The sequence below is a fragment of the Schistocerca cancellata genome, chromosome 9, assembly GCF_023864275.1.
Source record: "Schistocerca cancellata isolate TAMUIC-IGC-003103 chromosome 9, iqSchCanc2.1, whole genome shotgun sequence".
NCBI classification, from domain to species: Eukaryota; Metazoa; Arthropoda; class Insecta; order Orthoptera; family Acrididae; genus Schistocerca; species Schistocerca cancellata.
The window spans coordinates 273373876-273518054 of NC_064634.1; positions in this window are offsets into that span (position 1 = coordinate 273373876).

Here is a 144179-nt window from a genome sequence, read left to right on the forward strand (position 1 = left end):
AGTCTTTCGTTAAGTTAAAAATAATAAATGACTGTTTTGGAAATCATTGCGTCTGAAGATATGGAAATGGTTCATCTCCTTTGCCCAAATCAACGATAAATGTATATTATGATACGAACATCATTTAACAGTATATATCGAACGAAAGGGACTAGTTGTGGGTCAATGTTTCGGCTAAGGCTACGACAGAGCATCCACCATCAGCGGCGAATACAGTATTGTGCAAAAAAACGAATGAAGTGTCAATTTAAATTTACTCCATAAAAGCGCAGAAGAGGACAAGAGGCTAACCAGGAAACAGCCCCGTATTTCTCAACAGTTGAGAGCATATTCAAATGTTTTGGTCACAGCATGCTACAGTGGTGGGATTTAAAAACTTGTCCATTAGTAATTCTAAAGTAACGGTAAACTTACGTCCGCAGCTCGTGGTCGTGCGGTAGCGTTCTCGCTTCCCACACCAGTGTTCCCGGGTTCGATTCCCGGCGGGGTCAGGGATTTTCTCTGCCTCGTGATAACTGGGTGTTGTGTGACGTCCGTAGGTTAGTTAGGTTTAAGTAGTTCTAAGCTCTTGGGGACTGATGACCATAGATGTTAAGTCCCATAGTGCTCAGCGCAATTTGAACCATTTTTTTGGTAAACATACGAAATTCATTGCGTTGTATTGGCAGGCAAGAAGCCATTTAGACACGTAGAAATTCATTAATATTGTTAAGGGTCTGACAAATATAATTCGAAAGAGTAAAAAATGTACGAACGAAGTGTACCAATAGGTCTTCGAAGCATAATCTTACTTTATTCAGTATAAATTATTGTAAATGAGTAACAAATCACGTAAGGCCTTGCAGTTGGAGACTACGGACATTGTAGCTGCGTATGACTTCTTACGGAAGACGCTGTCAGAAGTAGAGAAGAAAGTTGAGGGCATACCGTCCAGTCCACTGCGAGAGGAATGATTGGGAAGGAAATGGCCGTATATTTTCCGAGTAAGCCATCCCAACATTCGCCGCAACCGGTAACTTATAGTGTAGTAATACGTATCCAAACATTTTGCAAAGAGTGTAGCGACTATCCGTAGCGTCTAATGAATAATTTTTGGGTCGTTACAAAAAATAGGACACTTTTCACTAACACAAGACCTCACCTTAGATTTTTAAGCAAATGCCTTGGAATTTACAGCAATGAAGCTGAGAGGTGCTCCAGTTTACGACAGTCGCAATAATAATATATTTCTACTCGTATAAGTGCTGTTAATTGTTGAAGTAGGAAGAAACTAACGAAAAGCCGTAAATCGAATAGCGACGCTGAAAACTTCTTAACTGTGCTATTTTTTTTAGATAAGTTTTATTATCCACTAAACAGACGGACAGTATTCACAACAGGGACATGAACCATTGCAGTCTGTTCTGAACATGAATATTATCAACAAGAGAAATCGGTCATCGGTGCTGAAGAAAATTTTGAGAACAAGTTTATTATTTTGGACTCAAAACCATTAATAGGAAGTTTTTTGAACTATTACAACTTACGTGAAGAAAATAAGCAAGCCATTACAATTTTGTTTATCTACAAGAGAACTGACTTTATTCTTGAGATGTGTCTATCTTACAAAATATGGAAAGTACAATTAACCACGAGCTATGGCAAAACGACCATTACAATCTCTAAGCAACATTTTTTTTCAGAAATAAAATAAATAACAATAATGTATGATTCAAACCATTTTATGAACTGTAAGTGTCCTTTGAAAAATAATCTGTCATTAAACAGGGTGAGTCGCGTAAGACGTAACAACCCCCATCATTCCGGGGGCGACTGCACGTATCGGTATCGACAAGCGGTGTTCGGCGAATCATAGCGGATTATGGGGCACATACTTTGGTACATGCACAATAATCACAACGTTTATATCGAGCGAGATAATGAGGCAAGTACATGTTTTTTAAATGGGACGCTATACTTTTTTACCATCATTCGAACGCTCTGGAAAATACGCGTATAGTCATGTAACGCATGTTGCTATTGTCATTCAAACTTCGCTTAAAAGACGCTGGGAAATATTGTACGATTGAGGGTCGAGGCGGTCGGAAGCGGCTGCAGACTGCAAACACGCCTCGCGCGACCCGCAGGCCGAGTTGCCGTGCTCTACGCAGCATGCACGGCCTACGCTACGTAGGTACATCCTCATCCGTCCTGTTTTAAGCACAGTTTGAATCACAATAGCGACATGCGTTACATCACTACACGCGTCTTTTCCAGAGCGTTCAGTTGATGGTAAAAAAAGTTCAGCGTCCCATTTGAAAAACATTTACTTGCCTCATTATCTCGGTCAATATAAGCGTTGTGATTATTGTTCATGTACCAACGTATGTGCCCCATAGTCCGCTATGATTCGCCGAACACCGCTTGTCGATACGTGCAATCTCCCCCGGAATAAAGGGGGTGTTACGTCTTACGCGACTCACCCTGTATAATGACATAGGAGGAAGGAAATGAGATGCATTCAAAGGAGAATGACACACTTCCTTTCAAATTTATCCTCAGAATCGATGAAGAAAGGAACAGTGTAAAACACTGTAAAAGAAGGATGACAGAATATGTGGTAAAACATCAGAGAATAACTTCCATGCTACTGTAGGGGGGAAAACGGTAGGGGAAGACAGAGGTTGGAAAACACTCAACAACTGAAGGTGAAGGGTGCAAGTGCTAGTACGAGATGAGGAGGCTGGCTTAAGAGAAGAATTCGTAGCGGGCCGCGTCAAACCAGTCAGCAGACTGATGACAAAAAGGTTGTAAGAGGTCCTTGATTAAGAAATTTGTTGCCAGCGCACTCGAGCAGATGTAATTTCGATGGATTGCTCACGCGCTGCCTGCGATATGTAAGCTATAAGAGAATCTCAGACCAGAGAGCAGTGTTGACTGCATTAGGAACTGAGTGGCAGTAGGAGTAAGTAGTAGCTAGCAGTTGTGCGTATGGAGTTGGCTGGGCCGGTCGTGAGGAGCGATGGCGGCGCCTGAGCGATGTAGTATAAGGTAAAAGCAGGCTTGCGCATATGTACTATTGTTATATCAGGTCCCATGTAAAGTGTTTTAAAAAATCTCTTAATAATAATCTTTCTTATAAAAAATTAACTTTTGACAACCATTCATCTCACTTTAAATAATTTACTAATTTCTCCAATCCATGGTCATCCCGATTATTGTAAAGAAAAATCAGTTGTTTCTTTTTACACATGACAAATCTATCGGCCAGCATTGTACAGGGCAGTGCCAGAAAAGTTTAGTTCCATATAGGAACAGATATATACGTGTTATCCGGCGACTTTATTGAGATAAGAATTTTCATTTTTTATTCACAAGGGAACATCCCCATCGCACCCCCCTCAGATTTAGTTATAAGTTGGCACAGTGGATAGGCCTTGAAAAACTGAACACAGATCAATCGAGAAAACAGGAAGAAGTTGTGTGGAACTATGAAAAAATAAGCAAAATATACAAACTGGATCGTCCATGCGTAAGATAGGCAATATTAAGGAAAATGTGAGGCGGGGCGCGCTGTGGTCCCGTGGTTAGCGTGAACAGCTGCGGAATGAGAGGTCCTTGGTTCAAATCTGCCCTCCACTGAAAATTTTGCTTTCTTTATTTTCGCAAAGTTATGATCTGTCCGTTCGTTCATTGAGGTCTCTGTTCAATGTAATAAGTTTAGTGTCTGTGTTTTGCGATCGCACCGCAAAACCGTGTGATTAGTTGACGAAAGGACGTGCCTCTCCAATGGGAACCGAAAACATTTGATCGCAAGGTCATAGGTCAACCGATTCCTCCACAGGAAAACACGTCTGATATTTTGTATACGACACTGGTGACAGCATGTGCGTCACATGACAGGAATATGTTGTCGACCCACCTAACTAGTACACTTGGCGAATGGGTGAAAAGTTTCTTCTACCTTGCCCGATTTAGGTTTTCTTGTGGATGTAATAATCACTCCAAAAAAAGTGATGAAAACATATGAGTTTTTCACATAAACTGAAAATGAAAAGTTAAAATATTCGGTCGAGAGAGATTTGAACCAAGGACCTCTCGTTCCACAGCTGTTCACGCTAACCACGGGACCATGGAGTTCCTCGCCTTACATTGCCCTAAATATTGTCTATCTTACGCATGGACGACCCAGTTTGTATATTTTGCTTATTTTTTCATAGTTCCACACAACTTCTTCCTGTTTTCTCGATCGATCTGTGTTCAGTTGTTCAAGGCCTATCCACTGTGCCAACTTATAACTAAATCTGAGGGGGGTGCGATGGGGATGTTCCCTTGTCAGAATGATCTTTCAGGGCCATGACGCAGCGCTGCGGACGTCCATAATTTATCAGTTGAAATTCCCAGTCAATTATTGAAAGGTAATAAGAGAGCCACAATTTTATTGAGGGATTAGTCACATTGTATTATTGGTAGGTTATGGAATTCATTTATTGGGTAGTTGCACTGAATGTCAATTAGACTACATAATTATATTTATCTGTTGGTAGGTTACGCTAAATGTGAATGCAATATACATTATATTTTTTATCTGTGTGAAGGTTACACTAAATGTGAATGTTATACTTATTATTTTAACTGTGGGGAGGTTACAAGGTCTAAATACGATGAAAGTTTTTGCACTCTAATTATAGGACACTATTGCTTATCTTTCTAGTCTCCTTACAGAGAAATCTAGGTCACTAGCCCTGAGACAGGTCTGGGTGCAGAGATTATTTCAACCCGATAGCGTCAGCGCTGTGAATAAAAGTGACAGAAACCGTTCGCCGCAGTAACCGGTCTGGTGCCAATTAAATTTTGGCAGTTTTGGCAGTGAACCCCGACTGCTTCAAAGAGTGCAGTTAGCTGACCGGAGGGAACACTGACGCAGTGAGACGGGCGCCAACTGGAGCGGCGGGTGTCAGCTGGCGGCGCTGCCCTGCCGACGGACATTTGGCACTGGCCGCAGTCGTCGGCTGTGGGCTAGGGTAGGGGGACTGGGTGGAGGGGGAGGGGAGGGCCTGGCCATTTGAGGAGAGCGGACAAGTCGCTGGCGCCGGGCAGCGTTCGCTCTTGAAAAGATCCCATTCGCGCAGACAGTGACCGCGGCGGCAACAACACGCGGCCGGGCGAATTCTCCCCCAGGCTTCCAGCAGCGGCGGGTTGAGAGCAATGATACGGAACCTTCCGCTCAGCGGAACGTGAAATCTGCGACCTGCGAGCTCTCAGCTCCATGGCTGGAAATGGAGAGAAAAAAACTTGGTCCCGTTATTTCTTCTTTTCTTTTTTTTAAAAAAATAAAAAAGTCAGTTTGTAGCATCTTCCACCAAGGAGACAGAGGGAAAACGCAAGTAAACGACCCGAAAACCACGCGAAGTAAAGTGTTTGAAGCAAATTTATTTTTTCTAAGGCGAAATATCCTAAAAAATTGAGTTCCAAAAGATTTTTCAGCAGTTTATGTTGTGATCATAAAATGAATTGATGGAGGGAATAATACGCGATTCATTCATCTGTTGACGTGATTAATTCATTCATAGGTCGCGCACAGAGATGAGATATAGGAGAGGGAAAGTAACTGAGTGGAAGAAGAAAAATGGAAGAAAACGGAAGAGACGCCGAGTTGTAGAGTTACGACTCAAGCCTTCATTTTCCATTTGTCGAAAAGGGACAATATATCACTCTCGTGTGCCTTTCACGCTCCTGGCACAAACTGAATAAAGGCAAAGATCCCCGCGCTGAGACTGTTCGCCAAGAAACGACGGTAAAAAGGATTCACCCGCTCATCTATCTTCAAAGTATGTCAAAACTCTTTTTTGCCACATAAAGTGACACAAACAGTCACTGCCTTACAGAGAACAGAATAAATTCGTATTTCGTGGAGAGGCACATCATATTACTGACATGTTATTTTGCAGAGATGGGAGCGTAAATTTGGTAGAGACAGGTGTGATGAAGGTGCGACTGTGGCGTGAGATTTGGGTCAGCAACTGGAAGCAGTTAATTCCACAAATTATCTGGGAGTAGGCATTAGGAGTGATTTAAAATGAAATGACCATATAAAATTAATCGTCAGTAAAGCAGATGCCAGACTGAGATTCGTTGGAAGAATCTTAAGGAAATGCAATCCAAAAACAAAGTAAGCAGGTTACAGTACACTTGTTCGCCCACTCCTTGAATACTGCTCACCGGTGCGGAATCCGAGCCAGATAGGGTTGATAGAAGAGATAGAGAAGATCCAACGGAGAGCAGCGCGCTTCGTTACAGGATCATTTAGTAATGGCGAAAGCGTTACGGAGATGATACATAAACTCTAGTGGAAGACTCTGCAAGAGAGATGCTTAGTAGCTCGGTACGGTCTTTTGTTGAAGTTTCGATAACATACCTTCACCGAGGAGTCAAGCAGTATATTGCTCCGTCCTACGTATATCTCGCGAAGAGACCATGAGGATAAAATCAGAAAGATTAGAGCACACACAGAGGCATAACGACAATCTTTCATTCCACGACCAATACGAGACTGGAATAGAAGGGAGAACCGATAGAGGTATTCAAAGTACCCTCCGCCACACACCGTCAGGTGGTCTGCGGAGTATGGATGTAGATGTAGATGTAGACTTTACCCGACGCCAAACGATTTGTAAATCACAGTACGTTATCTAAGGGACGAATTACTGGAAACGAAATATTTTCTTCTACACTTATGTCGCGAAAGTTGTATTAGGATATTAATAAACCTGACTGGTTATGCGTAGCTCGGCTGTGGAAGGGATCAGTAACCTAATTGGACTTCTCGAGCGATACTACGTAAAAATTTTTTGACTTCGTATACACTCATAACGCATCATTTCCCCAAATATTGAGGAGGATACCTGGTGATGTACAGTGTAATGTGTTTTGATGCAGTCTCCTCGAAGATCAAATTGAAAGTACCGGAGTATGAGGTGCTGAACGCTTTTATTATAATTCCTCACTGAAATGTTGTTTGCAGTTTCCTTGGGGACGGTGTAAGTACAATCCCTTCATAGAAATTTATTTTTTAGTCGCAAATTCTCCTTAATCTTTTATGAAAATAGTAATAAATACAATCCCGTGGACATTATTTAAGTTTATTTGAGATGTAAGTGATGTTTAAAAAAAATAAAAAATGCAAAAGTTTCCGCTTAAGAATTCGCCCCCTTCTAGACTAGGATTATCATCTATGCTCTTTCCTGTGCTTCAACCACAACGTGGTATTTACGCTAACATAAATACCTCACGCATGGCCCGACGCACCGCCAGAAATAAATATACCGGGTGATCAAAAAGGCAGTATAAATTTGAAAACTTAATAAATCACGGAATAATGTAGATGTTGTTGTTGTTGTTGTCTTCAGTCCTGAGACTGGTTTGATGCAGCCCTCCATGCTACTCTACCCTGTGCAAGCTTCTTCATCTCCCAGTACCTACTGCAACCTACATCCTTCTGCATCTGCTTAGTGTATTCATCTCTTGGTCTCCCTCTACGATTTTTACCCTCCACGCTGCCCATCAATGCTAAATTTCAGATCTCTAGATGCCTCAGAGCATGTCCTACCAACCGGTTCCTTCTTCTTATCAAGTTTTGCCACAAACTCCTCTTCTCCCCAATTCTATTCAATACTTCCTCATTAGTTACGTGACCTACCCATCTAATCTTCAGCATTCTTCTGTAGCACCACATTTCGAAAGCTTCTACTGTCTTCTTCCAAACTATTAATCGTCCGTGTTTCACTTCCATACATGGCTACACTCCATACAAATACTTTCAGAAACGACTTCCTGACACTTAAATCTATACTCGATGTTAACAAATTTCTCTTCTTCAGAAACGCTTTCCGTGCCATTACCAGTCTACATTATATCCTCTCTACTCCGACCATCATCAGTTATTTTGTCCCCCAAATAGCAAAACTCCTTTACTACTTTAAGTGTCTCATTTCCTAATCTAATTCCCTCAGCATCACCCGACTTAATTTGACTACATTCCATTATCCTTGTTTGCTTTTGTTGGTGTTCATCTTATATCCTCCTTTCAAGACACTGTCCATTCCGTTCAACTGCTGTTCCAAGTCCTTTGCTGTCTCTCACGGAATTACAATGTCATCGGCGAACCTCAACGTTTTTATTTCTTCTCCATGGACGTTAGTACCTATTCCGAATATTTCTTTTCTTTCCTTTACTGCTTGCTCAATATACAGATTGAATAACATCGGGGAGAGGCTACAACCCTGTCTCACTCCCTTCCCAACCACTGCTTCCCTTTCATGCCCCTCGACTCTTGTAACTGCCATCTGGTTTCTGTACAAATTGTAAATAACCTTTCGCTCAATGTATTTTACCCCTGCCACCTTTAGAATTTGAAAGAGAGTATTCCGGTCAACTTTGCCAAAAGCTTTCTCTAAGTCTACAAATGCTATAAATGTAGGTTTGCCTTTCCTTTATCTATTTTCTAAGATAAGTCGTAGGGTCAGTATTGCCTCACGTGTTCCAACATTTCTGCGGACTCCAAACTGATCTTCGCCGAGGTCGGCTTCTACCAGTTTTTCCATTCGTCTGTAAAGAATCTGCGTTAGTATTTTGCAGCTGTGACCTTTTAAACTGATAGTTCGGTAATATTCACATCTGTCAACACCTGATTTCTTTGGGATGGAATTATTATATTCTTCTTGAAGTCTGATGGTATTTCGTCTGTCTCATACATCTTGCTCACCAGATGGTAGAGTTTTGTCAGGACTGGCTCTCATAAGGCCATCAGTAGTTCCAATGGAATGTTGGCTACTCCCGGGGCCTTGTTTCGACTCAGGTCTTTCAGTGCTCTGTCAGACTCTTCACGCAGTATCGCATCTCCCATTTCATCTTCATCTACATCCTCTTCCTTTTCCATAATATTGTCCTCAAGTACATCGCCCTTGTATAGACCCCCTCTATACTCCTTCCACCTTTCTGCTTTCCCTTCTTTGCTTAGAACTGGGTTTCCATCTGAGCTCTTGATGTTCATACAAGTGGCTCTCTTTTCTCCAAAGATCTCTTTAATTATCCTGTAGGGAGTATCTATCTTACCCCTAGTGAGATAAGCCTCCACACCCTTACATTTGTCCTCTAGCCATCAATGCTTTCCCATTTAGCACTTCCTATCGATCTCATTTTTGATTCGTTTGTATTCCTTTTTGCCTGCTTCATTTACTGCATTTTTATATTTTCTCCTTTCATCAATTAAATTCAATATTTCTTCTGTTGTCCATGGATTTCTACTAGTACTCGTCTTTTTACCTACTTGATCCTCTGCTGCCTTCACTACTTCATCTCCCAAAGCTACCCATTCTTCTTCTCCTGTATTTCTTTCCCCCTTTCCTGTCAATTGTTCCTGTATGCTCTCCCTGAAACTCTGTACAACCTCTGGTTCTTTCAATTTATCCAGGTCCCATCTCCTTAAATTCCCACCTTTTTGCAGTTTCTTCAGTTTTAATCTACAGTTCATAACCAATAAATTGTGGTCAGAGTCCACATCTGCCCCTGGAAATGTCTTACAATTTAAATCCGGGTTCCTAAATCTCTGTCTTACCATTATTTAATCTATCTGATACCTTCTAGAATCTCCAGGATTCTTCCATGTATACAACCTGCTTTTATGATTCTTGAACCAAGTGTTAGCTATGATTAAGTTATGCTCTGTGCAACATTCTACCAGACGGCTTCCTCCTTCATTTCTCTCCCCCAATCCATATTCACCCACTATGTTTCCTTCTCTCCCTTTTCCTACTACCGAATTCCAGTCACCCATGACTATTAAATTTTCGTCTCCTTTCACTACCTGAATAATTTCTTTTATCTCATCATACATTTCATCAATTTCTTCATCATTTGCAGAGCTAGTTGGCATATAAACTTGTACTAATGTAGTAGGCATGGGCTTTGTGTCTATCTTGGCCACAATAATGCGTTCACTATGCTGTTTGTAGTAACCTACCCGCACTCCTATTTTTTTATTCATTATTAAACCTACTCTTGCATTACCCCTATTTGATTTTGTATATATAAACCTGTATTCACCTGACCAAAAGTCTTGTTCCTCCTGCCACCGAACTTCACTAATTCCCACTATATCTAACTTCAACCTATCCATTTCCCTTTTTAAATTTTCTAACCTACCTGCCCGATTAAGGGATCTGACATTCCACGCTCCGATCCGTAGAACGCCAGTTTTCTTTCTCCTGATAATGACGTCCTCTTGAGTAGTCCCCGCCCGGAGATCCGAATGGGGAACTATTTTACCTCCGGAATATTTTATCCAAGAGGACGCCATCATCATTTAGCCATACAGTAAACCTGCATGCCCTCGGGAAAATTTACGGCTGTAGTTTCCCCTTGCTTTCAGCTGTTCGCAGTACCAGCACAGCAAGGCCGTTTTGGCCAGATCAGTCAATCATCCAGAGCGTTGCCCCTGCAACATGTAGATAGAGACGTACAAATTGACACACATGCTTGGAAAGACATTGGGTTTTATAAGAACCGAAAGGCGCTTCAGTCTGGAACCGCGTGACCGCTACGGTCGCAGGTTCGAATCCTGCCTCGGGCATGGATGTGTGTGATGTCCTTAGGTTAGTTAGGTTTAATTACTTCTAAGTTCTAGGCTACTGATGACCTCAGAAGTTAAGTCGCATAGTGCTCAGAACCATTAGAACCATTTTTTTAAGAACCAAAAAAAAAATACAAAAGTTCAAAAAATGTCCGACAGATGGCGCTTCATCTGATCAGAATAGCAATAATTAGCATAACAAAGTAAGACAAAGCCAAGATGATGTTCTTTACAGGAAATTCTCAATATGTCCACCATCATTCCTCAACAATAGCTGTAGTCGAGGAATAATGTTGTGAACAGCACTGTAAAGCATGTCCGGAGTTATGGTGAGGCATTGGCGTCGGATGTTGTCTTTTAGCAACCCTAGAGATGTCGGTCGATCATGATACACTTGCGACTTCAGGTAACCCCAAAGCCAAAATCGCACGGACTGAGGTCTGGGGACCAGGGAGGCGAAGCATAACGAAAGTGGCGGCTTAGCACATGATCACCACCAAACGACGCGAGCAAGAGATCTGTCGGACATTTCGTGAACTTTGTTTTTTGTTTTGGTTCTAATATAATCCCATGTCATTCCAAGCACGTGTGTCAATTTTTACCTCTAATTCTACATTATTCCGAGGTTTATTACGTTTCCAAATTTATACTGACTTGCTGATCACCCGGTATATTCCAAACGCTTGGCCATCTGGAACTCTCGCTCCTGTCACTTTCACTTTTTGTCAAGTCCTGCACGTACCATAAATCTCGACGAAATCGGTGATGACGAGTAGGCGCGCTCCCTTTGTAAGTGGAAATTATGTTTCAACTTGTCCATCTTCTTACGACCGCCCACCAACATTACTTCCCGGTACATACTTGCATCATCAGTGAACAGTGTGGTAGTATTTCTGAGCCTCCCGCATACATTATTTGTGTATGCTCAGAACATTGTAGATCTTATTGTTTTTGCAATTAAATCAATACAATGAAATGAATGCCCTTAGCTGCATACAAGCGTTGATATACGTCAACGGGGACAGCTGAAAATGTGTGCCCCGAACGGAACTCGAACCCGGGATCTCCTGCATACATGGCAGACGCTCTATCCATCTGAGTCACCGAGGTCACAGAGGATAGTGCGACTGCAGGGACTTACCTCTGGCACGCCTCCCTTGAGACCCACATTCCCAACTTACTGTCTCGAACTATATTCGTAGTGCCACTGCCCATTACACTCATTACTCACGGCTTTACCGATTCCCGTAAGAGTTCGGCCAATGTGTGTGCATCCACACAGAAGATGGTCCCAGTGGCCGGTAAGCCTTAACTAAATACGTATGAAGATGGTATCTGTTCATCTTTGTACATAATAATATTCCCTGGGGCACTTCTGGTGTTACTTTCCTTTTTATAGCCCACAATGTCAGTCGTCCAGTACATCGTATCGGGTTCCGTCAGCCAAATATTCATCGACAATATCACATATATTGCGAAGATGGTCTGTACAGTGGTGTTTTACTGCTAATCGACGATGTGGTAATATAGAATGCATGTTGATAATCTAGGAAGACGGAATCTAGTTGTTCAACTGCCTATGTTGTTTCCAAGCTATCCTGTACGAACCGAGCAAGCTACGTTCCAGATTAGTGTATTTTCCTGAATCCTCTTCCAGTGAAACTCATTTCTTTCAAGGAAATTCATGCAGCTCGTGTCGCAGGACATATCTTACCGTAACGCAATCGTAAGGATAAAAATTTGCTTTACACTAATAATTAGAAATAGCTCGTTTGTTCGAATGGGAATGAAGGAGATTCTGCTGGAGGGGAGTCTCGAATTTCATTGCACAGCAGTAAGCTATACATAAATTTTCCTAAACAACAGCGTGTAGCATTTTGGTGAACCACGCTTGCAACATTATTGTACTTGATATTTTTCAGCTGATCGTATGGTATACTGACCTTCGTCGCCACAGTACTCACTTTATTCTTCATTAACCGTCTAGACGTTAGCGTGTAATTGTGCTGGCCTAGGATCTGAAACAGTAACTATTCGCTCTTTGAGGCCTTCCTCTTAACCAGCTGACTATCCAGCCACGACACTTGACCCACCAACATAGCTTCCATGCTGACACTACCTCGCAGAAATTCTCCTGGATACCTTGCTACTCTAAGAGCCCTGCGATGAAGGATGTTGCGAAGAAATCAGATAGTCACAGCTTCTAGATGATTTTACAGAACAAATATTTTACTCTGCAGCATAGTGTGCGCTTTTATGCCACGTCCGAATAGACTGACACTATCACAACAGATATCGAGAGCAGACATTTGACTTTTCAGGCAATAAATACTTATCCGACTGAGCTATCAAGGCGCAAATTAGTCATCGATTTCATGGCTTCAGTAACTAAATGTAGCTCTACCTATATCATTCATAACACTCCACGTAATTATTTCTCTGTATTTCTGACTCTCACTCTCTTTGTCTCTCTCTCTCTCTCTCCGTCTCTGTCTCTCTCTGTCTCTGTTCAATCTCCCTCTTTTCCCTCTCTTCCTCTCTATCTATCTCTCTGTCTGTCTTTTTTTTCCGCGGCTGCTTATTTATGTTGAAAACTACAGTAATTCATCCAAGACGGTAGCAATAATTATATGCAATACTTTGTAATGAGTTTCAAATCGATTTTACAGATTATTGCATGAAATAAGTAAGTATAGAGGCAGAAATTATCGCGAAATATGAAAAGGTACACTTGTATGAATATCAAGAAGTCAAATGGAAAACCAGTTCTAAGCAAAGAAGGGAAATGAGAAAGGCAGAAGGAGTATACAGAGGGTACACATAAGGGCGATATATACCTGAGGGCAATTTTATGGAAATGGAAGAGAACGTAGACGTGGATGAAATGGGAGATATGATATTGCGTGAAGAATTTGAAAGAGCGCTGAAAAAGTCGAAACAAGGCCCCGGGAGTAGACAACATTCCATTAGAACTACTGATAACCCTTGGAAGAGCCAGCCCTGTCAAAACTCTATCACCTGGTGACCAAGATGTAAGAGACAGGCGATATACCCTCAGACTTCAAGAAGAATATACTAATTCCAATCCCAAAGAAAGCAGGTGTTGACTGGTGTGAAAGTTACCGAACTATCAATTTTATAAGTCACGGCTGCAAAATAGTAACACGAATTCTTTACAGACGAATGGAAAAACTGGTAGAAGCTGACCTCGGGGAAGACCAGCTTTGTTTCTGTATAAATGTAATAACACGTGAGGTAATACTTGCCATACGACTTATCTTAGGTTGAGGGAAGGCAAACCTACGTTTCTAGCATTTGTAGACACAGAAAAAGCTTTTGAGAATGTTGATTGGAATACTCTCTTTCAAATTCTGAAGGTTGCAGCGGTCACGTACAGGGAGCGAATGTCATTTAAAATTTCTACAGAGGTGTGATGGCAGTTATAAGAGTCGAGGGGCATGAAAGGGAAGCAGTAGTTGAGAGGGCAGTAAGACAGGGTTGTAGCCCATCCTCGATGTTATTCAATCTGTATATTGAGCAAGCAGTAAAGGAAACAAAATAAAAATTTAGAGTGGGAATTAAAGTCTATGGTGAAGAAATAAAATTTTTGTGGTTTGCCGATGACATTGTAATTATCTCAGAGACTTATCCGACTGAGCTATCACAAGACCTGAAGCAGCAGTTGAACGGAATGGACAGTGTCTTGAAAGAAGTATGTAAGATGAACATCAACAAAAGCAAAACGAGGATTATGGAATTTAATCGAATTAAATCTGCTGACGCTCAGGGAATTAGAATCGTAAATAAGACACTTAAAGTAGTAGATGAGTTTTGATAATTGGAGAGCAAAATAACTGATGATGCTGGAAGTGTAGAGGATATAAAATGTTGACTGGCAATGGCAAGGAAAGCATATCTGAAGAAGGGATATTTGTAAACATCGAGTATGTTCTGAGGCATCAAGGTATCACCAATTTAGTATTGGAGCACAGCGTGGAGGGAAAAATCGTAGAGAGAGACCAAGAGATGAATACAATAAGTAGATTCAGAAGAATGTAGGTTGCATTAGTTACTTGCAGATGAAGAAGCTTGCACAGGATAGAGTAACATGGAGACTGCATCAAATCAGTCTCTGGACTGAAGACCACAACAACAACATGAAGAGGTACCGGACCTCGTCAAACCATTGGAAAGTCTGATGTCTTGAACTAAAGAGAAAAAAAGCAATGTTGTAGGGGAATTACTCTTACGCAGTTCCTGAGGCTATGAGTAGTAACTTATATTCCGGCAAGGTATCTATCAGATCTTTATCATAAACATTTCACGATAATGTATGGATTGGAAAGCATTGTGTGGTAGTGGAAATGGCCTCACATTAATGTAACTGCATAGTTTTCTATCCTAGACGCTGTGATGAAACAAAACCCACGCACTAAAATTTTTCAAGGTGAAGACATATTGTTCTCCTAAAGTAGAAGTAATTTTGGTGGTAGTTGTTCAGTATTTAAGCAAACTCCTCTTTAGAAACAGGAAAATTATGCAGCCTAAAATTTCCCTTATTTCCGGTGAATTACTCATGTTAAAGTGTCTTCAGATAATACATTTAAGTATAGGTTAATACAGAAACAAACGTACGGTTCCTTCACGGAGCAGCCTTTTGATGGTAACATATTCTGTACCGTAGTGAGATATCATTAACACCTGTGAAAAGAAACAAAACGCACATAGAATCCCGAAATATTCAACAACTTTTCATATATTTTATTTTATTTTTAATTATCGTATTATTTAAGGTGGCAAGATTAGGGCCATCAGGCCCGATGTTACACCTAATCAGCGTTCTACGTATTTTACATTCCATATATCACAGTAAACATGTAATAATAAATTTAGGAAAATAAAAATTACAATAGTACGGATGGAGATTATAATAAGATAGTTTTTCAATTATGATTGGTAGCAGCAATGAGCATGGAGGAAGGAATAGACGGGAAGAGGAAAGATGAATGTGATGGCACACAGTTAAAGAATAAAAGAGAACAGAAGGTGACTTAAACCATAGGAAAAGGAAAAGAGAAAGGTTGGTGGGGGGGGGGGGGGGGTAGGGAAAGGGTAGTTGGCCATATACACTCCTGGAAATGGAAAAAAGAACACATTGACACCGGTGTGTCAGACCCACCATACTTGCTCCGGACACTGCGAGAGGGCTGTACAAGCAATGATCACACGCACGGCACAGCGGACACACCAGGAACCGCGGTGTTGGCCGTCGAATGGCGCTAGCTGCGCAGCATTTGTGCACCGCCGCCGTCAGTGTCAGCCAGTTTGCCGTGGCATACGGAGCTCCATCGCAGTCTTTAACACTGGTAGCATGCCGCGACAGCGTGGACGTGAACCGTATGTGCAGCTGACGGACTTTGAGCGAGGGCGTATAGTGGGCATGCGGGAGGCCGGGTGGACGTACCGCCGAATTGCTCAACACGTGGGGCGTGAGGTCTCCACAGTACATCGATGTTGTCGCCAGTGGTCGGCGGAAGGTGCACGTGCCCGTCGACCTGGGACTGGACCGCAGCGACGCACGGATGCACGCCAAGACCGTAGAATCCTACGCAGTGCCGTAGGGGACCGCACCACCACTTCCCAGCAAATTAGGGACACTGTTGCTCCTGGGGTATCGGCGAGGACCATTCGCAACCGTCTCCATGAAGCTGGGCTACGGTCCCGCACACCGTTAGGCCGTCTTCCGCTCACGCCCCAACATCGTGCAGCCCGCCTCCAGTGGTGTCGCGACAGGCGTGAATGGAGGGACGAATGGAGACGTGTCGTCTTCAGCGATGAGAGTCGCTTCTGCCTTGGTGCCAATGATGGTCGTATGCGTGTTTCGCGCCGTGCAGGTGAGCGCCACAATGAGGACTGCATACGACCGAGGCACACAGGGCCAACACCCGGCATCATGGTGTGGGGAGCGATCTCCTACACTGGCCGTACACCACTGGTGATCGTCGAGGGGACACTGAATAGTGCACGGTACATCCAAACCGTCATCGACCCATCGTTCTACCATTCCTAGACCGGCAAGGGAACTTGCTGTTCCAACAGGACAATGCACGTCCGCATGTATCCCGTGCCACCCAACGTGCTCTAGAAGGTGTAAGTCAACTACCCTGGCCAGCAAGATCTCCGGATCTGTCCCCCATTGAGCATGTTTGGGACTGGATGAAGCGTCGTCTCACGCGGTCTGCACGTCCAGCACGAACGCTGGTCCACCTGAGGCGCCAGGTGGAAATGGCATGGCAAGCCGTTCCACAGGACTACATCCAGCATCTCTACGATCGTCTCAATGGGAGAATAGCAGCCTGCATTGCTGCGAAAGGTGGATATACACTGTACTAGTGCCGACATTGTGCATGCTCTGTTGCCTGTGTCTATGTGCCTGTGGTTCTGTCAGTGTGATCATGTGATGTATCTGACCCCAGGAATGTGTCAATAAAGTTTACCCTTCCTGGGACAATGAATTCACGGTGTTCTTATTTCAATTTCCAGGAGTGTATGTTAATTTTTGAGAAGCGCTGTGAGGAAGATAGGAGTAATATTTTGTACTTTTTTTAAAACGTAACAGGACAAAGAACTGAACAAAGAGCGCAGGGAACGTGATTCCTAGGTGGACGGCAGCCACGGGGCAGGAGTTTGCCAGTGTTTTTGTATCATGCATCGGGGCAACTAGGATACTGGATAGGTGAGACTTTGTGCTTATATTATGACTGCTTGAAATATGTTTAACATTTGGGGCGAGGTAATGAGGTGCCTGCTCATTGAGGAGCCGGTGGAGCAGACATAGCATGCCGCAGTCGGGCATCAACTGCCCCAACTGGGCGTATGAGGCGCTGACGTGGTCATATCGACGAATGTTGCGGATAACGCGCACACTCATTCATGGATATCTCTAACCGTCTTACGTTTTCACTACATGTAACATGCTGAATTACATCACAATAGCGGAGGTTCGATATAACAAGTGACTGTACGAGTCTGCGTTTCACATCCGCCGGCCGAAGTGGCCGTGCGGTTCTAGGCGCTGCAGTCTGGAACCACGAGACTGCTACGGTCGCAGGTTCGAATCCTGCCTCGGGCGTGGATGTGTGTGATGTCCTTAGGTCAGTTAGGTTTAACTAGTTCTAAGATCCAGGGGACTATTGACCTCAGAAGTTGAGTCCCATAGTGCTCAGAGCCACTTTTTTTTTTTTTTTTGTTTCGCATCCTGTTTAAATACGTTCCGAAACTATTTAAGGACACAGAGACATGGAAGAATTTCTGAGAACACACGTTTGGAGCACAGCATTGAATGGTAATGAAACAAGGACTGTAGGAAAACCGGAATAGGAGAGAATCGAAGCTTTTGAGTTGTGGTGCTACAGACGAATGTTGAAAATTAGATGGACTGATAAAGTAAGGAATGAGAAGGTTCTGCGCAGAATATGAGAGAAGAGGATTACATGGAAAAACAGTGACAAGAATAAGGAACAAGATGATAGGAAAATATGTTAAGACATCAAGGAATAAATTACACCATACTAGAGGGAGCTGTAGAGAGTGGAAACTGTAGTAGAAAACAGACATTGGAATACATGCAGCAAGGTTGTAAGTGCTACTCCGAGGTAAAGAGATTGGCACAGAAGAGGAATTTGTGGCAGGCTGCATCAAACCAGTTAGACGATTGATGACTCAAGAAAAAAAATTACACCCAAGGTCTTCACTGCCTTCTAACACGGTAATTGGATTCCGTCAATTTAACTGGAAGGAAGTGATTACGTAGGCTTTCCCGGCGTAGTAAGTCTTGAAAGGTTCTCCAGGTTTGCTGCCGTATCCTAATATCAACCTGACTCGATATTTCGGCGATCAAATTGGTCGCCATCTTCAGGATCGCCGAAATATCGAGTTAAGCTGATTTTAGAATCCGGCAGCAAACCCGAAGAGACTTTCAATAACTGGAAGGAAGTTTTTCACGGAGTTGTGAACTTATCAGTTTCTGATTGGATATTAAGTTTATTTCGATTTTTTTTTTTTTTTGCATTTAGTTTAAGGCCCAGATCTTTCAGCAATATTGTCACTGAAAACAGATCATCATTCATCTGGACAGTCGCAGTATTTATACCTTCAAGTCTGGCTCTTCAGTAGAACTGGAGGTAGGCGGCATAGAAGTGATGTTCACAGTAAGACAGAATCGATGAAACGTCGTTGACATACAAGGAAAAAAAAAGGGTGCCTTCAGCAAAGTGTTGTCTGACATTCCCACAGACAACACTCTGCTCCATGTTTTTCAAGCAGCTTTCAAACCATATCAGGGCACTATTTCAGATTTGGCTTTCGCATTTTTCCGAGCAGTATGTCGAAGCTGACAGTATCACAGGCTTTGCTGAGTAGTCTAGTAGAGTCAATATTATAGCTTCACGATTGTCCGCGGCATATTTCAGGCCATCACTTATCTTGGTTAGTGGAGTGTTTGTGCTACGGCAAGTTGACACTAATCTAGAGAAACGAAGGAAACTTTCTATATACAGGGTGTTTCAAAAATGACCGGTATATTTGAAACGGCAATAAAAACTAAACGAGCAGCGATAGAAATACACCGTTTGTTGCAATATGCTTGGGACAACAGTACATTTTCAGGCGGACAAACTTTCGAAATTACAGTAGTTACAATTTTCAACAACAGAGGGTGCTGCAAGTGATGTGAAAGATATAGAAGACAACGCAGTCTGTGGGTGCGCCATTCTGTACGTCGTCTTTCTTCTGTAAGCGTGTGCTGTTCACAACGTGCAAGTGTGCTTTGGACAACATGGTTTATTCCTTAGAATAGAGGATTTTTCTGGTGTTGGAATTCCACCGCCTAGAACACAGTGTTGTTGCAACAAGACGAAGTTTTCAACGGAGGTTTAATGTAACCAAAGGACCGAAAAGCGATACAATAAAGGATCTGTTTGAAAAATTTCAACGGACTGGGAACGTGACGGATGAACGTGCTGGAAAGGTAGGGCGACCGCGTACGGCAACCACAGAGGGCAACGCGCAGCTAGTGCAGCAGGTGATTCAACAGCGGCCTCGGGTTTCCGTTCGCCATGTTGCAGCTGCGGTTCAAATGACGCCAACGTCCACGTATTGTCTCATGCGCCAGAGTTTACACCTCTATCCATAAAAAATTCAAACGTGGCAACCCCTCAGCGCCGCTACTATTGCTGCACGAGAGACATTCGCTAACGATTTAGTGCACAGGATTGATGACGGCGATATGCATGTGGGCAGCATTTGGTTTACTGGCGAAGCTTATTTTTACCTGGACGGCTTTGTCAATAAACAGAACTGGCGCATATAGGGAACCGAAAAGCCCCATGTTGCAGTCCCATCGTCCCTGCATCCTCAAAAAGTACTGGTCTGGGCCGCCATTTCTTCCAAAGGAATCATTGGCCCATTTTTCAGATCCGAAACGATTACTGCCTCACGCTATCTGGACATTCTTCATGAATTTGTGGCGGTACAAACTGCCTTAGATGACACTGCGAACACCTCGTGGTTTATGCAAGATGGTGCCCGGCCACATCGCACGGCCGACGTCTTTAATTTCCTGAATGAATTTTTCGATGATCCTGTGATTGCTTTGGGCTATCCGAAACATACAGGAGGCGGCGTGGATTGGCCTCCCTATTCGTCAGACATGAACCCCTGTGACTTCTTTCTGTGGGGACACTTGAAAGACCAGGTGTACCGCCAGAATCCAGAAACAATTGAACAGCTGAAGCAGTACATCTCATCTGCATGTGAAGCCATTCCGCCAGACACGTTGTCAAAGGTTTCGGGTAATTTCATTCAGAGACTACGCCATATTATTGCTACGCATGGTGGATATGTGGAAAATATCGTACTATAGAGTTTCCCAGACCGCAGCGCCATCTGTTGTTGAAAATTGTAACTACTGTAATTTCGAAAGTTTGTCTGCCTGAAAATGTACTGTTGTCCCAAGCATATTGCAACAAACGGTGTATTTCTATCGCTGCTCGTTTAGTTTGTATTTCCGTTTCAAATATACCGGTCGTTTTTGAAACACCCTGTATTTTGTAATGTGTATCCATCAAAATATTAAACCCGTCCTTAAAAAGGCACTATTTATGATAGTTCAGCTGTAAGCCTGAATTTAACACATACTTCTTCGGAGGACAGTCATTGCTTCCCTCCCAGAAGACAGGAAGAGCGCAACGAAATTCCAGCCGTGACATACGCTACTCGATCCTATGCATAATACATTCGCAATGTGTATAAAAAAAGCGGCACAGCCCCGTCTTCTCTCTACTCTCATAACAAGGCAGGAGGAAGAGGCACTTCTTCTCCTGCTAAGAGCCACCGCTCGCGTACACCGAGTACCTTTTTTCGGCGGAGATCGTGACGCAGCTCGAGAGTAGCTCTTATTTAAATTTTAATTATCCTCTTTCATCTTGCGAAATTCTTGTGCGGGCGTGGGTGGACGGGGAGGATGGTCGGCATTACTTTAGCTCCCGTTCATGATGCAAGGCGCAGCGTCGGCCGCGCCTTACTTAACATATAAAACCCAGATTACTTTCTTCCGGAGAGCGGGCCTAGTGAGGGGTGCTGACTGGGGAGAGGGAGTGCTGGAGGCATGGAGAACGGCAACACTGCCACTGGAGAGCAATCACCTCGGTAGAGTCTACGTCACTGGCGCATGGGCCATCATACTCCTGTAACAGTGCTATCCCACGCTTTCCATTCTTACTCAATTCGCCGATGGTACATCGGCATGGACATCTACATCCCCATACACAGGGTGGTCCATTGATAGTGACCGGGCCAAATATCTCACGAAATAAGCATCAAACGAAAAACCTACAAAGAACGAAACTCGTCTAGCTTGAAGGGGGAAACCAGATGGCACTATCGTTGGCCCGCTAGATGGCGCTGACATAGGTCAAACTGATATCAACTGCGTTTTTTTAAAATAGGAACCACAATTTTTATTACATATTCGTGTAGTACGTAAAGAAATATGAATGTTTTATTTGGACCACTTTTTTCGCTTTGCGATATATGGAGCTGTAATAGTCACAAACGTATAAGTGCGTGGTGTCACGTAACATTCCGCCAGTGCGGACGGTATTTGCTTCGTGATACATAACCCGAGTTAAAATGGACCGTTTTCCAATTGCGGAAAAGGTCGATATCGTGTTGATGTATGGCTATTGCGATCAAAATGCCCAACAGCCGTGTGCTATGTATGCTGATCGGTATCCTGGACGATATCATCCAAGAGTCCGGACCGTTCGCCGGATAGTTACATGTGAAATGTCAACCACGACCTGCAACAAATGATGATGCCCAAGTAGGTGTTTAGCTGCTCTCGCGGCTAATCCGCACATCAGTAGCAGACAAACTGCGCGAGAATCGGGAATCTCAAAAACGTCGGTGTTGAGAATGCTACATCAACATCGATTGCACCCGTACCATATTTCTATGCACCAGGAATTGCATGGCGATGGCTTTGAACGTCGTGTACAGTTCTGCCACTGGGCGCAAGAGAAATTACGGGACGATGACAGATTTTTTTGCACGCGTTCTGTTTAGCGACGATGCGTCATTCAACAACAGCGGTAACGTAAACCGGCATAATATGCACTATTGGGCAACGGAAAATACACGATGGCTGCGACAAGCGGAACATCAGAGATCTTGACGGGTTTATGTATGGTGCGGCATTATGGGAGGAAGGATAATTGGCCCCCACTTTATCGGTGGCAATCTAAATGGTGCAATGTATGCTGATTTCCTAGGTAATGTTCTACCGATGTTAATACAAGATATTTCACTGCATGGCAAATTGGCGATGTACTTCCAACATGATGAATGTCCAGCACATAGCTCGCGTGTGGTTTAAGCGGTACTGAATAGCATATTTCATGACAGGTTGATTGGTCGTCTAAGCATCATACCATGGCCCGCACGTTCACCGGATCTGACGACCCCGGATTTCCTTCTGTGGGGAAAGTTGAAGGATATTTGCTATCGTGATCCACCGACAACGCCCGACAACATGCGTCAGCGCATTGTCAATTCATGTGCGAACATTACGGAAGGCGAACTACACGCTGTTGAGGGGAATGTCGTTACACGTATTGCCAAATGCATTGAGGTTGACGGACATCATTTTGAGCATTTATTGCATTAATGTGGTATTTACAGATAATCACACTGTAACAACATGCGTTCTCAGAAATGATAAGTTCACAAAGGTACATGTATCACATTAGAACAACCGAAATAAAATGTTCAAACGTACCTAAGTTTTGTATTTTGATTTAAAAAACCTACCTGTTAACAAGTGTTCGTCTAAAATTGTGAGCCATATGTTTGTGACTATTACAGCGCCATCTATCACAAAGCGAAAAAAGTGGTCCAACTAAAACATTCATATTTCTTTCCTTACTACACGAATCTGTAATAAAAATGGGTGATCCTATTTTAAAAAACGCAGTTGATATCCGTTTGACCTATGGCAGAGCCATCTAGCGGACCAACCATAGCGCCATCTGGTTTCCCCCTTCAAGCTAGACGAGTTTCGTTCTATGTAGTTTTTTCGTTTGATGCTTATTTCGTGAGATATTTGACCCGGTCACGTATCGTACAGCCGTTACGTCGCCTTCCTTGACCACCAGCAGCGTACGTCAGCCCCACATAATGCCACTCCAAAACCGCAGGGAACCTCCACCTTGCAGCACTCGCTGGACAGCGTAACTAAGGCTTTCAGTCTGATCGGGTTGCCTCCAAAAATGTCTCCGACGACTGTCTGGTCGAAGGCATATGCGACACTCATCGATGAAGAGAACGTGATGCCAATCCTTAGCAGTCCATTCGGCCTGTTATTGGGCCCATGTGTACCGCGCTGTATGGTGTCGAGTTTGCAAAGATGGACCTCGCCATGGACGTCGGGAGTGAATTTGCACGTCATGCAGCCTACTGCGCACAGTTTGAGTCGTAACACTACGTACTATGGCTGCACGAAAAGCATTATTTAACATTGTGGCGTTGCTGTCAGGGCTCCTCCGAGGCATAATCCGTGGGTAGCGGTCATCCATTGCAGTAGTAGCCCTTGAGCTACCTGAGCGAGGCATGTCTTCGACTTCCCTTGCTGAGAGCCCTTCCTGGCAAAAAGTAACAATGCGGACGGGATCGAACAGGAATATTGACCGTCTAGGCATAGTTGAACTGCAGACAACACGAGCCGTGTACCTCCTTCCTGGTGGAATGACTGTAAATGATCGGCTGTAGGATCCCCTCCGTCTAATAGGTGCTGCTCATGCATGGTTGTTTACATCTTTGGGTGGCTTTAGTGACATCCCTGAACAGTCAAAGGGACTGTGTCTGTGATATAATATCCACAGTCAACGTCTATCTTCAGAAGTACTGGGAAACGGCGTGACGAAAACGTTTTTTCTTATGTGTGTATAATTCATTGTTACTAAAGTATAAAGAAAAGGAACTTTCCGTTTCGACGCGCAGGCTCCGAACGTATCAGGCAACTGGCGGTCTTGTCCACGAGAACGGTACCATATCCTTCAGGTATCTTACACAACTTATTACGTCATATGCATAATGATGCAACCTTTACTGCTCTGAGGATAGAATCTTAGAACTAGATATGATGGCTGCTGAAGCCATAAGTACCACATCGCGAATGGTGCGTAGGAAGTACGGTTGCTGATAAACGTCCGTATGAGCTTTAATTTCTTTGATTTTCTCGCTGGAATCATTACGCGGGACTGAGGGAATACTATATCCCCAGTTTCGAACGAACGCTTTCTGAATTTCAGCAACAGCTCTCTCCATTATACACGACGTCTCTATTGTAGTTACTCCCGCTCTTACTAAATGATCCCGTGATGAAACGTGCCGTTCTTTATTGGATCCTCTACTAAGGTCACTCCGGACTTATGTATTTTGCTTTATTTCATTTTTCATTTTGTATTTTTATTTCGTGTCATCGGGCTTGAAACTGGTTTGATGCGGCCCGCCACGAATTCCTCTTCAGTGCCACTCTTTAGCTCACAATAGCTCTAGCACCCTACGTCTTCAATTATTTGTCGGATGCATTTAATTCTGTATCTTCCTATACAGCTTTTTTCCTCTGAAGGTGCCTCTAGTGCCATGAAAGTTATTCCTTGATGTCTTAACGCATGTCCTGTCATCCTGTCCCTTCTTATTGCCAGAGTTTAAGATATGGTCCTTTCTTCTCCAGTTCTCTTTTGTTGCGGTTTTCTCGTAGTCCATAATTCACTAAAATACAGTACTTTCTCAGAAATATCCTCCTCGTATGATATTATAAGACTTCTCTTGGCCAGGAATGCTCTTTTTGCTTGTGATATTCATTTTCTTATGTCCTCCTTGCTTCGTATATCATTGGATAGTTTGCTTAACAGTTAGTAGATTTCCTTAACTTCGTCTACTTTGTGATCACCAGCTTCGATGTCAAGCGTTGGCTATTCTCTTTTCTGCTACTCCTTTTTACTTGTTTACTTCCAATTCACATTCTGTACTCATCGCAATGTTCATTCCATTCGGTGGATTACATAATTTCTTTTTACCTTCACTGGGGATAGCAATGTCATCAGCGAATCTTACCACTGATATTCTTTTACCGTGAATTTCGATCTCTCGTTTTTTAACCTAGGTTACTCCTAGTTATTTTACGGTTTTCACTGTTGCCAGTGATTTTCACTAACAGTGTAATTGAACAGTAATCGCCTATTAACTCTCCTCCGCAGACCTTATGCGGTTTGTTAGTCATCAGGCGTTGTAAGCTTCCTACTGATAAAAGCTTCATCTCCAAAAAGCCTCCTGGAGCTAACTACGTTATCCAATAGATTTTTCATATAAACTGTAAATAGCAATTGCCTAATAACGTACTCTTGCAGCACTATATAAATACCGTTAATCTGTACCTTAGTGATGGGAAAAACCTCCAGGCTAAAACCGATATCGGTATTTTTGCTGTGAATAGCCTTTATTGTATTTCTTTAGTCTTGATTATGATAGGTACTATTATTTTTTGATAATCGTGTTTCAAAACGATTTATCAGCTTGCCGTAGCAGCGGAGCAATTTTTTTAAAAAATAAAACCTTTTTAGATATGATTTTGGTAGGACATTTGGTTGGTTGTCAAAGCTGGGTATAGTCTTTGAATGATATTGTTTCCGATAAAAGGACTCAGCTTACAGATTAACAAATTGCAGTGTAGAGTAACAATACATGCTGGCTAACGAAAAATTCATTATTGAAATGTTTACTACTGTCACGTAATTGTTTCCGTTAGGCATTACATTTTCCTACTATCTAAACTTCATTCGATTTTATAAAAATAGCGTTTCCAGCTTCGTTAGTAAAAGTTCACTTGTATTCAAATTCCCATTAAAGAGGGAAGACGTATTTCCCTAAAAAACGGGTTTCCCATTCGATATAATTAAAAATAAAATAACTCTACAAATTTTACAAAAAAAAAAACTTATTATTCGTCAGTTACTTCTCTGGAATAACAAAACAGAAAGGAAGTTATGGCAACATTAATAGATTAAAAACTTAACAATTCATTCACAGTTTACAATAAAAATAGAAAGTGGCTTATCTGTTGCCTGTTTCCACATAATAGGCCTCTATCTGCTAGTAGCCTTTGGAAATGGACAACTCAACACAAAAAAATGGTTCTTCAAGTTGAGTTTTCAACCTTTAGCACTGAATTTTTGTAATACCCAAAAAGGCGTGCGATTATCTATTACAACTCGATTTCTTAGTAGGTATTTTAAAAAATTAGGATCAGTAGAAGAATAATCGTGAATTTTTTGTAGTACTCAAGCCATTACTTTTCGAGAAAAGTGGTGAACGTGGACGGACTAATCTTTCTTGTATCTACTATGCTTCTATATATCTTACAACGGATATTGGAAAAGTTTGAGGGAGTCTAATAGTTTTTCAATATTTGTTTGATGAGTAAATTTATTGATGAAAATAATAGCAATAAAAAAATAAAAAATCTCTCATTTCATGCACAATAGCTGGCTTGTGATGTCTCCTACTGCTGTTTCTAATTATCTCAGACTGACTAAACGAACGTGTAACAATAGGTCCTCTATGTATCTTTTTTTGTCTCCCCCGTTAATCGAAACATTAAGGTTCAGACAGCAAACAATACTCACGAATTGTCCGAGCGTGTATTTTGTGAGCGATCTCTTTCGTGCGTGAATTACACTTCGTTGGATATCTTGCAGTAAATTTGTCTGCTGTCTGACTCTGTCATAGCTACATTTATGAGCTCGTTCTACCTTAAACTGCTCTAGACACAGACTTGTAAATGCTGGAACGTTGTATCTGATTTTAGAGACTGACTGCCGATTGCATAATGAAACCATATCGAATCTTACCTATTTATGTTCATTACAATACATTACATTTCTTTTAACGTTTCTTCATGCCAACAGTCAGCTGCGAAACTCCACACCTGGCGCTGACAGTCTACAGTCCCAGTAGATCGAAATACGTTAATAACGTCAACTAACTGTGCTGCCATCAAACATATTTAGAGGACTGAAACAATTTTCAGCCAGGTTATTTATACAAACTACCCTAGAAAGGTTTTGCAACATCAAAATATCGACGAATGTGTGTTGGCTTAGATTCAAGACACGTAGGAAATGAAAACCTTCTTTACATCTACATCTATACCCTGCAAACAACTCTCTACGTACATAAATTATCTGACGTACACGGTGAGCAGCAGTTTAGGCTGTTCGCTGAGCACGCAGTGTTGTATGTACAGGTGTACATACACCTGAGTGACTGTAGGACGATATAAAATAACTTAGACAGAATTTCTAGTTAATATGATGAATGGTAGCTCGCTCTAAAGCTACAAAAATGTACGGTAATATCGATGAATAGGAACACTCGAATACAGCTAGCAATCTGCTGTTTGACATAGTTATATCGATTAAATATCTAGGAGTGACGTCGAAAACCGATAGGAAATGGAGTGAGCACGTCACATGTGGAAGGCGGCAGCCTGTCTTCGTTTTATTGGGTGAGTTTTTGGAAAATTTAGCTCATTTGTTAAGGAGACACCGTATGGAATGCCAGGCCGAACCGTTCTTGGGTAGAGTTCGAATGTTTGGGATCCCCACCAGGTCGTATGAAAGAAAAACATCGAAGCAGCGCAGAGGTGTGGTGCTAGATCTGTTATCGATAGGTTCGATTAGCACGCAAGTATTACGTAGATGTTTCGTGACCTCAAATGGGAATTCCTTCAGGGAAAGTTACGTTCTTTCCGAGGAGCACTATTGCGGAAATTTAGATAACCGGAATCTGAGGCCGATTGCAGATCGATTCTACTGCCACTAACGAACATTTCGCGTACGAAACACAAAGATAGGACACACATGGTTCACATGGCTCTGAGCACTATGGTACTCAACATCTTAGGTCATAAGTCCCCTAGAACTTAGAACTACTTAAACCTAACTAACCTAAGGACATCACTCACACCCATGCCCGAGGCAGGATTCGAACCTGCGACCGTAGCAGTCCCGCGGTTCCGGACTGCAGCGCCAGAACCGCACGGCCACCGCGGCCGGCCACGAAGATAGGACTAACAGCTCGTACAGAGGCATTTGCCACAATGCGTTAGCTTGCGGAGTATGCATGTAGATGTAATTGTAGAAATGCGTAGGGTACTTCCCATATTACTACACATTAGGGCTTCTTCACTCACGTATGGAACGCGGGAAGAATGATTGTTTTCACTTATTTGTGCTCCCTATGGCAGCAGCAATAAGTTCAGGGCCGTAATATATTCCTAGATTTTTCACTTAAAGTTAGTTCTTCAAAGTTTATAATTTTCCTTACACTTGATAGTTTGCATTGGCCCATTCAGTTTATTGAGTGTCTTAGTAACGCTTTCTAGTGGGCCAACCAAACCTGTAACCATTTGTTCTACTCTTCTTTTCATACATTCAGTATTTGGGGGACTATTAGTCCTATGCGGTATGGGTCCCACACATTTGACCAATATACGATTGTTTTATGGGCAACCTCCTTTGGAGGGTCACTGCATTTTGCTAGTATCCTACCAACGAAATAAGGTGTGCAAACCTATTTTAAACACGATAGGACCTAAGTGGTAGGTTCCTTTCATATTTCACCAAATTATTACACCCAAGAACTTTTTGTTAGATTCCAGTTGTTAGTGATAGGATACTACTTTTTTTTATTTCGTTACGTGTTGCAGAATGCCCAATGTTACTTTTCTGAAAATTTCAAGCAAGTTGCTAATCTTTACAATACTTTGAAAACTTTCCCGGATCTGACCGAATATATACGCAGTTCTCTTAGAGTACTTCTTTCAGAAAACGGCATCATCTGCGAAACGTCTGGCGCTAGAGTCAATAATGTCTGCAAAGTTACCAACAAGCATGAATAGCGTGAGTCACAACACACTTCCTCGTGTTAGTCTACCATGAAGCTACCTGTGGCGCAAGCGACCGAATGTGAAGGGAATGTAATGATAATTAAATCAAGACCCCTAAGCTGCCGACAGGCGTTGATATACATCAATGGAGGCAGTTGAAAATGTGTACCCGACCGGAAGTCGAACACGGGATCTCCTGCTGACATGGCAGACGCTCTATCCATCTGAGCCACTGAGGGCACAGAGGATAGTGCGACTACAAGGATTAATCTCTTGCACGCTCCCCGTGAGACCCACATTCCCAACTTAATATCCACACACTACATTCGTAGTGCCCCTGCCCATTACACTCATTACTCGCGGCGGACAATCTTACCGAGACGCATAAGATTTCGGGCAATGCGTGGGCATCCAGCACAAAATAAGAAGGTCAATGGCCGGTTAGCTTTAACTGTATATGAAGGTGAGCCGTGTGAGTGGTTAGAATAACGATGTTACGCCTGTGTCTACAGCTTTCTTGCCAAACGAGATAGTCCTCCCAACAGATCTGATCGAATTCTGACGAAATGCTGCGTGAAGGCCAAAACATAAGATAACTCTCTTTTATGGTTTGTAAATGCTGAGTGAAGTTTGGGTAAAGGCTGTCATAGACAGGAAAACCAGTCCACCGACTCCTTCCCCGAGCTGTCTGAGCAGCCTGAGTGTGGAAATGGTCTCGCGATCGGATCTATGGTCGGGTCAGTCGGTACGACCGGCGGACCTCTAACTCTGTGGGTGTCAAACTTATTTGCTCAAGAAAAAATACTGGTGCTTTGGGGCGGCACCTCGGGTCGCAAATGTACCGATCTTCTTCGTATTTGGTTACCTACATAAATTAGCATGTTCTGAGCCCCAATAGACTAGCTATAGTAAGGATACGGTAAATTGACAGCCTGTCCCCAAGCACTGATGGTTAAAAGTCGGCACCATTTGCAACACTTCGTGTGACTGTTCTGTTTAAAAATGATGCGGCACTCAGCGGACCCAAAGCTTCGACATTGTTATTGCCTGATGTAGTGTTGTTGCGTCATCTGTGTGAGCGAATGATTAATTGATTAGTACTTTGACAGCTGGCCATGTAAACCTAACCGCTTCTTAGACTTCCCACCATTTTTAATGTTTCTCAACATTTTTTTATCGAGACCACTAATCACATTTCACTACAATGATGATGATGATGATGATGTTGATGATGATGTTTGGTGTGTGGGACGCTCAACTGAGCAGTCATCAGCGCTCGTACAAAGTCCCAGTTTTTTCACAGTCCATTTTTTTTAACAGTCTAATCTAACCGCAGTCACGAGTGATGAGGATGATGATGAAATGATGAGGACAACACAAACACCCAGTCTCCGGGCAGAGAAAATCCCCAACATGGTTGGGTATCGAACCCGGGACCAGAGGCAGCAAAGCTAGCCACTAGACCACGAGCTGCGGACAATTCACTGCGATTCTAACCATCTTGAAAGCTTGAAACTAACTCTTCTGTATTATATATATATAATTACACATTTCTTTGAAGCAGTATAATGGTTTGGGTGATAGATTTTGCAACAAGTCTTATTGCAGCCTTTCCCAACAAAAATAGTTTCATCGTTCAGAAAATGATGAAATGTTATAGAAGAACGTAATGTTTCAACGAACCTTTTACAAAATGAAAACGAGAAATTCACTCTTAAAGTTTGGCAGAGTTCTCGTTGCACAAGTCACGATCATCAGCTGAGTCGTCGATATCGTCATCCTCATTGACATTGTCAACAAAATCTTGCTCCAGTTCACGCAAAATTGCTTCCCCCATTCGTACTGAACGAACAGTTGCCTCCCTCCGGCAGACTGACTTCCTACGACAAACGACTGTTGTAGAAATTAAATGTCACTCGCTTCACAATGAAGACCGATCGAGCCCTTCAGTATACGCGGCTTCGCATTTGAAAGCGGGAGATCCCGCACCTAACCGCCTGCCGCGATCGACAGTCCATCGAAATTTTCGTGTCCCGTGAACTGACAGGATTGGCAGTCAAAGTGTTTATAACAGTATTTAAATATATTATGCAATATGAGATAATATCACAAATGTTTACCAAAAGTCTTGAGTGCCATTTTTTCCTACTCATTGCGTTGTATTACATGCTTAAATTAATTTTAAATTCCTTGCTGTAAAAATGTAAGTCATTTGAAGATGACTGTCTCTATAATGCACGTTCAAGATTTCATGTGTTTGTGAGAGCATTGAAATGCATTATGCAATAAGAGAGGCGGTCACAGAATTTTATCAAATGTTCTGAATGTCATTTTTGTATTAATTGCGTTGTATTACAACAGTCTTTCTTTAATTTCATGTTCCTTACTACAAAATATGTACCATAATGCGCACTCATGTATCCATACTATTTTCCGTTGAGATTTATACATAACAACTGGTCGGCACCAGGCACTGTACTTGTTCTCTAGTAACGAGAAAACTCTATTTATGGTTGACATGAAATGCTTACGTAATAAAACTAACTGTTATTCTGTGTACAAAAAATTACGCCAAAATACTAATTACCTCACTGTCATGTATATGAAAAGTAATATCGATATTTCATGATAATCCATGTTTTGTAGTAAAGGTACTGAGAACAATGAAAACAACAGAAATAGATTTTCATAATCTCTTTTCTCTGGTTCGAATCTCCCTACGAGAAAAGTCGTGGATGGAGACGTATGTAACATGTGATGCATTTGTGGTAAATATATATTATTACTGACAACCAAACCACTTATGTCAGTAGCATTGCTACATGTATGAAAAATTAACTGTACATTTTTTCAGAGATTAATAACCTGCGGTACATTCCGATTTCTAATTAGTTTAGTTGGCCACCATTTTCAAGGCGGCAGATTCTTTTTCCAATTATTCGAATATTACGTGAAGTAGAGCAAAAGAGAAATGGGTAAGAATTAATTTCATGAATAAACAGATGAAAGTCAAGTTAATTTCAATCATTTTACAAAGAGTAGTATCGATATCAAAACAGATTCGTATGGTTGCCGCTTCACGGTTGTCTCTTGTTCAAGTGACGAAATTTTTCACAGTTAAGGAAGTACTCAGGCCGGCCGGAGTGGCCAAGCGGTTCTAGGCCCTTCAGTCTGGAGCCGCGCGACCGCTACGGTCGCAGGTTCGAATCCTGCCTTGGGCATGGATCTGTGTGATGTCCTTAGGTTAGTTAGGTTTAAGTAGTGCTAAGTTCTAGGGGACTGATGACCTCAGCAGTTAAGTCCCATAGTGCTCAGAATCATCTGAACCATTTGAAGCGCTCAGCTTTGAATCAACAATAAGTGTATCACGCAGGTGTTCCTCTACGCGAACCTACGAAAGTATAAATAATTGTTCATGCTAAGAGACAGTCCATTATAAAACTAAGATATTTCTAAAAATAAACGAAAAATGTTCTTCGTACCAATATGTTCCTAATTTATTTTACGTCAATATACACACTCGAGAGTGATTTATTTATCCGGTACTTGAATATAGGAAGTCTTAACAATATCAAAAACAAAAATACTTGCCCATGGAAGGAAGTTGTAGTGAATATGTTGTGTGTAGCGACATGTGATCTTAAGATGTATCATTAACAACACAAGTATACTCGCACTTATTGTTCAGCATTAGGGAGGACGACGGTTCAATCCCGCGTCCGGCCATCCTGATATAGGTTTTCCGTGATTCCCCTAAATCGCTCCAGGAAAATGCCGGGATGGTTCCTTTGAAAGGGCAAGGCCGACTTCCTTCCTCGTCCTTCACTAATCCGATGAGACCGATGACCTCGCAGTTTGCTCTCTTCCCCCAAAAAACCCAACCCTAATTTATTGTTCAGTGACTCGTACACACATACGCGATACATACTCGTACATACACACACAAATATAAACATGAAAAAATCGCTGCAGCACATTCGCCTATGAGATGTACTCTAAGGCAAACAAGGAGACATTCACCCTCTCATATCCTCTAACGCCGCAGTGGCCGCCCGCGCTATTCACCTCTCTGCCACTGAGGTACGCGGCCAGCTTTACTTAGCTCACGGCCAAGTTCACCATCGTCAATTAAAATTAGTGACACGTTAAGCAGTACTATGTCTGCAACTACTTTTGTTTGTTACTGAGCAGGAAAACTATGCTCTTAAGAAGCTCTTAACGTTAATTTACGTTCTTGGATTCGGCTGTTAGTTACTTGATCCACGTTACTATAGAACACGGCTGAGACCTGCGGGCAACACGAACGCCTGATGGTCGCTATATGACGACCGCTACCTTGTGTAGCCCACAATACGTCAGCGCGGGCAGGTAGGTTCTACAAAACAGTTGTCTGTGTCCATACAACACAGTCACACGGGTCGAAAGGGATTCGGCGGACCAGTCGGGCACAGAATGGGCGCCTTAAGATGCATCTATACCATATTCCGTACGGTTTCGGCGTGTCGTACCTCGGCCAGATCAACAAAATTGCGTAGTGCCTGTGTACTGCACAGAAGCATCACACCGCTAAAAACAGCCGAGCAACTTCTTATTGCAGAGCATTGCCTTCGTACAGCCGTGCAATTATTTTCGTATCTAGGTACGCAATGGAACGTAAGAACACAGAGATTCTGTCTTGCACTTGCAGATACTGGGTTAGTGTTAGTAAGGTGGCTGTTCAGATTAAAGCAAATGTCTTTATAAATAGATGCGGAGATCTTTGCACAAATTCTGTGCGGAATCCTGCTCTCTCTCTCTCTCTCTCTCTCTCTCTCCCTCTCTCTGGCCGAATGACAGGAGGACAGTGTTAGCACTACCTGCTTACCCGTAACTTAATATTTCTCTTTCGGTAATGCCTTTTTTAGCCTGGAACGCTACTTGTATATATTGTGTGCTGCCTTCCTGCGTACGCCTGTTGTTTCTGGTCGACGTAGTCTAGGCGACAGAGGGTTTAAGTTGCCATGCAGAGCGTTCTTTTGTTTCATTTCTCATTTGAAAATGATGGGTCGGTCGTTCATCTGTCGAAATAGCGGTTGTTCAGGATGTACCCGACTGCATTATCTGTACTAATTACTTCAGCACAGACAGTGGCGGAAATATTAATTTATGCATACAAACTCGCACACATAACCATACACACACACACTCATGAAACCACGGACTCAGGAACATGCACTCATAGCAGAATAATATAGCAAGTCATACAGACAGTGAGTACGGTATTTTTCATATTTACACATTTTTACTCTTTACACATTTTTACATTAAGATCACGCTTCTGTGATCACGGTGCTAAAGTCTTATATAGAAGCCGACTTTGAACGGAAATTGAAAACATCAGTGGTCTACCTGGACCTCGCATCAGAGTTAGATGAAATCTGGGGGTTGACGTGGGGGGCGGGGGGGGGGGGGGGGGGAGCGAGGAGTCATCTATAAACTGCTAAGAGTTATGACGTGTCCGTAAACGCGGCACAGTATATTATTAGTATTATACATTTTCAAGTCATACTTAATAGACATTTGCGCAACAGTTATCGTCTACCTCAAGACTCAGCTTTGGCATTCCTCCTGTTCAACCGATCTCCCAGCCAAAGAGGTAAAAATGTTAAGTTTTTGCTGTAGTACCCTCACCTACGCATTGGTATCGGGTGTTATATAACTCGTTACCTCTACAGACACGTAGAAAAGATGCTCTCTGCGATAATTCAGAAAAATAGTTGATAATCCAGGCCTACCAGACCATGAAGATACACCACAATTAAATCATAGACGCCTTAAGTCTCGAAAAGAGTCGCTATGTCTGGCTGGACAACTCCAATACTACAGTTACAGAACAAGGGATCAATGAATGCGTGATTGGAATCAAAAAACAAACGAACCCCAACAACATCGGTGACGCAACAGCAACCTCAACGTTCCGTGAACTGAATCAAACCGAAGACATAACCGAGCGAGGTGGTGCAGTGATTAGCACACTGGACTCGCATTCGGGTGGACGACGGTTCAATCCCGCGTCCGGCCATCCTGATTCTTGTTTTCCGTGATTTCCTTAAATCGCCTCAGGCGAATGCTGGGGTGGTTCCTTTGAAAGGGCACGGCCGACTTCCTTCCCAATCCATCCCTATCCGATGAAACCGATGACCTCGCAGTTTGGTCTTCTCCCCCCAGGTCGACCCCAACCCCAACCGAAGACAATGACTGCACTAAACTGGGTGCAAACTGGGCATGCCAAGTGCGCAGACTCATTACATTAATAGGGAAAAGTAACATCTACGGACTGTAACTGTGGCGCACTGGGACAGTCGGTCCAGCATTTTCGCATCGAATGTCCATTGCGCTCTTATAAAGGACACTGGACTGAATTCCTGGAGGCATATGCTTCAGCGCTGGAATGGACTGAACATCTTGAAGTTGACATAATTTTTTTATTTCTACTTCGTTTGTGAAAAATTCATAATTCTTTTATTCTTTTGGGTAGGTTTCTGTTTTCTATCTCTGTACCACTGTTTATATGTAACGCTATCCTTAAATAAATAAACTGCATAATTCTCAAAGCAGCAGTAAAGTCAAACCAGCGCATCTTTTAGCTACATCGAGAACACATCTCCGGTTGACTGAGTGAGATAAAATTTAACTAAAAAAGTTAGAGCTCATGATCTTAGGAGCTTGAAACTGACCAGTCAGCGATCACTGTTAACTGCAATAATTTAATGAAACTGGTAATTCTATGAGGACTAGTCGACGAGAGATAAGAGAATAGTATTTTCATTTATTACAGTCTGTTTTCACTCAAGCATTATAAACCGTTTAACACTGACTGTAACTTCCTACTCACACGCAGATCTTTCATGAACGTTCATTTACTCACCGCGTATGTGGGACGGAGAGAGGACTATGACGCCATTGCCAAAATGAAAATGCACTTGTTCAACTAGAAGACACAAAAACATCTGGTACGCACTGCTAGTAAGAATGTCCGCCAGAGTCACACAGCGCTCCCTGAAATAAACGGTTACTTTACATTTTCTCGAGGTGGCATATAATTACATGTGTTGCCTCACTTCATGTATCGGTAAACTGCATCATCTACGATAGAAGTATAACACTGAAAATTTCATTTTCACTTTGTTTCATTATGTTCATGCTTACAAATTGATATCCTGACACCAGTTCTGCCTACAAATTACGTGAACGTGCATATAATAGAGACCAGACTTCCGAAGGCACGCCAATGAATTAAGAATATGTAAAGAGAATAAAAACCTCGCTCTGCATTTACTTTTTGTTGGTGGGTTCACTTATATCGCACAAGGCGTCCAAGAAATCTGTATATTTTAAGATTCTTTCGTTCGTAGTGAAGGCAAAAGCTGCTTTATCTAACTTGGATCTAACATATTTTAAATACTGACATTGTAATAAAATAAATTATTTTCTATGCGAGCTATTATTAAATGAAATGATTTAAACTGCTTTGTGGCTGCTCCTGTCAAAAAAGAGGTAAAATATTTTTTAATACAGTGGAACCTCACATAGCGAGCTTAATTCGTTCCGGAATCTTACTCGTAGTGCGAAACACTCGTTAAGCGAAACAATTTATCCCGTATAAATTAATGTAAAATACGATAATGCATTCCATGCAAAAAAGTACTAAAAGTTTTATCTTACTCATGCTATTTATTCAAAGAAAATTATACACACAGTAATATGTACTTTATTAACCACTATACGTAATTTCTTCTTCTTTACTGGGAAGCTATCTATAGTCATTTGCTTCTGCCGACGCATCAGTACTTGGCGAAAATGCGACACAGCATTACAGTCAAGTTTGTAGCAAGCGTAGTCATTGCTTTATTGGGGTAATGATTTTCAATGTACTGTGTAACCGATTCCCATGCTTGCAGTATTTCTCTTATTGCTCCAGAAGATTACGGCTTTCCTGTTATGGTTCTCTTCCTCTGAAGAACTCCTTTCCACAACTTCCTGCTGCGAAACATAGTGTAACTAAGCTCTTCGGTGGTTATTTCTTGGCTGTGATCTTCCACAAGCTCAACGGTATCATTGTTATCCACTTCTAATCCCATGCCCTTGGGCCAAGGATGCAATCTCATTGACTGCTGGCTGCACAGGTACAGGCTCAAATGCCTGAGTCACATTCGACAACGTAATCCGACCAAAACTTCTTCGAAGTGAGAGGTCTCTTGGTAGCCCCTTTCCACGCCTTTTCGATCATCTTGCAGGTACCGATGTTGAAGTGGTACAGTATTTCCAAAACTCCCTAAGAGTGAGACTGGTAGCTTCTGTCAACTTAAAGCAGTGCTCGAAGAGTGCTTTGGTGTAGGGCTTCTTAACGTTAGAAATAATCTACTAGTCCATATACTGGAGTAACAGAGTGGTATTGGGAGGCAGAAATTGGATCTTGACAAATTGAAATTCTTCAAGGAGGTGATTTTGTAGTCCCGGAGAATGGGCAGGAGCGTTGTCCATAACAAGCAAGACATGGAGTGACAGATTCATCACAATCAAAATTTTTTTCACTGAAGAACCTAACATTTCATTCACGCAATCACAAAAAACACATGCCACCCAAACCTCGTTGTTGGCCCTCCACATCACATTTAACCCGCTCTTCTGGGCTTTACACTTCCTGAAGGCCCGTGGTGCTTTTGAATAATAAACAAACAACGGTTTAATTTTCGGATCGCCGCTTACATTGGTACAGAACAGCACTGTGAGACGGTCTTCAATGGCTTGTGACCGGGAAATGCATTCTCCCCTTCTGTTATAAAGGTACGCTTCGGCATCTTTTTCCAGAATAAACTTGTCTCGTCACAATTAAAAACCCTGTTCCGACCGATAGCCCTCAGAATCTACAAGCATCTTGAAGTTGCTGATGAAGTTCTCTGCTGCCTTTGTGTCGGAGTGGCTGCTTCGCCATGCCTCACAACGCTGTGGATGCCGCTTCTTTTCTTAAACTTCTCGAACTACCCACGGCTACCCTTCTTCGGCCGCTGATGATCCTGGCATCTTCTTAACGAGGTCGGCGAAACTCATTTCTCGCCTTCTCACAAATAATGTTCTCGTTAATAGTGTCGCCTTGCAATTTCTTTTCATTCATCCATATAAGGAATAACCTTTCGACATCGTCCTGAATACGAAACCATTATTTAGATACTCTTGTCACTCCCTTTGAACCATCTCTCTCCTTGATATTGTACTTGATCTTGCGAATAGGGCAAATAGTTGATATTGACCGATTGTATGTGCTCGCTAAATCAGCAACGCTCACACGACCTTCATGTTTTTCAATGATTTTACTCTTCATATGCAATTTCATTTTCTTTCTCTTTTTGTCGTTTTCTTGCGACTTTATCTTCGGGGATATTGCTACGAAGGTTATTAAAATCTGCACGCAAAAAACACTGTGCGAACAGACGTTCAGAAAAATGTACGATCACAAGCTGCACTATGATGGTACCAGCAGAAAGAGCGCTAAACACAAACTGCAATACGTACTGAATACATTGTTCACACGCCGCTGCCGCCAACGACGGGTGCTGACATTGTTGAACGTTTCCCCTGCCGCCCACGAACGGCTGTTGACGTCACACTAAATCGTCGTCACTAGTTATGCGAAACATCGCTCGTTAAGCGAGTAATTTTTCTACAATTTGTTTCGCTCGTTATGCTAATTGCGCGTCATGGGAGGTGCTCGTTAAGAGAGGTTACGCTGTATTTGAAATTGCTGCGTAATGATGGTTGATTGTTGCACAACAGCGATGTTCTGTTTCCTGGCTGCCCGGCAGCTATAAACTGCTAGAAAGTGTTTCAATTACTTTCAATAATTACAAGTCTAACATTTCATACATGTATTAACAATTACGATACACACCTCCTCAACGTAAATGACCCTTTCTCTAAGAATAGAGAATACAAAAGTAAGACAGGCAGAAGACGTAGCGGCTATTAAGAACCTCTTGATATAACAAGAAAATATATGATTATCTACAATTGCAGTTGTCAGGGATGTAGCTATATCATTCAGACTATGTATCTGATGAAAAATAATGACTGTACACTTCAGATATTTTAGTAATAAGCTATAAAAATCAGGCAGTCTTTAATGCCCGAATCTGGGCACTGAAGGCTATTTCAGTTTACCAGGAGTTGACTTAGAGATTAATCCATTTCGCTTTAACAGTAGAAAAATGGATTTATGATAGTATGCCAAGTCCATGGTCTTTAAATTAACTACCATTAAATCAAGTAGTTCCTCCGCTGCAACAGCGTTGTTGCCAGTAAAGCACACAGGTTACAAAAACATTTAATATAATCTTATGGTCAATGCTCCTTGAACATCATAATGTGGGATAAATTAGCGAATGGAAGGTATAGTTGCATCAGACATCGTCCAGTAACAAGAATCATTTTGACATAGTGAAATAATCCACTTATACGAGTTTACTTCTACAAAAGGCTATTCGTTTCTTTCAACATCACACACAGAAAATAGATACAGACGTTTGGGAAGTAACCTATTTCAACCACAGCTTCACTCGCGAGGTGAAACAAAGCTGCTGTCGTGCTACAGAGAAAAAGCCTCCCCCTGGTCTCAGCTAACGTCTTCCTTCCTCTGGGAGCCGTTACCCAGGTGCCTAGTCTGGTGCGAAGGCGGTTTATCCTCAGCTGTCTCTCACCGCCACCCTTGCTGATCCCCCATCCACCATTTTTGTTCTTTTTGTCTCTTCCCTTTTGCCTCTAATGACTCGAAAAGCCGTATCCCCTGTTTTTGCGTGAATCCGTCGTCGAGGCTGCTAGCATTAAAAGCATTAGAGCGAGCTCCCGATTAACCGAAGGCCAGTAAGCAGCAATTAAGGGAATCCGGACAGACTACGCAGATAAATTAGCTTTTACATCTATATCTATAATTAGGGAACTACATTACGGTGTGTGGCGGACAGTACCTCCTGCACCACTAGCTGTTCCAATCTTCCCTCTTCTGTTCACTAATGATTCGCGGAAATAACGCCGATAAAATGGTGTACGATCTCTAATATTTCTAATTTTCTCTTCGTGCTCATTTTACGAGACCTATTTGGGACAAAGTAATTTATTGCTCAAAAGAATTAAGGGAAAATGACTTTGGGTGGGTGTCATACTACATTCAGTAATAACTGAGGACTGGATATGTCACCAAATTACATTTTCTACATCTACGTCTACATTATGTGATCAAAAGTATCCGGGCACCTTGCTAAAAATAACTTACAAGTTCGTGGGGCTCTGCATCGGTAACGCTGGAATTGAATAAGGTGTTCTCCCTGATGCTGGAAGGTTTCTTGGGGAATGGCAGCCCATTCTTCACAGAGTGCTGCACTGAGGAGAGGTATCGATGTCGGTCGGTGAGGCCTGGCATGAAGTCGGTTTTCAAAAACATTCCGGAGATGTTCTATAGGATTCAGGTCGGGACTCTGTGCAGGCCAGTCCATTACAGGGATGTTATTGTCGTGTAACCACTCCGTCACAGGTCGCGCATTATTCGTCACTCCACACAATGTTTTTCCACTGTTCAGTCGTCCAATGTTTACGCTCCTTACACTAAGCAAGGCGTCATTTGGCATTTACAAGCGTTATGTGGGGCTTATGAGCAGCCGCTCAACCATTAAATCCAAGTTTTCTCACATCCATCCTAACTGTCTTAGTACTTCCAGTGTATCCTGTTTCGAATTCCTGTTTGATGGTCTGGATAGATGTCTGCCTATAACACATTACAACCCTTTTCAACTGTCGGGGTCTCTGTCAGTCAACAGACGAGGTCGGCCTGTACGCTTTTGTGCTTTTAATGTCCCTTCACGTTTCCACTTCACTGTTATATCGGAAACGGTGGACTTAGGGACGTTTAGGAGTTTAGAAATCTCGCGTACAGACGTATAACACGAGGGACACCCAATCACATGACCACGTTTGAAGTCCGTGAGTTTCGCGGAGCGCCCATTCTGCTCTCTCACGATGTCTAATGACTACTGAGGTCGCTGATACGGAATACCTGGCACTAGGGGCCATCAGAATGTACCTAATATGGAAAACGTATGTTTCTGGCGGTGTCCGGATACTTTTGATCACGTAGTGCTTATAGATACTCTGAAAATCACATTTAAGTGCCTGGCAGAGGGTTCATCGAACCACCTTCACAATTCTATATTATTCCAATCTCGTATACCGCGCGGAAAGAACGGACACTTTTACCTTTCCGTATGAGCTCTGATTTCCCTTATTTTATCATGGTGACCGTTTCTCTCTATGTAAGTCGTCGCTTTTGTAGTAATGACGTCCATCCCAAATCCTGTATCATTTCAGTGACACTCTCTTCGCAATTTCGCAATAGTATAAAACGTACTGCCCTTCTCTGAACTTTTTCGATGTACTCCGTCAACCCTATCTGGTAAGGATCCCACACCGCGCAGCAGCAGTCTGAAAGAGGACGGACAAGCGTAGTGTAGGCACTCTCCTTAATAGATATGTTACATTTTCTAAGTGTCCTTCCAATAAAACGCAGTCTTCGGTTAGCCTTCCTCACCACTTTTTCTATGTCTTCATTCCAATTTAAGTTGTTCGTAATTGTAGTTCCTAGGTAGTTAGTTGAACTTACGGCCTTTATATTTGACTGATTTATCGTGTAACCGAATCCAGTCACATAACTGAGGCAATATTCCGTAAGCACGCAATGTCACTAAAGCCACTTGTGTGGTACAGTGTCAAAAGCCGTCGGGAAATCCAGCGATACGGATTCAATTTGAAATCCCTTGTCATAGCACTCAACACTTCAAGCGAGTAAAGAGCTGGTTGTGTTTCACAACGATGTTTTCTGAATCTTCGACAAATTACGTGTACGACAAAACATCGTTACATTCTCGATCGATCGTTTACATAAAAAGAACTGAAATTTCAGACAGGTGTCGAAAACTAAGCCGAAACAGTCATTCATTCCGTTGTCCTGGGTGTTTTGCATTGCACTTCAGAGATTCAATAACATGTATGCCCTCCGTGAGCTTTTATCACTATCTGACATGTACGTGACATTCTCCTCGTAGGTCTACGGAGGACACTCTGTAGTATCCGCTCCTACTCTGAGATGAGAAACCACAAGAGTTCTTGGAGAGTCTGTTGTACAGCAGGACGACCACTAACACCTGTTTCAAGCGTCTTCCACATATGCATATCTCAATCCATGCATTAAGACCTCAGGTACTGCCCGTATTAAACAGCTTTAACATACCGGACATTGATATATGTTCCCCCTAATTCCTTTGAGTAATGTGCATTGCTGAACTCTCCTTGGAAACGTACGCTCTCTGAACTTGAACAGTAAGCGTCTCCGTTATGCACAACACCTCTCCTGCAATCACTGGAGTCTAATGAACTTCTCTGTAACGTTGAACGATCCCCTGGTGAAACGCTCTCGTCTTCATTGTATGACCTTTTCTGTAAATCTACTTGGAGAACTTTCCAGACTAATGATCAATTCTCAAGAACACTGCATAAATTTTCAGCTTCCAAGATCCCCAAAATCATTTATTCGTACATATGATCGGTTTTGGCAGTTCTCTGTGGCCATCTTCGGATCTCAAGAGGTGGGACCGAAACTGCTAGGATACAGCAACTGACGTAACAGCACACATAATTGTATGCAAAATTTACAGTATACGAAATAGTGACATACCTATGTTTACATCATTATACGACTTTCTTCCTCAGTACAGTAAGTGGTACGTATACAATGTATGGCCATGTTGATACCGCGAGATATAGTAGAAGTCGGCATACCAGTTTTAAAATAACGACGATGTACGTACACGTTATTGCGCCGATTACAAGTGGTCACATTCATCACCATTTTACAGCTGACAGATACCAGCGTAAACATTCTTAGTGATAGATAACTACATTAGATGCAGCAGTGGCAGTACAAATCGATACTTTCACCTCACATTAGGTTACTGCATGGCTCTACCATTCCATGTAATTACATATAACTAAATTATTATCATAACAGATAAGCCAAGCCAGTATTCCACATTTTTAAAAAGGAACAACCTGTAAAAAATGTGCAACAGTCATAAAACGTAATTTATACATAAATCTTTTTATATCATTTTACAAAATTTTCAAAAACGTTTTATACATATTCTTAATAATTATTTACCAATTTTCCTTCATACAAAACCACAACCAACACGACAATCTATAACCGATTAAATACTCTGTAGGTACAGTTATTGGTATCACACGTAGGCTGATTTTAATACATCCAGGAATAATTCGATATCTACAGACACACATATGATGTGATATAGTCACACATATATTTTGTCAAGAATATATTCAAGGTATGTGCACCAGCAATGGAGCTACTTAATATTTGTGCTTTTTGTCAGTTACAATGTTAACATGATGTTATACGAGACAACACGTCACTCGAGATCTAGGTGGAATCTCGTTACCTGACACCTACGTGCAACCTGATCGCCTATTATTTAGGTAAACACTGTTCCAATGTTTAATACAATCAGTGTACAATTATTACACCATGTGGGATTGCAGGCGCTCTTCAGTGCGCCTATGATCTAGTATTACCAGCGCCGGGCGCGGTAGCCGAGCGGTTCTAGGCGCTTCAGTCCGGAACCGCGCGACTGCTACGGTCGCAGGTTCGAATCCTGCCTCGGGCATGGATGTATGTGATGTCCTTAGGTTAGTTAGGTTTAAGTAGTTCTAAGTTCTAGGGGACTGATAACCTCAGATGTTAAGTCCCATAGTGCTCAGAGCCATTTGAACCATTTTTAGTATTACCAGCTTACTCTTACGTATTCCTGTGCTAGAACAAACAAGTTAACGCTATATTCATCTTAGATGACTAATGTCAGAATGCCGTCATGTACTGTAAATTTTGAATATAATTATGTGTGTTGTTCTGTTTGTTGCTGTATTGTAGAATTTTTGGTTCTGCCTTTTCCAAGGTCCGAAGATGGCAACAGAGAACTGCCGAATCCGGTCATCTAAATGAATAAATGATTTTATTGATCTTGGCAACTGAAAATTAATTCAGTGTTCATAATACTACAAATCGCCCCCATGCAGACGATGTCAGAAGTGTATAATACTCAAGAATCGGTCTTGCAATTGTTTTCTAAGCCATTTATTCCATGGATGAAATACATTTGCTTATGATTATCTAATGACACTCATCCGGGTACATGGTTTACATACTACTTGTTCCTTTGTGACGTCACCGCACTTAAGGCCACTTTGAATGATTACTCCTAAGTAATTACTGTTTCTAGTCATTCGTCACCAATTCTGTAATCGATCAGCAATGGATGTCTCCACGTATTTATGCGCCGCACGTTACATTTATTTACGCTCAAGGTCAACTGCCTTTCTCTGCACTAATTTCGATTCTATGCAGGCCCTCATGAATTTTGCTACAGTCCTCTGGCGTTGTAACGGAACGTATCTTGTAAGGGATTTCTTACTTTATTTTTTATCATTTTACGAAGGATTCACTACTCTGTTACAGACTTACATTGCAAAATATGTATGTGCTAACATAAATTAGAGAATATCACTGACATTACGCATAAGGGGTACCAAATTAATTCTGTTATTGCATTCAATTTTTTTTTAGAAACAAAACAAAATGTAGGATGTGAGGACTTCCGTTTCTTGGTCTTCCCTTCTTTTTTCATCGCCCAAGCCATTAGAATGTTCATAGTGCTTTATTAAGAGGTAACGGTGTCTGCATTTAATTTGGAAATCTTTGTCAACAATATATCAATTTTGTTTCCATAATTTTATGGAGTTCTTTGAAGACAGAACGATAGACTGATAATCGCGTCACATCGTTTCAGAATTATGTTCTCAATCAACCTAACAAGCTAATCTATTTTACGAAGTCCGAATTTTAATATATTTTATCACTTTTTATGTGGAAATCCAGGTAGTATCACGGACTTTCAAACAGTGACGATGTACAATAGCCACGATTGCCTGATACATCAACAGAGCATGATATATGAAGGTAAAAAAATCAGTGAAGGTGATTCGGTACAATAAACAACTTGATTACATCTTGATATGTGAAATATCGTTACCCACATCGTGCCATCGCATTTGTAGCGCGTTTTTACCGAGGCACACATTTAGCCATGCACAGCATAGTTTTTGCAAATAATAAATATTTCTTTCGTGTTTATCTTCAGTTAGGAAAGATACGTTACAGTAACATTCCATAGACAACAGCACCTCCAGTGAGTGGCACCTAGCTAATTAAGACCACTGGGAGTGTCTCAGTATGCACTAATCCAACCACACTGTTGATCGGTTTAGTTATGAGTGGAGGCTGAGTGCCGCTAATGAGAGAAAGCGGACTCACGCTCATTCTATTTTAGGACTAAATAAGTGCAGACATCGGGTTCAATCGTACAAAGGTCGAGTTCACGCGTTTACGTATAGATGAGGCGAAATGTATGACAGACAATGGTAATCAAAGGAAGTATTATATTTAATTTAATGTGCGACACGCTTTTAATTTTCCACTCAAGAATCTCGTAGTTATATATCGAAATCAGTGCCGTACGTCCAACATTTGGTGCTCACTAGATAGGCGTCGCTCATTTCCTCCCGAATGTTCTCAATGTGTATCTCACGATGCAGACTGAAGAGCTTTACAGATCTTATCAACAAATTGTGAAAAAAGATCGTACTCTGAAATCGAGACCACAACCTGGTCAGAAGACAGAATAATTCTTCCATATTGGACACTGTGGCAAATAACACCATGCTTCCAACGTACAGAAACTCGAAAGTACAAGACAGTTAATCATATATTGTTGTACAGGACACATTTTTGATGAGCGATGCTCTGAGTAAGTGTTGGTTATCTCAAATACGATTTAATAAAGTGTTTTTGGAAAAACGTACATCGTTATGCGGCCAACAGAACCCAACGTACTACTGAGAAATAGGAAATAGAAGAATCTTACTCTCTATCGTAATTTACATATAAAATTTATTTGTAAACTTGAAATGAATTTACATTTTTGAACTAGTTAATAACGTTAATAAGATGCAGACATGCACTTGAAGGTTTAAGTATTATTAGCTATGACGTATATACACTACAGGACAGAAAGTTCGACGCGTTGGCGAGGTTTTGAAACTGATGTTTGTTCCGCTATCGGATTCGCATCTTCTAGTAAGTCTATTATGGAAGATTTAGTTGAGAAATGGAAGCCTAATTAGCATGGTTGACATTATGCCTCAAATCTTCACAATTTTCGTGATTTATTAGGCTCATAATCAAGTATACCCCGTAAAATTTCTTGCGATCATTTTATTTTGTATCTTTGTAGTCAACATACATTTAACCTTTTAGATATCTGTACGACTAACGCACTACGATAAGTTTCACATCCCTGCATTTTCTTTAGTCATGAATAAAAGTGAGATTTTCATCAGTTGTCTTTCAATGCCACCACACTACCTACTTCGACCTTTCTGGATCACGCTTCTTTACTACATTTGAAACGTCCCCTTAGAACAATTATACATGACTGTCCTTAAACTGACACACAATATTTTTAGCAAAACGCCATCTGACTTACAATAATCCCTACAAAACAATGGCGCTGACTAATATTAACCTATACCTTTCACAAATCACTTACCTCACAAAAATCTTCGTTACTCGAACTACTGCAATACAGCGAGCGCCACTACTGCCAGCTAAATAAAAGATTCAAACTATGGAAGGCACTAACTACTGATAGGCATAGTTAGCAAATGAAAGATTTTAATAGAGAACAAACAATGTATTTACCTTAATAGTGTTGAAAAATCATAATATACATAGTAGTTCATGACATCCAGTCTTACAAATTTCAAAACTCCGGCATTTCTCTCCCTACATCCACCACTGCTGGCGGCTCACCTCCAACTGCGCAACGCTACGCACTGTTCGCATCCAGCTGCCCAACACTACAATGGCAGACAACAATGCAAACTAGCCACAGACTGCACACAGCACAGCCAGTGATTTTCATACAGAGCGCTACGTAACGTTGCCAATAAGAAAACATAAACAGGCAACTTATATAGCCCCCATGCTCCCCACAAAATATTTTACAAAATGTTTTGGGCACTGGCCAATAATGATTTGATAAAATTTTTCATAATTACAATAACAAAGATATCAAATGCACACACTTATTGATACAATGTTGGTCAAAAGCTAAAATTTTCTCACAGTCCATAAAGACAGTCCAGATTGTTCATCACAGTAAAATTGCTGTGTTTTTCTCAAAGTTTGAGCAGTAAAAGAAAATGCACACGGAAGTAGTGGATTTCCATGCAGTCTTGAAGAAGTAGTGTTGTCCTTCCAACAGAGAGACAATGCTGACTCTTGACATGCTGACAGGTAATGGGTCACAACAGAGCAAACCCACAGCAGAGCCATTCGAAGTTTTGAAGAATATTGTTAGGCCGGTCATCACAGAGCAGACCACTGTAGTCCTGTTAGAGATTAGTGTATTGGTGGGCCACCAGAGGTGCAGACCCACTGCAGTCCTTGTAGAAATGATGGTACTGCTGAGTCAGAAAAGGTGTAGATCCACTGTAGTCCTTGTAGAAATAATGGTATTGGTGGATCATCAAAGGTGTAGACCCACTGTAGTCCTTGTAGAGATGGCCAGCAGCCATCTGCTGCGACTGTGCAGGTGCACAATCACCATCGAAGAGTCTTGCGGACAATATAGCAAGTCCATAATCACCACTTGTGCACTCACAAACTTTCTGGAATTGTCCTCAGAACCAGCAATGTTGTTATCCAGTCCCTTGCTGAATTATTAACACACGTGCAAACACTAACAGTCCCTACTTCTCACATATTGTCCATGTACTATGACCAACAGAAACGTGTGCAGTGAAATGGAACTTACAGGTTAATAATATGATGAACTGGTATCAATTACAATTTTGTAACATAAGAATACAATTACAAAGGTACAAAATACATCATTAAAGAACATAACAATACAGATAACATCTGTAGTAAAGGCTTTACAAAAGAATCAAAATAACATATACATCAGTGTTACAGGAATTATGACATAAGTACATACATAAAAGATCAGAATAACTTTTGAAACATCATCTTCACACATGATCAACAAAACAAAACAGATAAATAATGCCTAAACATTTTTACAAAGTAAATAACATAGTATTAGAAAAATTCTACAACATAACTCTCATCAGCTAAACACATAAAGACAGGAAAAACACAAATAAACAAGGGTACACAAACACATAGCAGAATAACACAAGAGGAAAGTGCGGGGTTTGTTTTCAGTGTAACATTTGGTACTGCAGTCCAACCCAAAACTTCATTCGCTAGAGCTTTCATCTTATTTCAACATTTGTTTCCACCAAAAAAATCCTATCCAAGCATGCTTTCTGTATTTAAATGTTCACATATTTCTTACTTCATTATTTATTTTTCATTATCTTACCTCAGCATTTATTTCCAAGAAAATCCTATCTAAACCTGTTGTCCCTAAACCCTACTTGTTTGGTTCATATCCTCTTTCAAAATACCTTTTTGCCAAACCATTTCCTTATAGCTTCTCAATGCATTTCTTCCAATTCATCACAACTTGTTCTCTTATATGGCCTACCGCATCTTAAGCTAACTTAAATCTACTGAGCTCAGATACTAAACTAAAGGACGAGGCAATGCAGCAGCACAAAACAATTAACACAAACAGCAATGACAAAAAAATGCAGATTTGCAAAGCAAGCAGCATTATAGAAATTAGCAAAGCTATTGCAATATTACAACTAATATAAGGCAATCTGCAGCAAACAAGAAAATTAAATCAGTAGTAAAACTGGCTTAACAGAGTAATACAAAATGAAATTCGGTAGCACTATGCTTGGCAAACAGCAGCAGCAAGTGCAATAACTTATATCTAAACATGACACAGCTCAAACAGAAAAAATATTACAGTAAAAATGGCCAAGTTTAATACCTATGTCACATCTTAACACTAGGGTGATGCGTCACGAGAACTTACACTAGCAGATAAGTTACCAAATCGTATAAAAATTATTTATGCAATTCCTGTGAAGGGAAATGTCTATTTATGTGCCCTCGTTTTCTTGGAAGTAGATCATAAATTTATAATTGACTGGATCTGTAGGCATAAAATAACTATATTAGTACATCTATTAAATTTTATTTTAACCATTGCTGCAGTGCAGATAGAAACTAGATATTAAACAAAATGAGTAAATAAATACATAAAGCAAGCCATATGGCATTTCTCTCAACTAGCAAGACAATAGCCGTGAAATGTTTCTCATCGTTTCATTAGGCATTTTAGTAAATATCATAAATTAAGAGCCTACAGTATAATCATATGTTTTCAAGTTTCAGCGTGTCGTATTTGCGATGCTTTCTACAAAGGAATGTCAATAGCAAGGATAATGGCCTCTTTTTTTTTTCTCCACCTGTGCCTCTGAAAGGCACACACTAATGGCTTTTTTTCAGGCGGCTGTCACGCAGCTGGGTGCCCACGACTCATTACATTAAGGTGGTCACTTAACTTCCTTACTGAAATATTTATGACACCAGTTTGCATTACAGTGACAGTCTCATATAAAAAATTTCGCAGGTCGAGAATTTGCGTTACAAATGTGTAGAAACAAAATCCTATGAACATAATAGTGTTCAAAAAGTTTTCGTCGGCATTGTGATGAATTCATGCATTTACACACATTTCATAACTCTTAAAGTACGATTCTTGGTTTCCAACATCCTTTTCCACAAATCAGAGTCCCTAAACACTACTCATTATTCATATACGTATTCGTCGACACTTCCTCAATATTTCATCATAATAAATACGTAGCATAATCAAATTCCTCATATATGGTAGCATCAACTTATTCATCATAAACATACCTCAACAGCATAATATAACATCATAACACCTCAGTCAAATCTCAAAAACGTCGTAGCTTCCTCCAACAATTTCAAACTCTAAAAAATATTCTCTGCTCATTTCAATAGTGTCATGTAACTCAAACGTACTTTAAAATCATGCTCCCTTACCAAATACATCATTCAACACTCTCATAGTATCACAGTGGTTCCGAAAAAATATGAACGGTTAACAAAGTACAGACAAAATACAATTTCGTAAGTGTGAAGTAATCCAACTCTGTAATTGCATAAACATGTGTCACTGATGTAGTAAAAAAATGTTTATCTCTCAGTTAAATGATCAGATAGCTGTGTGATTTGTGTGTTAGAGAAATATGGTACCGATGTGTAAAGTTGTATAAGCAAATACCATATTAGCTATGGCTCCTTGTGCTTGCCAAACACATGGTACATAAAGTAAGTGTGTACCCCCCAGAGGATTGATGCAATTATACCCTCAGGTGTTACAGCTTACAGCAATGGAATGAAATGTATCACAGAAAACATTCTTTGTAATTCAAAAATCTTTAAAAATAAATGTTTTAAGTACAAGATTAATCACTCAAATGCATGTCTTGTAGCGCTAAATTGTGCGTCTTGTAACATAATCTCTGTCATTACTTAAGGGTAAAAATATGTGCCAAGTGTCATAATTATCGTCGTCCGTAAGCAAAGTTCTGTGGAAGTCAATGTACTTACCTCGTAATAAACAAAAGCGAAATGCTATGCGTATAGATATCGTAGTTATTACCTACAGTACCGTGATCAAGAAAGTACTACACTGTAACGTATTGTTGTGCTACAAAAAAGGCTCTCTTATTGTAGCTGTACCACAAAGTTACTACTAAAACATGATTTACTTTCCAGAAGAATTCAGAAAAACTGTGCAGATATAAAACAGAAACACCGCAAAAGCAACATTGTAAATGTGTCTAACTTTTGAAGCTTATGCTGTGTTTGTCCCATTTGTTGTATTAATTGTAATAACAATGCATTGGTGTCTGAAACATGTTCCTCAGTGCTTTTCGGCAGTGAATTTGCACCAGCAACATTCACATTTTGATAAGCAGAAAATGTGTCTTCACTTATTTGAGAAAACGGTGAGGACCCAAAACCTGAATCTACAGTATTTGCAAGATTGTGTCCTGTCATTTCGGATTCCTGAGGCGAGCTGTTGAGGACCGATCGATCGATAATGTTTCCCTGTTCACTAATTGTTTCACTGCCTACACCATTATTTGCAGCCCGCTCCATTTCCCTATGCACAATTACTAAATTACTACTTTGAACATTAGTTAATTCATTACATGGTGGCACTAACACACTGCATTCGTCTTCATCGTCATTTCTCAGTTTACTTTGGAGCCTAGTATTACGTATTTCACACGCCATTATTGTCGCAATATTTCACACGACAACACAGAAAAACACAATTTGAAGAGCAAAAATAAGAGAACACATTACCATAGCACTGAAAATAATATCTAGTTAATTGCAAGCGCTGCTGCGAAATACTTGGTGCAGATCTACATGCATGCCACAACAACAATGAAAGACTGCAACTACAAAGGAGATTCTCTCTACAATTACGTGCTAGTAATAAAGAATAGCTACATTAATTACACAAACTACAAGAAAAAAAATCAGAAGATTCCAGTGAGGTATCCTCGGCTAAGGGTCGACATATGAAACATCCACTTAGAACAATTATACATGACTGTCCTTAAACTGACACACAATATTTTTAGCACAACGCAATCTGACTTTCAATAATCCCTACAAAACAATGGCCCTGACTAACATTAACCTATACCTTTCACAAATCACTTACCTCACAAAAATCTTCGTTACTCGAACTACTGCAATACAGCGAGCGCCACTACTGCCAGCTAAATAAAAGATTCAAACTATGGAAGGCACTAACTACTGATAGGCATAGTTAGCAAATGAAAGATTTTAATAGAGAACAAACAATGCATTTACCTCAATAGTGTTGAAAAATCATAATATACATAGCAGTTCATGACATCCAGTCTTACCAATTTCAAAACTCCGCCATTTCTCTCCCCACATCCACCACTGCTGGCGGCTTACCTCCAACTGCGCAACGCTACGCGCTGTTCACATCCAGCTGCCCAACACTACAATGGCAGACAACAATGCAAACTAGCCACAGACTGCACACAGCACAGCCAGTGATTTTCATACAGAGCGCTACGTAACATTGCCAATAAGAAAACATAAACAGCCAACTTACACATTCCTCTATGTATTTAAGCCCTGTGACCACTGAGCCGCAGTATTTTAATATTGTATCAGACTTCCTTACACTGTTCTTTATAATTTGAACTTGAGACGATTGGAATCCAATTTTTTTTTTAATTCTGTTCTCAATTTCTGTTGAGGTATTATGCGTTATGCATTTTACTTAGTCGACTTTCCTGCTTTTCTGATGCAAGTTGCAAGCTTCTACATCTAGAGGGCTCCGAATTGTAGCTTGTAAGATGGCGGTGTGTAACCGAACTATGTCACCCTATTGTGATCAAGTTTCTAACCGCCCACACACGGAGCACCCTCTGCTTCTGCCAGACCACACAGGATCGCTACATGTACAACAATCCAACGCCCTGGGTTCACTGTCATCGATCTTCCACCACAGAGTCCCGACTTGGCCCAATCAGATTTTTATATTTTTCGAAAACTTATCACATTCGTGGACTTCACCGTGATAGTGACTAAACGATGTAAGCAGAGGTGAAGTAATGCCTCCGCCGACAACTACAAACATTTTACACTGACAATGTCAACAAACTGGTCTCTCGTTGGGAGCCATGTGATAGTCGTCGGAGTGACTATGTCGAGAAAGAAATATGTAGAAATGAAGAATAAAAATCTAAAATGTTAAAAAATATTTTTAATAAACTTTAGGGGTTTTCGCAGAAAAATTCGGAGTCATTACCATTCGGCGCGCACTCGTATTTTGGAGCTCGGCATTACGTTATTAAATGTTAGTCCAAACTGACATAGTCCCTTGATGACTTCCCATATTTTTGCCCTTTCCTATGTACGTCTAATTTATCACTCGACTCATAAGATTGTTAGAGGATATTGGCAGTTAACAGTTAAAACAGAAACCCGACATTGACAACTGATTCAGTTCTCTCACACTTCTTCCTCAGTATTTTCTCCCAGCCCTTTCGTCTACTGCAGACTTTCAGACTCTATCTACTTTGACATATTTTATAAATTCTTTAACGTAGCCAATGTATCTTTCTTTATTTTATCGTGATCAGCTCGTGGCGTGGGAATGAAAACTTGAAAAATAATTAGATTGGGTTAATCTTCACATCTGATGAGAATTGTCACTGCTTAACACATAGTTCCTCAATTTACAGGCTGATATTTTCCACAGTGTACCAATTCTAGGGACTGATCGATGAGACGATACGGAACGAAAATGGTCTAATGAACGTATGTTCGGAAATACTTGGTTTCCATGCAAGAGACCATTTATTCAATCATACATTCCTGGAAATGGAAAAAAGAACACATTGACACCGGTGTGTCAGACCCACCATACTTGCTCCGGACACTGCGAGAGGGCTGTACAAGCAATGATCACACGCACGGCACAGCGGACACACCAGGAACCGCGGTGTTGGCCGTCGAATGGCGCTAGCTGCGCAGCATTTGTGCACCGCCGCCGTCAGTGTCACCAGTTTGCCGTGGCATACGGAGCTCCATCGCAGTCTTTAACACTGGTAGCATGCCGCGACAGCGTGGACGTGAACCGTATGTGCACTTGACGGACTTTGAGCGAGGGCGTATAGTGGGCATGCGGGAGGCCGGGTGGACGTACCGCCGAATTGCTCAACACGTGGGGCGTGAGGTCTCCACAGTACATCGATGTTGTCGACAGTGGTCGGCGGAAGATGCACGTGCCCGTCGACCTGGGACCGGACCGCAGCGACGCACGGATGCACGCCAAGACCGTAGGATCCTACGCAGTGCCGTAGGGGACCGCACCGCCACTTCCCAGCAAATTAGGGACACTGTTGCTCCTGGGGTATCGGCGAGGACCATTCGCAACCGTCTCCATGAAGCTGGGCTACGGTCCCGCACACCGTTAGGCCGTCTTCCGCTCACGCCCCAACATCGTGCAGCCCGCCTCCAGTGGTGTCGCGACAGGCGTGAATGGAGGGACGAATGGAGACGTGTCGTCTTCAGCGATGAGAGTCGCTTCTGCCTTGGTGCCAATGATGGTCGTATGCGTGTTTGGCGCCGTGCAGGTGAGCGCCACAATCAGGACTGCATACGACCGAGGCACACAGGGCCAACACCCGGCATCATGGTGTGGGGAGCGATCTCCTACACTGGCCGTACACCACTGGTGATCTTCGAGGGGACACTGAATAGTGCACGGTACATCCAAACCGTCATCGAACCCATCGTTCTACCATTCCTAGACCGGCAAGGGAACTTGCTGTTCCAACAGGACAATGCACGTCCGCATGTATCCCGTGCCACCCAACGTGCTCTAGAAGGTGTAAGTCAACTACCCTGGCCAGCAAGATCTCCGGATCTGTCCCCCATTGAGCATGTTTGGGACTGGATGAAGCGTCGTCTCACGCGGTCTGCACGTCCAGCACGAACGCTGGTCCAACTGAGGCGCCAGGTGGAAATGGCATGGTAAGCCGTTCCACAGGACTACATCCAGCATCTCTACGATCGTCTCCATGGGAGAATAGCAGCCTGCATTGCTGCGAAAGGTGGATATACACTGTACTAGTGCCGACATTGTGCATGCTCTGTTGCCTGTGTCTATGTGCCTGTGGTTCTGTCAGTGTGATCATGTGATGTATCTGACCCCAGGAATGTGTCAATAAAGTTTCCCCTTCGTGGGACGATGAATTCACGGTGTTCTTATTTCAATTTCCGGGAGTGTATGTTGTTACTGAGAGTGTGGTTTGTTCGCGCTGTACCATGAGTTACAATTACAGTATGTTTGTGTACATGTTAGATATATCGAGTAATAAGAGTATTCTATTTTCTAGTTTTCTTATATTTTTAATTTTATTAACAACACCGTAACAGCTTTTTGTCGTGTATTGTTTCTCGTATATCTAACATTCCTTAAGGAGTATGTTGAACTTTTTACTGACAGCATGTGCTGGGCTATTAACGATGTTAACATGTAAATAAATCCTGATTCGTCCAACTGTTAACATGGTTAATAGCCCTGTGCAAGCTGTCAGTAAATAAGATCAACATACTCCTTAAGAAATGTTAGATATACATGAAACAATACACGACAAAAAACTGTTACGATATTGTTAGTAAAATTAAAAACTACAGTACGTGTTGAAAATTTAGTTTCTATGTGTCTCAACGCATGCTTGTCCCCGCCGAAGCATGTTCTGTCTCACTCGTTCACATCGGCCAGGCTGCACCCGAACAGTGTAAGGCAGCATGATTACGATGTTCCAGTGTGTCCACATCTGGAATGGGCTCTGTATACACTATACCTTTGAGAGCGACCCGTAATCTGAAGTCGCACGTGTTGAGATCCGGTGAACGAGTAGGCCATGCAACTGCACCCCCTCGTCCAATCCATTGGCCTGGGAAGACACGACTGAGATGCGTCCGGACGTTAACGGCCAAGTGGGCTGGAGCGCCATCGTGTAGCAGCCACATAACCCTTGGAATCATCAGCAGCGCTTCTTCCAGCAGGGCAGGCAAAGTCGCCCGCTAGAAATCCCGATAGTTTCCCGCCTGTTAGGCGACGTGAAAGGAAGACTGGTCCTAAATACGGTAGCCATTTATCCCGGCCTTCACATTCCGGATGCACCTATGCTGATGATCCGCTGTGACGATACCATGGAGGTTGTGAGTAGCATGGATGACACACATCCTTGAATCGTGGTTGCCTGGTGAAGATACCTGTGACAAAACGGCTCCCGATGTGGAAACTCTGTCGCTAGTAACCCCGCACACGCTGTAAGTAACAAGGATGGTAAAAATTGTCATGGAGAATGTTCCACACGGTCGTATGGCTTACCCTGTACTGGCGGGCCAACTGCCTGACACGGCGGTCGCCTTCCCCGGTGTTAATCACATTTTTCTCCAAGTCTGGTGTCCGAAGATTTCGTGTACGTCCTTCATGATTTCCTGCTTCCTGAAACGGCGAAACGCTGTTGCTGACATTAATGCTGTGGTGGTTGTCGGCAGGGATAGGTCGCCTGATACAACCTTGCTGCCCACCACCCGTTGCCTTATACCTTTCCGTAAGTAAACAGCATGTCGGTAATCCCTCGATTCTAGTACGAAACCATTGTGTACAACGTTGTATCACATCCACTACAAGGTGGGTCAGCACGAGAAGGGAATCGGACAGGGCATAACCAATTACTATGGCAGTAGAGGGCGCTAGGGCACGACATATGAGAAACAGCAGCACCGTCTATGAGGAAACCATACACACTGTAACTCTGGCTGCATGGTACAGTGCATAGTAGACCGCAGTCTCTATAACAAAGTATGACAGAATAAATTGTGTCTAGCATGGAAACCAAGCATTTTCGGGTATAATTTCATTAGATATTTTTGTTCTGTAGCCTCTCATCGATCATTCCCAACAATTTGTAAATGGCGTAAAAAACCACCCTGTATAATGGACTTTCATACTGATAATTATATCAATACCTGTTACACCATTGTCTGATCACGGTTTCGTATACCTGACATGAATTACTGGTCTTCTTTGAACATATCTAACTCCTTCTGACTTCAAACCGTCCTTCTGTTTCCTCAGATTTCGCAATTACGAGTAGAATTCAGTAGGCCGACATTAGTCAATGCGACCCAGGTCTTATTCATGTCACTAATGACCCACCTCCTGAATAGTTTCTGCTCGAAGATCTGAACAGTGAAGTTCAGATTCTCTCCATGAGGAGAGGACCTGAGATTTATGTTGAAAAACTGATTTTGCTGTGTTAATTGTGCCTTTACTTCGCCAAACTCTGTTGCATCTTCGTCTCACATACTGGTGTTTTTGTTTTGGTAGCAGTTTTTCACCAAAAGGATGAAGTGATATCTTGGATTGCTTTTGTTTCTCCCCTTCAGTAAACGTTAGCAATCTGACAGTGACCCTTGTAATGTGGGGCTTTGGAACTTTATTCGAAATGTTATCAACGTCCTGGATGGAACCAGAGGAGTTTGCAGCAGGAGGCAAGGATTCAACCCAGATGACCAACATTGAAATGGCAGGTGTTTGCAACAAATAGATGCCAATGTACTAACATCAAAGGGCATGACAGCTAAAGCTGACCACAACGTTTTCATTTAACTTTTTGCAGATAAAGAAAAAACAGCAAACAATCAACAAATCTTCTTTCTTGTGAAGAGAGTTCTTACTTGCTTTAGAGCGCTGGAAAGAGCATGCTTGTTTCACATCATACACGTAGAAATATCTCCACTTCCAATGCTGGTCCCTTAATGTTCGCCGGCCGCGGTGGTCTAGCGGTTCTGGCGCTGCAGTCCGGAACCGCGGGACTGCTTCGGTCGCAGGTTCGAATCCTGCCTCGGGCACGGGTGTGTGTGATGTCCTTAGGTTAGTTATGTTTAAGTAGTTCTAAGATCTAGGGGACTTATGACCTAAGATGTTGAGTCCCATAGTGCTCAGAGCCATTTGAACCATTTGAACCCTTAATGTTCTCTACAGGTGGGTCACCACAGCTCGTAAATATTTGAAAATCGTCATACTTCGACGGTAAATTCCTCATACAAAACCGGTTTCGGTCTTCATATCATATTCCGGTTATGAAAGCTCTACGCAACAGATTACATGGGAACAGCACTAATGTGTTGACACGTTACAAAGTCATCCTGCATCTGCTGTTAATCTTCGTCTTATGGTATATTCGGGTTACATCTTAACGTATGGACGCACAATCCACAAATTTTCTTATCCCATAGCTCTCTCCTCATTGGCAGGAAACGAGAGCAGGGCAGAAAGAATCCAGAAAGTTCCACTAAAAAATAACGCAAACTTTCCTCTCAGGTCGTTTCTGCATTTGGCAAGTGGAGCTGAAAACGTGAGGACTCCACGCAGGGGCGCCCGCTTCCGCCGCAAGTCTGCGCGACGCTCGATTGCTCACAGGGGAGTCGTAGCCGTCCGCCCGCGGCCCGGAACAACACCAACTGCAACAACAACAACAGCAGCGGAAACAACATTTCCTCGCCGCGGGGCTTCCCCTCCCCCGCGCTGACGGACAACTCTCACGAGTCCCCGCCGGTTTATGAATACTAATTGTTTCGTGTAACACAAGCCTCACTGCTGCGAAATGACTCGCAAAATGCGGAGCCTCGGCAGGTGCCTGGGAACATAAGACAATGGCGTTTACACTGCCGTTGATTTCGTTTTTCCAGCCAAAAGCTACACACGAGGAGTGGAAAAATTCTGTTTTCTTCAGTTCTTTGAAAGTTTTTGTTATTCTATCACATAGTCGACAGACAATCAGCTATGTCGATAAAGGTTTGGCACGAGATATTTCCGAGTAATACGAAAATGGTTCAATAAGTACAGTAACATTTCCATACGAGGCGTGGCAGTTAGAAGATAAAACCGCTCTCCAGCAAAAGGTTTTACATATTCAATAGACGACGATATTAAGTACGTGGATTTTAATTTTTCACGTGTTACTCTACTTGATCAAGACATGCATGTGTAATTGGAGAGGGTAGGGGGAGGATTTTGATAGTTTCAGGATGTGACATAGGTAGATGATGTCACTGGCATTTTACAGGCAGGGAGTAGTGGGTTTGGGAATGTTAGTTGTTTACAAGATGTAAGGGAGGGAACCTCGAAAGAACCTTTAGGCATGCTTCAGGGTGCTGATGGATTCGATGGGTAAGGATGGCTTTCAGGATATTGCTGTAAAGTGGCGTTGATAGGTATGTAGGGTGATGTCTGCGAGAGTGTTTTATCAGATTATAGGTAGAATAGAACTGGAAGTTCTGTATTGATCTACAGAGAATGACGTAAAGGATGGTAAGGGTGTTATGATAGACTCTGCGACATTTCTTGAGATAACATGGGTCTTATGGATCTGTAAATACCGCCTGTGAATTGGATTCTATGTACAGACAGAAGAGCCGATCAAAAGAAAATATCTTCGGTAGAGGGCCACAGCTGTACCGTTATGATTCGAAATACATTTCCAACATGGTGGCGCTGATGGTCCCTTAGTCAACGCTTAAAGCGGAAAAACAATAATGCTATAACATTTAAAGGAAACACCCAAAGCAGAAATTCATCTAGAATTCATGGAGGTTTTTGTATCTTTCAAATTTTTTTGTGTAGATATTTTACGAAGATTTTCCCTTCTTAAATACCATGAGGCCTAGTTAGACTAACATATTTGAAGTTATGTTAAAATGTGATGTGCTACATCCACGCCTTCTCATGTCCAATATCTGATCTAGTCCTGTATCTAGATGCCAGATAAAATATTTCAAGTAAATAGATAAGAGCTAGTGAAATGTCACAGGTGTGGCTTTGGTCCCACAAATTTGATAAAGGCAGAACGGACGTGCGAGACGTACAAAGTCCAGGGTGGCCAAGCACGTTCTTCTCAGATGATCATGCACACTGTGCAAAAGGATTGACTCGAGCAGATCGTCGTATTCATATAAAACAGATTACAAACGTTTCTGTTGGCAATATGCTCGATATGGTGTACAGCAAAACCGAGTACTGGAAGACCTGTTCTCATTGGGTATGACAACAACTCTAACCCTAAGATGAGAATAAAGTCCAGCGAACTGGTCTTCTGTCACGCACTTAGTGTTGTCTTGTGGAGGAATTTCCGTACGTTGACAATATCTACTCAATGGTCGAAACGTTTGTGCATCGAGTTGGAAGCCTCACATTTTCTTTTTATTAATTCAGAATATGAGCAACTATGTATCCTGCAACACGCCCTGAATAAAATGGCCTTTTCTGTTCAAAGTTTATTCCCGTAAAATGATATGATTACGCTATCTGGCTGTAAAATTTTCAGAGGAACAGAGCAAGAGAATAACAGCACTTTACCTTGCGCGACATAATAGTAATGGTCATAAATGACATCTGTGCATTTAGAAGGGCGCACTCAAACGTAATTCCTCAGGATTTTTATTCTGTTATCAATGTCGGTTGAGGCGTTACATGTCATTCATAATACTCGGCTAACTTTCCTGCTTCGTTGACGCAAATTACAACCCTCTGCCGTTAGAGGGCTCCGAAGTGTAGCGTGTAACAGGGCGGTGTGTGACGTGACTATGTCGGTGCGTGGGAAACAGTGTGCTGTAACCGAGTTTCTAGCCACAGCAGAGTTCGTCCGCAGATGGAGCACCCTCTCATTCGCAATGACAACGCCGGAGCACACATGAGCGCTGTGACCGCTGCCACAATCTGACAGCTTTTTATCGCTGTAATCGATCATCCTCCTTATAGTCCCCAATGGGCCCCATGAGATAATCATCTGTTTGCAGAAGTTAAAGGACTCCCTTCGGGGACTTATGCACTTTATAGTGGTGAAGTTGGGCAAGCAGAGGTGAGTGGCTCCGTCAACAAAGTCAGACATTCTATAGTGACAGTATCAACAAACTGGCCTCTCCTTGGGAGAAATGTGTTCGTCATCAGGATGACTATGTTCAGAAATAGTTTTGTGCACATAAGATGTAAAGATTAGAATGTTAATAAAATTTGTTTTACTGAAGAAGCTGTAGGAGTCTTCACATAAAAAATTAGGGGACATAAATTTTCAGCAAGCCCTCACACTTTCCTTGCCACGTCGCATGCCATTAACGCCATCAGGCAGTATACAATCTCGCAGTGGGAAGTGGTCATAATGTTTTGTCTTAACCGTGATAGTGATATCACAGTTTGACAACATAGTTACGGATTCATACCAGTGACACATTTATGACGTTAGTAACTTCTTAGTTCCGATCACGGTCATGAAAACTGACAGCGGACGGGAGAGCTGGCCACATTCCCCTCCACATGTGCATCCAGAGACTCCAATCGTATCAAGATGATACGGAGGTGGGTACCGTCGCGCCTTCCGAGGCCTGTTTGCGCGGAGTTTCATTTATATTTAAGTTAATGCTGCTACTTTTGTCATTGTTACATTACGGAATTTATGGTGAATGGCACAGGTAGCAGAATTGGTATAATAATAAGCAAGTAGCGACAGTTTTAGCATCGTCAGAGAAGAAAGGAGTTTTCCGAGCCGCCTCTGGGGAATGTTAGGCAGAGTCACAGAGCTGACTAAGCTTCGGGGGAAGCTGCGCACAGCTGCCGGCAAAATTTCTCTGAAATTAACTCTACAGAATTCCGCACCAAGTTGAAATCTGCAAAGTTGTTTCATTTTCTGCAGTTGTCTTCTCGAGATAACAGTTCCTACAGTTTTAGATCTCCGATACTGCCGTCCAGGGAGAGAATTTCCATCCTCGAGAGTAAAAATAAACACAGTTTTCAAAACTTGTAAAGTGTAATGTAACATTCAGTAATTTACATGGATAAATGTATACCAAGTAAAGGACGTGAAAATCTTCCTAGCACCTATTATTGACTTGAAATAACAAAATTAGTGGTACCTTTACTTCGTTGTAAGAGTAATAGTATTGCTACCACGATGTAAGGCTACTCGAGAAATAACGTTCATTTAAAGGGAAATACTTTTGCGGCGTGGCTCACGCAATGTAATGCTTGCTATCAGTTCGGTCACGACTTGAATTGATTTTTCAGAGTTCCTTTGTGGAATTAAACAGTGAGAAACTGCAGCCGACGGTAATAAGATTGCTGTTTTTGTTCTTCATCTTGACGACAGCTATCCACATGTCAGTTACTTTGTATTCATAGTGTGTGCCTGTGTTTGACTAAGAATGTTGTGTTTCCTCGTTCTATCCAAGTCCTTCTTTTCTTTCTTTTTACCAGCCTGCAGCTTCTAAACACGTTTGTAGTAGTAAATTGATTTTTATTTAATATTTTCCTTGTAGACAAAAGTATTCAGCCAGTTCTGAGTTATTCAATTGACATACAAGTAATTTTTTCTGCAGTATGTACTATCTTGCGACTTCCCTACATACTTAGGGGATTAACCTTTTTATGCGCGATAAATTTCGTTTAAAAATGACTATTATTGTGTGTTGCCTAATTTAATCGACAATATATTTGTAGTCCCATCACACCACCCGAGGATAGAGAACTCTGGGTAAAACTGTGATATTTGTATGACTCTTACTTTGCATAGATTTAAAGTACTTGAAGCAAAATCGGTCTCTAGTCTGTGAGAAAATTTTCTTTTTGCTGCTAAGCAGTTATCAGTGTAAATTACCTTCACTTGTAAGTACAGAATGATGACCTGAAATACGATAAGCATAACATGCAAACGGATTTGAATCTTCCGTATTTGACAACTGTAGTAATAAACTTGAAATTAAATGAAATTTCTACTTTTATTTTGATCTTTATACAATAATAAATTAGTTAATGAATAAAAATCAAACACCAGAAGATTTAGATAGTTCGTCTCGTACTTCATTACCTCACATTAACTTAAATTACATAACATACGTTCTCTGCAATTTCTTAGAATCATGCACGGTTTCAGGCAACTCTACAGTATTAATCTTTTCCACATAAGAGCAAGCAACAATGCCGTTACAACAGCGTTTGAAATAACACACCAAAAGGAAGCATAAAATGTCTTACAGATTCTGGTAACCACATTAATATAAGTGGATTACAACTAGTAAATTACACTTCTCACAGCAACTCAAGTAACTTTTGTTTAATGCTGCACGACCCTTCATAGTGACACATATACGTGAGGTATCTCTTGAGTAAATTCATCAAGTCTCTGTAAACAGCAGTTGAAATATTCTACCAATCGTTTAATTCCTCGACGGCAAAAATTCGCTCCCTGGTCACTGACCTATTCGACGACCGCTGTGGGGTCGTCCTCATCATCGAAAATTCTGCGATTTCTCCGAATTAGTTCCTTGATTGTGTGGACATTGTCATTTGTGGGAGATAATGATGGCCTCGCTTCCCGATCAATATTATGCACATACGTGCAGCCTGCCTCAAATGTCGGCAGCATTTCAGTATGACTGGACGTGACACGATAATTGGTGCACAGTGAATCTGGGGGCAATTTAGAGATTATGCCCACAAGAATCGCACTGTCCCGTGTACTTCAGTTCCGAAGTACGTTTCCAGTTGTAACACCATTTCACTCCTGCACTATGATGCCCATATTAACAGTAGCGCAGCAGAACCGTGTCTGCAGGAAACCCAGAACATGTGCTCTCTATTGAGAATGTGCGGAACTTTAGTTGTGCAATGGCTTTACGGTGGGATGACACATGTTACTTACTTGTTGAAGTTCCCTCGTATACCTCAACTGAAAAAAAGACAACAGAAAGTAAACAAATTATTGACTGATTACGATATTATGCAACATCTTAATATTTTTAATAATCCAAACTCTCGATAAAATTTAAATTGCAATCTAACACATTTGTTGATATTGTGATGCCATATTGGTCCACTTCTGGACCCCATGCAGAATTATGTTGATGGTATAGTGATAGTAGGTAAGGGAATCATTACAAAGTTGACTTTCAGTAAGAGAATTAATGTGTTTACTGGCCGATGCCCTGCAGACAGTCCAGGTTCTGATGATTACCTTGTAACGCAGCGACCCTAGCCACTTTAGCTGCCTGACAGGATGTATATGTGCGCGTTCGTGAAAGCCTTTCAGCTAAGAAAGAGACCCCAAATAATTGATACTCCGTACACATTACTGTATGCTCCAAATCCATTCCCAGTGATTAATTCGCTGGTGAAATTATTACTGAGTTAACAATTTTAGCTTAAGGATTTCTAACCATTAAATGTAAATTAACCCCTTATTAATAGTTCTTACTGAGTGGAGGCCGCAATAGATTCCTCATCTACTAAGGAATAATATTTCAGAACATGATTTATCGCACAGTCATTTTGAGAGTACATAATTATTTGCTCAACATGACGGAAACAGATAAATTCCGATAAAAACTGAAATGGTCCTTTCGTCTTTCTCGAGGAGACACAGTGATACAGAGATGTCTGCATTTCAACGATCAGAGAGACGATATAACCAGTTGAACACACGTGCACGTCTACGTCAATCCGGCCAATGACGCTCTGCTTCTAAAACTGTATGGTACAACAGGCTCATTGACTGTAACGAAAGTATGTTTGTATAACTGGTTATAAAGTACTCTTGAGAAACCTGTACAGCCGAAAATATGTAGTAATGAACAGTATGAAATAAAAGCATTATTTAGTCCTCACAGTAACTGCCACTTTGGAAAACTGAAATCATTCGATGTATCAAAGCAAAGTCTTGCAGCTTGTAAAACTGCTCTCTAAATGGAAGAGCAATTTGCTACAGTCAGTAATGTGGTATCGATAGCAACGATTCCACTTCGTAGTTGCAAGTTCTTAAGTTGGCACTACGACAGACACCGACGACAGCGCCCTCTAACCGGCGCTTTGGAGCTCTACGAGCTCCGCTCCATATTCGGCCCATTTTCATCAAGAGCAGACGGCCTGGAAACATCAGAGTGTTGGCTTGCTATTGAGACTATGTACTACTTTCGACGGGTCTAAGGCTGTGCTCATCATTGGAAAGTTATGTAACCATTTATTAACTTTTTTTTGCCTATACTAAACATCTATAATTCACACTATAGCACCGAGAGATTTTCACCTTTTCCTGCTCCTATTCGCTTTCGTCTTTCGGGCAACCTTTCAGTTTTCAGGAGGAGACCCAAGCGCCGCCTTCCAGGCGGGGTACAAAAAATAATTTCTCGAATGTGCTTCTTACAAGGTGCCGCCCGGCATTTGGGGACAAAGCGAAGGGAGATATAGGGGAGGGTGGTTGTGTTTGGAGGGGGGTGGGGGTTACAACTAGCTACAGCTCACAGCCATCTACTGTTCTAAATGTCTCATGACTACACTTGAACGAATATTTCAGCCATATCCAGTAAGTCAGTTTCATAAAAACTGTGGAGAAGTGCTAATTATTTGGTGGGCTCCAATGCAAGTCTGCATATCCCCGTGGCCTTCGTGGCTTCTGAAGCTAGTGAGAGACTCCTGCTATTCGATCCCAGATGGTATTTCCAGCTGTCCATCGCATAGTTATTCTTTTATCTAAGGGCTGAGGAGTGTGCCGTCCTAAGACGTAACGCAACCTCGAGTGCTCCAAATCCGGACCACCGGCGCGACTCTGGTAGCTGCACATCTCCTTAACGGCGCTCCGATGCGGGCACCGCGACTCGAGGGCCACTGCGAGGGCAGACGGAGATAAGATGAAGCACACGGTAAGTCTGGTTTTGGAGAGTGAGCGGGCAAGAAGCAACACGATTGTACTGCACAGCGGCGCTGCCGTGGTGGGACAGCTGCAACAAGGAGAAGCGAGCCGGCTGAATACTTACTGTACTGTGCACATTTTGCTTCAGGGCTAGCTGGCTGGTCTCTTCTGAAAACAGAAACTGGAGACGACGAATTTTCCTGTGTGTGTTGTAAGACGGTGCTACTCTACTGTCGGGATGTCTGCTGATGTTATAACTAATCAGTTGTTGTCTGTTGTACGTGCTGAATGTAATTCAGCTTGACCAACATACATTATATACCAGCATTCGTTGCCTGATTTGTGTCCGAGTGTCTTGGCTGTCCAGATGCAGTATCCAGTTTTGACAGTTGCTGGTTCGGTTGGCCCACTTTCAGTTTTCCCCTGACTCTTTGGAAGGTTTTCCATAGCAGCGGCAGTGTTAACAAACGTTTTGACCACTCACGCATTTCTCCGGGAGTTCCATTTGATGTGTTCCTGCGTTTATGGGTGTTGTTTATCTAGATTATTGTATATTTTCTTGTAAGAGTCTTGTGTACCATTATAAAATTTCGAGTGAATTTGCTCCTTCCACGATTGTTTCCGTGTCTGATGAAAATTACCGACTCATTTGTGAGCAGGGTGTTCAAGGAGGAATAGTAAATACTTCAGGCGGTGGCAGTACAGACAGATTGCAATGAAATATGACATACAACACGTGTCCAGTTTTTATTGAGAATAGTGATACAGCTGTTAGTATGCAACCAAAACAAACTTAAATTAAAGGCAAATGAGGACGTTCATAGTTGATTTCCAAAAATTCCTCCCCCAACTTCAATGCACTTCTGACTTCTGTTAATATCACCACATGTAACTGTTTTGAGATCGTCTTTGCGTTCGTTTATGAGGGCTGCAATACTCGTAATCTGAACGATCAAATCGGCTCTTGTGGTTACTTCTTCTTTGTAGACTTTGCCTTTCAACTATCTCCACAGGCAAGGTTCGGGGACCTTGGTGGCCAAGAAACGTGCCCAAATTTACCGATCCATCTTCCGGGGAATGTTAGGTTTAGATGATGTGTCGTCTGACGACTACTGTGTGCAAGGCCCCGTCATGCTGGATGAACATGCGCATTCTTGTAGCTAAACGAATCTCTTACAATAATGCCGGAAGCTTATTTTAAAGAAAGTACCGATAATTGGAACATGTAAGACGATGCGGTAACACAACAGGCCCAAACAACTCATTGTCTATTAACCACAGCAAACACTTGCAGAGAAGCGTTCTTGAAAATGTCTCTCTACATTGGCATGTGCGTCTTCTTCGGACCAGTGGTATGAATTTTGAATGTTGTTGATGCCGTGGTCTAGGAATAACGTCTTTCATTAGTAATCAAAACGTCATTGGTCCCAGGTTCCAAACATGGCCACCACTTAAATTTCAATTAATAATGAACATTGGCGGCCGAAGGGTTCCGACATAAGAAGTCACCCTCATTCTGCCAACGGCTTTGTTAAAGGGGGAGGACGAGCAGACAGAGGTTCAGGGCACCCTCCTGTCTTTGGGATGGGATTCTGCCACTAAAGGCAGAAGAATCAGCATTGATCAACGGCATGAGGATGCAGACGGTACTGGAAACCACTGCATTGAAGACACGTAACGTATATCCACAGGACATGTGGCCTGTAACGGAAAAGGGTCATGATAACCTCTCCATTGGCAATAGAATCCGGAGTAGTTCCCCATTCGGGTCTCCGGGCGTCAGCGCCCGCGGCCCACTTGCTTGGCCCGTTGGTGTGACCTATCAGCAAAACTTTAGCAGAAGTGACGCAGTACTATGGCTTTGTACTGTAGTACTAACATTTTAAGTTTGACAATGGCAAGATCTGGCATGTTTTAATTTAATTTTATATTGTGTCATTTCTGAAGAAGGCTACATTATTATAGCCTAAACCTAGGTAAAGTTTCTTTGCTTATGCAACTGGTGGCTGAAATTTATTATCATTACATTTTACAGTTGCTGACTCTGCTGCACCATGATAAAAATATTCATGCAAAGGTGTCTCTGCTCGTCCCTCTGTAATAATAATAATAATGATATCTGCAGTAGTAGGCAAAGAACAGTATTATTGTGGCATTGCCTTTTAAACTGGCTTCTGTAACCTGTGTCCATATAGATGGAGAAGCTTTCGCAGCAGTCTGATGCCAATAGCTATGGGGAGTCTAATCTGGCATGGTGGAAGCCTCTGACCTGGTATTACAGCAAGCTTAGTAGTCACATGTTCAGCCTTGATACTGCTGCCAGGTCTGGAATACAGTCAACTTAGCAAAGTAGGGGGGGGGGGGGGAGGGGCAGGTTGTCGGAGTGGTGATCCGGGCTACAGTATGTCTGGACCTGGCACAATACCATTTCCTTGGCGAACGTTAGGAAAAACATCTTGCCATAAAGAGATGTGATGAGAACCATAAATATTTCCCATTAGAGCTACGCAGTGTCTTCCATCTTCGGAAGCCAACTTGGAGAGGTAAGCATGACAGTCTTCCAACTGGTGTGATTTACCAAACACACCATTACTAAACGGTGCCTCGCTAGCTGCAGGACTACAAGCTGCGCCTTTTTGTAATGCCGCTTGGATGTAAACTGGTGACTTCCAGCATGTGGGACATCTGCTGGCTAATTTCTATCGACTTCTGGTCGGCTAGGCTTGATTCAAAACCAAGTCTCTGCCTGCACTGTGCAGATGCACTCTACTCCTGCAGCCTTAAGGGCATTCTACACTGGAGTCCTGGGTTCGCCTCTGAGTGCATGTGTGTGTGTCTCTTGCACTGAAACGCAAACCTGCACAACAACGGAGGTCTGTGTTACTGTGTGCTGGCGTCTTGTCTGGACCTGGCATTATACTCACAATGGGGCTGATGACGTAACATCGTCACCACTGTCGGCTGCCCGGAGTGGTGATTCCGTCAACTTGGTTCTCCCAGAGTGCTGACCCAGGGGACTGTACGAACTTCCCGTCGCCGATTTCATTCAAACTGACAGGTTGTGCAGCGCATAGCTAGGACTTCATCATACATAAACAAGGTGACTTAATATTCAACCGATTTCTAACAGACCGCGTTTGGAATTTTTTGGCGTGATTATATACGGTATATATCGCGTATATTCAAGGAGTCCACAGCCGTAAGTGCGAGGTCTCTGATGGTTCAAATGGGTCTGAGCACTATGGGACTTAACTTCTGTGGTCATCAGTCCCCTAGAACATAGAACTACTTAAACCTAACTAATCTAAGGACATCACACACATCCATGCCCGAGGCAGGATTCGAACCTGCGACCGTAGCAGTCGCGCGGTTCCGGACTGAGCGCCTAGAACGGCTAGACCACCGCGGCCGGCGAGGTCTCTGAATTGAATTGGTGTTTCTTATTATCATTTCCACGTAGCTCTAACAACAGATTTATTATTATTGTGCAAATTCTCAGTTATTTACTGATTCATTTATTATTCACACAATATCTATCGTGAAAGAGGAAAAAATACTTTTCTGTTGGTGGACAGTAAATAAAAATGGATACACGAACGCTTTCAATTAAATCAGTATAGTAATTTCATTTATATTATTGTATCTACATAAGTGACAAGTACAATGAGTAGCCTATGAAGCACAGCACGAATCAGTATGATACTGATCTTAGAAACATGGAGTACATTAATTATGGCGACATGCAGCACGTGTGATGGATGCCGAATTTTTCATGTGCATGATTATTTTTTTCACTATGCCTGTTGCAGAACAAACTTGGTTTACATTCATAAGCAGTTGTCGCTTTTCACTCAGTTTAGCAGCGTATCACGCACGTCGAAGCATATCGCCGAATATTGTTACAGAAGACTAATGGCGTACACCTGACTGAATTCTTATGCGATCTTGTCTAGAAGCCAGGTCTCTGTTTTGTTTGATTACGTACTTGCGATTTTGTAGTTCTTTCATACTGTTCTTCGCCTAAAAGTAATCATGAACGTCACAAAGGCTGCACCAGTAGAATGCATTTGAGGGAGGTTACTTTTATACTGCATGTTGGCAGGATGACGAGGGAATAAAAAGAAAACTTAACGGTAACCAGATTCTACCCAGTGATGTCGTACTTATGAAAGTACTACCTCCGCTGTGGTCTCCTTGAATGCCAGCTACAATACAACGTACATAAGCCGGCCTAAGATTCTGGAACTCGATTTTGTCGAAAAAGGCAGTGTTTATATTTGTTTAAGCTATAATCGTGCGCTACTAACCCTGTGGACATGATTCAAGCCGACCGGGAGTTCTTACGATCCCGCTGTGAGCTAAGTACACCATTGACCACAGGCAGTATGCAGCCCCAGGAGCTGAAAGTAGCAAGATAACATTTGGACTCCTGTACTGTACACCATGAATCAACGTACTATTGTTTTTCAGTACTCTTATGACACTACGGTTGTCGTCCACACTGCTCTATGTACCTGCTGTCTTGCCAATCATCGTGCTGCTAGCAGCAAAACATTTCGGCTGCTGTGCTGTACGCCATGAGTAAATGAACTATTGATCTTCAATACTTTTATGACTTTATGATAGTCGCCCACACGGCTCTGTGTCCCTGCTGCCTCGCCAATCATCGTGCTTCGTCACTGTGACCTGCAATGTCATAGATAATTACTCCAGCCAGCCTGATTTCTACAAAATAAAGAACACGCTGACGGTACATGATCCAAGACATCGGCTGTTGTGTATTGTCTCAAAGTAGGAAGTTACGGATAGTAGAACATCTAGGGAATGGAGGATATTGTAATAGAATGGGGTGACGAAAGTCATGGAACACTACTAAAAAAAAAAAAAAAGTGTGTGAAATCTTGTGGGACTTAACTGCTGAGGTCATTAGTCCCAAAGCTTACACACTACATAACCTAAATTACCGGTATACTAATGACAAACACACACACACACCCATGCCCGAGGGAGGACTCGAACCTCCACCGGGACCAGCTGGACAGTCCATGACTGCTGCGCCTTAGACCGCTCGGCTAATCCCACGCGGCATGGGACATTGGACTCGCATTCGGGAGGACGATGTGAAACGTCCCCTTAGAACAATTTATACACGACTGTGCTTAACCTGACACACAATATTTTTAGCGCAACGCAATCTGACTATCAAAAATCCCTACAAAAGAATGGCCCCCTAACTAACATTAACCTATACCTTTCACAAATCACTTACCTCACAAAAATCTCCGTTACTCGAACTACTGCAATACAGCGAGCGCCACTACTGCCAGCTAAATAACAGATTCAAACTACGGAAGGCACTAACTACTGATAGGCATAGTTAGCAAATGAAAGGTTTTAATAGAGAACACAATGTATTTACCTTAATAGTGTTGAAAAACCATAATATACATGTTCATGACATTCAGTCTTACAAATTTCCAAACTCCGCCATCTCTCTCCCCACATCCACCACTGCTGGCGGCTCACCTCCAACTGCGCAACGCTACGCGCTGTTCACATCCAGCTGCCGCTGCCCAACACTACAATGGCAGACAACAATGCAAACTAGCCACAGACTGCACACAGCACAGCCAGTGATTTTGATATAGAGCGCTACGTAACGTCGCCAATAAGAAAACATAAACAGCCTACTTACATAAAGAAAACATAAACAGCCTACTTACATAAAGAAAACATAAACAGCCTACTTACAGATGGTTCAAACCCGCGTCCTGCGTACCCGATTTAGATTTTTCGTGATTTCCCTAAATCGCTTCAGACAAATACCGGGATGGGTCCTTTGGAAGGGCACGGCCGAATTCCTTCCCGATACATCCCTAATCCGATGGGACCGATGACTTCGCTCTCTGGTCCCCTCCTCCCAAAGCAACCAAAGAAGCAACCAACCAACCAAAAGCCATGTGATTGCGATACGCACATATACAGATGGCGATTATATCGCGCACAGTGGGTATGAAAGAGATGTGCAGTGGCAGAGCTGTCATTTGTACTCAGATGATTCATGTGAAGAGATTTGTGACGCGGTTAGGGCTTTCAACAAGGAATACTAGTTTGTCCCAGACGCATGGGACATTCCATTTCGTAAATCGCTAGGGAATTCAATATTCCGAGATCAACAGTATCAAGAGTGCACATAGAATACCACATCTGAGGCCTTACCTCTCACCACGGACAGGTGCCTTCATTTAGCGATAGAGAACAGCGGTATTTGCTTAGAGTTGCCAGCGCCAGTATACAAGCAACACTGAAGAAATCAATTTAGGACCTACGACGAACATATAAACACTGCGGAGAAATTTGGCGTTAATGGGCTATGGCAGCAGATGACCGACGCCGTTAACTTTGCTAACAGCACGACATGGCCTGCAGCGCCTCCCCAGCGCTCGTGTCCTTATCGGGTGGACCGTAGAGTACTGCAAAAAACGTGGCCTGGTCAAATGAGTTCAGGAGTTGATGGTAGGGTTCGACTGTGGCACAGGCCCCACGAAGTCATGAACCCAAGTTGTCGACAAGACACTATTCAGGTTAATGGTGTGGGCTGTACTTACGTGGAATGGACTGGGTCCTCGTCCACCTGAACCGGCCATTGACTCGAAATGGTTGTGTTCCGCTACTTGTAGTCCATTTGCATCCATTCATGAACTTATTGTGCCCAGTCAAGGACGTAATTTTTATGGATGACAATGTGCGATTTCACCTGGCCAGAATTGTTTGCGATTGGTCTGAGGAGAACTCTGGAAAGTTCTAGCGAATGATTTCGCCAGCCAGATCGCCCGACATGAACCCATCAAATAATTATTGGACATGTCTTGTAACCTCCCCACAAAAATGTAAAAGAAAATATTTTAAATGTCAATGAACATAGAGCCAAGTGTAACCTCCCCGTAATTATTTTTAAATGATATGAATTGAATAAAAAATTGCAAATAATCCCATATGTTAGCTTCCCATGGTAATAAAAGTCAATGATAATAAAAATGTGCAAAAATGTTAAGTCCCCACAAAATTAACGTTATGCTAAACCTGATAAATCTTATAAGGCCAGCTGCGCTAACCTTAGGCCCTGTGCAATAACCAGCGTGATAAATTGATTCTTGGAGGAAAAGCAAAGGAAATTTTCTTTCAATAAAATGTTTGTTTTGTTACAATGCTTGGTTTGAAAACAAAATTATTATTGGGGCGATTCTTGAACAAATTAATTGCACTTAAGATACATTACATTATCAGATGAGCGCAATGCTGCTTCATTACCTTATTTAACAATATACCTCGTCCTGAATCCCGACCAGAGCCATGTCGACGCCCGCCGACTCCTCACACACAACAGCTAACTCGCAACTGCGTCCCACTCGCGACTGACTCTCATTCGCAACTGCAACTACCGACTCCCTACATGCAACTGCACTGAACTCTCGCGCTGTCAAGCGCAGACTAGCAATGATAAATAACTCTCTGGTCAGAGATTCTGTCATGGCTCGCCACCGCTGCACCAAACACATACGCGTTTCAGTCTGCCCCAATAACTGAGTGGTCAGCGTGACGGATTGCCGTCCTATGGGCCTGGGTTTCGATTCCCGGCTGGGTCGGGGATTTTCTCCGCTCAGGAAGTGGGTGTTGTGCTGTCTTCATTATTTCATCCCATCCGGAACGCATGTCGCCCAGTGTGGCGTCGAAAGTAATGAGACCTGCACCAAGGCGACCGGACCTGCCCCGCAAGGGGCCTCCCGGCCAATGACGCTAAACGCTTTTTTCCATTTCAATTATCGGACATATTAATTGAGAGATCAATTCATGCACAAAATCCTGCACCGGTAACACTTACCCAATCACGGACGCCTATAGAGGCACCATGGTTCAATACTTCTGCGGAGGTCTTCCTACGACTTGTCGGGACCATGTTAAGTCGAGATGCTGCATTATGCTGGGCGAAAGGTGGTCCGACACGATATTAGGAGGCATCCCATGCCTTTTTCTCACCTCAGTGTATGTCGCTTAGATTATTAAAGATTTTGCCTGTGATATTTGCTTATGTCTGAAAATTTTACAGGCTGGAGGGAAACCAAATAGTGTTGTTGTTGTTGTCTTCAGTCCTGAGACTGGTTTGATGCAGCTCTCCATGCAACTCAATCCTGTGCAAGCTTCTTCATCTCCCAGTACTTACTGCAACCTACATCCTCCTATATCTGCTTAGTGTATTCACCTCTTGGTCTCCCTCTACGATTTTTACCCTCCACACTGACCTCCAATGCTAAATTTGTGATCCCTTGATGCCTCAGAATATGTCCTACCAACCGGTCCCTTCTTCTTGTCAAGTTGTGCCACCAACTCGTCTTCTCCCCAGTTCTATTCAATACTTCCTCATTAGTTACGTGATCTACCCATCTATCCTTCAGCATTCTTCTGTGACACCACATTTCGAAAGCTTGTATTCTCTTGTTGTCCAAACTATTTATCGTCCATGTTTCACTTCCATACATGGCCTCACTCCATACAAATACTTTCAGAAACGACTTCCTGACACTTAAATGTATACTCGGTGTTAACAAATTTGTCTTCTTCAGAAACGCTTTCCTTGCCATTGCAAGTCTACATTTTATATCCTCTCCGACCATCATCAGTTATTTTGCTCCCCAAATAGCAAAACTCCTTTACTACATTAAGTGTCTCATTTCCTATTCTAATTCCCTCAGCATCACCCGACTTACTACATTCCATTATCCTCGTTTCGCTTTTGTTGATGTTCATCTTACATCCTCCTTTCAAGACACTGTCCATTCCGTTCAACTGCTTTTCCAAGTCCTTTGCTGTTTCCGACAGAATTACAATGTCATTGGCGAACCTCAACGTTTTTGTTTCTTCTCCATGGACTTTAAAACCTATTCCGAATTTTTCTTTAGTATTAGACTGAAAAGTTTTGATCAGAAAATAGCAGAAAAGTAGGACAAGCGTAGGAAATAACATCCACGTTGACGGCTGCGTATCACGGCGCTCCTCGACTGTTAAACGACAGCGTCCGTCCCGATCGCGACGGCGATCACGGTCGGTAAACGCTGCCTGCCGGTCGTGTTGCCTCCGGCCGTGACGGGCGCTAATCTGCGCGGGCAGCGCATTAGCGGCTGATGGCCCGGGGCAATTAGAAGCTGGGAGCCGCCTGCCGCCGGCCGCCTGCCTGTCTGCGCAGATATTGCGCCGGTGATTTATCGGTCGCTAATGTCTCCCTAGACCCCGGCTGCTCCGAAGCCCCGACGGCTGTCGAACGGCCTGCGCCACCTGGCGCAGGGGCCGCCGTCTCCCTGTTTCGTCTCTTGTCGTCTCTTCTCCAGTTCCTCACACAACTAACTTGCCTGCACCACCATGTCTGTCGTCTCCCCTGATCGGATTACAAAATCAACCGACCTCGCACAGTCGAGAGCATCCACCATCTGAGGATTTCGGTCTTGGTGAAATGCAAATATTATGTAAACTGAAGGGGGAGGGACGAGGAAGGACAGGGAAGGGAGGGAATTAATGTTATCAGATGTACCGGGGCTTTTTGCGGGATCAGTGACGGCAACTTTAAATGTATGCAAGTCCGAGACTGGTACCCGGGATTTACTGCTTACTAGCACTCCGTCTTCAGGCCGCAAGTGGCCCATCGGGCCATCCGACCGCCGTGTCGTCCTCAGCTGAGGATGCGGATAGGAGGGGCATGTGATCAGCACACCACTCTCCCGGTCGTTACGATGGTTTTCTTTGACCGGAGCCGCTACTATTCGTTCGAGTAGCTCCTCAATTGGCATCACGAGGCTGAGTGCGCCCTGAAAAATGGCATCAGTGCATGGCGGCCCGCATGGTCACCCATCCAAGTGCCGGCCACGCCCGACACCGCTTAACTTCGGTGATCTGACGGGAACCGGTGTATCCACTCCGGCAAGGCCGTTGCCTCCTGCTTACGAGGCAGTTGCGTTAACCCCAGCGCCACCCATACATAGCATTTATCGCAAATGAGCGCACTGTCTAACGCTGTCTATCCATGTCCTCCATGCTCATTAATTTTACATTCCTGTTGGAGGTCGAACGTAAACTTGCATCGACAGAAGAAGTTCTGGATTCTTTATCAACTGAGTCGAATCAGTTGCAATTTATATAATCATCATCATCAGTTATCTGCTATATTAGCAGGTCCTTTGCCTCGCCATTTTCTGCGATCTATTGCTTCCTTATTTAGGCTGCTGTATGTTGTACCTTCCATCATGTCATCCAGTATCTGGAATCTCTTCCTTCCTCGCTTCCTTTTCCCTTCTACATAACCTTCTAAAACAGTTTTTATCAGTCCGTCATTCTTTCTTAATATATGCCCTACCCAATTTCTTTTTCTTCTCTTTATTACATCTAGTAACTGTCTTTTCACTCCCACTCTTCTCAGTACCTCTTCATTATTTACTTTGTCCATCCAACTTATCCTTTCCATCCTCCGCCATGTCCAGATCTCGAAAGCCTCCAGCCTTTCTCTGAGTTTTTTCCTCATAGTCCATGTTTCAGCGCCATATAGAAGAACACTCCATACAAGACATTTTATGAGTCTCCTTCTGAGTTCTCTGTCCAGACCGCTGCAGAAAATTCTCCTGTTCTTATAAAACGTCTCTTTTGCCATTGCTATCCTTGTTTTAATTCCTGTGGTGCACTTCCAGTTGGTGTCTATCCTGCTTCCAAGATACTTAAAATTTTGCACCTGTTCTAGTATTTCTCCATTCAGCATAAATTTTATTTCCTTATTTCCTCCTAGTGCCAGTACTTTTGTTTTATTTGTGTTAATTTTCATTCCATATTTTTTTCTGTTAGTTGCAATGGTGTCCACGAAATCCTGTAATGCTTTTTCCCCTGTGGCTAGAAGGACCATGTCATCAGCAAACCTCAAACACCGTACTCTTCTTCCTCCAATTACTACTCCTTTGTCATCTAATAAGCATTGCTCAATCATATTTTCCAAGTAGAGGTTGAAAAGAGTAGGTGATAGGCAGCATCCTTGTCTTACTCCTTTTCCTAGTCTGATCCAGTTTGTACTTACTCCTCTCACTTTAACTGAAACTGTTTGATTAAGATATAATGAGTTTATAAGACTTCTGGTTTTCCAGTCCACTCTCTTTTCCCTCATTATAGTCGCCAGCTTGTCCCAAACCACATTGTAAAATGCCTTTTCTAGATCGATGAAGCACGTGTGTAGGTCTCTTCCTTTTTCAATAAACCTTTCTCTCAAGATTCGTAGGAGCCCTATTGCATCTCTGGTGCCCGTATTCCGTCTAAAGCCAAACTGCTCCTCACCAAGACTCTCCTTCATTACTTTTTCAAGTCTTTTATTAATTTTCTTACTATCACTTTGGCTGCATGTGAAATGAGGCTGATTGTCCCGTGCTCGCTACATTTCTTGGTTCCTTGTTTTTTCGGTAATGGAATCATTATTGTTGTCAGAAAGTCCTCATGCCATTCACCACTGTCATATATTTTATTAGATAACCTCAATATTTTTCTTATTCCATTTTGGTTCAAGCATTTTAGTTTTTCTCCCGGTATTGTATCTGTACCTACCGCTTTGCCATTTCTCATTGCAGCTATGGCAGACTTAACTTCTTCCATTATGATGGTTGGTCCTTTCTCGTCATCACTTACACTGTTGTGTGATCCAAGTTCCAGAGTTTCTGGTTTGCTATTTGTGTCATATAGCTCTTTTAGATATTCTTCCAATCTCTGGAGGACATCGTCACGATCTTTGTACACTACCTCTTCGTCTTTACTCAAAATTTCCATAGTAGCACTTCCTGCTCTGTTCTGTTCCCATCTCATAATAGTCTTTACTCTGTTGTATAGTGAGTCGTATCTTCCCTTCCTGTCCAGTTCTTCAATTTAATCACATTCCTCTTTCAGCCATTTTTTCCTAGCCTGCTCTGTTTCTCTTCGCAGTTCGTTGTTTAACCTTCGGTATATCTTTCTTGCATCTTCAGTGTTCTTGTTTTTCAATTTTCTTCTCTCCTCCATCTTGGAAATCATTTCTTGTGTGACCCATGGTTTTTTTTTTACCTTTTCCCTTTTACATATCATATATTCTGCTGTCCTGCTTTAATGATTGATTCTTTCAGCATATTCCAGTACTCGTTGGCATTATCAGGTGGTTCTTTGTCTCGTAATGTGTTTAGAAACTCCCAAGATAGCATTTCTGTAATTTGATCTTTGTTGGATCTTATCTTCTCTAAATCCCACTTCTTCACCTTGGTCACGTTCTTCAGTTTTTTCATTCTTATTTCTATTTCTGCCATAAGTAAGTTGTGCTCACTATTAATATCTGCACCTGGTAATGTGTGCACCTTCTTGATTCCATTCCTGTATCTTTCTTCTACCAGTATAAAATCGTTTTGGTTTCTGTATTTATCCCCTGGCGATTTCCAAGTGTAGAGCCTCCTCTTGTGGTTCTTGAACCATGTGTTTGCCGCAATCAGCTGCCTTTCCCTGCAGAAGTCAATTAACCATTCACCTCTGTCATTTCTCTTTCCAAGCCCATGACTGCCTACTATGTTTCCCTCTTTCCCTTCTCCAAAAATGTCGTTCCAGTCTACCATTACTATTTTGCAGCATTTTTTATTTTCTTCCATTATTCTCTCTATTACATTGTACGTTTCCTCTACAATTTGGTCATCATGTTCTGAAGTTGGCATCTACACCTGAACAATCAGTAAGTCTTTATGTGCTCCTTTCAGCCTTACACCAATAACCCGGTCATTTGCATAGTCTACATATTCCACACATTTAGCCAATTCCTTTGTCATAATCATTCCTACTCCATTCATTCCTTTTACTTCTCCTCCTGAGTAGTACAATGCATATTCATCTGACTGCAACTCTCCGTGTCCATTCCATCTTACCTCAGCAACTTCTACGAGGTCCATATGATTCTTTTCCATCTCTCTTTTAAGGTTTTCTAGTTTTCCTGCTTGTAGCAGAGTTCTAACATTCCAGGTACCAATTCTCGTTTCGATTTTTTTGCCTCCTTTCAAGTTGTCTCCTCCTCCTCCCCCCCCCCCCCCCCCCCCCCGCCCCGGAGATCCGAGTGGAGGACTATTTTACCTCCGGACACTGATTTACTGATTTAACATGAGAGGAAGCCAATTTTGTGCATAAACTGGAGACTGCATTATGCAGGGAAGATAATCTGCGGTGGTATTCCGTTGCCTTCCGCAGTTCTGGAGGCCGCCCCTAACATGGGATACAGACGCCTTTTGCAGCCGCCCGCTCCGGGTCAGACGCTGCATGACAAGTATAGGTTGGAAAATGAAAGACCCCTAGCCCTCGAAACCTAATAGCGTCAGGGTCGGAAAAGAACAAGAGCTGGCCGAGAGTGGCCAGATAGGAAAGATAAAAGTGAGGAGCCTGGCATAAGTAAGTGGAGGCAATGCCAGGACTCATTTCGGGGCCCCGTGGTCGCCAGCCATGTATCACTAGGTGTGACTCCCTGAGGTTAATTTATATAATATACACACAAAAGAAATTGCATCTCCCCAGTTCCCAGAACTCTTGAGGACAGACGTTGACTGTGGATATTGTATCACACACACAGTTCCTTTGACTGTTCAGAGACGTCACTAAGCCCGCCCAAAGATGTAACAACCATGCACGAACAGCGCCTATTATGCGGAGCGGGTCCGACAGCCGATCAGTTCCAGACATTCCACCAAGAAGGAGGTACACGGGTCGTGTTGTCTGTAGTTCAAACACGCCTAGACGGTCAGTACCGCAATTCGATGGCGTCCGCATTGTTAGTTTGTGCCAGAAAGGGCTCTCAACAAGGGCCGTGTCCAGGCGTCTCGGAGGAACCAAAGCGGTATTGATGGGACATGGACGAAATACAGAAAGACAGGAACTGTCGATGACATACCTCGCTCAGGCCGCCCAAGGGCTACTACTGCAGTGGCTCGGAGGAACGCTGACAGTAACACCACCATGTTGGCCGGCCGCGGTGGTCTAGCGGTTCTGGCGCTGCAGTCCGGAACCGCGGGACTGCTACGGTCGCAGGTTCGAATCCTGCCTCGGGCATGGGTGTGTGTGATGTCCTTAGGTTAGTTAGGTTTAAGTAGCTCTAAGTTCTAGGGGACTTATGACCTAAGATGTTGAGTCCCATAGTGCTCAGAGCCATTTGAACCATTTGAACCACCATGTTGGATAATGCTTTTCGTGCAGCCACAGGACGTCGTGTTAGGACTCAAACTGTGAGCAACAGGCTGCATGATGCGCAACTTCCCTCCAGACGTCCATGGCGAGGTCCATCTTTACAACCATGACACCACGCAGCGCAGTACACATAAGCCCAATAACATTCCGAATGGACCGCTCAGGATAGGCATCAAGTTCCGTTCACTGATGATTGTCGCATATGCCTTCAACCAGTCAGAGACGTATTTGGTGGTAACCCGACCAGGCTGAACGACTTAGGCATTGTCCAGCGAGTCCAGCAAAGCAGAGGTTCCCTGCTGTTTTGGGGTGGCAATATGTGGTGTTGACATACGCCGCTGGTGAAATGGAAGGCGCCGTAACGGCTGTACGATACGTGAATGCCATCCTCCGACAGATAGTGCAACCCAATCGGCAGCATATTGGCGAGGCATTCGTTTTCATGAACGACAATTCGCACACCCATCGTGCACATCTTGTGGGTGACTTCCTTCAGGACAACGATATATCTCGACAGTGGCCAGTATGTTCTCCAGACATGAGCCCTATCAAACATGCCTGGGATAGATTGAGAAGGGCTGTTTATGGACGACCTACGTAGAATCACCGGTGAGGAGTGGGGCAATCTGAACCATCACTGCCTTGATGAACTTGTGGATAGTATGCCACGACGAATACAGGCATGCATTAGTGCAAGAGGACGTGCTGCTGGGTATTAAAGGTACCGATGTGTACAGCAATTGGACCACCACCTCTGAAAGTCTCACTGTATGGTGTTGCAACATGCAATGTGTGGTTCTCATGAGCAATAAGAAGGGTAGAAATGATGTTTATGTTGATCTCTATTCCAATTATCTGTACAGGTTCCGGAACTGAAGAAGAGAGACGACACATTTACATACATAATTGATTCTCCTCAATGGGCAATAAATTCATGATCCTTCAGCGCAGGTGTATATGTACGTTCGAACTTCAACGAGAGTATAAGATTGGCGAGAATGAAGGACTGGGATGATGACTGCAGGTACCTGGTGCCAGATGGAAATGCGACTCATCCAGGGGGCACGACGAGATAGTCCTCACATTTGAGATAAACTCTGTATCGAGATGGTGCAGTGGCTGAAGCAACTGCCTATTAAGTGGGAAATCGTGGTTTAGAATTTTGGTCCAGCTCACGTTTTCACTCGTCGCCGCTAATTCCGCACGAATTCCTGAGACAGCTGATATCATTAGTCCTTTCCATTTCCTTTCCTTGCTCTGTCCCCCCCCCCCCCCCGCCCCCACCTCCCTTCTGTTTACATAATATCAATCAGAACTGCAGAACTCGTGCGGTGTCTGTTCTTTTCGTGTTTTCTGAGAGAACAGACACACATTCATATAACTGTTTCGGCTCTATGGCCAATGAATCCACAACCTTCAGTGTGGATTGACATTTATGTCCAACCTCCGGCAGGAACACAAAATTAGCCAGCGTCGACGACAGGAATGTGGAATGTGGATTAGTGGTGCTTGGTGGGATTTGGAGTCGGCCGGACAGCGTGACCAGACAGTCCACACATTTGCGATAAACACTGGGTCTGGGTGTTACAGAGGCTACCACAGCTGCTAAGTAAGTGAGAGATCCTGGCTTCGTGCCTTCTTCCGCCATAAATTTTCACTCGCCGCTGATCCTGCATAAAGTCCCGATATAGCAGTTATCATTAGTTACTTCCTTTTCCTTTCCATTCTCCCCTATTCACCTTCAGTTTACATAATCTGTATCACATCTGCGGATCCCGCTTGATGTCTGTCCTTTGGAATATGTCCGAAAGAACAGATGCGACGCATTCACATCACAGAAATGTAAATATCTGCGAAGGCTCAAAGCTTTCTTCTTCTTCTGGAACCCGGGGGCCTAAGAAATCGCCGATCCCGAGTGTCTTCCGCTGAAATGCCCCCATCTCTTCATTCTTCTTATCTGCATCGTTTCCACGATAGCCCTTGGCACCGTTTTTTTGGTGGTCTTCCTGTTCTTTTCTTGCTGGTGGTTTAGATGAAAGCACTCTCTTTAGGGGTGTGTCTTCTTCCAAACTTTCGACATCATCAACACTCCTCTTAACAATCTGTCTCCATTTTTACCGGTCTTCTGCGTCACGGATTATCTGGCTCCATGTTTGGTGAGTCTTCTCCTTTACCTGGTCTATCCATCGTCTCGGTGGTCTTCCTTGCAATCTTTCCCTTTCGACTTTGCCTTGAAAGATCATGTTTTCCAAGTTATCCACCTGTCATTGAACTATGTGACCAAAGAACTGCAGGATTCGCTGGAAACAAATACTGCACAACCTCTTCTCCATCGATAGTTCTTGAAGGACTGATTTGTTTGTCTGTTTGCTCATCCACAATATTATCAGCTACCTATTATATGCTCACAGTTCAAAAGAATCAGTTATTTTGCGATCCCTTTCAGTTATTGTTAGAGTTCCATAAAGGAAAACGGGAAACACCAAACATTTCAGCATTCTGAATTTAGTATGTCTGGTTAGCACGCGGTCTTTACAAATCACAGTCAGCCCTACGCAGAACAATTCTATGTCCTACTTCCTGTGTAGAGTCACTCTCTTTCTAAACCACTGATCCCAGCTAAACAAAGTGATCAGCTGCTTCGTATTCTGATAGTGTCTCAGTAGCTGGTAGTGACTCACCTCTATCGTTTGTCATAATACCAGTCTTTTTCTTACTAACTGACAATCCAAGTTTCTCGCTTTCTCTCTTAACTCTATCGATTAGTTCCTTCATTACCACTTTTGATTCTGCACACAGTGTTGTGTCATCATCATTTCTCAAATTACTGATCCTCTTGACAATCCAAGATGTCTTTCGTCTATTCTTTCCATAAAACAGTAATGGTTCTCTGTCCTTTCTGTTACTTCCTTATTTCCGATGCCGTGAAGTTAGGAAATGTTATATGCTCATCTTACGTGGTCCACTTGTAGATCTCCAAGACTCTTTTATTTCTTTCTGTAGTTTCCAATACTCACTCTCGTAATCTCTTGTTGGTTCTACGATGGCCTTTTAACCTTTTAAATTCGTTTTTGAGAAGACCTCGAAAGCGATTACTACATTCATGACGGACTGTAGCTTATTCGTGTTTGTGTACTGTAACTTATTCGAGTTTGTATACTTTTTTTGAAATGGCGACAGAAATAGTTATTCCTTCCCATCTAGATACCATGTTTTTTTATATAAAATGCAAGTATGTTTGCCATTATCTCGATGATCTGGTGGTGTGAAGTATCTGAATAAAGGAAAATACTCCTACACTGCACTTGTGGGAGGCGTGACGAGTGATTAGGGAAGGCAGGACTGACAGTCGGTCCTCACGAGGTTGTTTATGCATACTCTTCTATGTAATTCCTGGGGCATACAATTTTAGAGGAAGGAATTTGTAGCGACCAGGAGAAAGAGTGGAAAACATCAATCAATTCACACAATGACAGAATGTCAAGGAAGTTGTCATGCATTTGGGGCTGGCCAGTTCTTTTCTTTTTAGGGAATTTATTAGTGGGTTTGCAAGAAGACAGCTCCCCTAACTAACTACTTAAGAAGACTTGTAACTTTCCTACCCAGGAAACCACGCTTGCGGCTTTAAAACAAGTGTTATTGGCAGGAGCAGTATTGGTTCTACCTTATTGCAACACCGAATTCATTTTGGAAACTGATGTGTCGGCCGGGTATAGATCAGTTTTGTTGTAGGGACAGGATGGGGATAAGGAGGTAGTGCCTTTGCCTCAAGAGGATTAAATGATTTTGAGAAAAGATGGTCTGTCTATGAATTGGAGGTCCTGGAAAATTCCTTTGGAATAGAGAAGTTTCAGTATTAACTTGAACACCATAAGCTCCTCTTAGAAACTGACAATCAAGCCCCCAGCTGGGTGTTAGCCAGACAAATAAAAATTGGTCTCATTGCTAGGTGGGCTACCATGATCTTAAACTATATGTTTTAAGTCCACAAAATTAGGGGCTTGGAGAATGAGCCGCATGTCTTACAGCGTGAGAACAAACGTTTCATTCTGCAACTGATGGGTGTCCTTATTCGCAGTTGTGAGTTCATTAAACGTATTTCATAACGGCTGTAGTGCCTCTTCCTTTCGACAAGCTAGCCTACTCCGTGTTCTGCGCTCATAGGCATCACACCGCGCTTGGTACACGCGGCGCTCTGGGACCACAGTACAACTACGACACCTGAGGATGGGCTTATAACAGTCCGAAACCAGTCGTGTGATAATAAAGTAATTTACAACTCAAGCAGCATTTTCAACCTCTGCTATAATGCTCGGTTGCAGATGTTCTTCCAACAGGATTGTAGGAATGAGAGGGCCAAAGGAAGATTGAACACCACTCGCGTTGTGAACATTCTATTTACTTTAATAGAATACACTACAGTAGATTTATTAAACACCTATTGGAACAACGCCTCCAGTCGCATTGACTACTGGGAAACAGATTAATTTACAATCATAAAACTATACGAGATTAATTAATAGAAAACAGATTAAGTACAACAATAAAAACTGTAGCAGTACAAAAAAAAAGGTTAGAAATTCTTTCTCGAACGAAACTTTAAGATTTACAATCCAAAAATAGAAGTATAGTGCGCAGTGACCACCGCCCAAGAAAATTACTATACCGTGGAGGTGCGCAAAGCATGCAAGAGAAATAACCAGACAAAACTGATGCCAAATATTGCGTCCTGAATGGTACAAATAGTCAGTGAGAACCTTCATGAAATTAGCGGATCTGAAATCTCCTAGTGTATGGTCAGTTCAAAAACCAACAGTTCATACAAGGAGTAAGATGAATAAACATTCAGCTGGCCTAACCACACTTGTATAAACACATTTAAGTAAATTAATCTTGTAGTTATTCAACTGGCAAGTTACATGTGCCAGAAAAAAAATTAAAATTAAAGCTGCACGAGGTGTTCACTGATTAAAACACAAGTAAATACATCAACATGCTGTGCAGCCCAGTCCTGACTAGACATAGTGGGCTCGGAATGCTTAAGTGGTGCAGCACCACCTGCTCCCGGCTGGCCATGCGGTAGCGTGCGGACTTGGCTGCGCTTTTGGACGCTGTGACTGCTCTATCAACCAGTCCCACCAAAATAAACACAAGTGGTAGCCTAATTAACAAAGAAATACAGATTTTCATATAAGAATAGGGCCCGGCCTCTACGATAGAACGAACTCCACCGTACGACAGTCAAAATTACAGCAACAAGAAAAACAAGTAAAAAAACTTTTCATTGAGTTAACAGAGTCAAACCAATGAAACCTGTAAGTCGACCAAAGTCTAAATACAGTTATCAAGCAGGAGGTTTGACTGCCAACCACAAATTGTACCAAACTCGCGACATGTGGCAAGGGGTAGACATAACCGCCATGTGAGGCGGAGCACTAAACCACAAGCTAATGCGTTCGGTAGGCTAATGACTCCCTGACTAACATAATATTTTGAATAAAATTACAGCCACATGTAAGATAGTGGTAACAAACATAAAATAAAGTCCTCGCTGAGAGAGGACAGTTAAGATTAAGTGGCACTTCCCTTGCAAACAAGTAAAAAAACACTGTCAGATCTGGTAGTATCAACACCCAACAAAGCAACAGATGAAACTGCGCGCTCTATTAAAAGTGTATGCAGAGGGTGACACATGAAATGAACCCATTTAATATATAAATGCGGGCCGCCACAAATCCGACATCTTTCAGCAAATAACATTTAGAACCATGAAATAAAGAAACAAATTAAGTGGTTTTATAGGCGTCCACGTGCAACTTCCCTGCCTACAGTCAGAAGTGGGATCTACGAGGGTTGTACCAAAAATAAGGTTCCCAGTGCGCTACAGCTTCGAGGGAACGTGCTAGGCTAAACCTGACAACACTGCCACGTGCAGTGGTTCCCCTACTCTCGAGCCCTCCCTTCTGCTATTCTCTAGGTCGCTCAGTGTTGGCTTGGCAGCCGTCAGAGATGGAGCTGTTGATCGCCACTCCCGCCAAGTGCGAGGTTCGGGCAGAAATCCGGTTTCTCCAGGCAAGGTAGTTACCACCCGTGGAGATTCATCAGCAACTGACAGGTTTATGGTGAAGAGTGCATGTCTGTTCAGCACGTCCACAAAAGGTGCAGTGCTTTTGGTGGGGGTCGCACGGAAGTTAACGATGAAGAGTGGAAGACCGCCAGTTTCGAATGCTATTGTCGAGAAGATCAACAGTGAGGTGCTCAAACATCAGAGAGTCACTGTCCATGAACTTATTGAACGCATTCCTGAAGCTTCCCACGCCACATTTGAAAGAACTTTAACACAAAACGTTGGGGTATCGGAAGGTGTGTGCTCGCAGGGCTCCCCAGATGCTGACAGAGGGACACAAGGAGCAACGACTTGGCTGTGCTCGCAAGTTTCTTCAACAATGTGTAGGGGAAGGCAACAACGAGAAGTTGTTGGACTCCATCGTCATGGGACATGAAATGTTGGAGTTTCATTACACCCCCGAAACAGGACAACAATCTCGTCAGTGGCGTTACTCTGGTTCACCGCCACCAAAGGTATTGAAACAAACGTAGTCTGCAGGATATGTTGTGGAGACTGTGTTTTGGGATCGGAAGGGGGCACTTCTCATCGATTTCATGCAACCTGGGACGGTGATAAACTCAGACAGATATTGTGAAACATTGACCAAACTCTGGCGAGCAATCCAGAATCGCCGGAGAGGACGACTAGTGGAGGGAGTAGTGCTTCTTCACGACAACGCTCGACCCCACGTCGCTCGTCAAACAGAGCTTCTGAAGAAATTTGGGCGGACTGTTATGTCTCATGCCCCATACAGCCCGGACTTAGACCCCAGAGATTATCACTTCTCCAAGCTAAAGGAACACTTGTGTGGCAAAAGCTTCAGTAGTGACACTGAAGTCCGAGCAGAGGTCACACGCTTCCTCAATGAGATGGTGCGAGACTTCTTCGACTTATGATTACAATAGCTAGAGCACCGTCTTCAGCAGTGTGTAAAAAAGTAAAAAAAAAAAACCGAGACTATGTTGAAAAACAGACAAAGGTGTAAGCTTTCCAACGTTGTATAAATTAATAACAATAAAGAATGGCCGGCCGGTGTGGTCGAGCGGTTCTAGGCGCTTCAGTCTGGAACCGCGCAACTGCTACGGTCGCAGGTTCGAATCCTGCCTCGGGCATGGATGTGTGTGATGTTCTTAGGTTAGTTAGATTTAAGTAGTTCTAAGTTCAAGGGGACTGATGACCTAAGATGTTAAGTACCACAGTGGTCAGAGCCATTTTGAACCAATAAACAATGTTTTCTATTTGTAAAAAATATGGCAACCTTACTTTTGGTACAACACTTGTATAACCAGAAGTCTTGTATGGAACTGGGCGCATCTCTAACAGGCAACCAGAAAGTTACCGACCTAACAGTCACGGTACAGGTACAGGAAAGGGCAATTATAGCTGTGGTTACTGCCGTTGTTCGCCTCATTCACATCCCATAAACCAAATCGGAATCTCATCAGGCATATCCATACAGCGATCCAGGAAAGACAGTGTGGACCTGACATACAGCTTCAACATGGCGGCAGTCCGCCATCTATCATCAGGTCTGGTCAGTCGCTAAAGCACAAAACACGCTCCTTCCCTTGATACACGGCCTGCATGTCCAATGGATTGCAACTGGCTGCAACCGAGTTAGCACTGGTTTTGAACTCAGGAGCCCTCTTGAGTATGTCTTCCCGGTGTCGCTGGTACTCTCAGATCCTCTGACTGTTAACTGCCGAACGTGTACCAGCCATCAACAGCCGGCATACTACTCCACACATCGCTAAGTTCAAACTCCCCATCTCTCCTCGAGCGATCTGTTTCACCTTCCCGGTGTCACTGTCACTGCCGTCGAGCGTCCGTCCTCCACGCGAACCACGCCCTCCTAAGGCAAAAATGTTCTGCTGGAGACCGTGGCGCGACCTACCGCTCGCGTAAAGGTTCATGCAATCATACAATTACACTCTCTGCTTGAATTTAATTGTCATAACGGTATAAATATCAATCTCTTATGCATCTCAACCATGCTGTGCGATACAGAAATCTCACTTACAAACTGTGATTGTATCAGCATGTCTCAATCCAGTCACCAGCGAACTTCACCATGTACGGCATCCACCGCATGACGATTTACTCTGACAAAGCCTATCAGCCGCCTACCTAGAGATGCAGGTCACAAAAGCAAAGCACTAAAGTGCTCTCTACGATTGTCGTGTAACTAAACATTCTCTGTTCCTCGTCTCTTGCTGTGGGCTGCCTGTCTTCTTCTGGACACTGCAAAATGACACTGTCCACTCTCCCAGCAGACAACGTCCAGGTTCAGCTTGAGCACGACTGCGTTAAGTGTTGTAACACTTCAAACACACTACCCAGCTCCACGGCTCTTAACTCGTTCGCCGTACCTGCAGCATCCTCTATGGATAACTGCAGTCACCCCTTTGGTTTGGCCAACTACGCCTACACAAGACAGGTCTGGTGGATGCTCTACCAGGTTCCAATGGCACAAGACGACAACAGCTTCTGATTCTGGCACACGACGATGTCTCTTCCACTATTTACTGCTACCTGCATCCCATGGTTTCTCCTTGGCCAGTACAAGTGTGGTCAGCACATCATCAAGATAGCAGTGCCACTCCACAACTTGCCAACAACAACCATAGTGACTGCTGGCCGGCTCAGCAGGCTCCTCACTCGACTCTGGCACATCCTGGGCCAGTCAGCAGAATTAGACAACCATGGCTGTCGCACCAGTGCCTGTGACATTGGAACGCGTTTGCTTCAGAAAACGTAGCCTCCAGCGTAACTTGTTCCAGAACAAAATTTAATTCCATTAAATGTCATACAAAAGGGGCCTGTTCATTTTTTTTCTACGATTCTCCTGTAACTAATTATTCTCTGTTCCTCGTCTCTTGCTGTGGGCTGCCTGTCTTCTTCTGGACACTGCGAAATGACACTGTCCACTCTCCCAGCAGACAACGTCCAGGCACAGCTTGATCACGACTGTGTTGAGTGTTGCAACACTGCACATACACTATCCAGCTCCACGGCACTTAAATCGTTCGCCACACCTGCAGCATCCTCTATGGATGACTGCAGTCACCCCTTTGGCCAATTACGCCTACACAAGACAGGTCTGGTGGGTGCTCAACCAGGTTCCCTTGGCGCCAGATGACAGCAGCCTCTGGTTTTGGCACAAGACGATGTCTGTTCCACTATTTACTGCTACCTGCATCCCATGGTTTCTCCTTGGCCAGTACGCCCATACAACAAGTGTGGTCAGCACATTATCGAGACAGCAGAGCCACTCCACAACTTGCCAACAACTGCCATAGTGACCGCTGTCCGCAGTCGAGGTTGCCTTTTTGGCCTGGCTCAGCAGGCTCGTCATTTGACTCTGGCACATCCTGGGCCAGTCAGCAGAATTAGACAACCATGGCTGTCGCACCAATGCCTGTGACATCCAAATGCGTTTGCCTCAGAAAACGTGGCCTCCAGCGTAAACTAGTCCCAGAACAAAATTTAATTACATTACATGTTGCACAAAAGGGTCCTCTTCATTTTTCCGTACGCCTAATTGTGGTGTCACCGCCAGACTTGCTAGTTGGTAGCCTTTAAATCTGCCGCGGTCTGTTAGTATACGTTGGACCAGCGTGTCGCCACTATCAGTGATTGCAGACCGAGCGCCGCCACACGGCAAGTCTACAGAGACTCCCTAGCACTCGCCCCAGTTGTACAGCCGACTTTGCTAGTGATGGTTCACTGTCTATATACGCTCTCATTTGCAGAGACGACAGTTTAGCATAGCCTTCAGCTACGTCATTTGCTACGACCTAGCAAGGCGCCATATTCAGTTACTATGTCTTCTGAACATATAATATTGTGACTCATGTACCGTCAAGAGCGACGTTCATCATTAATGGATTAAAGTTAAGTATCAAACTAGTTTCGTCCGCTTTCTGATTTCTAATTCCTTTTCATGTTCCAGACCTCACGTCAGTATAGTTCTTCCCTCCTCACGCCAGCCTGCGAGAGCTAAAACGCGTGCATTTCGGCCTCCTCTAGTAACACGGTGTTGGCTCTTCTGCCAACACAACACTAATAATGTGCAGGTAGAAAGCGAGAGAATATGAAAATCGCTTGCTGGTTTTTGAAGGTGTTGCGGGTTGCATAAAACCCATAGGTAGGGGCAGCTGAATCCCCCTATATGATAGTATAGAATTATGAATAAATATCGTTTCAGGTGCAAATGTCATTTACTTATTCACCCAGCACCTTATCACTCATTGCTCCTCGTTAGCTTCACTGTTTCATAAGCGATGGTTACAATTTTCGGGCTGAATTGCAAAGCTGATTTTTTTTTTTTTCCACATCCAAAAGTGCAGCTAGCTGGGCGGGACTGACGGACCCCGGGGACTGCGTTGCGGCGCTGACGCACAGTGGCGGGCCCGCGACAGCGACGCGCGAGTGCACTCGGCCCGGTGGGCGGATGGGACAGTGGGGCGGCGGGGCGGTGGGCGGCGACCATTATCGAACGACCCCACCAGCGGCGCGGCCGCTGCAACATTGATGGCGCGGAAAAGCTCAGCCCGGCGCCGGGTAATCGCTGATAAACATTGCATAACACAATTCGCCCCATTGTGGCGCCCGGCCGGCGGCTACGTATGCGCGATTTCGGCCGTAAATAATGGACGCGCCGCGCTTCGCTTGGCTCGGATGGCTCTGCTGTGCTCCGCGCGGCCAGAAGTCCGCGCCCGCCTGCGTGCCCGCGCACTGCGCAGTGAATTATGGAGCCCGCCGCGTCACGAGCCGCGTGTTTGTTTCTGTTTTCAGACCCCGCGCCACGCTGAATGCGGCCGCAGAATACCTCGGGATAAGAGGAGCGCACCTCTGCAGTCCTTTACAGCTGGTGACACCCAATGGAGTTGAAACACAGTCTATTGTCATCACGAATCGAATAGAGCGTCCTCATAAAAACGACTGAAAGGCCATACTAAACGAGGGATGGCGTATAACTGTCTCCGTTTACTTTGCAGCGACGAACTTGAACAATTGTCCAGATTTCACATAATCACTGTTTACTCAGTGACTGGCTGTTGGTGCAGCCTTTGTTATTGGTAATAGGCAAATGTAAACAACTGCGATCCAGTGTAAGTGTCGGTATCCTCCATTGCGCACGTCAGCCTTCACTAGCTCAAGTACGATGACGATGTCCATATCTTACATGAAACGAGCTGTCGGAGGCACGATATCATCAGTGAAAGTGACGCAAAATTGCAGAACCTGTTGAAATACAGTGATCTAATGAGCGCACACTACGGATTGAAAGTGAAGGAAAGAAAGACAAAATTAACGAGAAGTAGCAGAAATAAACTTATCATTAAAATTGGAGAGCACATGTGGACGAAGCGAAAGCGCAGCTACAGTCTGATACACAGTATTTACCTAATGACTGCCTGGCGAATTAGATTCAATGTTGCAGCGTAAAATTTAAAATACATGCAAATAAGGTCGGCTGTGGTGACCGTGCGGTTCTAGGCGCTACAGTCTGGAGCCGCGTGACCGCTACGGTCGCAGGTTCGAATCCTGCCTCGGGCATGGAGGTGTGTGATGTCCTTAGGTTAGTTAGGTTTAAGTAGTTCTAAGTTCTAGGGGACTGATAACCTCAGAAGGTAAGTCCCATAGCGCTCAGAGCCATTTGAACCATTTTTGCAAATAAGTTTTGTACTCGCCCATGTCATGCAAGGAGGTGCTGGGACAGCCAGCCACTGTTTTCGACTCATCTCTGACATTTACTCAATAAATTAATCACCACACGATGTAATTCTGTCTGAAAATTTTAATTATTGATTCGCGGATATTATCTTTGAGATCTCGTAAAGTGTGCGGATTTGTTGTTAGTTAAATCGGGACTTCGAGTGGGCCACACATTGTTGCTAATGACTCTGTCATGGAACACGTGGTGGATTGCGTGCAAAGAAACATTCGCAGTATGAGTTCTTGCCGAATCCTGTTGAAAAAATGAGAAGCTTCATTCTCTTTCACTCACTTCATTAAAGACGATTGTAAAAAATTTTACACATACCTTTCACTATTAACTAAGTCATTTTAAAATTGGGCCCAATATTTTGTCACCACAAACTGTACACTGCACTCCTATTTTCTCCTCGTGAGGGGTGCCTCATGAAGCAGAACAGGTCTGTCGCCGCTCTAATCTAGACGGGTTTAGGAACTGACACATCCGTGTAAATGGCAGCCAGCTTTGTCTGTAAGCAGAATGAGGTAAGGATCCATTTTAGCTTCATGCACTTTTTCAGGACCCATTCACACAACCTAATCTTGCGCGTAGGATCAGCAGGTTGAGGTTCTAGCACTACTGTTTCTTTACAGAGTTTATGAGACGTTTTAGGGGAATTTTCCAGGCGGTATGCTATGTCATCGAGAAGAGCTCCTGAGAGCACTGTACGTTGTCTAATATGCTTCCTGAACACTTTACTGATTTACGAATTACATCACGGATCGAAATTCGGACACCTAGAATCTTTTGTTCAAATAATCTCCTAACAATACGAGCTGATTCTGTAAGCACGCAAGAATCATAATTAAACACTTGTGGAACGTAATAATTCGGTCATCAGATAAACCCTGTACAATGACATCAGAAGAGAGGAGGATATCAAAATCAGACTAGTACAGGCAATGAGGGCAGATATGACCAAAAGAAGTCTCCTAATACCACATATAAACATCACTTTGAGGAAGAAATTCCTGAGGGGAAACGTCTAGAGCACAGATTTGTAAACAAGTGAATCATGGAACATAGGAAAGTCGGAAGCGAAGAGAATGGAACTATAGAAGAATATTGAGAATCAGGTAAACTGATGAGGAATGTGAACGATCTGTGTAGAATCGGTGAGGAGATTTACATATCCAAAGCACAGATTTGTAAGTATATGAATCATGGACTACGATAAATCCCGAAAAAAAGAGCATTGGGCTGTAGAAGAATGTTAAAAATTAGGTACATGGATAAGGAATGAGTAGGTTCTCTGTAGAACCGGCGAGGAAAAACGTGTGGAAAACATTGAGAAGAAGAAGGAAGACGATGATGAGACGTATGTTAAGACATCAGGTAACAGCTCACATGGTAGTAGAGAAAGGCAAAAGCTGTAGAATAAGACTAAGATTGAAGTATATGCAACAAATAATGTAATATATCTCCGTGCAAGTCCTACTCTGAGATAAAGAGGTTGTCATAGGAGAATAATTGGTGGCAAGCAGTATCAAACCAGGCAGAAGATGAATGGCACTCCCCCCCCCCCTTTCCCCAGCAAAAAGACACGTTTATTTGGTCTGTGTAAGTCACTGTCTCCACGATTGTGGCCTCAAATGTGGTACTGTTGTGTAGGTAAAAGATCAAGAAACAAAAATGAGAGAAAACTACAACACCAAAAATTGGTAAAAAACAGTTTCTACCCCACAGTCATCAGAAGTATTAAAAATATGACAGATTTCAGCCTCTCGTAGAAGGACATCTCCAGATAATGCACTAATCGGATGATGATGACTCTTGGAACAGCTGCGCTGACCCCAGTCTCAAGACTGCAGATGCAAACTGTTTTCTACTAATTTTGTTTAACTGACAGATCGCCATTTCCGAATAATGTTACCTAAAATAGTGAACGATAACAATTAATCGAGGTGTGAGACACAATGTTGGCTTATAGCCCATGCTTTTCAAAATTTGTATTGTTGACATTGCTAGGTAATGCAAATCTAAGGTCAATCAAGACACTGAAACAATGGTTGGCAGCCGTATCAACACCATGATGTTTGCTATTGATGAGATAATTCTACAAGAGAGTAGGGTTGATCTACAAAGGGCAATACCCATGCCTCGACTAGATATGTAAACATTATAGTTTTGATGTTTTCAGAGAAGCAGTAAGTTTGTGGCTCCTAAAGGAAGTAAATTCCTTAATAGGGCAACATGACCTTGGTTTAGAAAAAGTTTTTCATTTTTATTTCTTAGATTGAGAGATCAGGTTGAAAATGACATATAAATTAAGTGAAATATCAGATGATGTAGGGTACAATACAAGTAATACTATGTTAAAAATTACTGAAAGAAACAAAAATTAATTTTTTATACTAATGGCTTCACCTGCTGACTTACATCTCAGAGTCGTGGACAACAAAAGAGCAAGACGATAAGTCTATACAAGTCACTGATAGTAAATTTATGACACGCACGAAATGTTGAAGTCTCGGGGATCACACAAGGAATGGAGACATTAGAGCAGAGATCGGAGTTTATTCAGTTACCGAATTATGTTGTTGTTGTTGTGGTCTTCAGTCCTGAGACTGGTTTGATGCAGCTCTCCATGCTACTCTATCCTGTGCAAGCTTCTTCATATCCCAGTACCTACTGCAACCTACATCCTTCTGAATCTGCTTAGTGTATTCATCTCTTGGTCTCCCTCTACGATTTTTACCCTCCACGCTGCCCTCCAATACTGAATTGGTGATCCCTTGATGCCTCAGAAAATGTCCTACCAACCGATCCCTTCTTCTAGTCAAGTTGTGCCACAGACTTCTCTTCTCCCCAATCCTATTCAATACCTCCTCATTAGTTATATGATCTACCCATCTAATCTTCAGCATTCTTCTGTAGCACCACATTTCGAAAGCTTCTATTCTCTTCTTGTCAAAACTAGTTATTGTCCATGTTTCACTTCCATACATGGCTACTCTCCATACAAATACTTCCTGACACTTAAATCTAAACTCGATGTTAACAAATTCCTCTTCTTCAGAAATGCTTTCCTTGCCATTGCCAGTCTACATTTTATATCCTCTCTACTTCGACCATCATCAGTTACTTTGCTCCCCAAATAGCAAAACTCCTTTACTACTTTAAGTGTCTCATTTCCTAATCTAATTCCCTCCGCTTCACCCGACTTAATTCGACTACATTCCATTATCCTTGTTTTGCTTTTGTTGATGTTCATCTTATATCCTCCTTTCAAGACACTGTCCATTCCGTTCAGCTGCTCTTCCAGGTTCTTTGCTGTCTCTGACAGAATTACAATGTCATCGGCGAACCTCAAAGTTTTTATTTCTTCTCCATAGATTTTAATACCTACTACGAATTTTTCTTTTGTTTCCTTTACTGCTTGCTCAATATACAGATTGAATATCATCGGGGAGAGGTTACAACCCAACCCTGTCTCAATCCCTTCCCAACCACTGCTTCTCTTTCATGTTCCTCGACTCTTATAACTGCCATCTGGTTTCTGTACAAATTGTAAATAGCCTTTCGCTCCGAGTATTTTACCCCTGCCACCTTCAGAATTTGAAAGAGAGTATTTCAGTCAACATTGTCAAAAGCTTTCTCTAAGTCTACAAATGCTAGAAACGTAGGTTTGCCTTTCCTTAATCTAGCCTCTAAGATAAGTCGTAGGGTCAGTGTTGCCTCACATGTTCCAACATTTCTACGGAATCCAAACTGATCTTCCCCGATGTCGGCTTCTACCAGTTTTTCCATTCGTCTGTAAAGAATTCGCGTTAGTATTTTGCATCCATGACTTATTAAACTGATTGTTCGGTAATTTTTACATCTGTCAGCACCAGCTTTCTTTGGGATTGGAATTATTATATTCTTCTTGACGTCTGAGGGTATTTCGCCTGTCTCATACATCTCATACATCTCCTCCTGCCAGCGAAATTCACTAATTCCTACTATATCTAATTTTAACCTATCCATTTCCCTTTTTAAATTTTCTAACCTACCTGCCCGATGAAGGGATCTGACATTCCACGCTCCGATCCGTAGAACGCCAGTTTTCTTTCTCCTGATAACGACGTCCTCTTGAGTAGTCCCCGCCCAGAGATCCGAATGGGGGACTATTTTACCTCCGGAATATTTTACCCAAGAGGACGCCATAATCATTTAACCATACAGTAATTAATAAAACAAAAAGAGAGTAAAGTGGTTAGAACATATGGGTAGTTGCTAGCAAATGCCTATCAAAACAAGTATTGTACTAGAAGCAACAAGCAAATCATCGATATACCAAGAGACTACGGAAAAGACGTGTAGACTGAGATCGGTATAGAATATGGGACTTTTCCTTAAAAGAGAATTTCCGATCGGTTTAAGAGTAGTGGACGACAGATGCGAGTGCAGATTTCTGAGGTGAAGAACCATGAATTGGACCGCATCTTCTGTTTGTAACATATTTCGTCCACATTTATGGTGTATTCATGGCTTGGCACGAAATAAAAGTGACAGTACTGGGAGCTTAAGAAGACCAAAAGTCTAGAAAAAATCCTTTTTTGGCGGGGGTAGGCAAGGCATGTGCCAAATATGTCGGTGCACTTTCAAGCAGTCTGCCACAGCGGAAAGAGTACAGAACAGTAATCCGTGAGTCGTGAGGTCGAGGCACTATATAGGATATTTTGTTTTCCATTTTTACGTTACTTGTACTGAAAATAAACCGAAATAATGGTCTGTATATTGTATGTGTTAATATTTTCATAAAAGGCGTGAAAAGTGAAAAAGTAAAGAAAAATTTCGGAATGCAAACAAATTTTCACGGAGGAGTTGTAAGGCAACTTCCTCTATAAAGTTAGATACTTCTTTTATTTTACAATCAATGATTTACACGTTCCGAGGTGATATTTATCTAAAAACAGGGGAAGTAGTATTTTTTGCAGGCGTCTAGCACGCCACATTTTTACAATTACGTGGTTGCCTTGAACTGTCTACAGAAAAACAAACTTGGTTTACATTCATAAAAAGTTGTCTCTCATCACACAGTTTAGCAGAAAACTAAACGTAATGTATCTTTTCACCAAATATTGGCAAGGACAGCTGGTGTTGTATAATGGAATGTATTTTGATGCAGTCTGCTCCAAAGTCAAAACAAAAACAAACGGGATACGATGTTCTGAACAATTAAATCAGAACCCCTTCTCGGAAACTTAGATCTACAGTCTTTGTGGGCACTATGAGTGCAATTCTTACTTGGAAATTTATTTGCAGACCCATATTTTCCTTCGTCTTTTTGTCTTTTTCCCAGTTATGAAGATATTAAACGTTATTTCGATTTATTTGCAATGTAAGAAAAATGAAAAGTGAAAGTAAGTAAGTATCCTGATAGGGGGCTTCACCCCACGATTTTCGTATTACCGTTCTGTATTCCTTCCGCAGTGCCAACCACTGCCTAGAAATTAAGTTAACATAAAGAAAGGACTCGTGTCTCGCCCAGTCGGCGCCAGATATGCTCCTATTTTTTTAACACTTGGCCATCTGGAACTCGTATTTCTGTCACTTTTATTTCTGACCTCTAGCTGCATACACCGTAGATTTGGATGAAATTGGTGATAACTAGTGTGCTCTTTCACTGGGCTGCTGAAGTACGTCATTGGGTACGACAGTTAGACAGTTACTACATCAGTCCTGTTGTTAAATCCGGTGGGTCCCCAAAGCACGATTCCTAATCTGTTGAAATATACGTCTCGAGAATTATTACTTCCTATGACCTTTTGTAAGTAGGCTGTTAATGTTTTCTTATTGGCAACGTTACGTAGCGCTCTGTATGAAAATCACTGGCTGTGCTGTGTGCAGTCTGTGGCTAGTTTGCATTGGTGTCTACCATTGTAGTGTTGGGCAGCTGGATGTGAACAGCGCGTAGCGTTGCGCAGTTGGAGGTGAGCCGCCAGCAGTGGTGGATGTGGGGAGAGAAATGGCGGAGTTTTGAAATTTGGATGTCATGAACTGCTATATATATTATGACTATTAAGGTAAATACATTGTTTGTTCTCTATCAAAATCTTACTTTGCTAACGGTGCCTATCAGTAGTTAGTGCCTTCAGTAGTTCAAATCTTTTATTTAGCTGGCAGTAGTGGCGCTCTCTGTATTGCAGTATTTCGAGTAACGAAGATTTTTATGAGGTAAGTGATTTAGTGATTTGTGAAAGGTATAGTTTAATGTTAGTCAGGGCCATTCTTTTGTAGGGATTTTTGAAATTCAGATTGCGTTGCGCTAAAAAAAATATTGTGTGTCAGTTTAAGCACAAAAAAAATGGTTCAAATGGCTCTGAGCACTATGGGACTTAACTACTGAGGTCATCAGTCCCCTAGAACTTAGAACTACTTAAACCTAACTAACCTAAGAACATCACACACATCCATGCCCGAGGCAGGATTCGAACCTGCGACCGTAGCGGTCGTGCGGTTCCAGACTGTAGCGCCTTTAACCGCTCGGCCACTCCGGCCGGCCGTTTAAGCACAGTCATGTATAATTTTTCTAAGGGGACGTTACATATGTCGACCCTTAGCCGAGGATACCTCACTGGAATCTTCTGATTTTATGTAATTCGTGTAGCTTTTGTTTACTGCTAGCGCGTAATTGTAGAGAGAATCACCTTTGTAGTTGCAGTCTTTCATTGTTGTACAGTAAAACAGTTGTGACATGCATGTAGAATTGCATCAAGTATTTCGCAGCTGCGCTTGCAATGAAATAGATATTACACTCCTGGAAATGGAAAAAAGAACACATTGACACCGGTGTGTCAGACCCACCATACTTGCTCCGGACACTGCGAGAGGGCTGTACAAGCAATGATCACACGCACGGCACAGCGGACACACCAGGAACCGCGGTGTTGGCCGTCGAATGGCGCTAGCTGCGCAGCATTTGTGCACCGCCGCCGTCAGTGTCAGCCAGTTTGCCGTGGCATACGGAGCTCCATCGCAGTCTTTAACACTGGTAGCATGCCGCGACAGCGTGGACGTGAACTGTATGTGCAGTTGACGGACTTTGAGCGAGGGCGTATAGTGGGCATGCGGGAGGCCGGGTGGACATACCAATGCCCGTTGACCTGGGACCGGACCGCAGCGACGCGCGGATGCACGCCAAGACCGTAGGATCCTACGCAGTGCCGTCTTCACTGTCATTTCTCAGTTTACTTTGGAGCCTAGTGTTACGTTTTTCACACGCCATAATTATCACGTATTTCACACGATAACACAGAAAAGCACAATTTGAAGAGCAAAATAAGAAAACACATTAACATAGCACTGAAAATACACTCCTGGAAATTGAAATAAGAACACCGTGAATTCATTGTCCCAGGAAGGGGAAACTTTATTGACACATTCCTGGGGTCAGATACATCACATGATCACACTGACAGAACCACAGGCACATAGACACAGGCAACAGAGCATGCACAATGTCGGCACTAGTACAGTGTATATCCACCTTTCGCAGCAATGCAGGCTGCTATTCTCCCATGGAGACGATCGTAGAGATGCTGGATGTAGTCCTGTGGAACGGCTTGCCATGCCATTTCCACCTGGCGCCTCAGTTGGACCAGCGTTCGTGCTGGACGTGCAGACCGCGTGAGACGACGCTTCATCCAGTCCCAAACATGCTCAATGGGGGACAGATCCGGAGATCTTGCTGGCCAGGGTAGTTGACTTACACCTTCTAGAGCACGTTGGGTGGCACGGGATACATGCGGACGTGCATTGTCCTGTTGGAACAGCAAGTTCCCTTGCCGGTCTAGGAATGGTAGAACGATGGGTTCGATGACGGTTTGGATGTACCGTGCACTATTCAGTGTCCCCTCGACGATCACCAGTGGTGTACGGCCAGTGTAGGAGATCGCTCCCCACACCATGATGCCGGGTGTTGGCCCTGTGTGCCTCGGTCGTATGCAGTCCTGATTGTGGCGCTCACCTGCACGGCGCCAAACACGCATACGACCATCATTGGCACCAAGGCAGAAGCGACTCTCATCGCTGAAGACGACACGTCTCCATTCGTCCCTCCATTCACGCCTGTCGCGACACCACTGGAGGCGGGCTGCACGATGTTGGGGCGTGAGCGGAAGACGGCCTAACGGTGTGCGGGACCGTAGCCCAGCTTCATGGAGACGGTTTCGAATGGTCCTCGCCGATACCCCAGGAGCAACAGTGTCCCTAATTTGCTGGGAAGTGGCGGTGCGGTCCCCTACGGCACTGCGTAGGATCCTACGGTCTTGGCGTGCATCCGTGCGTCGCTGCGGTCCGGTCCCAGGTCGACGGGCACGTGCACCTTCCGCCGACCACTGGCGACAACATCGATGTACTGTGGAGACCTCACGCCCCACGTGTTGAGCAATTCGGCGGTACGTCCACCCGGCCTCCCGCATGCCCACTATACGCCCTCGCTCAAAGTCCGTCAACTTCACATACGGTTCACGTCCACGCTGTCGCGGCATGCTACCAGTGTTAAAGACTGCGATGGAGCTCCGTATGCCACGGCAAACTGGCTGACACTGACGGCGGCGGTGCACAAATGCTGCGCAGCTAGCGCCATTCGACGGCCAACACCGCGGTTCCTGGTGTGTCCGCTGTGCCGTGCGTGTGATCATTGCTTGTACAGCCCTCTCGCAGTGTCCGGAGCAAGTATGGTGGGTCTGACACACCGGTGTCAATGTGTTCTTTTTTCCATTTCCAGGAGTGTATTTACTTATGTCATAATGCCTATAACACTGATTTACAAGTTTATTTCTATTCTTTTGTAAAGCCTGTTTTACTACAAATGTTATCTGTATTGTTATGTTCTTTAATGATGTATTTTGTACCTTTGTAATTGTATTCTTATGTTATAAAATTGTAATTGACACCAGTTCATCAAATTAAGTAACTTGTAAGTTTCATTTAACTACACACATTTCTGTTGGTCATAGTATATGGACAATATGTGAGAAGCAGGGACTGTTAGTGTTTGCACGTGTGTTAATAATCCAGCAAGGGACTGGATAACAGCATTGCTGGTTCTAAGGTTAATTCCAAAAACTTTGTGAGTGCACAAGTGGTGGTTATGGAATTGCTATATTATCCGCAAGACTCTTCAATGGTGATTTTGCAACCGCACAGTCACAACGGATGGATGCTGGCCATCTCTACAAGGACTACAGTGGGTCTGCACCTTTGATGGCCCAGCAATACCATTATCTCTACAAGGACTGCAGTGGGTCTGCACCTCTGGTGGCCCACCAATACCGTAATCTCTACCAGGACTACAGTGGGTCTGCTCTGTGATGACCTACCTACCAATATTCTTGAACTTCGACTGACTCTGCTGTGGGTTTGCTATGTTGTGGCCCATTACCTGTCTGCATTTCGAGAGTCAGCACTGTCTTTCCGTTGGAAGGACAACACTATTTCTTCAAGACTGCATGGAAATCAACTACTTCCATGAGCAATTTCTTTTACTGCTCAGACTTTGAGAAAAACACTGCAATTTTACTGTGATGAACATTCTGGACTTTCTTTATGGACTGTGAGAAAATTTTAGCTTTTGACCAACATTGTACCAATAAGTATGTGCATTTGATCTTTGTTATTGTAATTATGAAAAATTTTATCAAACCATTATTGGCCACTGCCCAAAACAATTTGTAAAATTTTTTGTGGGGAGCATGGGGCTATGTAAGTAGGCTGTTAATGTTTTCTTATTGGCAACGATACGTAGCGCTCTGTATGAAAATCACTGGCTGTGCTGTGTGCAGTCTGTGGCTAGTTTGCATTGGTGTCTGCCATTGTAGTGTTGGGCAGCTGGATGTGAACAGCGCGTAGCGTTTCGCAGTTGGAGGTGAGCCGCCAGCAGTGGTGGATGTGGGGAGAGAAATGGCGGAGTTTTGAAATTTGGATGTCATGAACTGCTATATATATTATGACTATTAAGGTAAATACATTGTTTGTTCTCTATCAAAATCTTTCTTTGCTAACGGTGCCTATCAGTAGTTAGTGCCTTCAGTAGTTCAAATCTTTTATTTAGCTGGCAGTAGTGGCGCTCTCTGTATTGCAGTATTTCGAGTAACGAAGATTTTTATGAGGTAAGTGATTTAGTGATTTGTAAAAGGTATAGTTTAATGTTATTCAGGGCCACTCTTTTGTAGGGATTTTTGAAAGTCAGATTGCGTTGCGCTAAAAAAAATATTGTGTGTCAGTTTAAGCACAGTCAAGTATAATTTTTCTAAGGGGACGTTACACTTTCACCAGGTCGTCAACGAATACGTTGCTCCCAAGAAGACTCGTCGCTGATTACCACACACTGTCAATCTCCTGGTTAACTCTGCTGCTATACCATGATATTCTTTGTTGTCTGTGGCATTGTATTAGTAATAAACGACGCATGACAACTCGAAATCTTAAACTCGGTCTGCCGAAATCTGTTCCTGACTGTTCATGGTAACACTCAGTCGGTAACCTCTGTCTGGATATCAGTTGCTGTCACTCGTCTGTTCATCGAAGACAATACTACAGTCCTATGAATTCTAGTGGTGTAGTCTTCTAGGAAAATTTATGTCTTCTCTTCTAGCGACCCGTGTGTCCTGATATCGTCGCCTGTTGTTCGGCACTAATTGTTCTATAGCCGTCTGTCAGTGATGTCGGTAGAATGTTCCCATGTTCCCTCTGGCAAAGTTCGAAAGATGACCGTTAAGCTGCATGTACTCGTCCTTTGACCATGCTATGTTGCGATCCTCTCTTAAAGGTAAACGTTAAGGCAACATTATATGTAACTAATAGCCACCACTGACTCGCAACATTATTCATTTGTAAGAATGACTTTTTTCTGTCCTAAAAGAACTGAAAATAGGTTCGAATAAATATGATGTTTTAAGCAACATACCCCACTGGCTTGGAAATACTTGAGTAGCTGCAGGTAGTGGTCGGCCACGGTGGTCATGGCCTAATATTTCCTATTTCCGTCAGTGCGTTGTATTGCCATCTAATAACACAAAGAAAATACACTGAAGAGTCATAAAAACTCGTACACCTGCCTAATATCGTGTAGCATCCCCGCGGGCATACAGAAGCGCGGCAACACGACGTGGTATGGACTCGACTAATATTTGAAGTAGTGGTGGAGGGAATTGACATAAATCCCTAACAGTACGAGGGGGTAGAGATCTCTTCTGTCAAGCACGTTGCAAGGCATCCCAGATATGCTGAATAATGTTCACGTCTGGGGAGTTTGGTGGCCAGCAGAAGTGTTCCTGGAGCGACTCTGTAGAAGTTATGGACGTATGGGCTGTCGCTTTGTCCTTCGGGAATTACCCAAGTTCGTCGTAATGTACAATGTACATGCATGAATGCAGGTGATCAGACAGGATGCTTAAGTACGTGTCACCTGCCAGAGTCGTATCTAGATGTTTCAGGGGTCCCATATCACTCCAATTGCAAACGCCCCAAACCATTACAGAGCCTCCACCATCTTCAACAGTCCCCTGCTCACATGCAGGGTCCGTCGATTCATGAGGTTGTCTCCATACCCGTACACGTCCATGTGGTCGATACAATTTCAAACGAGATTTGTCCGGCCAGGCAAAATGTTCCCAGTCATCAAGAGTTCAAAGTCGGTATTGACGGGCCCTGGCCGGAGGTAAAACCTTGTACCATGCATTCATGTGGGCCTTCGACTTCGAAAGCCCATATCGATGACGTTTCGTTGAACGATCGGCACTCTGACGCTTGTTGATGGCTCAGCACTGAAATCAGCAGCAATTTGTGGGAGGGTTGCACTTCTGTCACGTTGAACGGTTCTCTTCAGTCGTTGTTCGTCCCGTTCTTCAGGATCTTTTTCCGGCCGCAGCAGTGTCGGAGGTTTGATGTTTTACCGGATTCCTGATATTCACGGTATATTCGGAGATGTTCAGTCCAGTCCCTCGTGCGCCGACTATAACACCACGTTTGAACTCAATTAAATTTTGATAACCGATCTAACACCTGCGCCAGACACTTGTCGTCTTATAAAGGCGTTGCTGACCGCAGCGCGCATTCTGCCTGTTAACATATCTCTGTATCTGAGCACGCATGCCTGTACCAGTTTCTTTGGCGCTTCATTGTAAATAGGCACGTTGTAACTTCTTACAAGTAATAAACAACGTTCACCAGAAACTTCTTATTAAAGGCTGTTTTTCGACTTGGCTAAAAAAAATGTATAAGTATCTGTAAACATTGGTACCCTTCTCATAAAATGTTGAAAGAATCAGGCAGTTCATTGTGCAGTTGTGGGTTTTTCACCGCGCCTGTTAATTTAATTGAAGTAGATATTTCAGGTGATCTCTGTATCACATTGAAAAATGAAGAAACCGCTGAACAGTTGCTTAAACCACCATCTTTTTATTGTGTACACGACCGGTTTCGAAACATGTGAAGTTCCATAATCTGGTGTAAACCGTTGAGACGTGGGACTTAGAGAAAGCAGGAAAGGTGTGGACGGGCCCTAATCAGTTACCGTTGGTTGCACAGAAAACACATACACTTTATTTTTAAAAAACAATTCAATAATCATCTAAAAGATTTTACTACACTGGTGGCTGAAAGCCTTATTAGAAGAACTACAAGTCATTGTCGGCGGAAGGCCACAACCACTGTTACACACAATCAACGGCTGAAGGCCTGATTAAGAAGGTTCAAAATTATTCGTCGGCTGAAGGCCAGAAGCAATCTCAAAAATATGTAACGGCTGAAGGCCTGAATTACCAATAAGGTGGACAATTACACGTTAAAAATACCAAAAACCCTTTTAAAGGACTTAACTGTAACAAGTTACAGTGATGGCTGAAGGCCTTATCAAGACAGTACTGAAAGTATTTGTCGGCTGAAAGCCACAAAAAATACTACAAACAATTAATGGCTTAAGGCCAGCAGCAATTTCAGAATACACAACGGCTGAAGGCCTGAATTACAAGTGAGGAAGGCAGTTGCATGTTAAAATACTAAAACCTTTTAAACAATCTTAACGAACTGTAACAGGCTATAGTGACAGCTGCAGGCCTTATTAAGAGAAAATTGAAAATAATTTGTCAGCTGAAGGCCACAAGCAGTGTCAGAAACAATTTACGGCTGAAGGCCTGAATTACAAGTGGGGAAGGCAATAACCTGTTAAACCATTAGGGTAAATTTTAAACAATTATGATAACTTGTCCAAATAAGACGGAGTGATCCACAGACAGTGCTCCCTGGATCGACCTGAGGAAGGTGACCACAGCTGTGTAAACGGTGAGACAGGCAGCCAAGAGTTGTACTCAAATAACAGGATGGCAACCCACACTACAGGTAGCTTAAGCGCCGACCGACCGACTAACCAATCCGCCTAACGTCCGATCACCGGTACAACGATGGAATATTTTTAGGCAAGGGCGAAGGGACGGACAGTACTAGATCTTCAGAAAAACACCCAAAGCCGAAGGAAACACTAGAACCAAGGTAGACCTCCCAAAAACATTTGCACAGTCCAATTCAAGAGGCTATCGAACTACGCGCCCTGTCTGACAGCATCAACACGAAGAGGAAAAGTACACTGCCGGAAAAGTACGCTGACCTCCAGGGCAGGTAAGTGGGGCGTTAACGGCCACAAGACAGAAAATACCACTGGTTGCACTTCACTAATAAGAATAATATTAAATCCAAACTAACACCAAGGAGTAGAAGGCAGCTAATAGCTTCCACCAACCTGACAGGTTCCACATGCTGCGGTTGGTCTCACCGACCGTGGGAGCAGCAACACGCAAACAACAGCGAGATCTCAAACAGTGGAGGTTTCAGTACTGGATACGGTTAACTCTACTTCAAATGTCCTGGGTTCGGTCGTCGGCTACAGCCCCTCCATCCGACAGTGCCTGCACGCCATCAGCAGTTCCGGCCTGCCCTCGCACTGCGGACCTTCTCGCTGCTCCGTCCGAAGCCCGAACTGATCTCCGTTCGCAACTGCTCCCCAAACCCAGTACGCCGACAGCATTAAAATAACTGCTCATTCAAAACCACAAGATACACACAGATCCGGGAAAACTAAGCTACCAACAACTAATAATACTGCAACCAGTGACTGTGAAACAACACGGATGAATTATAAGTCGGCACAAACACAGAGAAGACAGAAGCGGTCAGAAGACCAATGCACGTCGTCCGCTGCGACGAGCGACATAACGACCAACCAATGGTCGTCCCCACTCAAGTCAGGCACGGGAAAGATCCCAGTATAAATCTCCAAATGGCTCTGAGCACTATGGGACTCAACATCTGTGGTCATAAGTCCCCCAGAACTTAGAACTAATTAAACCTATGTCCGCCGCTCGTTGTCTCGCAGTAGCGTTCTCGCTTCCCGAGCACGGGGTCCCGGGTTCGATTCCCGGCGGGGTCAGGGATTTTCACCTGCCTCGAGATGACTGGGTGTTTGTGTTGTCCTCATCATTTCATCATCATCCAGGAAAGTGGCGAAATTGGACTGAGCAAAGATTGGGTAATTGTACGGGCGCTGATAACCACGCAGTTGAGCGCCCCACAAACCAAACATCATCATCAATTAAACCTAACTAACCTAAGGACATCACACACATCCATGCCCGAGGCAGGATTCGAACCTGCGACCGTAGCGGTCACGCGGTTCCAGACTGAAGCGCCTTTAACCGCACGGCCACACCGGCCGGCCTATAAATCTTCGACTGACAGCTTATTGCCACGGGGTCACTTCGACAGCCGGACACATACACAAGTGAAAGTTGCACTACTCGAATATCACAGTCCACTCAACTAAAACTCGCTGAATCCAATCCTTGGTGTGGTCGTGCACTCTCGCGACCCCATCCATCCGTCGGACAGCGCATGCGTGTCGCCAGCGATCGGGAGAGTATTGGGTGTCCAGACCTCACTGCTGCTCCGTTCCAACTCAACTCGCTCGGCACACGACAACCCGGAAATACTAGAGGCCTCTCCAAAGATGATACCACAGTACGTGCTATCGATAAGCGCAGGTGCTGTCACTCACGGACAGACAAGGCGAACAAACGTAGTGACGCCAGTGAACACACTAAGAAAACGAGGCGCCACTATCCCTATTACAAGACGACGAACAATGAACGGCATCAACGCGAGCCGCACACGACTCATCCGTAACAATAAAAATGTTCTATTAACGCGAAAGAGAGGCGATCTTAAACCTGAAATACCAGGTAAGGAATTAAGCGGCAAAAATTTCTAAATGAAAACAAACTAGAAGAGAGAACAGGACGTTATTTACAACTAAAATCAATCACTCCTCTGAGGTCATTCTCAGTCCCATGTTTTCATGGAACCAAAGATTACGTGTCAAAAGGGTAAGCTGTAACTAAAATACGCAAAAAAACAAACATCCAAAATAACGAAACATACAAAGTGTAGTAAAATGGGGTGGGGGAAGGAATCACGTATTATGTGGAATTACTGACAGAAGTTTCACAGCAACAGTCCCTCGTGATGCACGACCAATAATGCTAACAGGAAAACTATGTGAAAGTTAGGAATAGCCGTGAGTACTGAGGCGGCACGCGACCTAAGCGCAGGCGCGGTACAAAACAGACACGAAATTGGTGAACTGTTTAAAGTGGAGCAGAGGAAAGTAACAGCAGAAAGGAGAAGATTAAGAAGGAATAGGACCTGTACGTTTAACAAACAAGTAAAAATATTACGTTATACGGACTCCTTAATCTGTTTCGATAATGTCATAATTAAATAAAACATTGTTGTCTATACTGAGTGCGATAAAAGCCGATTGTGTGAGAGCAGATGCGTTGGTCAGACATGCAGAAATTTTTGTACAATGTTTAGAGAACATACAGACTTGGCCAGTTCCAGGTCAGTTGTGACAGTGCAGTTGACTGACAACCAGCATCAGCTGCAGCAGATTGGCGGTAGCTTAACTACCTTACGCACTGCATCGAAATGTTGCATACTCAATGTTTAGGAAGAGACTGAAATCCTAAGAAGTCTTCATTCCCATACTCTCGATACAATTAATGAACGAACAGATCTGTATCGCAAAAATATTTTAGTTATGCCATTGTCCAGGGGGATTAAGGTGCCCACATAAAGTAATATTTGTCTTTGTTTTATAATTTGCGGGTCCTCCTCCCCCTTAATGTTGTAATGGTTCCTTCTCCTTTCTGCTGTTACCTCCCGCTTTTCCACTTTAAATAATTCACCGATGTGGTGTGCGTTTCGTACCTTGCCTGTGCTTGAGTCGTGTGCGCCTTCTGTACTCACTTTTACATAGTTTTCCTGTTACTGCTTCCATTCGCACATCAGAAGAGAACAGTTGTTATGGAATTTTTGCAAGTAATTCCACGTAACATGTGATTTCTCTGACCGCCCCCCCTCCCCCGTTCCCTTCCCCCCCATTTTATGCATTTTGCAAGTTTTATTATTTTGGTAATTTTTTGTGTCCGATCGTGACGTCTAATTCTTTCAGATTTTTTAGTCCCCGTCTACCCTTTTGACACAGAACCTTTGTTTCCATGACAACACTGGACTGAGCATGACCTCAGATGATTAAGTGATTTTATAAGTAAGTAACGTCCCGTTCTCTCTTTTAATTTGTTTTCATTTAGAAATTTTAGTCGCATAGTTGCTTGTCTGATATTTCTTCATTTTTCAAAATGGACTTGTACAGTTTGGCTGCCCCACAAGAACTCTTTGTCCCTGTACCACACACACACACACTGCGGGGAAGGTGTAAAGCAAATACAATGCAGTCGTTTTTTACGGCTCATTGAAGGCCTAGAATGAAGTACGTACACGGTCCAGTCGCATTAACGTTAGACGTCAACGAGCAATGACCACTCACTGACAGCAGGAGGTAGCACTAGCAGTGGGCCACATAAACGCTGATGGGCCAAAACATTATGATCACCTGCTTAATAGCGTGTTTGCCCGTCTTTGGAACGAAATACAATACTGATCAGGGATCCGAAAGTTTGTTGGTAGTTGGGGAGGTACGTAGCATTAGACGTCTATGCACAGATCACGCATTTCACGTAAATAACGGGCCGCTGATTCGCGTTAGTGGAGATGGCGCCAAATAGCAACGCAGATGGGTTCCATAGGATTTACATCAGCTGAATTTAGTCGTACAGACATCAAAGCGAGTTCACTACAATGCTCCTCAAACCACTGTTGCACGGACTGAAAGATGACATCGCCGTCACGACAACAAGCACGAGGGGATGCAGGTGTTTAACAGCTGTCAATTCGTCTTCAGTTGTTGCCACAGGTCCTATGCAAGCACAGGAGAATGTCTGCCACAGCCTAGTACTGCTCCAACCAACCTGCGTTCGTGGCGCGATGTACGTTCCGAGCCGCCGCTCACCTTGATGATTGGCGACGTTTGTGGAGACGAACACTGACCTTTTTTTTTTCTTTTGTCATCGATCTGTTGACTGGTTTGATGCGGCCCGCCACGAATTCCTTTCCTGTGCTAACCTCTTCATCTCAGAGTAGCACTTGCAACCTACGTCCTCAATTATTTGCTTGACGTATTCCAATCTCTGTCTTCCTCTACAGTTTTTGCCGTCTACAGCTCCCTCTAGTACCATGGAAGTCATTCCCTCATGTCTTAGCAGATGTCCTATCATCCTGTCCCTTCTCCTTATCAGTGTTTTCCACATATTCCTTTCCTCTCCGATTCTGCATAGAACCTCCTCGTTCCTTACCTTATCAGTCCACCTAATTTTCAACATTCGTCTATAGCACCACATCTCAAATGCTTCGATTCTCTTCTGTTCCGGTTTTCCCACAGTCCATGTTTCACTACCATACAATGCTGTACTCCAGACGTACATCCTCAGAAATTTCTTCCTCAAATTAAGGCCGGTATTTGATATTAGTAGACTTCTCTTGGCCAGAAATGCCTTTTTCGCCATAGCGAGTCTGCTTTTGATGTCCTCCTTGCTCCGTCCGTCATTGGTTATTTTACTGCCTAGGTAGCACAATTCCTTAACGTCATTGACTTCGTGGCCATCAATCCAGATGTTAAGTTTCTCGCTGTTCTCATTTCTACTACTTCTCATTACCTTCGTCTTTCTCCGATTTACTCTCAAACCATACTGTGTACTCATTAGACTGTTCATTCCGTTCAGCAGATCATTTAATTCTTTTTCACTTTCACTCAGGATAGCAATGTCATCAGCGAATCGTATCATTGATATCCTTTCACCTTGTATTTTAATTCCACTCCTGACCCTTTCTTTCATTTCCATCATTGCTTCCTCGATGTACAGATTGAAGAGTAGGGGCGAAAGGCTACAGCCTTGTCTTACACCCTTCTTAATACGAGCACTTCGTTCTTGATCGTCCACTCTTATTATTCCCTCTTGGTTGTTGTACATATTGTATATGACCCGTCTCTCCCTATAGCTTACCCCTACTTTTTTCAGAATCTCGAACAGCTTGCACCATTTTATATTGTCGAACGCTTTTTCCAGGTCAACAAATCCTATGAAGGTGTCTTGATTTTCTTTAGCCTTGCTTCCATTATTAGCCGTAACGTCAGAATTGCCTCTCTCGTCCATTTACTTTCCCTAAAGCCAAACTGATAGTCACCTAGCGCATTCTCAATTTTCTTTTCCATTCTTCTGTATATTATTCTTGTAAGCAGCTTCGATGCATGAGCTGTTAAGCTGATTGTGCGATAATTCTCGCACTTGTCAGCTCTTGCCGTCTTCGGAATTGTGTGGATGATGCTTTTCGTAAAGTCAGATGGTATATCGCCAGACTCGTATATTCTACACACCAACGTGAATAGTCGTTTTGTTGCCACTTCCCCTAATGATTTTAGAAATTCTAATGGAATGTTATCTATCCCTTCTGCCTTATTTGACCGTAAGTCCTCCAAAGCTCTTTCAAATTCCGATTCTAATACTGGATCCCCTATCTCTTCTAAATCGACTCCTGTTTCTTCTTCTATCACATCAGACAAATCTTCACCCTCATAGAGGCTTTCAATGTATTCTTTCCACCTATCTGCTCTCTCCTCTGCATTTAACAGTGGAATTCCCGTTGCACTCTTAATGTTACCACCGTTGCTTTTAATGTCACCAAAGGTTGTTTTGAATTTCCTGTATGCTGAGTCTGTCTTTCCGACAATCATATCTTTTTCGATGTCTTCACATTTTTCCTGCAGCCATTTCGTCTTAGCTTCCCTGCACTTCCTATTTATTTCCTGACCTACTGTAGCAAAAATGTGATTCATTCGAACAGCCGATAAGTTGCCATTGATGGACGGTCGAATCCTGATGGTCCCGCTCCCACTGCAAACATATTAACGATGTCGTTGGGTCATCATGTGACCACTTACGGTTGGTCTGCTGCGTAGCTCCGTGTTCAACGTTGTACGATGAACGGTGTGCTCCGAAGAACGTGTGCGTGCACCGCCATTGTGCTCTTTCGGCAGAGCCACAGATCATCACCTCTGCTGCTTTACAGAGCAGACAGCTCCGAACCCCTAGCGATGAGCGACGGATACATAGGTGTGTACGGGTGAATAGACTCGCAAATTTTGAGCAACTGATGGCGTAGATGAACAAACTGGCTGTTCGCACCACAGATTATAAACCGAGAAATCTATCGCAGTTGGCCACGGCCTCCATAGCTCTGTCGGTGCCTTCCAGAAGCTCACTGAATCTCTTCCTGCACCTTTTTTTCTGACAGGTGATCACATTAAGTTATTAATGTGACTGCACGTTGCATTTGACAGCTTTCCCCTTGCTCCTGGAGGAAGCCTGATCTATCTTGTTCCACATTTTCTTCAGTTTAACTGATACAGTTCTCTGATAACTATAGTTTCACAATGACTAACTCACACTTTGTGAGTACTCTGCTTTGCTCAAAGACCTTCGATTTCGTGTCCCTTTAATGATCAGTGTGTCTTAATCCAGGAGAAGCCATCGTCGGTTGTGGATCAAGGTTAGCAGTTTCTTTCAGTCGTATGTAAGTGGACGGTATGTCTTATGCTGAATGAACAATTCGAGACAGAAAGCGCCGATCTGTAATACGGTGGTAATCAGATCATCCACATTTTTGTAAGAATATTTACGACTCTATAGAATAATCGTTGGCTCTGCAGTTAGAAGAGAAAAGTCTGGAAAAAGTGTAAATTCTCCTTTGCTGGCCATCGAATTCCCGTAAGCACAGTCAATTCTTCTCCTTTTAGCAGGAGACTGTAATATATGGGCCTCAAGGTTGCAGGTGGCGTTGGTTACTATACTGCGAATTTCGTCTTCTAATGAGATTATCGAACCGTAGATGGTGTACATATCCATAAAGTGCGATCAGATACTGATGCATAACAATTGAGACTCCGTACAAATCCACCAACGGGGTGTTATTTGGTGACGACACAATACCTACAAGAAAACCTTGCGTGCTTTAGAAAATCTGTGAGTGATCGTCCGACAGCCACTGCATTACTTCATTTTCTCTCGTGACCGGTTTCGAGGTTTTAAAGTTAATTGTCAAATGTCTTGTCGATCATTTTCTTGTATGGTAAAAAATTAGACAACAAAGTGAGGCAGATAAGCGTCAGTACTAGGCTGACCTGCTTGTAGTGCATGTCAGTGCAGACTACATCTCTACCAGCTCATAACATATTGGGAGCTTGAATTAACTCTCGCTTCAGACGAAGAGCGGGTAGTAGTGGCACCAGCGCAACACCGCGGGCAGCGACACCGCACCTATTTAATAAAGGAAACATGAGGCCTTCAGATCTGTGTGTGACGTTCGAGTGGCGTGAAATAAACATACCTATTTATTACCTTGAATATGTATGGTTTCGAACCTGTGAAACAGAATTTGCGGGAAGTGTTAAGCTTTCATCTCAAGAAATCTGCCGCTGAAACTCATCGTTTGCTAGTAGAAGCATATGTAAAACAAGTTCTGTCGGAAAAAGTGTGCAGAGTTTCGTTTCGACGATTCAACGACAACGACGTTGAGGTAAGTGACGAAATGGGTCCCGGATGGTGAGCTGTACCATGAGCTTTTCTAACCAGGTCAGATAAAGAATACTGAAGACAAGACAAAATTATAACAGTGCGGTTACAAACGGTTACAGCGTATTCAGACGCCTGAGAAAGTCATGGCGCTTCGTGATAATACCAAACTACACGTGGCAAAACCGAGTGAACGGATTTTTGAAAGGACTTCGATGTGACTTCTTATCCCAAGCCCCACATTCACCAGTCATCGCCATTACCAGTTCTTTTGGTCTATGCAGCATAGCGTTTCTGAACAACGCTTCGAAACTGTCAATGATCTCCAAAACTAGCTCCATAAATGAATAACTTGGAAAGAGCCTGAATTTTTTTTGTCGCCCAGTCCATTTGTTTCGAGAAGGTGGAGAAAGGCTGTAACGGCCGAAGAACACTACTTTCAGTAAATTGTCTAATACCGTTCTGTTAAAATAACCATTTTTTCCATCCAACAAACAGCTATAATTATTAAAATACCCAATATATGACTGTTTCACTGCATCACACCGTATTATTAATAAACATACTGTTTCCTGTACGTGTCATCATCTATTTATATCTAGAGTCGATTTTCTTCTTTTTCTTTCTTTTTGCTTGCTACTTACGGTTTCACATTCCTTACAGTGCTCTAGCTTGTGCGTTCTAGATTGTAAAGCTTGTCCCTTAGCTGGTGTCTCAAGATTAAATCTTTTGATTCCCCATTCGATCGCAGTATAGTCTAATACGAAGATCGAAATAAATAAGATTTCTGAAACGAAAACATGTGAGCCGGCCGCGGTGGTCTAGCGGTTCTAGGCGCGCAGTCCGGAACCGCGCGACTGCTACGGTCGCAGGCTCGAATCCTGCCTCGGGCATGGATGTGTGTGATGTCCTTAGGTTAGTTAGGTTTAAGTAGTTCTAAGTTCTAGAGGACTGATGACCACAGTAGTTAAGTCCCATAGTGCTCAGAGCCATTTGAACCATTTTTTTCTGAAAACATGTGTGGCAAATGAATTGGCGGGTGACATCCTCAAATAATATCTCCTCGTCGATCAGCAGAATTGACAGGAACTAAATACATCTTCAGGTCAATGCAGGAGTTGCTTGAAGTAATAGACATGTTGGTAATATATTATGAATGCGGTTAGTGCTTTGTTTATTTACTACTTTGTCCATCATTTTCCTCACATTTGAAGCAGAATATACACTATTGTTATTGATAATTACAATAAATGATAATTCCAATTCCTTGAATATATTTTGCATCACGAACTGTGTTAAGTAATTTCAAAACACTTAGTAATGGCCTAGTGGCTGATGGAAGCCAAATATATTTGTGGAAAGGGTCTCTTATTTATTTTGAGTTTGGTAATTATCTACTGTTAAGCTGATGTAAGCGTTAGGGGCCGTAAACATGTTTTTCTCATCGTTTACTTGGCAACTAATAACAACTGTCCACATGTTGTTAAATCTGTTTCTCGGCAGGTTTCACGCATTGTTAAGACTAAATTCCTGCGTCACAATCCAATGTAATAACTTGTTGTATCCGACGATGAGGCATGCCTGAAACGAGTGCGCAAACAAAGATTAAACAACAGCCAAACAACGGTGAAAGAAAACGTCTTCGTGATCCACATAATGGTCATGGACCTCCTGTACAATATCAGGTGTCAACGTAGGGAATTTAGGTTTTCAGTCGTTGTTTTGTGGGATTTTAGGAATTGCAGCTAGCAATTTTATTTAGAATTCTTACGTTAACTAAAATAGTATTTACCGTAGACAGTCCACAGAAAATATTTTCTTAGGTTAAAGAAGAAATTATTCATTGTATGTGCGTCTGTGTGCACCTGAACTTATGCTTCACTATCTGATAAAACGAATCCCCACATCTCGTATGTTATGCACAGTTAACCACTACATGTCATATCAGACGGACCTGCCATTGCCATCATAAAATTAGCCGAAGAATAATGTGTTGTCAGTACAGAAACAATAACAGCAGAATTTGTAGTTCAGGGAGCTCTCAGTGACTCCGAACGTGGACTAGTTATTGGATATCACCTGACTAACAGATGCACGAGGAACGTTTAAATCCTTTTAAAGCTGCTCAAGGATATTGTCAGTGATGAGGTTGTAAAGTGGAAACGCTCAGGAATAAACGCAGTTAAAACAAGACCAGGCAGGTCTCATGTATTGACTAAAAGGAACCGTTGAGTATTGTGCAGCGTGGTTTTTTAAAAGTTGCATGAAATCAGCGGACGAAATCACACTTGTGTTTTAGAGTGTCACCAGTAGTCCATCCAACACAATGACTATACGCAGGATGTCAAAAGAATGGGGTGCGGTGGTTCCTTATAAGCCACACACATACGTAGCCAATCTTAAGCCACACTTGAGGTGGTGTAGGAGCGACGGTGCTGGAGTGCGGCTAACTGGAAACTAGTAATTTGAAGTAATGTATCACGCTATACCCTCTAGCAATCAGATTGAAAGGTTTGGGTTTTGCGAATGCGTGGACAGCGTTATCTGCCTTCGTGTGTAGTATGAGTATTGCAATTCGGAGGAGGTACCGTTTCAGTATATTGGTTGTGGGACCGTATCCCCACTGTGCTTAAGGAAACACTAAACGTATGAGTATTGTAATTCGGAGGAGATACTGTTTTAGGATATTGGTTATGGGGGCGTCTCCCCATTGCCCCGTCACTAAAAGTGTCCCCAAAACAATTAAACACGTCATAAAGGCGGATGGTTGGCACACTGTGCATTCATGTCCACTAACAGATGTCCGGATACTTTTATTTAGGTAAAGTACCACGTATTTCACGGAACCACAGTCTGATCATTGTATGCTTATGCATGTCGAACTGCAGCTGTGACTTAAACTGGCGATTTATCTGGGTATAAACACGCAGCCAATTACTTTTTTGGGTTTGAGATACTAGATTTCGTGCCTCTGCAGGCTCTTCGTCAGATGGAGGTATTACAGGAACGTTATATCGTAGATAGACGGTGTCGTGATGGGGCTCATAAAATGACGGGCATTTCGTAATCAGTAACTAAACATTTATGAAACGGAAATGTTAGTACGTTTTGAGTACTTAACAGTGCACCTCATCGTCGTATCCAAGGCAAATTCATTACCACAACGTACATTATCAGGGGTTAACACAAATGTACACAGTATTTAGCTCGACTGCAAATATTGGATGAAAGCACAAAGACATTGAATGCAATAGATACAATACTTTGCTGCATCATGATTTTCCGCATTGTGTTACCAAATAAATATATACAATTATAGGTAATATCTTAAGTGAATGTCTGTTGGTGCTCGCAGGTTCTTATATTGACAATAAACGAGAAATGTGGAATAAAAAGGTATACAAAAGATAAACAAATAGCGAACTATTTACTCTGTAATTACAGAGTGAATGGGTTACACAATGCCGTAGTTGTTATAAGACTGAAATGATGTAATTTAAGCAGGAAGATAAATAATTTTCATGGATATGTCTTTGTATAGTCTTTTGGGTGCCAAGCTATTTTGCAAATTCTGGAAGAAAAACTTGTGCATGGATTCAGAATGTTCGTTAAGAAATTTCTGAGGGTGGTTGGTTGGTTGATTTAGAGAAGAGGATCAAACAGCGAGGTCATCGGTCCAATCGGATTAGGAAAGGATGGGAAAGAAATTCGGCCGTGTACTTTCATAGGAAGCATTCTGGCATTTTCCTGGAGTGATTTAGGAAATAACGGAAAACCCAAATCAGGATGGCCAGGTGCTAGTTTGAACCGTCGTCCTCCCGAAAATGAGTCCAGCATGCTAACCGTCGCGCCAGGTCTCTGGTAATTTTTTGGGGTAATTTGAGCTTAAATTTAAATCTCTAATTGTTCCAGTAGATCCATTCATAAACCCTTTTCTGCAATATGTAGAACAGAAAGACAGTCGTTGATATCAGCAACATAGTTTACATGACGACCAATATGTGACGCAAAGCTGGACGTATTTATGTTTTTGAGCTGCCGCGCGGTATTAGCCGCGCAGTCTTAGGCGCTGCAGTCATGAACTGTGCGGCTGGTCCCGGCGGAAGTTCGAGTCCTCCCTCGGGCATGGGTGTGCTATTTGTCCTTAGGATAATTTAGGTTAAGTAGTGTGTAAGCTTAGTGACTGATGACCTTAGCAGTCCCATATGATTTCACACACATTTGAAAATTTTTTGTTTTTGAGTCGAAGGGCATTCATATGTTCTTTGTAGCGCGTTGCTAAATTTCTGACTGTTTGTTCTATAAATAAGCAAGAACATTAGCATTTGACTTTGTAATGCCGTACTTTTGATGCCACTCTTCATCAGATTTATTATTGTTAAAAATTTTATTATGTAGTTTATGTTTGCGTAGAAGGATATCTTTATGTTAAATGGCCTGAAGAGATTTGCAATTTTGTCTGAAACATTGCCAAGGACGGGAAGACTAACAAATTTTCACATTTCTTTCTTATCTTGTAATGATGATGATGGTTTGTTGCTAAAACGTTCACAATTTGACGTATTTTGTACACACGTATGTTAAATTGCGATGGGGAAAAGTTTTCTGGAGAAAATTCTGGTACTTCTTATCTTGGAACGGACGAGGATTTAAATTGCAGCTGACTGGGAATAAGCTTGTAAAGAAGTTGACATATGGAATTCACCTTATTGATGATTCTGAACTTATATGTCTGGATTATCTGGAGTCCCTTGGAGACATTTTCGTGCAGATGACAATGGAAACCCCGATCTCGTCACGCTCAGCAGGCTGCCAACCTAACAGTAAACTAGTAAAGTTTGGAAGCAGTGCGAACAGCGCACCCCTGCCTTTAGCAGTTACTGTGACCACTCCAGTACCAGCAAACTGGAACTCTGCAAGAGACAGCCGCACCACCGCAGCTCAGCCTTCACAATGCCAGCTGTGGTATTAGTTGCCCTTCTCTTACTGTAAAGTGCCTTGCACCACAGAGCACGCACCTACGTACACACACGAGCGCACGCGCGTACACAATCACTCACACACACACACACGTGTGCGTTGGCGCACGGATGCACACGTACATCACAGAAACAATATTCAGCTTCATGTATCGTCTATAGGATGTCATTGTTCTTAGCATGCCCCAGGGGTAGAGTTTCAATCAATAAAATTTTGTTGTTATTGTAATCATACGTGTTACTAAGTAATATGAATTACTTGCAATTTTCATCTTTAGAACAGTTTCGTTTATAGAGCATTTAGTGAAGTCATACTCAATTATTTTGTTAGAATGAATAACAACCGAAGTTCTATTAGCGTTTTTGTTATGGGAGGTTTTTACCGACAGAAGTTTGTCCAAATCTGTTATTAGTTTGTATTCAGATTACTCCACCATTTTCAGTAGTAGCAAATGGAATGTGATCCACACATTTAGAAACTATAACCGCACGTTGAACACTGTGAAAACTGATGCTGCAGTTTACCAACGAAAACGAGTCAGTTACAGATAAGACGTCTTGTGGAAACCAGAGCCGAATTTCTGCAATGGCTACCAGAAGCAAACACCTATTTGTATATATGAATATCATTTCGATAATAACGAAAATGTTTGTGCACTACGTTATTGAGAACGAGTAGTGCTTCCAACAACTCGTGCATCTACTCTGTAAATTATTCTACAGTGCGTCCCAGTATTAGCGACTTCGTCTCATTAAATTCTCGTAATGAGCAGGGATATACAGCTGTATACCTCTACACGGCATCTGAACCTGTTATATAAGTTAAAACACACCACGAAGTAGTTATGCAAATGGGACGGAGATCGGTAGATGTGAAGTACAAGCATATACAAACAAATGATTACAATTTCAGAAAAACTGGATGATTGCTTGTGTAGTGGAATATGAGAATGAGTATAAAACGTACTCCCCATAAATAGTTAAAAAGAAACAATTGTTTTACAACGTAATTGATGAATTAGTAAAATCTAGTTGTTAAAGATCATTTTTACTTTAAATACTATTCAACAAAACTTCAAATCGCGAAATAAAATCATATACTGGTTTAAGCTCATGTTGCTCCTCATCGCCATCACAGTACACTCTGAGTAACACACTTAGTTAAAGACACAAGAGAGACTCAAATTAATTAATTATTTTTTACCACAGTGATACTTTTTAAGTCTCACAGTGTCCTGTCCAAGTATCAAATGTTTTTAGCAATACGGCAGCAACGCAAAAGAGCAGTTTTTATGTCAAATATCGCAGTTTTATTTTTCACAGAGACACATATCTATCACATTAGAAACTAAAACATGATTTTGAACTATATGGTATGTACTCCAATCATATTTCTATACCTCGGTAGTTACAAATAACTCAGTAAAATAACAGTTGTCATTACATTTTAGAACTTGAAGACTGACGTCATAAAACTAACCTGACCAGGCTTATAACTGCTTGAAATATATGTTACCTAAAATCCTATAATAAGCAGGAAACCAGACAAAAAATAGGCAGTCTCACTTACTAGAATGTAATTCCTTAGATTTCTCTTGGAGTAAGTCACTATGCACTCTCAAATTAAATATTTCCACATCTAAATTCTTCTCAAACATCATTTTAGAAGCGATGCATCATATTATACACTAGAGTAATGTAAATCTTGATCCTGGCTGGAAATTACTGCTTTTATTGCAAATGACTCAGACCCACTAGAAGCTATGTACAATAACAACTTTCAAAGAAGACTGCAGTACCTCCTGATCGTAACTATGGTTCCAAGGCTATCTATATATTCATAGACTGTACCTCCTATTATCAACTATTGAATAACACCAACATCTAACAAAAATACCTGACATCAATTCACACACTCAAACAGACAACATAGCTAAAATACAAACAACTTGCACAAACATCATATTAGGAAGGAAGGAAGGAAAGTAGAGATGGAGGGGATGTTTTGATGGTTTTATTGCGATATTTCATTTCAGTTGCACGTATTTTCGTAATACACAATGAGAACTTCGATTTTGTTTGGACAGTATCACAGCTGAAGATGATGACAGAGCTGAAGTAACTCCAAGGTGCTCCAAACAGAGCCAAAAGCACAAAAGTAGACATTTTGATAACATTATTGGTCATTTATCAAGTGCAAACACATATATGCACTTACACAAACACATTGCTTGCATCTGTTAATCTGATGGAATTATATTTTAGTAGAGATCTATAAATCTCAACTTTACCTTCGACAAAGATAGAAGCTGAAGAAATTAATTAAACTGTGCCACAGCTGGGACTTGAATCAAGGTCTCTTGCTTACTAGGCATATACTTTAACCAGGACACCACCACAGCGTTGTGGCTACCTCAGCTTCATGAAAAACTTAGGTCTAATCCCATCCCTAACAGAAACTTCATTTCACTCCTCCAGTGTCGAAGATTCTCAGCATTACTGACAACTTGAGAAGGGCAAAATGGGCTGAATGTGTAAACTGAAGTTCGTGTCAGGGAGGGCATTGGATTTAGGTAGTCCATACATCCCTGGTAGCCCGCATCTCGTGGTCGTGCGGTAGCGTTCTCGCTTCCCACACCCGGGTTCCCGGGTTCGATTCCCGGCGGGGTCAGGGATTTTCTCTGCCTCGTGATGGCTGGGTGTTGTGTGCTGTCCTTAGGTTAGTTAGGTTTAAGTAGTTCTAAGTTCTAGGGGACTGATGACCATAGCTGTTAAGTCCAATAGTGCTCAGAGCCATTTCAACCATTTGAACCATCCCTGGTAGCCACAATGTTAGGTGGAGCAGTTTTTGGCACATGTGCCCAGTGAGCAGGAGATACTGCTTCAGGCCACAACCAGGCACAAATTGTAATTCATTGCATCAGCTTCTATCTTCAGCGAACGTAGCAAGCTTATTAAATGTAATAGGCAAGTGTAACTATAGATCTTTACAAAAATTCAAAAAAAATCAAACAGATTTTTTTTTCAAAATTTTGCACACTTTTTAAGCTCACTGGACATTCAAGTTAAATATTTCCAAATGTCTGTACCAGTTATTAAAGCTCACACAGCTTACATTCTTGTCATAATGTGTAAGAATATCTAGAGATCTCTACAAAAATTCTACTTAAATAAAATTGTATTATCTCTCAAAATATTTCAAATTTTGCTCAGTTTACAACGTCTCCGATCTTCAATTAAATGTCTCCACGTCCAAAGCGTCTAAATTACGTATGAAAATACACGTAGCGCACTTATTTACACTTTTTAAATGAATTGTAGGTCAGTAGATGGCCATAGTTCAGTATTTGTCGAACAGATTAAATTCACCTAAATACATAAAACTCATTGCAAAAATATGCACATGAGTATTATTGAAGATCTAACGCACAGCTTGACGTGCTTTATGAATTACCAATGATTCTCGCACTTCTAAAACACATCTCTAACAGCTTAACAAAGTATACAATGACATCATTCAACTCAAAATAGATAGAACTTAATGTTCCAATATGCAACGTATTAGCCTTTACTTTGTTTTCTAAAATGTCAAGCAATAACTAATGCTTCTCATAGTTTCTCTTCAATGGATATTATTGCATTATCATGTGATTTATTGCCTACACTTTCAAAGCCTGCAAGAAAACTAACTACGCTGGTAATTTGTTGGAGAGCTGTTCCAGTCATGGACATCATGATAATCATCCTCTCTTTAATCATCATCTTCTTCTTTATAATAATAATAAGCCTCCATAAATGCATCATTTTCAGTTTTGTCATCTGTCTTCTTTTGGAATAATTGTCCCAGTTGGTGAGAAGCAGATGTGATGAGAAGTTAAACCACATCATCTTTCTCTCTACCTTGTATTCAGTATTATGCAAGGCTAAATTGGGATCTTAAACTGAGGATAATACTTGATTAATATGTCTGTTAAGTTATCGTAAGAGACAACATAATTATTGCTCTTTTTCATTTTTACTGAGTGTCATGGGCAGTTTAAGTGTATGATTGATAAGAGGTAGCAAGAGACTCTATATTGTGTTTAATATATTGATTCACTATGTTTCTGTAAGATAATTAACGATCAATTCACCTTAAAGTATTCTCCCAATTACTTCATATAAAATGTTACTAACAGCAGAATAAGGTTCCATATTTTGACTCAATCAGTGGAGCACTATAGAATTAATTCTACATTTTTGGCAGTTTTCTCAGTGAAGAATCAGCTATTACTATTTTAGCTGCTCCCCTATATGTTTCTTGAATGTTGTGCCTCTGTTTATCTTTTTTGCATTATATCATACTATATTTAAAATAAGTCACAACAAAGTAAAACAAAATTCCCACATCTCACCTGGACAGATTATGGCATGCTTGAAGATTCTGTCAGTGTGCATGCATAGACATCAGAAAGTCTAATGATGATGTTTACAAAGCAATTTGAGACATATTCCGGCAAGATGCAACCAGCAAAACTAAGCCATAACGTAACAAGTCAAGTTATTATAATGTTCTTACCTTGTACAAATGAACATTCCAAAGAGGGAGAGGAAATTTAATGTGGTGCATAAATAAGATAGAAGATAAGGCGATAGAATGGAAACATTGTCTGTAATAATTTGATGTAGAGTGTGACTATCTAATTATTCCAAAACTGTATCAAATTCCCTCAAAACTTTATCTAAACACCCCCCAAAACGTATCAAATTACCCACCAAACTGTATCAGACAAATTCACAAGTGTATTAAATTCCCCATCAAACTGTAAGAAATTAATAGAAACTATATCAAATTAGCACAAAAGTGTATCAAATTACCTGTAAAACTGGATGAAATTAAACCCAAATTGTATCAAAGTACTTACAGACTGAATCAAATTATCCACAAAAGTGTAGCAACAAACTTCCAAGATAAGAATGCGATATTATCTCGTAGACATTCATCTTGAACGCACCTTGCTTGCTCGCTGCATACCATCTCACCATATTATCGAAAGGATATTTTCAGTTTTTTCTATGGAAGTAAATACAGTCCCCAATAATCCACTGAATGTGGAAACATTATAAGAAAACTTTTTAAATTAATCTTTTATATAGATAATTTTTTACCCATTCCCTCTGTATTTTATTGTCAGTACTTAAAGCATTATTGAGAAATCTATAAAAATGATACATGACAGCACGTTCTGTTAACCTAAGTTCTATGACCCACCGAAACCATTTCTTGAGATTGAAATGACAACACCCTTTACGTACTGCACGTGTCGATATACCATTGTAACACCTGACAAGTACTGTAGAAAAATTTAGATGTGATACGTTTAACTTGAGGATGAATTGCGCCTTAAAGAGTAGGTCTGAGTAATGGAATTAATTACTCTCTTCCAGTCATTCAGACAGTCTATCTCCCTAACTTGGATAACATGCTACATAGGAAAATCGTTTCTCCATCGAATAGTAAAAGGTGACGAAAAATTGATATATTTTGTGAATCCTAGGTGTTGCAAATCATGGGTGAATGGAGGCTAACACCATCAACATCGTGCAAGAGCTAATCGCTTTGGAAAGAATACAGTGCTCTGTGTTTGGTGGGGTCAGAAGCGTGTCATCTATTACTGCTCAAACCTGGTGAAACCCTTAACATTGATTGCTACCAACGGCAAATGATAGATTTAAATCGAACATCACGTGAAAAATGACCAGAATATAGACAAAGGCAACTCGAAGTCATTCTGCTCCATGGTAACGCCCCATCATCGCACACAGAAAAACGGATCAGTGAAACTACCGAGGCGTTCTGTTGGAAAGTAGTAGGGCATGCGGCGTATACTCCAGGCTTGACTCCGTCCGATTATGATATGTTTGCTTAACTGGGACACACTCTCTTCGAACAGTGCTTCAATTCGTATGAAAACGTACGAAAATGGGTCGCTGACTGGTTCGCTTCACAAGGACTGTTTTTCGGCGTGGCATTCATAGACTGCCGGAGAGGTGGGAGAAATGTATAAATAGAATTAAGATTATTTTGGATAAAATATTGTTTATCAGTTTCAAACAACAGATTTGTAATTATTGCATCCAAATTCCGGTTTCATACTTCTACACCTGGTATGTTGTGATAGGCTGGAGTGGGGAGGGAGAGGAGGTAGGGGAAGGAATGGGTTGGGAAAGGGAGGGATATAGGAGAGGAGGTAGTGAGAGGGTGGGAGAAGGCGGGGTGGCTGTCACCATGTTTGATATCAAGCCAATGACCTGTATCACGAAGTGTAAAGAAAGTGTGCCAGAGTCGCCAATGTCAATAAAGTGTTCAAGAGTTGCCATACATACACTTCTCTCAATGTGACAAGTGGATTTCAAAGTGAGGGATGCCACAGGCCACAGTTCACTGTCTGTTGCTTTTCCTAATAGATGTAAGTGATCTTCCACTATCGATTTTCTATTCTAATGTAACGCAACTGTCTTTGTGTAAGAAATGGAACGTAATGTGAATTATTTAGTAAATAAGACAGTGGATAATATTGGCTCGTGGATTATAAAAAAATATCACGATTGCAAGTAACTGCAGAACAGAATCTACCAGAAAAGCTCTCTTGGAAGTTTCATACCCACGATCTGCGAAAACATAATGTTGCTATCATTACAATAAAAGGGGAATCATGTTTAATTTACGTACCTTCACTCTCTTATATCGTATAGTATCACGTTTGTAGCATATCTCTGAATTCACAACCAATATTCGTAACCCAGAGAAGGACATTCAGAATTAGCTGCTGTTTCAACAGACTAAACTCGTGCAGAACCTCAACTGTCCCGAAATCATGTCTAAGTTCAAATATTTCCTAATAGTACATTCTATTTGATCCATGCAGCAGTTCCTCACAGTAGTTTAGACCGTTCCGTTGCAACATTTTTTTCATTTCATGTGCTATTGTAAACTTTACTTGCATTTTTTCATTTTATAGTCTTCTTTTCAAGGTTTCAGTTTTTTTCAGATTTCTGCAACTTACGTAGCAGCTCGTTCCGTGACCTTGAAAGTTTTGTTCATATGTTCCAACGAAGCCCATTGCGCTGAATTAAATTAAATAATGTTTCTATTATTTTACATTTGGGCACGATTTACTATTCATGTAAGAGAAACTTCTGAAAGTCATTTCTATTCGTCTGGATCACTACCAGAAATACAAGGAAGCGTAGACGGTTATTAAGATATCAGGAAAGTAAACAAAGTTAAATATGTCGTAAAAATGTGAGAAATGCAATGGAATGAAGCAGTTAAATCATGTGCATGTGTCACTGTCGTCGCCCTTAAGAGAAAGGGTGGTATGGAGAATAATTTTTCTAAGATTTTTTCACCATAAAAACGGTTGAAGTAGGCAACATAAATGATAAAGGAATTCTTTAGTAACATACTGGCACCGAGTTCGTTCTAAATTAAAAACAAGCTATTTTCTTTGCCCTTCTTCTGTCAGCTTCTCGCCTGGAGGCATGAATGTTTCAGTTGATTAAAAAACATTCTTGCGCCCTTGGGGCCAGAGAGCCAACCGTGGCCTTTTCTCGAGGGCCTGCATATTGTAGCGAGACTGCGGCAGCTTTTAATTTAGAGCGTTTGAAAATTAATTGAAGCTTTTGCAACCGGAAAATTCCACAGATGCGCACGAAGGGCGGTGAAGCGTGAGTGCTGCGCTCCACACGTCGATTGACTGTTCACGGTACACCAGAGGCTTCACTCGCCTCGCTCCTCACGTCCGGCTGACATGTTGTATGGAGCGAGCACGTTCATTGCTGACGGGAAATCTACATTCGTCCATAAGAAGCTCTCACCTCCACAATGCTTTCCATTTTTCCTTCTCTGCGATATTTTCCTTAATTTTTAACAACTAGCATGTGTAATTGACTGACACAAAGAGATTGTTATTACATTTGAGGACGTACGTCTTTGCTACCTCAGCACATCACCATTATTGATAAATACTCGTTGATGGGAAATAGCGCAGTGACTGGAACACCCATGAGTGGTAAGGAGAAGGGACGTAAGGCTATCATCTTAACATCGTGTCAGATACGTATCTGCACTTGTCTCGCAGTTTCTGGTGTTTAGATAGTTCAATGTAGCTTTATCTCTCTCAGAGGTCATAAAATATTTTCGATTATAAATAATTTAGAAAAACCTGAAAAGACTTACATAAGAACCTCGTTCATCTGGCCCACAGTAATCCAGATTTCCAGTTTACCTGGATTAAGTTTCTGTTTCCATTTGTGGGGTAGACATTTGGTGCGGTACAGTATACATACAGCTGTTAAGTTGGCACCGCAGGTAGAGTAGAGATCGCTGGTCCCATGCCTTTATCTATCGTTACTACAGTGTGGATCTGTTCCCTGCAGATTTTAGAAGCTGTTCCGCTACTGTTCTTCTGTTCTCGTGTTTTGAGTGTACGGGAGTGAAATGATTTCGAAGCATTACAGTGTGGTTGTTTCGAGGGAAGAAAAGTTAGAAGCATTAAATGGAACAGACACTATTTCTGAAGAATCTTAACATCTCTCCGTTATTAAAGGTTTTTGTATTGATTTCGGCTGTCAGATCTGGACGTTATTGGGTCGTCTAAAGCTATACCAACCTGCCCTGAAACGAAACAAATGCGGGACAGTTGTAAGGGGTTCAGTGGCGAGAGTGTGCCGTGTCTTATCCCAATTCACTACCACCAGCGGGACGTCATCTAAAGGTTCAAAAATGGCTCTGAGCACTATGGGACTTAACATCTATAGGCATCAGTCCCCTCATCATAAGGCGCCTGTGCTTAATATATAAAAGACTGCACCACAATCTAAGAGCGAAATCAAAAAGTAAAACAAATTTTCCAGACTTCGTCAGTGTACGCTTAAGTGTATTAGTGTCAACATTTTTAAGCCTCAGGGTGATCAACTGAATACGTCACGCAAGATAATATTTTGGTAAAAATCGGCTTTTTAGGAAAATCTGAAGACGCCAAATATTAGACTCAAAATAATAAAATTTCGTTTGTGGCTTTAGACCGACGCAAAAACATTAAATAGGTGATGTCAACGAGCTGCCTCTATTTACTAAATACATGTAAAAGCATTAAATAGGTGATGTCAACAAGCTGCCTGTGTTTACTAAAAACCAAATTTGTATTTCATTTCTATTTCTAATAGAAAGTTCTAATTACAGCAATCGATTACATTCACGCAGCTATACAGCTGTTCCCAGTTACACGATTTTATTGAAAATAACTACGTTCCGAGAAATGTTAAAGAGGCAATTCAGAGGTCATGTTCTGCTTGTGGTTCCGTTCTATAAATTATCGTTGGCAAATTTTAAATGCGGTAGAGCTAAGACAGTTTTAGTAACCAAAGCAGATTTAACTCCATTTACATAAAAATGAAGAAGACTGTCAATTGTTGAACGACAGAGCTATTCAATAATACGTGTCCGAGAATGTGGCCATCTATATACTGCCTGTTCCTAGGGCGGTTGATAGAAGATGTTCCGTTTGGCGGCACGCTGCGCCCTTGTACATATGCCTTGTGTGCCGCCTGTAAAAAAAAAATAAAAAAATAAACAAAAAACAAAAAAACGCGGCTTACGTGAACGGCGTGCTACGTGGCGAGATTATTTTCGCTTTTAAGGCGAGCAATCAATTTTTGGTGATTATAAGTTACGGAGGTAGACAATTTTACTTGTAACGTCCCCGAGAGGACGCCACTGAACTATTAATAGTGCTGTTTCAGGTAGGGTTATTATTATTATCGTTAAGGGTATTATTATATGTTGTGAATGTGTACGTTTACAGAATATATCAAACAGTAAAACTCAAAAACATTTATTTATAGTCGTAGTTCTCTATCCTGCTGAGTAAATAGGAAGCAGGAACATTTCCCTTAAGTGAGCACAAAGTGTAAAATGGACTTGCAGACTTGCACACTGCAAATTATGGTTAGTGTGTTCTTCATCGCTTTCTCGATTACCGCAAAAATAGTTTTCAGGCTCTTGTATACGGTGAAGGTAGGTGTAAAGCACGCACAGACATTTAAGTGTCTTTTCATACCTCGTCAATATATAGGACTTAACGAAGTAACGATCATTTGGATATTATTACCCGCTACCCCACTTGGCCTCTGAAATTCGGTAGAGTAGATTAAACAGCTTTATTTCAACTGTAATAATGCGGTTTTACCTGGTATCACAAAAAATAGAAACTGAGCATGTAACGCAAAGGGAAAAGGATGACGAAGTTAGAATTTTCAGTGTGCAGGGAATGGTATCAGGAGTAGAAAGCAATAGGAAAAGACAAAAATGAGGAAACAAAAAAAAACGAGAAACTGTTAATTGAAAGCGAATGTGAAGGTGTGTTGCAAGAATTCTATAGCGGATACTGTGGTGTCATCGCCAGACACCACACTTGCTAGGTGGTAGCCTTTAAATCGGCGGCGGTCCGTAGGTATACGTCGGACCTACGTGTCGCCACTATCAGTGATTGCAGACCGAGCGCCGCCACATGGCAGGTCTAGTCTAGAGTGACTCCATTGCACTCGCCCCAGTTGTACAGCCGACTTTGCTAGCGGTGGTTCACCGTCTACATACGCTCTCATTTGCAGAGACGACAGTTTAGCATAGCCTTCAGCTACGTCATTTGCTACGACCTAGCAAGGCGCCATATATAGTTAATATAATTACTATCTTCAAGAATGTATTCTGAACAGATAATATTGTGAATTGTGTACCGTCAAGAGCGACGTTCATCATTAATGGATTAAAGTTATGTATTACACTAATTACGTCCGCTTTCTGAATTCTCATTCCTTGTCATGTTCCAGACCATACGTCAGTATAGTTCTTCTCTCCTCACGCCAGCCTGCGTGAGCTAAAACGCGTGCGTTTCGGCCTCCACTCATAACACGGTGTTGGCTCTTCTGCTAACACAAAAGATACAGCAGTTGAGAAGAATCTAAATTGGTGTACAGTACGGACATAACTGGCAATCTAAATAAAAGAACTGAGCAAGAAGGGATGAGATAAATTAACAAAGACGAAAGAAGTAGTAGTGCAGGAGAGAACTTAAACTTTTCATCGAAAATGAGGCGAACACGCGGGCTGAGAAAGTTTGATTGTCACGTGTTCGACAATCACTCAAGACGAGATACGTTTTCGACAATGACGAGAAGAAAATAAAAGCTATTGAAATATGGTGGTACTGTGGGCGCCTCGGTGGTCCCGGTCGCCTATGGTGGACTGGAGGCCGAGAGGTGACCTCTCCAGTTGTCAGGATGACAGGAAATGACTGTAGACACGTCAGAAACGCCAAAGAAACATTATTAATTCACGACAACTTTATTCCTGCCGAGTACAATGTGGCCCGCGTAACACAGGCTGGCTGAGCTTGGTGAAATCAATTACCTTCCCCAAGTCCTCGCTGACTCGTAGCGCTGACACCAGCTCCAGGACGCACGTCTTGCTAGCGCAGCGCTGCGTGCGGTGATGCAGCGGTGGAATGTCCTTACTTTGTACTTCGGCCGCGCGTGGCTAGCGGCACCCGGCTGGCCGGCTAGCTCGGCGGCGGACAGTAGGAGGCTCCGGGTTGGAGTCCCGGCGCTGTCGGCACGAGAGGCGTTCATGTAGTGTGGAGTGTACTCTATCCCACCCCGTCTTCTTTCCTGCTCCTCCTGGTGGCTCGTCCGCGGTGGACGGGCGGAACGGGCTGCAGTCCCCCAGCGTCGTCGGCTCACCCGGTTGTAACGGCACATGCACAGACAGGGCCTAGGCCCTGCACGATCTCGACGACGGCTCACCGATGTGGTCAGCATTAGCGGCGAGCGAGTCTGCCGTGATGTCTGCTAATCCTAGGTTGATGATTGACAGTGGCAGCAGAGAGGACCAGAGCTGGTACTGTCCCCTCACGTCTGCTGCTGGACGGGTCGCCCTTACTGCAACGTCTCCTTAATAAAGATTAACATGTCGATCACCGAGCTGAGCGCTATGCAGCGACCCAGTACACATCTAACTGCAAGTCTAACTGCGAGTGCCTTGTTGCTATCAAAGGTGGCGTATTTAAAGGAAGCACGAGCGACGTCCTGGCGTCATGCTCGTTTGCAGTGAACGCATTCGTTCCACTTATAATGGTGATTCATCTTTCGTACTCGCCCCTTAGGTGTTCTTGCGACAGAGTTACATGTTGCTACGGCAGACTTACGCGAAGCTGTGAAATGCAGTACAGCTGACGCTATACCTCTGTCTTGCACTCTACGAAAGTCTCCGTCTAACACAAACCCGCGTGCTAAGCAATTCTCTCTCGCCTGTTGTGTGTAACCAGGCCATTGCCCCTGTGTGACGACACATTCCGATATATGTGCAATCCTCCTATCTCTTGCCTCTGGCTCTTGGCTTAGGCCATGAAACTTTGACAATATTCCACGTTTCCAACTCTTTACTATTCCGCGACACTACAGTACTTAAGAATACTGAAAATTAGATAGATAGATCGAGTATGTAATGAGGAGGTACTGAATCGAATCGGATATAAAGGAAATATATGCCAAAAATTGGCTTAATGAAGGGAGCGATTGATAAAAAACATATTGAAGCATCAAGAAACTGTCAGTTTCGTAAGCCGCGCGGGGTAGCCGTTTGGTCTCAGGCGTCTTGCACGGTTTGCGCGGTTCCCCCCGTCGGAGGTTGGAATCCTCCCTCGGACATGGATGTGTGTGTTGTCCTTAGCGTAAGCTAGTTTAAGTTAGATTAAGTAATGTGTAACCTTAGGGACCATTGATCTCAGCAATTTGGTCCCATCAGACCTTACCACAAATTTCCGATTTCAGTGTCGTAATGGAGGCAAGTGTGGTCTGTAAATATTGTAGAGGGAGACCAGGAGATGAACACAGTAGGCAGGTACAAATGGATGTAGCTTGCAACACTTATTCGGAGGTGAAGAGTCTTTTATAGAATGAACTAAGATGGAGAACTGCATCAAATCCGACTTCGGATTGATGACCAAAACAACAACAACTGGGATATGTATCAGGACAACTGTTTTCCACCAATCGCTGTCGTTCGCAAAGTTAATTGCAGATACCAAAGAGGAAAATGACATTAAAGCTTGCGACAGGCATGTAGCATCAATAGCGTTACCTTGTCTTCAAACCCTGTACAGTAATCCGCTTCCTATAAGCAGTGCCTGCATTCACTATAAATACAGTTATGATTTTCAATTTTATTACAGAAATCCAATTTAATTTCTGTTTTCGGAAAGCACACTTCAGTTTTATATTTAAAAAAATGCTTCTAATGGCTCTGACTACTATGGGACTTAACTGCTGTGGTCATCATTCCCCTAGAACTTAGAACTACTTAAACCAAACTAACCTAAGGGCATCACACAACCATGCCCGAGGCAGGAGCAGGATTTGAACCTGCGACCGTAGCGGTCGTGCGGTTCCAGACTGTAGCGCTTAGAACCGCTCGGCCACCCGGCCGGCGTTTTACGCTTAAAGATACGTAAGACCTTCCAAGTGCATTTGCGATTCGTGGATTTTACCGCGCATGGCAGTGCCAAACAGATCTTGATATTATGCTAGTTTAAATTTGCGTGGACATATTTATGGAAAAGTTATAGGGATAAAAATATAGGGGAATAAATTCATCAAGTGATTGATAATTTAAATTTTAACAATTAAGGGGGCTATTCCACTTTCGATGTTACCTCCAACACGAAAGGCGGTGAAGTTCTCTAACTCCAGCCGAAGCCATTTGCTGCCACCCTTTCCTTCCCGCGATCTTCATTAATCACCGGACCCTATTATTAATTCATTCGTTATTCGCTCTAACACGGGACAAACATATTTCAACCGGATGTCCCTCCGACGTAGGAATTCCTGCTGTAGGGGCAATAGTGAAATATTGCACGCTCGCGAGTAATTTACTTCCCTCAATTCCGGATTACCTTATCAGTGATTCTACGAGGGTACGCTGGGAGGGGTTCAAAGGGTTCATTACTGGCCGCGGTGTCGTTAAGTTGGGCAGCTGGGTGCTGAAATTTCCGCTTCTGCCAAAATGGCTAGCATTTATGACTCTGCAGCGTGAAAGAACTTTTTAAAGCTGTAGTTATTTCACATCGACGTGGAACTTTCCCCACTGCTTACAACTGAGAGGCTGATCCCGATAACATTTCATGTAAACAATAACGAATTTTCAGGAAAAGTAAAAATGCTTCTAATTCGTTTGATTTCTCATTTGTATTTTTCTGTTGCATCCTAGACAGTTCTGAAACGTTTCTAACACATCCTAGGAACGTAGTCTGCTAAGGAATAGCAAGAACATTTTTCATAAAAAACAGTCTTCACTAATAAAGGCTGTCAGAAAATCGTCATTGACGCTGGGAAAAGAACTATACTGTGATTTCCGTTACTATACGTTTTAAAGTCTTTTCACGTTAGTGGGAGAAAATAAATTCTGAGAACTATACAAATCAAACTTTCATGTGCCACAATCACCACTGTTGCAGGATTCAATGACATCCATGTTGGATCCGTCTTCTCTCCAGATGAAATATTTGCGTTGTTGAATACTTCAAGTCTTACACTTTTGACATATCCCTTTTTTACTAGATCACGATTTGTATTTTGACTTACACTGGACAGTGACCTATCAATTCATTATCGAATAAAAAAAAGGACTCAACAAATTTAAGATCTATCTCGGCAGAATACATTAATTAGTAAGCAGGAGATAAAAACATTGAGGCTGCATTTTTGTTAACGTTAAATGACAAATAGTTTAACTCACTGATAGTTTCTGTCAAACGACAGGAGTTGTTTTCGTGATAAAGGTTTGGAAATCGGTTGCATTGTGAAAACACCATTTGGTCAAGAAGACTTAACTCAGGTAGATGTATATGAAAATAGTAGGCTTCTAACATAGCTACTTTTCGTCAGAATCACTGTAGCAACAACAACAAAAACCAAGTTCACAAACTGGTAAATCCCTCAATGGCATTTAGATACTTCTACGTTCCCAGCCACATCATAAAATAAAATACAAAACCAAGCAAAATTGTAGCATGATCGCAGTTATCTGTCTTATGAATCGTTACTTCTTTATATTTTGTCTCTGCTGGTGTAACTAGATCACAGTCGTGTAAGTCAAAAAATTGTATTGGTTTTAAAATGTCAATGACGCAGCGTGAGCAGCAAGGCTTAAGTGTGTGTGTGTATTTTCTTTGATTTCTGAGCTGGCTGGGCACTATGTTATTAAGTTCCGCTGCCAGGAGACGACGCTGTTCATCAGTCACGCCTGTCGTGCAAAACAAAGTCAGAACCTGTCCTCATGAATTCGCGACTACGAGCAAGAAAATATAAGACCTCTACAAGCGGAGCCTATTGGCAGTGGACTATCACAGACGCTGAAAATTAACAAAAGGCTCCTCCTATGCAAGAATGTTGCTGACTACGTAATACTGGATGGCAATTATTCAACAGCTATCAGATGTGGCACATTCAAGCTTAATACGACCTCCAGTGTTTTCAGTGTAGACAAATGAATTATGATCTTGAAAGCCGTCTGTTGTCCGACACATTTTTGTACTACGTCGGTAGCAACCTTGTAACCTCTATCGTGAATCCGTCACTGTTAGGGAAATATTTTGATAACACTTTTCTAATAAATTTTAAAGTAGCAATATTTGAAATATTTACGTAAAAATTTTAATTAAAAGGAAGTAAAATGGCTAAGAACATAAAGTTATAAGAGAACAAAGCTGTAACATCGTAGTTTGTTTTTGCCTATATATGCACGTAACCATTATTACTATTCTGATTCGATTCCTGTTGCGATTCCTATCTTGTGATAGCTGTTACTACCGTTGTTGCGACTGCTAATATTGCGTATTGTGCATGGTAATTTTTGTCTTCCAAAGATACAATTTCATAGACTTGAATTTATTTAAACAGCGAGAGAGATGTATTTTTTACTGGTTTGAACTGAATGTGTGTGATATCTGACGTTAAATAGAGATATCAAGTGAAAAATAAAAAATGAAATTAACTGCATTTTAGTGAAAATATTTGCAAATGTTAACAGTGTCGATATCGACAGTCAAGTGTTAGTATAAAATTTGAATACTACAGACTGGTAGAATTTCTGGTCGGAGGTCAGTTTTGAGCTAGCTGGAACATTTTGGTAACTCGTTAATAAAATACTTATTGGCCTATCTAAATGACAAAAAAGGAAAGTCAATAAACATTGCTAAACTGTAATTAAAAATCAAAATAATCAGTGTAGGCCAGATAATTACGTCGATGCAGCCCGTTCCGTAGCGTGATTAGCATCGCACGCAGGGACCACAAACTATTTAAAATGAATTTAAACGAGCCCTGTCTTCTTGAAGGGAGGTGTTGGTTATTAATCTGTGTTTTTATAACCGACCAGAATACAGTAACTTAATTGAAGCATCGACACCGTGTTATTAAAATAAAACCAAAAAAGAGCCTTCAAACGCCGGTGCACTACGTACGATTTAATTTGAGATCAGGATTTACCACGACGCAACACATAATAAAACACCTACAGTCAGGACCACGACAACACACATCACCTTCAACTTTCCTGTCTCAGTGAGCCTGTAGGGTAGCCGTCTAGCTATGTGCATGATACCAACGACGTTCAGTAGGTAAAGCAACACCTCTTTTTCTGAAAGGTTGGTTTTCAGAATGAGATTTTCAATCTGCAGCGCATGTGCGCTGATATGAAACTTCCTGGCAGATTAAAACTGTGTGCCGGACTGAGACTCGAACTCGTGACATTTGCCTTCGGCGGGCAAGTGCTCTATCAACTGACCTATCCAAGCGGGATTCAGGCCCCGTCCTCACACCAGTTTGGAAGGTAGGAATGAGGTACTGGTGCCGGTCGGAGTGGCCGAGCAGTTCTAGGCGCTATAGTCTGGAACCGCGCGACCGCTACGATCGCAGGTTCGAATCCTGCCTCGGGCGTGGATGTGTGTGATGTCCTTAAGTTAGTTTGGTTTACGTAGTACTAAGTTCTAGGGGACTGATGACCTCAGAAGTTAAGTCCCATAGTGCTCAGAGCCAGTTGAACGATTTGAGGTACTGGTGGAAGTAATTATTCTTTATTTTCACTGGGTACAGCAATGTCGTCAGTGACTCTTACCATTAACATAATTTCACCCCGATTTTATCCCCAATCCTAAACTTTTCTTTTACATTGAGATGACAAAAAACATGAGATACCTCCTAATATCGTGTCGTACCTCCTTTTTCCCTGTTGTAGTGCAGCAATTCGATGTGGCATGTACTCAACTAGTTGTTGGAAGTTCCCTGCAGAAATGTTGAGCCTTGCTGTCTCTATAGTCGTCCATTGTTGAGGAAGTATTGCAGGATTGTGTGCATATACTGACCTCTCGATTATATCCCATAAATATTTGGTGCGATTCATCTCGGGCGATCTGGGTGGCCAAATCAGTCATCTGAACTGGCCAGAATGTTCCTCCAACCAGTAGTAAACAGCTCGGTGACATGATGCATTCTCATCCATAAAAATCCACCTTTTTTTCGAAACATATGGTTTCCAAGCAGCCTTAATAGACGTTTTCGGTAAGTGATTGGTTCAGGTGGACCATAGGACCCAGCCAATTCCATATAAATACAGCCCACACCATTACGGAACAAAGGTCAGTTTGTACATTCCGTTATTGAAAACTTGTATCCATGGCATCGTCATTATACCCCACACGTGAACCCTATTATCAGCACTTACCATACTGACATCGTGATTTATCTGACCAGCTAATGGTTATCCAGTCGTCTAGGGTCCAATCGATACGTTCACGAGCCCAGGGAAGGGCTTGCAGGCGATGTGCTGTTAGCGACGGCTTTCGCGTCGTTCGTCTGCTGCCATAGTCCATAACGCCAAATTTGCCGCAGTGTCCTAACGCATACGTACATCGCACGTCGGACATTGGTCTCTGCGGTTATTTCACGCAGTGCTGTTTATTGGCACTGGCGACTCTACGCAAACGCCGCTGCCTTAGGTCGTTAAGAGAAGCCCGTCGACCATTGCGTTGTGGTGTGAGGTAATGCCTGAACTTCGGTATCCTCGATATCCTCAAGACACTGTGGATCTCAGAATATTGAATTCTCTAACGATTTTAAAAGTGAAATGCTACATGCATCTAGCCCCAACTACCATCCCGCGTTCAGAGTCACCTGGCCACATTATCGTCGAAAACCTTTTCATGTCAACCGCCTGAATAGAAATGACTGCTCCGCTAATGCACTGCCCTTCTATGTCCCGTGTAAGCGATCCTACCGCCGTCTGTATATGTGCGATAGCTGTTGTTGTTGTGGTCTTCAGTCCTAAGACTGGTTTGATGCAGCTCTCCATGCTACTCAATCCTGTGCAAGATTCTTCATCTCCCAGTACCTACTGCAGCCTATATCCTTCTGAATCTGCTTAGTGTATTCATCTCTTGGTCTCCCTCTACGATTTTTACCCTCCACGCAGCCCTCCAGTACCAAATTGGTGATCCCTTGATGCCTCAGAAGATGTCCTACCAACCGATCCCTTCTTCTAGTCAAGTTGTGACACAAACTCCTCCCAAATTCTATTCAATACCTGCTCATTAGTTATGTGATCTACCCATCTAACCTTCAGCATTCTCCTGTAGCACTACATTTCGAAAGCTTCTATTGTCTTCTTGTCTAAACTATTTATCGTCCATGTTTCACTTCCATACATGGCTACACTCCATACAAATACTTTCAGAAACGAATTCCTGACACTTACATCACTACTCGATGTTAACAAATTTCTCTTCTTCAGAAACGCTTTCCTTGCCATTGCCAATCTACATTTTATATCCTCTCTACTTCGACCATCGTCAGTTATTTTGCTCACCAAATAGCAAAACTCCTTTACTACTTAAAGTGTCTCATTTCCTAATCTAATTCCCTCAGCTTCACCCGATTTAATTCGACTACGTTTCATTATCCTCGTTTTGCATTTGTTGATGTTCATCTTATACCCTCCATTCAAGACACTGTCCATTCCATTCAACTGCGCTTCCAAGTCCTTTGCTGTCTCTGACAGAATTACAATGCCATGGCAAACCTCAAAGTTTTTAATTCTTCTCCATGGATTTTAATACCTACTCCGAACTTTTATTTTGTTTCCTTTACTGCTTGCTCCATATACAGATTGAATAGCATCGGGGAGAGGCTACAACCCTGTCTCACTCCCTTCCCAACCACTGCTTCCCTTTCATGTCCCTCGACTCTTATAACTGCCATCTGGTTTCTGCACAAATTGTAAATAGCCTTTCGCTCCCTGTGTTTTACCCCTGCCACCTTCGGAATTTGAAAGAGAGTGTTCCAGTCAACATTGTCAAAAGCTTTCTCTAAGACTACAAATTCTAGAAACGTAGGTTTGCCTTTCCATAATCTTTCCTCTAAGAGAAGTCGTAGGGTCAGTATTGCCTCACTTGTTCCAACGATTTTAGAAATAGCTATCCCATCACTATTGTCGCCTCAGTGAATTTCCATCATTGTTTCTTCGACGTAAAGTTTGGAAAGTATGGACGACATCCCCGTCTTACACAATTGGCAGCCCGAGCACTTGGTTCCCAGTCCTCCAGACCTATTGTTCCATTTGCCTCTTGTACATGTTATATATTACCCGTCTTTTCCTATAACTTACCCCTATTTTTCTCAGAATTTCGCACATATTGGACCATATTTTTTCGTACGCTTTTACCAGTTCGAGCAATGCTTTGAACGTGTCTTGATTTTTCTTCAGTCTTGCTTCCTTGATAAACCGCGATGTCAAAACTGCCTCTCACACACCTTTACCTTCCCCAAAAACCAAGCTGATCGTAATCTACCAGGTCTTCAATTTTCTTTTCGGTTCTTCTATGTACTCTTCTTGTTATCAACCAGGATGCATAAGCTTGGAAGCTCATTGTGCGATAATTCTTGCACTTGTCGGCTCCTGCTGTTTTCGGAATTGCCTGGATGGCGTTTTTCCGAAAGTCTGATTGTATATCACCAGTATCATATGTTCTTCACACCAACGTGAACAGCCATTTTGTTGTCACTTTCCCCAACGATTTTAGAAATTGCGGTGGAATGTTGTAAGAGGTGCATGACTAAGGAATTTATTGCTAGCACACTCGAGCAGATGTAATTTCGATGGACTGCTCACGCGCTGCCTGCGATATGTAAGCTATAAGAGAATCTCAGACCAAAGAGCAGTGTTGGCTGCAGTAAGAGCAGTGTCAGTAGGAGTAAGTAGCAGTCTGGTGTATTGAGTTGGCGGGGCCAGTCGTTTGGAGCGATGGCGGTGCCTGAGGGATGTAGTATGAGGAAGTAATACCGTGTAAAAGAAATAAATTAAACAACCACAGTGGTTTACTATGAAATGGAAATTTCACAATTGTAATGAACGAAAGAAAAAGCAATACCTTGTCATGAAGAGTAAATGGATCAGAATTAACAAGCATTAACAAAAATAATCTATACACACTGTTTGATGGCAGTCTTGACTAATTATTTTTCTTTCAGAATATGAGGCGATTATTGCAGGCTGTCAGACAGAACCACACATGTTAATTTTAGTGATTAAATATGCCAGAAGTAAGAAACTCTATAACATATGAAATAATGAATGACAATCAATAGTTGTATGAAGTAAATGGAAATATGAATAATGAATAATGAAGTGTCTATTTTTTTCAGATGATAATAAATGATGATGAATAGTTATATGAAGAATCTTTTAATATGAATGATGAAGTTTTTCTTAGCAGATGACGATAATGATGAAGTTTATATATTTTCTATTACTTTTAGAGATGCTATGTAGTTATTTAAATATTTGTTGTAGTTCTTTTTGACAGTATGTCATATGTCGCATAGTATAATGACTGAATGTTTCGGGAAAGACAGCTAGAGTACAGACATATTAAGTACACGTTTCATTACCTCTTAATTCGAAGTTTACTACTTTTCAGCATAATATGAATACATTTCTTCTTTCAGCTCAATAATCCAGTTTGTATTTTTTCCAGGAGAAGCTTTTCATGATATTAATATGCTATAAGCACTTAGTTATGAAACCTGTACTAGTACTTGCATTTTTTTAGCCACTTGTGTGTGTCATTCATGAATGAGATCACATATACTCTACTTGTTTCATAACTTTGCTACAGCTGACGCATGACGAATGACGTTATTAATCCTTATTTCCAGCAATAAGTCCAAAGCAAATATTTTCATGTCCCAGCAATTCACTATCGATCCCAACGCAATGCATTGCTAGCACAAAAAGAAAATTGTTACCAGTCGCAACTGTTACCAGTATACAACTAAATAATGCTACCAGTTTAAGATATATTTCTGGTCCTAAATATAATGCAGATTTTTCTGATGTATTGATTCCATCATGTCTATGTATTATTGGACTAAACACCTTGAGTACTAGTTCCAATGTCTTACATTTTAAATATGTCTTATGTCATTTGCATGATATCAAATATAGTCACTAGCAGCTTGTTGCTACACTCAATAATTCCTGTTTTGAATGATGACAACTGAATAATACTGAATTATGTTTTCTATGTAGTAACATAAATGCTTCGTAACTGGCCAACGAGTGCCAATAATTACTGTAATAAGATGACTTATCAATAATATTTTGTAATACTCCATTGTTACTACATAAAGGTTTTGTAACTGGCCAACGAGAGCCAATAATTACTGTAATAAGATGACTTATGAATGATGTTATGTACACTTCATACATATTACATAAATGATTTGTAAATAGCCAACGAGTGCCAATAATTACTGTAATGATATGACTTATGAATGATGTTTTGTAATACTGCATAAATGCTATGCCAATAATTAATTATGAATAATGTTCTTTAATACACCATACATACTACATAAATGTTTAGTAACTGGCCAATGAATGCTAATGATTACTGCAATGAGATGACTTACAAATTTTCTTATGTAATACTCCATACATACTACATAAATGCTGAGTAACTAGCCAATGAGTGCCAATAATTAATCAAATCGGTTGATTCACTAGTGTAATTCTGAATGATGACTAGCATAAGACCTAATGTATCCATCTTCTGACCCAATCACCAGCAATAACTCCGATATCCGTATGTCCTGTCCATCCACATGATCATGGAGCACTATCTTTGATTTTTGCACTAATTCTACGCTGATGTAAGAGTATGGATTCTACAAGAATGTGGTGTTGACATCAAGCTGTCCACCACTCTGACTAAAGGAGATATCATTATGGTCCTACTGTTTGGTGTACCTAATATACTACCAAAATGATAACATACAATATTAATACAACATTTCAGTGTCTTGGCTACACTGATAAATACTTCAGGGAAGAGAACTTCAGATTGTCTCACTTGATTTTTGCTTCTGTAGAAAGATATGGACTTTTAGTGCAGCTATGTGCAACCCACTGTGCTACAACCATGATGCTATCCTTCCCATTCCATTCCTAGTTCTTATAAAATGTGAAAGATTTTTACAGTGTGTATGCACTTTATCTCATCACTTAATGTGATCAGTTCATGTAAAGATGCTAAAGACTTATACGGTGTGTGTGCACTTTATTTCATTTCTCAATACGTTTAATTTCTTGTAAAATGGTAAAGACTTATACAGTGCGTGTGCACTTTATGTCATTTCTTAATATGTTCTGCACACATTGCGTATGAACTTTATGTCATTTCTTAATATGATCTGTTCTCATTGCGTGTACACTTTGTCATTGCTCAATATGTTCTATACTCAGTGCGTGTGCACTCTGTTTGATTTCTTAGTATGTTCTGTACTTATATTATTTATCAATAATGTTATACATACATACATACACATATATATATATATATATATATATATATATATATATATATACACATTCCAATATACTCTGTGACTCTAGACTTAGTTAACTAAATATTTTATACAAAAATTTGTTGCTCATGGCAAGTCCAATTGACTCACCATCGCTGCCAGTTTCCCCCCCCCCCCTCCCCCCAGTGGAGGGTTATGTAAGTGGTCCATGACTAAGGAATTTATTTCTAGTGCACTAGAGCAGATGTAATTTTGATGGATTGCTCATGCGCTGCCTGCTATATGTAAGCTATAAGAGAATCTCAGACCAGAGAGCAGTGTTGGCTGCAGTAACAGCAGTGTCAGCAGGAGTAAGTAGCAGCAGGCAGTCTGGTGTATGGAGTTGGCGGGGCCGGCCGTGGGGTGCGATGGCGGTGCCAGAGCGATGTAGTGTAAGGTAAAAGCAGCCTGGCGCATATGTACTATTGTTATATCAAGTCGCATGTAACTGTTTTTTAAAAAAATCTGTTAATAATAATCTTTCTTATAAAAATTTACTTTTAACATTCATTCATCTGAATTTAAAGAATTTACTAATTTCTCCAATCCATGGTCATCCCGATTATCGTAAAGAAAAATCAGTTGTTTCTTATTATACATGAGAAATCTATCGGCCAACATTGCACTAGGCTGTGCCAGAAAAATTTCTTGTAGGAGCAGATATATACACGTTATCCGGCGACTTCACTGCGCTAAGAATTTTCAGTTTATTCAGAATGATCTTTCAGGGCCATGATGCAGCACTGCTGACGTCCAAAATTTACCAGTTTAAATTCACAAATCAATTATTGAAAGGTTATAAGTGAGCCACAATTTTATTGAGAGGCTAGTCACGTTATTATTGCGAGGTTATGGAATAATAAACTGTTGGGAAGTTACGCTGAATGTGAATGATATACATAATTTTACTGTTGGGAGATTACAATGTTATGTGATGCCGTCAGTCATACGACCACACCGCCGCTTGAGAGATCGATCTGCCTGATGCGATTCTCTCGATAAACGGAACAGAAGAACGTCTGTGCTAGTCAAAGAGTACACAGCCAGTCGCAGTACTAATGCTCGCAGCGAGGCGCCGCTAGGCCACTTCATGTGCAGCAGGAGAGTAGTGCAGTTGTGCCAGTCTACAGTTCGTAGCCGCGCTCAGTGGTCAGCCAGCGCCGATGTTAGTCATCGTCTACAGCTCAGTCATTGCTGCCATCAAGTCTTTGTAGCTCAGTTCCAAGTTAGTCATCAAATTCACCGTATTCCACATTCAAGATTACGAGGGATTAATTCGTCACTGCAATATTAGTGACTGGTAAATTATGTCAAACTACAGACGCTTAGTTTAGTCGCGTCTTCTATAACTGTCAACCAACTGACCATGGACTACAACAAAGTTAAGTCATAAAAACTTTCTTATTTTGTACTCCTGCTAGTTAACTGTGTTTACCTGCTGTAGCTAGCAAGCAGCTTTGGCATAGTAGAACCCACGTTTCCACCGCCGTGGCTACCTCATATTTGCCACCTCACGTTGATGGACTCGATTATGGTGGAAGATCGAGAGCCATCATGTTATATATCCTTTCTGACTTATTTGGTATTAAGTCGCCCAAAGCTCTTTTAACTTCGGAGTCTGTTACTCGATCCTTCTCTATATCGTGTTCATCATATTTCTTCTTCTATCCCATCATCAGCCATGTCCTCTGCCACACTTAACACCTATCCGCATTTGACAGTGCAATTCCCATTGCACTCTTAATGTTACCACCCTTTCTTTTAATTTTACCGATGGTTCTTTTGACGTTTCTATAGGCTGAGTCAGTCTTTCAACCGTCATTTCTGTTTCCATTTGTTCACACTTTTCATGCAGCCATTTCGCCTTAGCTCCCCTACACTTCCTGTTCATTTTATTTTTTGCTAAGTGATAAGTGACTTTTATTACTGTATTCCTTAATTTCCCTGCACATTTTCGTACTTCCTTCTTTCTTGAACCAATTGAATTGCTTCTTATTTTATGGATGGTTCCTTCGCAGTTACCTTCCCCATGCCTGTTCCTTTCTTTCCAAATTCTGAGACTGCCCATTTTAGAGATATCCATTCCTCTGCAACTGAACTACCTACTGAGCTATTCATTATAGCAGTATCTATCACCTCAGAGAAGTTTAAGCGTGTCCCTTTATTCCTTAGTACTTCCGTTTCCCACTCCTGTGTGCATTAATTGTTCCTGGGTGGTCTCCTTAGGTTCACCTTAGTCCTTGTCATTACTGAACTGTGATATCAGTCTCCATCTGCTCATAGGTACGTCTTACAATCCACTACCCGACTTCGAAATCTCTGCCCGACTTTGAAGTAACCCATCCGAAATCTTCCCGTATCTCCCGGCCTTTTTAAAGTAAGCCTCCTCCTCCTCTTGCGATTCTTGAACAGAGGTTTCGCTATTACTAAGTGATATTTATTGCAGAACACTATTAGTCATTCTCCTCTCTCGTTCCTATTATGAAGCCCAATATTCTGCCGTAGAGCTTTCTTCTACTCTCTCCCCTACAGTCTCATTCAAATGCCTCATTACTATTATATTTTCATCTACCTTTACGTACTGAATTGCCAGTTCAATAGGATCATATATTTTCTCTTTCTCTCTTCATCCTCTGCTCGCGACGCAGGCATGTAGTCCTAATGTTTACACCAACGCTTTTAAATATCCACACACAAAATAACCAACGGGTATAAGTCGGAGGACCTACGCAAAACATTATACTACCATGCCATGACAGATATGGTTGTTTTCGAAGATAAGTGCTACGTATCCCCTAATAGTCACACGAAAGTATTTCGAAAAATGACTGTTAGCGCCATCAGCAGCACAAGTGTATATCGTTCTCTACCTGGTTCAGTTAAAACAACCATCTACACAGGAAGGTACAAAAAAGAGACGGCAATTATATATGGATAGTCAACATAGAGAATGGGGTTTTTTAAAAATTGTTTTTAAAACAGTAGTACTTATTCAGTGAACATCAATGGATCAAAACTACATGTTCGTCAAACACGACGCAACCAAATGTACGACGTAAATAACTGTCTTAAGAGTCTGTTGAGCGCAGTCCATATAAACTTGTTCTACGTTAACAAAAATTCAAATGGTTCAAACTGCTGTAAGCACTATGGGACTTAACATCTGAGGTCATCAGTCCCCTAGACTTAGATCTACTTAAACCTAACTAATTTAAAGACATCACACACATCCCGTCCCAAGGGAGGATTCGAACCTGCGATCGTAGTAGCAGCGTGGTTCCGGACTGAAGCCCCTGGAACCGCTCGGCCATAGCGGCCGGCCTACATTAGTACAATTACAATATGTATACTTGGTGAGTACTTGACTCGTAATAACTGAAACGTTATAATTTTCCAAAGTACAGGTACTACAGACTCGTCAAGGAGATCCTTTGAAACAAGTACAGAAAGTGAATGTTTCTTAGTCTA